Source organism: Euprymna scolopes, chromosome 37 (genome assembly GCF_053919585.1).
Source record: "Euprymna scolopes isolate OS-2025 chromosome 37, ASM5391958v1, whole genome shotgun sequence".
NCBI lineage: Eukaryota > Metazoa > Mollusca > Cephalopoda > Sepiida > Sepiolidae > Euprymna > Euprymna scolopes.
The window spans coordinates 63,174,457-63,318,635 of record NC_136518.1 but is presented as its reverse complement, the minus strand read 5'-3'; positions in this window follow the sequence as shown (position 1 = coordinate 63,318,635).

The window sequence follows — 144,179 nt, the reverse complement described above, 5'->3', positions numbered from 1 at the left end:
GAAGAACCTCGTTTTAGAATAGCAATCATTTGATCCTCCCCAAGGGAACCACGTGATTAACAAGCCTTCTAGCGTTAAAATCAGTTATCACTTCAAGGGAGATAATTATACCTTTGCACCCATCCTCGCCTCGTCAAAAATACAATGTGTAAGCAAAGAAACGTACACGCTATTATTTCAGCCATGGTAAAATATTTTTAAAGTATCTATCTATCTATCTATCTATCTATCTATCTAACAGATTAAAAAAAAACTTTGTGCGTCTGTGTGTTTGTTCCCTATGGATTCCGAAACAGTTAGGCCGATTTTTATGAATTTTTACACAAATGTATTTCATATATCTTTAAGTGTTCTTAGATAAGTTTCGTATCGGAATGTCTTCGATAAGTATCGGTAATCGATAATCGAAAAATACGACGAATGAAGAAACAGACGATTTTGATTACAGTTAACTCCGTATACAGCCTAACATCACAAGTGCATCCGAGAAGTTTTATTACCACAAAACTTTGACAACCCTGAACAGTAATACAAGATATATATATATATATATATATATATATATATATATATATATATATATATATATTTGTAGACATCCACATATAGTTCTGTTTCATTGTATCACAACTCATCAGTGCGGTTAGACTAGCACCTCTTCCAAGCCGAGGATAGAACCTACAGCCATCGCGTTGACAGTCGACATGTTACAAGAAAAGTCTCCCTTTTCTTGTAAGTAAGAAAAACATTAGATAAGTAAAAATGAGATTAGATAGACCGAGATTCGAACCTCGTAAGCAAGGTTCAGTAATAGGGTGAGAAATGGAATTTTCGCATTGTTCAGTTTTCACATAAAATAGTTTAGATATTATGTTTGAAAAGGAATTTAATTATTCAATTCTTTTTATGAAAACTGAATAAAAACAAGGTCAATTAGAAGAACGAATAATAGAAAATTTAAATACGTTGAAAAATAAGTTAGGTCGAAAAATAGGTTAGAGAAAATTCATTGTCTGCAAAAGTGGTTTGGAAACGTGCCAAACAAAATATGTTTGGGCCACGTGAGTTCTCCACGAGGTCCAGCACGTTTCGGACATGCGTATGACGTCATGGCAGAAATGAATTCTCAATATAGGAGCTAGGGTTAGACAGACGGGTAGACAGGGTTGGAGACAGAGTTGGACGGACGGGAGACAGAGCTAACATTGGTCAGAAGAGGGTCTCCCTTTGGAAGCGAAGGGTTAGAAAGTTTTAATTATGCAATCAACTTTGAATTCCTGGAATCATCATCATTGCAAGCGGCGGAATGTAATAAAATAACACATCATATTTTTTAACTGCGTCTTCGTGTTGTGCCATTCTTCAACAATTAAAGGTAATGTGAAAAATCCTTTATATGAACATTGTGTCCACTCATCTTTATAATAAACTTTGTGTAGAAACCATCTAGTAAAAATGACTGTCTCCTCCTGTGTCATAAGAGCTGATAACCCTTCTCTCTAAATATATGTTATAAGTCCACAGGCTGTAAAATGTATAAATGTCGTTTTTCTCCCCCCCCCTCTCTCTCTCTCTCTCTCTCTCTTCTCCCCTCATCAATATGAATGTCCTCATCCCATCTCTTTAAAAGACCCCAACTACACAACAGACAGTTCTACCCACGGGAGCAGCGCCTGTAAATTACCTCCACAAATGTCTATTTTAAACAAACAATTCGTCCATCACTTTATAGTGTTCAAACCGCTTGTTTACAAACAAACTGCAAGCCTCGCATTTTTCAACCAATTAAGTAGCGAGTGAGATCACTAAATCTTATATGTTTATATGTAATTTAAGTTACTGATGTACTAATGACATATGTCTGTGTGTGTACATTTCCCTACCAAATTACTCTGTCAATTTTCAGTCTACAGACTCGAGATTTGATATAAGGGGCATTGAGTTGTGGGAAAGTCTTTGTAATCGGTTTTCGGCCAGAAATTTGGATTCTAAGTGTTCAAATTCAACGATTTGACTATTGAAAATTTTACCAAACACATCCGCCATTTTTTGGGTCAAAACACTTGAAATTTTAGATGTACGTTACTTAGACATGATTCAAAGTTTTTAATTTGATTTGAACCTAAAACTATAAATATTCGGGGTCAAAATTGGGGTCAAAGTTTAAAAAAAAATGGAGCTCTGCAGTCTCTACCAAATTACTCAGCCAAATTTTTGTCTAAACATTTATAATTTTATATAAAGTTTATTCAGACATAAGGCAAGCTTTTAAATCTGTTTTTGGTCGAAAATTTTGCGTCCAAGAGGTCAAACTTCAAAAGATTTGCAAACTATTCGGCGAACTATTCGGCCAATTTTGGGTCTAAACAATTGAAATTTTACATAAAGAGTATTCATACATGCAGCAAGCCTTTTCATCAGTTTCTGGGAGAAAATTTGGCTGACAAGATGTCAAGCTGAAAGAGTTGACCTTTGTAAACTCTACCAAACTCCTCCGCCAATTTTGGGTCTAATATGAGTTAAACTTTTTCATATATATATATATATATATATATATATATATATATATATATATATATATATATATATATATATATATATATATATATATGATTGTTGAGCTGGATTAAATCCGACGATATGAAATAAAATGGAGGTGGAAGGACCTGGATACTCAACGTTTCGCCCGATCTATGCGGGCTTCTTCAAGAGGGATGGTCATTGACGAGAGAGTCGGAGGATTGGGGCTATATATAATGATGGGGGAGAGCAGCGTGTTTTCCTTATGTAAATTAGATGTCATATATACATGCATATACATTTTATGAGAGAAGAACTAATTAGAGTAAACTAGTGTAGTGGATTACGTCTAAAAGATAAAATATCGTGGAGATTAAAAATTGTGTTTGGAAATATAGCGGTGATAGATTAAATAAATAAAATGACACGAGATTACGAAAGAATTTTTTTTTTTTTTTTTTTTTTTTTAAATTAGAAATAATTGAATTGGGATAAAATAGCGCAGTAACTTAAAAGATGGTATCTAAAAATAAGAATAGGAGGTTATAAAATGGAGTCTAAAAATAGATAATGATAAAATACAGTAAATAAGTAAAATAAAAATAAAATTAAGTGAAATTACGAATTTTTTTTTTTTTTTTTTTTTCGCGTTTAACCGGTGTCTAAGTTGTTTTCTTTGATAATTATTTTCGACAGAAAGGGAGCAACGTGGAAAAAACCTTTTCTTTGCTTAATTATATTGCTGGAATGGGAGATTATAGCTGACTCAATTAAACGTCGTGTGGATCTGTTATGTATGTGTTTAAGGAAAGTTGCTTTGTTAAAATCAAAATGGTGGTCGTTTTCCATGATGTGACAAAATATGGCGTTGAGTGTATTGTTGTTTTTTACATCTCTTTTGTGTTCATATATTCTTTTATTTTAATTACGTTGAGTTTCTCCTACGTATATTTTTCCACAATCAAGGCAGGGTATGGAATATATTCCGGCTTTGGTGTTAATGTTGGTGTTAGTTATAATTTTACGTGTTAGATCCCTAATTGTTAAAGAGTTTAGTTTTGTTATTTGAATGCCTGTCTTATTTAGGTTCTTATATATTGTGTCGTTGTTTTTATTAGTTGGTAATGTTAATTGTCTGTTGTGTATCTGGCTATTTAAGGAATGGTCTCGGTTTCGGTTATGGTAAATTTTTAGTGCTTTTCTTTTTGTATTTGCCAAAAAATGTTGAGGGTATTGCAAGTTCATGAATGTACGTTCGATATACTCAAATTCTTCCACGATGTATTCTTCACTACATATTCTCAGGGCCCTAAGAAAAAATCCTATTAGAATACCTCTTTTTACTTTATCATCGTGATGAGAGTAAAAGTGTATGTAATCATTTTTATTCGTGACTTTCCGATGGACTTTAAAACTTAGATGATCATTGTTATTTATGATGTTGATGTCCAGAAAAGGTATGGAGTTGTTATTTTCTCTTTCATACGTATAATTAATAGTGGGTTCAATCTTGTTTAATTTATCAGTGATATTCTCTATTTTGGAAGATATAGGGAGAAAAATTAAAATATCATCAATATATCTATAGTAGGGGGTACCCTTGGGCAATTTATATTTCATGGGTCCGGTTTCGATGAATTCTACAAATAGACATGCCAAAACCCCACTTAGAGGGTTACCCATGGGCAGTCCAAATTTTTGTTTGTAGCAGAGTCCGGTTAAACGCGAAAAAAAAAAAAAAAAAAATTCGTAATTTCACTTAATTTTATTTTTATTTTACTTATTTACTGTATTTTATCATTATCTATTTTTAGACTCCATTTTATAACCTCCTATTCTTATTTTTAGATACCATCTTTTAAGTTACTGCGCTATTTTATCCCAATTCAATTATTTCTAATTAAAAAAAAAAAAAAAAAAAAAAAAAAATTCTTTCGTAATCTCGTGTCATTTTATTTATTTAATCTATCACCGCTATATTTCCAAACACAATTTTTAATCTCTACAATATTTTATCTTTTAGACGTAATCCACTACACTAGTTTACTCTAATTAGTTCTTCTCTCATAAAATGTATATACATGTATATATGACATCTAATTTACATAAGGAAAACACGCTGCTCTCCCCCATCATTATATATAGCCCCAATCCTCCGACTCTCTCGTCAATGACCATCCCTCTTGAAGAAGCCCGCATAGATCGGGCGAAACGTTGAGTATCCAGGTCCTTCCACCTCCATTTTATTTCATATATATATATATATACATATATATATATATATATATATATATATATATATATATATATATATATATATATACACATAAAGTTATGAACAGTACATGTGACCCGAGCAAAGCCGGGCTGAACTGCTAGTATATATGTATATATATATATATATATATATATATGTATATATATATTCATTTATATATATATATATATATATATATATATATAGAGAGAGAGAGAGAGAGAGAGAGAGAGAGAGAGAGAGAAAGAGAGAAAGAAAGAGAGTTACATTTTTGGAAAAAATGATTCTAGCAAGGTGCTCTATTATGAGTAAAAGATTCCGAAAAAAGGACCGTATTATTTATATTTTTCATTTTCAGAAAAGTTTAGATGTGATAAGTCATCAGTACCGTCGGTTTTAAACCTGATAATAGGGGTCTGTTTTTTCTACCTATATCAAGCTCTCTCCAGCCGATAATCATCTCTATGTATAGATGAGAGAGCTTGATATGGGTTGCAAAAACGGTTCCCTATTATCAGGTTTGAAACCGACAGTACCAATCACGTTAATAGGATAAACGCACAAGTATTTACTCATTTTCACAAAGTCTTTTTTTATTGCTATCTTAACAACTGGGAATGTTGTGACCAATAAAATAAAAACTTTCTGAAAATGGTTAGATACTTGCGTATCTATTCCTATTAATGCGGCATCTTTTAAAAAAGAATATATATATATATATATATATATATATATATATATATATATATATATATATATATATATTAATGATGGGACGTTTCCAATATTTTTCCCGATTCCGATATGATTACCGATTCCGTACTAAATTTCCGATTCCGATACAATTCCCGATTCCGATTCCGATTCTTTATAACTCTCTAAATATTTAACTATAAAAGTGTTATTTTGTGGGAAAATACAAGCTCAGTCCTGGACTGGTTCAAAAGCATAACCGACCACACAGATGCAGATTCAACCAACTGGGGCATTGTGGATTTTTACCCCTCCATTACTAAGGTAATTTTGGAAATAAAAAAAACATTATATATCGCATAAACATATAAAAGATAAGTTATCTAGATATGGAAACAATTATGCAAGCTGTTTTTTTTATTAAGGTAAAACATGGGTAAAAAAATCAAATCCATTTGATGTTGCGAGTGAAGTATATGACAGTGCGTACGTCTGTGATCTAGTTACACTTTTCTTACTAGACACCATGAAAAACAAATTCCCAGACCATCCTTTCGGTTTGTATAGAGATGATGAAGTATGCATATTAGACGAACTAAGGAAAGATTTAAGTTTTTTCAAGGAGCTAGGTTTTAAGATAACAATAACAACTAATTTATATTAAGTAGACTTCTTAAGTGCAACATTAAATCTTGAAAAAAAATATGGAGACTTTTCCATAAACCAATGAAAAACTCAAATACATAGATAAAGATTCATGCCATCCACGCAAAGTGTTAAAAAATATAGTAGCTAATCTCAACAAAAGAATATCAAGAGCATTTTTAATGCAGAGGTGTTCGAACAGACAGCGCCATATTATAACGAAGCATTCCATAAAAGTAGATTTAGCGAGAACATAAAATTCCAACAGACTCATAATCAGCAAGGAAATAAAAAAGACAAAAAAGGCGAAATATAATTTGGTTTTTAACTCCGTTCTCACTTAATACTAAAATTAGACTAAGGCATTTTTCCTTAGGCTTCTGGATAAACATTTCCCATAAAAATACAGACTACATGTAATTTCAAATAGGAACACTGTGGAAGTTAGTTACTCGACAACATTATCGATTAAGTCCATCATCTCTAGAGAACCAAAAATAAGTATTCATAAGAAGACAATTGTAAGGCTGAATCTACAAACATGCCTGAAACATACATTGAATGACGAAAGGTTCGTTTAAACAAAGATTTTATTCACATATGAGCTCCTTTAGAGCGAAAACAAGGATTAAAACAGCCTTAGCAACCCGCCCGTGCGAGCTAAAAGAAAAGGATACACCTTTTACCATTAAATGGAGGGAAATTGAGCACAAACCGTTGTATGCTCACTTTGCAATGCTGAGAAGTACCATATTCTACGGTTAATTCATGATCCAGGAAAAAGCTGTTTAAATGTTCGGAACGAATGTCTGAAAAGTTGTGTACACAGAAGGAGAGCACGTCTTATAAACTATAAAAGTGTAAGGCATCCAGTATCAAGTTGTAAGCTTCTTTTGGGGATGGATACTACACAGCGAGATATGATGGAGTATGTAAGTACCTCCGCTAGACCATCTGTAAAAAATTAAACATCCAATGTAGCAGCAAATCCTGGGAACATCAACTTGAAAGACCAGTTGGAAATGACTTATATACCATACATTACGACCAGGTAATCCCTACAGCCACTTACTTTGAAAATGTTGCTGTAGTTATATGGAATAAGTCAGAAAGAGTTGCAACCTTGGTTGAATTGAGTGTCACTAATGATGGAGGTCTGAACAGAGCTGAAAGGGAGAAAGGAACCAAATATGAACATCTCATGTATGATGTGAAAAGAAACTGACATTAGAGATATCAATCATACCAGTTATTATAGGTGCCACATGGCTTATGAAGAAGAACCTGAAGTCCTACCTAACTAATATTCCTGGTAAACAAGTTTAAAAGAGATCCAGACAATTGCACTTAAGGGAACAACGGGGATACTAATAAGAGCTCTCGGTTGGTTTCAATAAAAAGGAGGTTTGGCTGCCCCATATCCAGTATTACAATCTTCAAAGCAAGAAAAGTTTTTTTAAACAAATCACTAAATAAATGTTGAGATCCCATATACGTACAACTATATGTAATAAGTCAATGCTGTCAACTTACTTTTGGCTCGCCCGATATAATAATTATTATAGTAAATAATTATATATATATATGTGTATATATATATATATATATATATATATATATATATATATATATATATTCTGCATCTATGGATTCTGCATCTTTGAATTTTACCGTCATTGGAAATTTTACCCTTCACCTGACTATCCATTCACATGAAATCACCTTTTTCTTCACCTTATTCCATCTGCTTCACTTTTTGTTTTCAAGTAAGATCTATAACTTACTTGTAGTTTCATTTAATACTTTTGCAAGCAAAATCCGATTCCGAATTTTGCTAACTCCTACCCTCTGATGACAAGAAAAGTATTTCTTCGAAACTTCGCGGATTAAGGACTATCCATTTATTTAGTGTTTCCTTTTTAAAATTAAATATATTTTTAACTCTTTTTCAAAGTGTTTTTAACATGTTTTATTAAATACTTGTTCTTATATATATATATATATATATATATATATACACATATATATATATACATATATATGTGTATATATATACATATATACATATATATGTGTATGTATGTATATATATATATGTATATGTATATATATACATATATATATGTATGTATGTATGTATATATATATACATATATATACGTATGTATATATAAATATATATATGTATATATATATGTATATACATATATATATATGTATGTATATATATACATATATATATGCATATATACATATATATGTATGTATGTATGTATGCATATATATACATATATGTGTGTGTGTGTGTGTGTGCATATGAAATGTGGAATTAAATTATGTAAATGTAACATTTACAACAAATTTATTGCTTGATTAAGATATCAAAAATTAAAATGTTTTCCTTATTCTCTGGATATTTAATAAATGGCTCATCTCATCGAAGGAAATGGATTGTCAGCAAAATGAACATAGGTAATTGTAAATTTTGCTTATTAGCACATGAATTAAAAATAAAATCTAAAATGATTGCATGAAAAGGATATCCCATGGTTGAATGATTGAAGATACAGGAACAGTTGTAAAATCCAAAGCAAAAACTACTGGCATATTCCAGACTGAATTATGTTTTTTTAATGTTCATTATAGCCTGAGTTCTTTGAAGTTTCATGTTGTACTATATGTAATCCTAAATGACTTCAAAATTTCATTTGACATGATGGACCGTCCCATCGATGAGCGCCGCCACAACAAATAAGTAGTCCAGAAATCCACGCGGATGATTTGTTTATATTGGTAAAGGCTGTGTGCAGAACCAACCACACTTTTTCATACAACTGATAATCTTTGTCGATGCAATGACTGCCACAGGACAGAGCAGATCGCAGAAATTAGATTTTACATCAGAGTTTTCCCTTCTCCTTGATAAATGTCTCAACGAAGACAGGGGTGCATCTATTTCAGAGCATTAAACGCGCCCACAGATACCAACATGGAAATTTCTACGTCTCGGCGCAGTACATACTTAAAACGTTTTCATTTTATATATATATATATATATATATATATATATATATATATATATATATATATGTGTGTGTGTGTGTGTGTGTGTGTGTGTGTGTGTGTTTGTGTTTATGTGTGTTTATGTGTGTGTTGTGTGTGCATGTGTGTGTATGTGTGTATGTGTGCGTATGTGTGTGTACGTCTGTGTATGTGTGTGCGCTGTGTGTGTTGTGTGTGTATGTGTGTACGTGTGCGTATGTGTGTACGTGTGTGTATGTGTGTGCGTTGTGTGTGGTGTGTGTGTGTTTTATGTGTGTGTGTGTACATGATCTACCTAGTGTGTTGTGTGTGTGTTGTGTGTGCGTGTTTGTGTTGTGTGCGTATGTGTGTGTATATATATATATGTGTGTGTGTGTGTGTGTGTGTGTGTGTGTGTGTGTGTGTGTGTGTGTACATGATCTACCTAGTGTAGAACTGAATTATTATCATTTTACTGCCTTTTCAATTTTCTAAATTTCTTTGTCCCCCCCCCCACTGGAGAAGACTAAATTTGAGATATCTCTTCAATGTGGGTAGGTGGATCGTGATTTCAGCCTTTACAAGGTTCAACCTGGAGTCATTCACCGATATAATAACACTTTTCCCCTTTACTAATTAATAAAACGTTGGTCCCTGTACAAAGCTACTCTTGCTTAGATAAGCTGTTTAAATACATTCGAAGCAAACATTAAACTTTCAAAAACACGTACTGATAAAGTAAAGTCCAGAAAAGCCAGGGCATAGTTGTGTGTGTGGGGTGGGGGATATAGTCTTTCAAAAACAAAGACAAACGTGTTATCTTTTGACAGGTTTTTCGAGTGGCAGCCATACTGAATGGCCGCTGTGCAAATAGATGGATATCCTTAGAGAGGTTAAAATGGAATGCTGAACTTTCGGGAAAGACACAAGGCCACCACGTGGAGGCTTAAACAATAAATATTTGCAGAGAAATACTGCAAACGTAATGGAATTCGAGAATGACTATGATTTGTTTAATCAACGAAAAACGAATGATTCGAAACCACAACGTACTTGAATATAAATTCAAGCCCTTGCACTGAAAAATGATGTCATGTCTGAAGTCCTAGAAAGCAAGATCTGTTGAGCAATCAGACTATTGCTAATATAAGATTTTTACCTTTTTTTTTTTACAGATTTTTAACTACTACTAATGTAATCACATTTATGGTCGTCTTTCTATCTCTTCTTTTTATAAAAGTCAATCTTTCCTCGAATTTTATAAAATAATTTTATAAATATAATAAAAAATACATTTAATATTTTTAATTATTTCACTCAATCTTATAACCACGACTTTTGTCTTAAAACGAACTAATAAATTTTGTTTACGCTTTTGTATTAATAAAATAGACGTTAAATGAACTATTCTATCGAACTCTCATTTTAGACGTTAAATGTTTTGTTCACATAAAAATGCCGTTTTCATTTTAAGAACAAACCGTAATATTCTGTAAATATATAAGTATTTGTGTGTATATATATGAAATAGTGTCAAACTACTACGTTTGTTTCTTTCTACTAAAAGAATTTGCCATATATATATATGAGCTGGAGGCGCTGCAGAGGTAAGCTGCGGTCGCTGGAAAATGCAGGAGTGAGTTGGAAGACATGCAAGCGTAAGCTGAGGTCGCCGAAAGCTGCAGGAGTGAGCAGGAGGCGCTGCAGGGGTAAGCCGGGATCGCTGGAGGCGCTGCAGGAGTGAGCTAAAGGCGCTGCAGGATTAAGTTGGGATCGCTGGAAGCTGGAAGCGCTGCAGGGGTAAGCCGGGGTCGCTGGAAACTGTAGGAGTGAGCTGGAGGCGATGCAGGGTTAAGCTGGAGTCAGTGGAAGGTGCAGGAGTGCGCTGGAGGCGTTGCAGGTTCAGGCTGGGGTCGCTGGGTGTTGCAGGAGTAAGCTGAAGTGCGCTGCAGGAGTAAGCTGGAAGCTGCAGAAAAAAGCTGGAGGCGCTGCAGGCGTAAGCTGGTGTCGCTGGAAGGTGCTGGAGTGAGCTGGCGGCGCTGCAGGGGTAAGCTGGAATCGGTGGAAGCTGCAGGAGTAAGCTGGAGGCGTTTCAGGGTCAAGCTGGGGTCGCTGGGTGTTGCAGGAGTAAGCTGAAGGCGCTGCAGGAGTAAGCTGGGGTCGCTGGAAGGTGCAGGAGTGAGCTGGCGGCGCTGCAGGCGCTGGAGGCGCTGGAGGCGCTGGAGGCGTAAGCTGGTGTCGCTGCAGGTGCAGGAGTTAGCTGGCGGCGCTGCAGGGGTAAGCTGGAGTCGGTGGAAGCTGCAGGAGTGCGCTGGAGGCGCTTCAGGGTAAGCTGGAGTCGCTGGAAACTGCGGGAGTGAGCTGGCGGCGCTGCATGTATAAGCTGGGGTCGCTGGAAGCTGTAGGAGTGAGCTGGCGGCGCTGCAGGGGTAAGCTGGAGTCGGTGGAAGCTGCAGGAGTGCGCTGGAGGCGTTGCAGGGTCAGGCTGGGGTCGCTGGGTGTTGCAGGAGTAAGCTGAAGGCGTTGCAGGAGTAAGCTGGAAGCTGCAGAAAAGAGCTGGAGGCGCTAGAGGCGCTGCAGGGGTAAGCTGGAGTCGGTGGAAGCTGCAGGAGTGCGCTGGACGCGCTGCAGGGTACGCTGGGGTTGCTGGAAACTGCGGGAGTGAGCTGGCAGCGCTGCATGTATAAGCTGGGGTCGCTGGAAGCTGTAGGATTTAGCTGGAGGCGCTGCAGGGGTACGCTAGGGTCGCTAGAATCTGCAGGCGTTAGCTGGAGGTGCTGCAGGAGTAATCTGGGGTCGCTGGAAGCTGCAGAGGTGAGCTGGAGGCGCTGCAGGGGTAAGCTGGGATCGCTGGAACCTGCAGGAGTGAGCTGAACACGTTGAAAGTTACAAAACCTGGTGTGGCAGTCTGTAAGGGGAGTTCCAGGAGAAAGGCAGCTGTAGAGAGTTGAATATGTATCGTACATAGGTAGTTTTTGACACGCATTATTAGTTTGTTGAGTAGCCTTGAAAATCGCTCTTTGAGTACTGGTGCTGTGCTTGCTCCCCACAGTAACTGGGTCCACCGACTTGATATTCGTCTAGCCGAGATATGAATGCTCTTAGCTCCCGGTTGACAGGAGATTTGCTGTGGAGCTGCTTGCTTTATAGAGACGTTCCTAATACAGGCTCTACGACCAGTGATGGTGTCGCTAAACAACGAATGATTATAATTAATTTTAAACCATATTACTTACAGTTAAAAGTGTCTTCCGTGTTTATTAACTGTATTTATTTTAAACTAGTTTTTGTTTAATTTGAGCAAGGGGAAGTTTTTTTTTTATTTCTCTTTATTGTTTGAAAACGGTCGTTGCTATTTCTAGCACACGTTGTCGTGGTGTGTTTCCAGGAGTGTCAGATTTCAGCCGACAGCTTGTTTTTGTTTGCTTCGTAAACAAGAAGCAGTAACTTATATATACATATATATATATGTATGTATATATGTTACTGCTTCTTGTTTACGAAGCAAACAAACACACACACACAGACACACACACACACACATATATATATATATATATATATATATATATATATATATATATATTACATACACGAGGGGTTTAAAACATAAAATGAGATATCAAACAAAATGGAAAGGACGAGATATAAGCACCGTTTTCTTTTCAAGAAAGCTTATTCACACCAAATAGATAAAAACCCTTCAATTTTCAGTGACATTTTTGACATTGCTCTTAAACTTTTCATTCACTAAACCATTTTTTTAATAAATAATTGTGTTTATGCAGATAAGGTACGGTGCTATTTTTAAATAATATATTTAAGTTAAATTGAAGTTTTACGATATTTGTTTGTGTATCAAATTGTTTGGTGAAATTATAGAATATTTGAAAAAAACACACATCTCTCCCCACATTAAGAATGGGTTTCTAAATAATAACAACAATAAGGGAAACCTCTTGACGGTGGAAAAAGTTTTGCATAAATTGACGTTGCCGAGCACCTATCAGGAAAATAACGATATAGCCTCGCCACGTTTCTTTTGTAGGAAAGAGGTTGTATAAGAAAAGTACATCACCAACTAGATTGCGAAGTCTGTTTTGAATCCTGTCAAGACAGAAAAGAGTGCTCTGGGAAGCTCCTCCCTACATATGGCAACAGTACTCCATCTTAGGGCGTATTTGGCTCTTATGCCGATAGATGTTGGTTGGTTGTTTTTGTTTTACGGCATATCAATACTTTTCAGGTTATTTAATGCCGAATCCAGTGATTTTGAAGAACATTTTTTTAATAGAATATATTTGTTTCTGTTTTTCCAAGTCGGCTTCTACTTAACCCATAGTTGGGACCCTAACAGGTACTACCATTCTGGGTCAGACTGTACCTGGGAGCAATGGCAATGAAGGGGTGGCTCCACACTCCCCAAATCCTACAAGCTGGGGCCTCACCATCGGATATAGTTTAAGGTCATACCCAGGGCTATATATGGGTAGAGGAATACGTCGAGAAGGAGGTATATTCTGAAGAGGTAGAATGATTCAACTTTCTCAGCGACCTTAGATCCCAACAGTGCGTCCTCCTCAATCCCTACTCTTGCTGTTAAGTTTTTTTTTGTTCAAGGAAGTCACCACTTATGAAGGCCCGAAAGCCACTCGAGCATAAGGGTTAATAAGTGCACGGTAGTCACCTTGACAACAGTGTAGTCATTGTTAGTGGTGAAAATTCGGTATTCCGGTTCAATATCCAACAGAAGGAGTGGATTTTATTCTGAGAGACGTTCTGACATTTTCTATTTAAATGGTAGGTCAGGGTTTACATCCTCAACGTGTTTACCTGTTGGTTTTCAGTAGTAAGTGTTTGTTTTGTTTGTTTTTTTTTCAGCTAACTTCAGTTGAAGTTCTCAGGAATCAAGGTGTCCCTTTCCTAAGAGGGCTACTACCTGATCCCTATATGAGATACGTAGATATTCGAATGTTCCATTAAAGTTCTTTACCTCTCAAACATTGATTTAGTAAAGAAGTCCCCTCCCCAATTTTATGTTATAGTACATCTTTCTTGTAATCTCTTAGTTGCACCGGATTCCAGGACAAGCACTCATCAAGCCTAGTGGAGTATCCAGCTTCGTGCTGTTACTTGAGGTAACATTATTAAAGAATGTTCATTATTCCCAAAAAAAAAACTAGTGTGGGTTAGCCATACTGAGATCTTATTTAGGCTGCGAATACTATGTAAATTTGATTATTTACTTGTAGGAAAAAGTATCCATATACCAGGTTGTCCTGACAAACTCCTGTACAGAAAAATCTTAGACACTCGAGGATGGTGTTCAGTAGGCATTCAAGTTCTATCCTCTTCTTTCTGTGGATATGTTTTGGTATGTGTTTTTAGATTTAATAATTTTTACGGGTTGTGTTCGTGTATTTTTCGGGTTTTAGTATATTTGATTTGTTTTATGTTTTTCTGGGAATGTGTATTTTCAGATTATGTGTTTGGATATATATATATATATATATATATATATATATATATATATATATATATATATATATATATATGTATTATAATTAATATTATTATAGTAAATAATTATATATATATACACTATATATATAATTATTTATTATAAAAATTATTAATTATATATATATATATATATATATTATAATTAATGTTATTATAGTAAATAATTATATATATACAATATATATATATAATTATTTATTATAATAATTATTAAATTATTAAATAATTAAATATTAATTAATGATTAATTATTAAATACCTACAGACACTCTAGTGTTTAATCCTTTCGGGGATCTTCAGTGCAAGGTGCCACGATTAACACGAGTCGATAGATTCGAACCCGGCGACAGAAGCCATCTCTGGCTTCATTAGCAAGGACCGTATCCACTCGGCTACGTTAACCGCGTGAAATAACGTTCAAATTTAAACATTTCATTTTTAAATGTTTTTTTACGTCAGTCAGAGTGATCTAATCATTATATGATGATCGGCGCATAAAACCTAAATTGATCGACCCAATTCAACTGAAAGTGCGCAACAATAAGACACCAGTTTCTTAAAGGGGCTGAAATAATTATTTACTGTAATAATTATAAAATACATACAGACACTCTAGTGTTTCATCCTTTGGGGAATCTTCAGTGCAGGGTGTCACGATTAACACCAGTCGATAGATTCGAACCCGGCGGCAGAAGCAATCTCTGACTTCATTAGCAAGGACGTATCCACTCGGCTACGTTAACCGCGTGAAATATCGTTAAAATTAAAGCATTTCATTTTTAAATGGTTTTTTACGTCAGTCAGAGTGATCTAATCATTATATGATGATCGGCGCATATATATATACATATAAATATATATATATATATACATATAAATATATATACATATAAATATATATATATACATATAAATATATATGTTATTTTTGTGATGTGCTTTTTATTATATGTTCTGGTGTGTGCTTTGTGTTTATGTATTTCGGTATGTTTTTTGGTATATGTTTCGGTATGTGTTTTTTATATAATTTTATGTTTTGGTATGTGTTTTCTTTTTTATATATATATATATATATATATACATATATATGTTTCGGTATGTTTTCTGTATATGTTTCGGTATGTGTTTTTTACAATTATATATTTTCGTATATGTTTTTGGGTTATATGTGTTTCGGTACGGTTGCCGGTATATGTTTCGATATGTATTTTTTTTTCTGTGAATGTGTTGCATTATGTTTGTTCTACTATGTGTGCGTTATAAATGTCTGTCTCTCACTGCACATGAATTTTGGGAAGGGGATTTTTTTTTTTTTGTAAATGTATTTCGCCATATCCATTTCAATTTTTATTTTGGTATTTGCGCATTGTGGTGTGTTTATTTCCGGGTGCAAAACCGAGACATGCAAACGTCCAAATTATGTCGCTTCAATATCTGTGAGCAAAATCATTTACACACGCACACACACTCAAACTCACGCACACACATTCACACACATACACACACGTACACGCACTGATACACACACACTCACTCACACACGCGCACAGACACGTATGCACACGTACACTCATTCACGCACACACACTCTCATACACTCACACACATACGTACACGTAGACACATACACTGATGCACACTCACACACACGCATACACATACACACTCACACACATTTAATCAGACAGCTAGCTTCACACGCAAATGCCTGATGTAATTGCCCCAGTATTTTCCATCAGATCATGCAAAAACGCCATTTGGAATTCCAATAGTAGCAGTTTCCACAGAAAATAACTACATTTTCTCGAAATGGCTTTTTAAATGAAACTTGGAAACATTTGGGATTTTGAATCCGAATAAAATCTGTGGAATAATTTAAAGACAAATATTTAAAAAAAAAAAAAAAAAAAAAAACAGAAACAAAAAAGATATGTTTAAAATTCATCTACAGGACTTACGCGTTTTACGCTGGATATAATATCAACTCGGTGCAAAATTTTATGTCGGTTTATAGAAAGAACATTTTAAAGCATTGTAATATTGGTGTTTTTTTTTGTTTTTTTACATAGGAATCACCACTTATCAAGGTCCAGAGACCACTCGATGATAAGGGTTAAGAGTGTACAGTAGTCAATTGGACAATATAGTAATCGTTAGTAATGGAAATTCAGTAAATTTCTTAACTTAAGTGGAACGGCTCATCAAGAACTTGTTTACGTTGGACTTGAATACAACCATATTGTAGTCAGCTGGTAAGCAGGAAAACGGAAAGCAGTTCCACAGGCGTGCAGTTCTGAGAAAGAAACTTTGTTCATGGAATCTACGTTTAGGTTTAGGCACAGATAAAGAGTGGGAGGATTATTGATAGTGTTTTCAGCTAGACGAGTGTTTCTTGTGAAAGTTTGGCGAGGGGGGACCATAGATTGAAGCTCAGTCGAGCACTTGCCATGAAAATAAGGATAAAGCAGAGACAAACTCGCAACATCTCTTCTGTGAGAAAGAGGTTGCAGGGAAGAGAAAAGGACATCCCCTACGAGGCTACAAAGTCTATTTTGAACTATATCAAGGCAGGATAAGTCCTTTCTAGCAGCTCCTACCCAGATGTGGCAACAGTACTCCATCCTTGGACGTACCTGGCTCTTATATACATAGAGAATTGCATCAGCAGTGAGATATCTACTGGATCGATAGAAGGATCCCACCATTTGACACACGTAACACAGACATTAAAAAAATAATGATAATAGCGATCATCATCATAGTTGAATTTATAAAATCTTGATATTTGGGGGTTTATGCAAGTAAAAAAAAAAAAGATACAACATATATCTTACCTTCTTGTCTTCCCAATATTTGGCTAAGCAATGGTCACCTTTGCGCCAGTGAGGAGATGAAGGCTGCTGAAATCATCAGAGGTATTTTATCGCTATATAGAACATTTGTACTTTTTATTTGCTTCTCACATAAAAACCAATTACAAGTTAAACATTTACTAGTAATCATTATTGGCAACAAATTATTTTAACAAATTTGTTATTACTTAAACTTATCACCAAGATAAAAGGAGGTTGAACCTGTAAATTCACCCTTGTCCGTTCGCCCGTTCGTCCGTTCGCCCGTTCGTCCGTTCGTCTGTTCGCACTTTTCTCAATAACTACGCCTTGGAATTTTTGGAAATTTTGCACAAGTAAATAAAACGTAACAGAACGGATTTTACTGGAAAAATCCGGTTGCCTCCCTAAGGTTGCCTTTCGGGTTAAAATGGCTAAAATTGACATTTTGTGCTTATTAAAAAAAAAAATTGATGTCTTGGATTTTTATAAAACTTTTTGAAAATTTGTAACTGATTTCTATATAATTTTGTTTTTTTAACTTCACGATAACTCTTGGGTGTGCCCCAGAGGCTCTTTTAGGGCTAATAAAACACTCCATTTTTTAAAAACTATTTTACCATATTTGTCCAAAATTTTCTGCGGGTGACTATTTATTAGTAGTTTTGCATGGTGTTGAACTCAAATTTAAATATGTTAAGGCATTGGGGACTTTTGGGACTAAATGGGGTGAGGTGGGGAGGAAAAATATGGACTTAGTCATTTCTTTTTTTGCATGGTGCAGAACTCAACTTTATATTTGTTAAGGCCTAAAACTGAACCGTTTGCTCATTTTCACCAGGATTTGACATGCCCCGGGGACTTTAGGGGTTAAATGGAATATTTTAATAACTTTCTAGGCTGACCTTTACTCCTGATCAAATTCATCATACATCAAATTCGTTGCCAAGGACGCTGGAAAAATGGTGGGATCTTTCTGTCGATCCAATAGATATCTCACTGCTGATGCAATTATCTACCTATATAAGAGCCAAGTACGTCCAAGGATGGAATATTGTTGCCACATTTGGGCAGGAGCTGCTAGAAAAGACATATCCTACCTTGATAGATTCAGAATATACTTCGTAGCCTTGTACGGGGTGTCCTTTTCCCTGCCACCTCTTTCTCACAGAAAAGATGTTGCGAGTCTATCTCTGCTTTTTCGTTATTTTCATGGCAAGTGCTCGTCTGAGCTCGAATCTATTGCCCCCCTCGCCAAACTTTCACTCGTCTAGCTGAAAACACTTTCAATAATTTCCCCCACTCTTTATCTGTGCCTAAACCTAAACGTAGATTCCATGTACAAAGTTTCTTTCTTAGAACTGCACACCTGTGGAACTGTCCTCCGTTTGCCTGCTTTCCTGCTGACTATAATATGGTTGTCTTCAAGTCCAACGTAAACAAGTTCTTGATGAGCCGTTCCACTTAAGTTAACAAATTTACCGAATTTCCATTACTAACGATTACTATATTGTCCAATTGTCCTATTGTACAATCTTTAACCCTTATCCTCGAGTGGCGTCTGGGCCTTGATAGGTGGTGATTTCTATGCAAACAAAAACATGTCTGTTAAGACTCACTTACACGCACATGTCTTTTTCGTCGCCTGCCTTTCCGCTTTTAGACTTTGCGATTAATTTTTTCTCTCGACGCATACAAAACACGTCCGATCGCTTCCTTTGCCTACGTGCTGACTTTTTTCTGCCTTTATTCTCTTTCCGTGATGTCAGCGCATGCACACTTGCTTAATTTGCATGTGTGGTAAGACAGCTGCTGCTGCTGCTACTGTCATTTTCGCTAGTCAGCTATCCTACGGCTGCTGCTGATTTTTTAATACGCGCGCTATATGTTACATATTTCCCGCGAAAGAAATGTATTTGTTTGATGTAGTTGAACCGTCTTGGCTACAATATCCCAGTAATATTTCTTGGCCTTCGGGACAAGATCAAAGTGTAGCATCTGTTCCGGCAGATGCTGCACTTAAGATAATTTGTACCAGTCAATGGAGGGGAAACCCTCTATACTGGGACAATTATTATTTTTGGTAACCAGAGTGACCCCTTTTAGGGGAGCTGGTTTTTACCTCACATTAAAAACGGCCTTGTGCCTAATTTGCTCAGTGGGGGAGCAAATAAATACCATCTGTTCCGGCAGATACTGCAACCTCACATATAAGACCTTGGTCATGTAGGGGAAACCCTTCATACCAATTGTCACTATCCAGCTCCCCTACTCCCCGGGGAGTTGGTCCCCATTTCCCCTTCACTCCTCACATTAAAAATCGGCCTTGTGCTTAATTTGCTCAGTGGGGGAGCAAATAAATACCTCAAAGTGTAGTATCTGTTCTTCAGATGCTGCACTTCTATTTCTTGTTCTCTTTCGGTGGAGGAGAAATCCTTCACGACTGAGACAATTTTTATTTCTGTACCTTTTCTCCACGTTAAATAATGACCCTGGTGTCTAACTCTGTCCCGTGGGGAGGCATAGTAAATAGGTACAATATTCCAGTAATAATCAAGTAAGTCAAAATATTGAACGCGTGTCCGTGGTTGGAGCTGATAATATCCATAAGCGTTAGGTTTTCAGTGTATCTTTCGATGTCTCTCCAAAGTTGCTCTACTAGTCCGTATTTATAACTTGGGCAGATAATCATATTGCTGTGAGAAGGAACTCGGGTGTATTAATATTCATTACATCATAAATATGGGTAGCAACAGAGCACTAATGTAAAAGGAAAAGTAAAGCGCCCTCTTCCTCTGCTAGTCTGTGGGAGACCCTTGGGCATGGTCGAGAACCCACTTAGCCCCCCCCTCCCACTCCACGAGCAGCGTAACGTAAGGTCATGGAAAGCAGGTTGCGGAAGCAAACAGAAATAATTCTGTTCATGGTTTCGTATTTCGTTGTGCTGATCAGAAGGTACCTCTGGGAACAATGGTCAGGAAAATCGCCCAGTATGGGCTATGCTCGGACAGAAAGAAACTGCAATTTACTGTCTGTACAACTGCAAAGAGAACTATGGCAATAAATCACACACTTTATTCGAGAAACAGCGTGAATACGGTAAGGATTGCCATTATAGACAGGTGGCGCCTGGTCGTCATCAAACTACTCTACGACAGTGAGAAATATATGTTGACAGTCTAAACCCCTGGGCAGGGTAAAAAATGATGAGCAACAATGAATTCATGAATACCTCGAAGGAGAGAGATGGATGGAGAGCCATAGGGAAGACATCACTTGATTGATTGACATCATAAACATGAGCATATTTTTCTTTTAAAGATGGATAATCACTTTACATTTTAATACTCATATCATATTTTGATTGACTTTTTGTGGGGTACTGGAACCTAATTGTTCCTTAAGTTTTCAAGTTTTTTTTCTTTGCGAACAGCACCTCTAACCTTCATATAGATACAATGTTATTTTATCATGTAAATGTTACAGATACCCACAACACATTGTATCAGTTTAGCGTGGATAGACGAGGAAGGATGCGTGTAAGCGGAAACCGGACGGCGAAGAAGAGGAAGCACGGCAGGTATTCTTCCTCGTTTCTTTTCAGAAATCACCCAAGCGTGATAAGCATCACGCCTGAATACTTTCTTTTAAAAAAGTAAATAAAAAGTGATTAAATAATATTTGTTAGCGAAGAGAGAATGTGTCTTGGAGAAATCCTTAGTATTTTAATAAGGAGAAATATAAAGAAACGATATTCTCCAGATGCGCCCATTTTTTTTTTTTTAGGGAAATTGCACCAGACAAAACTTAAAGCCACTTGATAAGCATATTCTTTTTTTTAATAAACCAATCATCATATCACATAAATCCAAAGATTCTATTATTGGCATTGGTTTTCCCATTGTCAGAATTAATTCCAGAAAGACGCCATGTACTTACGGGAGGGATTACGTGAAGGTTGCTAATATCCTAAGTAAAAACGATTTTTGTAAAACTGGATTGCGACACTTATGTTGTCAGTCCGTGTCGTTAAACACTGAACCACCGTCACTCCCTAATAAACCAATTATAGGATGATGGCAAATAAATGTTGACTGTCGTAATTTCATTGGCTCCGTGTTTCAGCACCTTTCGGTGTTTTATTTAAACTATCCGAGAAATCCCGACGATAGAACGGTTCTTACTCTGCATATGAGGGTTTTTTTTAATGAGATTGATAAGTTTTTCTTATTTGGATTTTTTGAACTGCTATTCTAATATTGATCATTATTCTCACAACGTTTCGGCCGATATAAACTCCGACTTTCTGCAGGTGCATTTTTTCGAATCTGGAAACATTTATGTAAAACTCAAGAATTCCACATTGTTTCCCAATTTTGATAAGACGCACCTGAAGATGCTCGGAGGTTATATCGGCTGAAACGTTTCGTAAATAAAAGCTAAGATGAGAATAGTAGTCTGAATAATCAAACAATGCAAAACAAAATGCTATTTCAAACTCAACCGTGAGTGAAAGACCGACGGACAGAGACTCTTAAATAAATGTGTGGACACATCTTATCTAGATGCGTCCTTTCAATCTACACGTTTGGAAATGATAAAGTCTTATTTAAAGCTAAAGCACAACATAAAAACGCTCGTCAGAAACCCCAGAAGACATCTAACTTAAGTTGCGTTTATAGAATCTGTATACTAGATGAAGTTATTTTGGGGGCATTTTTTAAAAAATTAAAATCGATCCAGATGAGGTGTGAAGCAACTTGATGTAAGGAGCTACCGAAAATTAAAAATCGACGTTAGCATGCATTTGTGTCTGAATATCATAGTTACCAAGTTAAATACAGAAAAGAAGCAGAAGAGAAAGCTTTATGAGTTTCGTAAGAATTTTAGTCATTGTCGGGATGACGAGTCCTTTTGTGATTGGAAAAACCAATTTGGGCTCTGAATAGCCGGGGGCATTGATCACATTGTATTGTGGTGGGTTGGCTCTAAGAGCCCTTTGTTGCCGTTTGGTTATTCCATTGGCTCTTATATTTTCTTCGAATTGGCTTTTACCGACTTTCCCTCTGTTCCTCCATTCATGTCTGCTGTTCGATGAGGCTTCAAAGGTGCTTGGATCTATATAGGCCTCACCTAAAGATTTCTTCAACTGGTCTTTGAATCTAAGTAACGGGCGGCCTCAGGGTCGATTTCTTGCATTTAGTTGACTGAAGAGCACTTGTTTCAGCAGTCTAGTGTCCTCCAAGCGAATCACATAGCTAGACCATCTCAGACGGTGTTTCATAACCAAGGCCTCGATGCTAGTGACCTTGGCTCTCTTGAAGACAGTTATGTTGGACACATAATAATCCTACTTAATCTGCATGATGGTTTGCAGTTTTGTTCTGGTTAAACGGTTCGATTTTTTGAAGGTCTTTACTGTAGATGGTCCAGGTCTTGCACGCATACAATACGGTGGAGACAACTATGGCGTTGTGTACCATCACCTTTGTCTGATGATAATTGTCGCAAAACAGAAGATGTTTTACTTATTCACCTTCATCTTGCAAAGACCAATGTATAAATAGGAGGAAAACAGTCAGCAGGAAGAGAGTTCCACAAGTGTGTGGTTCTTGGAATAGGAAGCTGCAGGAAAAGGAAGCTGTTTTACAATAAGATATCAAAACGGAGAATTGATGAAGACCACTAGATCAACGAGTCAAACGAGCTGGCACAAAGGAAGCAGTGAATAGATCAGACAATTCTAAAAAAACGCATATCATAAGAGCATTTATAGAAAAGACTGAGACTAGCAATATCAGCTCTTTCAGAGAGAGACAGAGAGGGGGGTTGCAGAGGAGAAGAAAGGGTGGTGACAATAAATTACAGATACATTTCTGCACATTATCAGGAGTCTTCTAAATGAGACGGAAACACCCACCCAGATATGACAACAGTGCTTCATACACCGTCTGATAGTAGATTTGTGGAAGTAGAGAATAGCCTCAGGTGTGAGATGTTTGTATATGCAGAGTAAAAGCCCCATTCGAACGGTTCATGTTATATTTTATAATCGTATCTTCGTTAATCTATATGAAATTTTGCTTGCTCATTTCCATAGTTAGTCCGGACGTTACGATTTGTAAAGGGTCAAATACAATCTTTGAAAGGCCAAACTGCTTTAAAAAAAAAACGGCAAAATTTGCGAAAGTTGGCTTTAGAAAGACACCGGATACTTACGGGAGGGGTCGCATGAAGTTTGCCAACATCCTTAACTGAAAGTCTTTCTGTGTAAAAACATACTGGATAATTTAGAATTCCCACATATACTTTTTCGTGTCTACACGAAAAGAAATGTCGCTCTTTATCTGCAAACTGTTACAGTTCAAGTTTTATACAGATTAGCTACTCACCGAAGACTCTATTTATTTTAATCTCAGGACTTCTACAGATTAATTACCCATCGGAAACTTTTCTAAAATTAAATATGGCTTTCAATTCAAAAGATTATGGGCCCAGTATGCTTCCACTGAGTTCCACAACAAGTGATATCTTATGGAAACTGGGTTCGAACTTGAGAAACCCAGGTCTTCAGTCCATATCATTAACAACTGAACCACTGTCACCTCCCAATTACAAGATTAAACTTAGCATGAAACTGCCTTGTGACAGATCCAACCTACATACCACAGAAACGATAGATTTTCTTACTAATGTTTTTGGCTGCTTCTTAAAAAAAATGAGCATTAGTAAGACACGTCTATTCAGTCTGTACATTAAGAGATGCCAATGCATAGTGATCTCTTAGTTTTTTTGTTTTTTTTTATCTCAGTACGCATAGTGCTTTGCATTGTTTTGCATTGGATTTCACTCAGTCCTTTATATGAACAACCTTTCTTCAAAGTATCGTCGGCATTGCTAATACATGCTACAAAGCTGCATATGAACTTTAAATGTTCTTGCTAACTACTAATCTCTTTATTTCTTTTTTTTTTTCCATCACGTACAAAACTTGACGGGCAATCAAAAATGCAGAGATAAATATCAAATACGTTATGCTAGTGCATTTTACGAACCGGAAGTCTGTCCTGGTGCATATTACGAACTGGATTCTTGTAGATGTCCAATCGGGCTCAACCGGCGCTTGGCATCAATCGCCGGAATATGCCGAGTGCCGATCAAATCTTAAAAACGCTAGGACACCCTATCAAATTACAAAATGCTGCGAAACAGAAAATAATATTTATTTGATACTAATTACAATTTAAAAAATACAGCAACAAAATGGAAAACTAATAAACTAAATATAGCTATCAACCTACCGTAAATTTCATGAATAGTGTTTTAAGAAATGGAAAGTCACGCATTTTAGAAAACATTTATTTTTATGAATTTAAATGAGAAAATTTGAAAGCCTGAAAATGTTGTGAAATGATAAAATAATTTTTATTTAATGTTGTTGTTGTTATTGTTATTGTCGTTGTTGTTATTGTTGTTGTTGTTGTTGTCGTTAAAGTCCGAAATTTTGCCAATAACCTGACTTTATAAAGGAGAGGTCAGTGCGATTAAGTTTTTTTTTCTTCATATTGTTGTTATAAGAATTTGAAGCCTCCCGAAAAGAAAATACGTTTTTATGTAAATAAATAAAAACATATTTTCGCATTATTAAAAAGTAAGGTATTATTTCACTTTACACACAGGTTATTTTTTGGGTGGGTTCAGGATTAGAGCTTATGGTTTTGTCTTTTGGGTTAGGGTTAAGAGTTAAGGTTGTGATTTTGGCTTACGGTTAGGTGTTAGAGTTTTGTTTTTAGATTAGATAAGAGGTTAGGGTTAGGGCTTAAATTTTGGGTTAGGGTTAGGGTTTAGGGTGTCGAACTTGCTCCGACGTCTGTAATATTATATATAGGCTGGTTAAATCCATTGTCGTGTACTCCATTGGTGTAACTGATTAAATTAAAGAATTTAACTTTTTTATTTCCAATGCATCAAAAGTCATCTGCTCAGCTCTGTATTGGCTAACCGCGTCTATTATCGCTTTATGGTTGGGTGATCCGCGACGTGTAGGGTTATTGTTATTTAATGGCGAATCCAAAGATTCAGAAGAAAAATTGTTTAATAGAATATATTTGTTGTTTTCAAGTCGGTTTCTATTTAACCCATACTTGGGACCCTAACAGGTACTACCATTTCAGGTCAGAGTGGACCTGGGAGCAGTGGCAATTAAAGGGTGGCTCCACACTCCCCAAACCCCGCAAGCTGGGGTCTCACCACTGGATATAGTTTAAGGTCAAATCCAGGACCATAGATTGTTGTGAGTTGTTCCGCATTGTGTATTTGTATGTACGTTAGCCTTAGGGAACATAGGGTTTAGTGGATTGGGTTATCATATATAATGAAATCCTGATAGTCTATAAATGTAAGCTTAAATTTCTGCAAGGATGACAGTTTTAGTTACGTGCTTGAAGCTAAGTCGAGCACCTGTCATAAAAATAACGATAAACATAAAATAATACTAACAACTTCTCTTATGAAAGAAACAGACTGTATGGTGGGCAAAAGGTCATGATCTACTAGATTTCGAAGTCCGTTTTGTACTCTGTCAAGGCAGAAAGCGGTGCTCTGAGCTTCACCTCTCTGAATATCTTTATAATTTTCAGGCCGTTGAGTTATGAGCACCGAAAAACATCACACAATAAATTAAAAAGGCGTGATCGTATTGAAACGGCCTCCTTATTCATCTGATTTGATTCGTGTGACATTTTCTTTTCCTCAAACCGAAGGTAACATTTCAAAAACTTACAGGCCACCAGCAAGGATGGAACGGAAGAATTGACAGCTTCCTTGGCCGTTTGGCTAGGAGCAAGATCCAATATTCATTCTTATACTACACTGCAACTTTTCTGTCCTGGGCCAATAAAAGACTAATTCTTTCAGACTGATAACATTTAACTTAATCTGGAGTTCGTCTTTTTAGGTGAGTTGGATTTTCTCCTACATTAGAAATCGAACTTGTGTCTTATTCTGCCTCCTAGAGCAGAAATTAAATAGCGACAAACATTTTAGAATAACCCTTCTAGCAGTGCATTAGATAGCGGCAGAGAAAGATGGGTAAGTTTTTTATACTCTGGAGGGAAGATTATTGTGAAGCAGCACTATGTGGTTTGTCGCTTTTTTAACAAAGGAACCGCCACTTACCAAGGCCCAGAGGCCACTTGAGGACAAGGGCTAAAGAGTGTACGGTGGTCAAAAGGAACACATCATAGTAATCGTTAGAAGTGTAAATTGGGTAATTCGAATTATTTTAGAGGAACAGCTTGTCAAGAACCTGCCCACACCGCACCCGAAAACGGCCATACCGATTCGAATTGAAATAAATAGTTTATGACGTAAGTCTTTTAACACTTAACGCAATCTCATAAATGCAAAGAAATCTTTATTTTTTTTTATCTTAAATGATGTTTTAGATCATTGAGTTACCACTTACCAAGGCTAAAAGCCACCTGAGGATAGGGGATAATGCTATTTCCAGAATAGTGAGCATGTGATTACTTAGGAAGGATGTAAAACTATGAATAGAACGAACAAACTTTGATTATTAAAGAAGACAACTAGACAAGTATTTGTTAGCATTAGACTTGAAGGCGATCATGTTGTAGCTTGAAGTCTTGCTACAACATGTTTCATAAATCAATTCTTAGAAGGAAACTTATGGAAATACCTTTTGCCTTTAACAATACGGAGGAAGAGGGAAAAATTCTTAGCAGTGATAGTGAAGAAATGAGTTCTTGCTGTGAATGACTTACAAAGGGGCCAGAGATTGGAGCCATGGAAAGAGGGATAAAGTCCTGTAAGTTTTCAAACTCATATATTATGTAAAACGACTTTCATATTTGTTGTGGTCGATAACGGCCATCTTTTTTTCGTACTAATACGCACTGAACTGGACACATTCGCGCCGTATTTCAAGCACCTGCAAATAATGTATTAAAAACAAAAACAAAAAAAAAACAAAAACAAAAGTAAATAACTTAATCAGCTCCGTTTCTCCACAAGGTGAAAAAAAAATGAAATTATTTTTTGTTTCTGCTTCAAAAGTTCTAAATAATTCTTTGCTTGCCAATTATACGTTTGTTTATGAGTTCTTTCTCCCCATCCCCCTTCAGAAAAAATAATTGCATGATTTCAGCTTGCTAACAGTTTATTTAACATCTCAACGGACTACTGTTCCTGAGATATTTGTATATCTCTAAGCAAAAGGAAAATGATTAATAAAAATAATCTGGTCAGATCGAAAGCTTGCTTCGTCTTTTACATATCGTATGTAAATAATTTTTGAAGCACATATATTTTTCTCTTTCTTAAGCTTAAACTTTAATAAATTAAAATTCATAGTGATAGTTTAAAAAAAAACATTTCTCCGAATTATTTAACTTGTATCGTTTCATGTATTATAACGCAGTACACACGTTCATATACATAACATGGAGAGGTTCGGGACACAATACGTTGTAGACTTAGTCGCAAAAGAGACAAAGAATAGAAAAAAAAGAACTTAAGCTCGCTGTTTCAGATTTAAGAAAAAAACTTTATTTCTCATTCTCCCACAACGCGTGACTTCTTGTTACAACTGTGACGTCACCTATGCCTCAAACGTGATCGTCTTCTTTAAGATGCTATTCGGTCTGTTTATACGTTCTTTTTATAGTCTTTTTTCTTTTTCACTGCCGTGACGTCACTTCGCACGCGACTCGGCATTTGCATACAGCCGCCATACTTAGGTTTAATGCTATATGTCTGTAATCCTTCTTTCAATTGTCGTCGGTGTTATCAATTTAAGCTGATAAGTTTTATACTAACCTTAAATGTTCTTGTTAACCATTTTTCTATTTTTCTTTTTCCGGCGCGAACACAGCTTAACGAGCGCTGAGAGAATAATAAACCCTCAGCACAGGGCAATAAAAATAACCATAAGTAGTTTATAAGATTTTGCAATTACCGCCCCCCCCCAAAAAAAAAATTTTGACTTTTCGTTGCGTATGAGTTATTGGTCTATTTTCAAAAGCAATCTTGTTCTAAGTTGTTCATTTTTGTGCATTTATATGTATTGAGTTTGTGTGAGCTATCTCGTCCTGTCAGATCAGGCTATCTGAAGATACTGACTTCCTGATCTAAAATGCAGCTAACATTGATGTTATTGTTTTTCATTTCCCTTTGCAGAATTCAATCATGTTCTGCAAAGTCAAAAACAAAATCAATTTCCTCCATGAATAAATACTTGAAAATATAAATTGAAAATGTAAGTTTAAGAAACCAATTCAACGCAGATATTTTACAAATAAATATACATTTATTCGTTTATAAATCAAAATTTTCGCAGTCATAGTGCCTTCGTCAGGATTAAAACAGTTTCTTTTTCTTCCTTTTTTCGTGGCATGGTGCCACAAATAAAAATGAGATCTGCATGGTTTTCTTCAACGGTGATGTTTTAAATGGTGCTGAGGTTGAAAAGTTTCATTTCTAAACAAACTAGCGGGGGCACCCGGCGTTGCCCAGTTTTTTGGAGGTGTGTTTGTAAGGGGGGGGGTAAAGTAAAGAATTACCCTGTTTAAATATAAAAATAAAAATAAAAACGATGTTAAACTTCTGTAAAAAATCGGAAAACCCAAAAAAAAAAACAGTGAACAAACGTAAAACTTCTTTAAAAAGGAATCGGAAAAACAGAAAGCATAAATCGGGGAAAAAATGATGCAGGTATTCGGAAAAAAACAAAAAAAACACAGCGAAAAGCGAAAATAAAATGGCATTAATAACACTTCGATTCGGTTAACTTCATGGTGCATTTCACCCAGTCCATTCCAGTTTTTTTTAAACAACTACAACACGAAATGAAGCGTAAAACAAATAGCATAACTAACCATTCGATTTGGTTAACTGCATGGTGCGTGCTACCCAGGAAAATTAAAATTGCATTCCAGTTTTTTTAAGCAACTACGAAGTAAAGAAAACCACAGCCGGTGTTCCTTCGTAACTGTCTCTTGTGGACGATCCTGCAACGGTGTTAAGTGGGGGCGGGGGAAGGGGGAATTTATTAGAGAGAAAAGATTTTACCACTTCTATTGATCTAAACCGATTTGGGCCGTGAACTCTCAGCAGATAAGTGGATAGGTAATAGGCCTATAACACACCTCAGATATTGTGCTACAGTTTGTGCGTAATGCATTTGCATGAAATGTCATGATTTTTAATCCTATTAAAGTCAAAATCAGAGGGGAAGAATGAGTTAATTATATATATATATATATATATATATATATATACTGATGTAATGTAATAACCTAACATCCCTTCATAGATGAAATGAACTATATCCTCTTACGTGAATGAGAGAGAAGGAAAAGAGACAGGAAGAGAATAAGACAAGATGTCTAGTAACTCTTATGTCACCTGTATTCCCTTGTAAATAAATCCCTTTATCTTTCACCCATAACCCCGTATTTCTTGTTGTATTCTTATTAAAAATAAGGATATAACAAATGGCGACGAGGATGAAATATTCACAAAAATGGAACTTTAAGCCAAAAACATACTGGAAAACGAAGAGAAAAAATACTGCACGGATAAATTGAACTACTGAAAAAAAGGCTAAGACCACACAAAAAGTAAGTTATATTTTTAAAAATTCAGTCTGTTACGGTCCTACTGAAAAAAAAGAGAAATTGACATTTCACGAAGCATTGAAAAAAGCAATTTTTGAAACTTGACCATTTCAAATTTCTTTTGTTTCATAAGAAGACAAAATATACGACGGGAACGGACTCGTGTAGGCTGTGTTTCAATGTCAATTTCGTGTGTGTTGCAAAAACCTTGTTTACAAAAAATGTTTTGTGGTAAAATACACTATTCAGTGAATGTATTTATGCTTTGTGTAGGTATTGTAAACCTTTTGTTTTATTACTGTGTTTAAAAAAATTCTTCAACATAGAATAATTAGCCGAGTTTACAAAAAACAATACAATTAGTACTAGCAGCTCAACAAAGTCAGGTGGAATTTTTACAAAAAGAACAGTTAAAACAAAATGACGTATTAAAAACAATATTAATGAAACAAGAAGAAAAAAGATTGTCGATTCACTCCGGAAGGAATTGCAAATTCGCTGACAGAATTATTATATGAACCAACTAATGGCTTAACGTTTCCAGCATATTATCGTAGATACAAAAATATTTTTCCAAACGATGTCAGGCCTGGTTGGATGAAGAAAAAAATATTTTACTGTTGCAAAAACTGGGTTTATACTCCCAAGGAAACCCGAAGATATTTATTTTAAAGAGACTATAGAAATTTTATCGAACATTTTCGGGGAACAGGATAGCTTATTTTATACTAGGTATTAATTTATTTTTATTTCGGACTATTATTTTCATCTTTATTAGTTGTTTTTTTTTATCTTTTATTGGTTTTTGTTTATTCACAAAGCGTGCCAGAGGTTAATTGGTCAAAATGTGGTGAGACGACAACAACTACGGATGGCAGTGATGGCTGAGAATGCAGTTAGGAAATTCGAAGTTCCTATCCGTCGCGGTTACCACCTGACGAAGGCCAGAGGAATAGTTGGCCGAAACGTGGTGAATAAACAAAAACTAATAAAAGATAAAAAAACAACAACTAATAAAGATGAGAATAATAGTCCGAAATAAAAATAAATTAATATATAATGCTCATCTCAAAAATGAATTCCAATTAAGGAATAATATATATATATATATATATATATATATATATATATATATATATATATATATATATATATATATATATATATACCAATCGGTACGGACCCGACTATGGAAGATCAGATAATGAATAAACGTGGATTTATAAGATCAAAGAATCCAACCTTGATCGCCCTTCGGGGCCCGTGGCGCAGTTGATAGATACGTTGAATCTCTACAGTTCCAGATGAACATTTTCTGAAGATAACGGTTTCAATCCCACCCAAAGCGTGCCAGAGGTTAATTGGTCAAAATGTGGTGAGACGACAACAACTACGGATGGCAGTGATGGCTGAGAATGCAGTTAGGAGATTCGAAGTTCCTATTCGTCGCGGTTACCACCTGACGAAGGCCAGAGGAATAGTTGGCCGAAACGTTGTGAATAAATAACAACTAATAAAGATGAGAATAATAGTCCGAAATAAAAATAAATTAATATATATAATGCTCATCTCAAAAATGAATTTCAATTAAGGAATAATATATATTTATACTAGATGTTTAAATATCTTGAAACAAGATGATGAATACTTTATCGCCTATGCTGGGAGAGTAAATGCCCAATGCGAGTTATTTAAGTTGAAAAACCTAAAAGAGGACATGTTTAAATGCTTGATGTTTGTGCAAGGGTTAACATCCTCGAAGAATAAAGAGATTCGTGCTAGGATATTATCCTTTATGCCGACATTTGATAAGAAGAAAAAATGTTGAAAAACATAAAAACCATATTTGGAAGGTATTCGAGAAAATAGAAGACTACAGATTTAAAGTGGCTCTCGAAAAATGTAATTTTGATGTGGAAAAGATTGAATTGATTGAAAAGGTAGAAGACCTAACCCAAATAGGACAGAAGCAATTAGAGACATGCCTAGATTAGACAATGTAGTGAAGTTACAGTCATTCCTGGGTCTAGCAAACTACTATAATTTTTATATCCCAAATATACACGAACTAAGAGCACCATTAAATGAATTATTGAAGAAGAATAAAAATTGGCTCTGGACAAAAGAATGTGAGGAAGCATTCCAAAAAATTAAGAGATGTTTGTTATCGGATCTAGCGTTAGCACATCACGATCAGAAAAAGGATCTAATTGTAGCGGCAGATGAGAGCGAATACGGTTTAGGAGCGGTGCTTCTACACAGAAGATGGATTTACTAAACCAATTTTTCACGCCTCGAGGGTTTTATTACCCGCTGAAAGCAATTATAGTCAGATCGAAAAGAGGATCTGGCGATTTTGTATGCCATGAGAAAGTTTCATAGATTCATTCATGAAGATCTTTCACCTTGGAAACAGACTATAAACCATTACTATCGATTTTTGGTTCGAAAAAAGAGATTCCTACTCATACAGCAAATGGATTACAGAGATGGAGTATTATTTTGCTCAATTACGATTTCAAAATGAAACACCTAGCATCTAGTAAAATTGCACATGCAGATGGTTTGTCGAGATTGATCCCGAGTAAAACTGAATTTGAAGAAACTGTTATAGAAAATGAACTAACATATATATTAATAAATATTGTTAGGGAACTTACTGTTACACTTGAGGAAATAAAGAAAGCAGCGAAAACAGATAAATATATTAACAAGATAAAAAAAATGTGGGCCAAGACGAAACGCATAGAAAAGGATTAAAAGTGTTTCCATTTTCTATGTGTCATGAAACTCTGATGTACCCAGACAGGGTGGTAATACCGCAAGTATTACAAAAGAAAATCATAAAATAATTCCACATGGGACATCCTGGAATCTTCAGAATGAAGGTCCTAATGAGAGGGTTCACATACTGGCCTGGAATGGATCAGGACATTGAGAAAATGGTGAAATTATGTAAAGGTAAAGCGCTGCCTTAAGGAGAAGTGCTTTCCGACCCCCTGGAAGACCTCCTCAGTTTGCCCTGTATTTAAGAATTCAGGTGATAAGTCATCTCCCTCTCAATACAGACCAATAAGTCTTCTCTGTGTTATGAGTAAGTTACTGGAATCAATATTAAATAGAGAAATAGTAAACCATCTCAGCAGGAATAACCTTCTTAGTGACACACAATATGGTTTCCGCTCTGCAAGATCTACCGCAGATGTGCTGACGGTTATATCCCACAGGATTAGTGAATCTCTTGACAAAGGCTTCCTTTCTAGGGCAATTGCTCTCGACATATCAAAGGCCTTTGACAAAGTATGGCATAAGGGTCTACTTCACAAGATTTCCAGCTACGGTATAACTGGAAATGTTTTCTCAATCATTAAATCATTTCTCTCTGATAGGCTCATAAGAGTAGTGGTAGATGGACAAAAATCGGAGGCCTGCAATATAAATGCTGGAGTCCCTCAGGGGTCAATCCTGGGCCCAACTCTCTTCCTGATCTACATCAATGACCTCCCTAAACACATACTTAAATCATTCGTTGACATCTATGCTGATGACACGACCATCTACGGCAACACATCAAAGGCTGTAAATGACGAAGTTCTCTCGGATTCTCTCTCCTCTGATCTCGAGCGCGTGGTTCAGTGGGAGAAGATGTGGCTAGTTACCTTTAATGCATCCAAAACCAAACTCCTATCCTTACATCATCAACGCTCTGATCCCCAGCTGGCATCAATTGTGATGGATGGCTCTCGTCTGGGTGAGGCCCCGTGTTTTGACAAGCTTCTGGGTTTGACCTTTACTCCTGATCTGAAATGGAACACGTACATCAAGTCTGTTGCCAAGGTCGCAGGAAAGATGGTGGGATCCTTCTACCGCTCCAGAAGATATCTCACTACTGATGCAATTCTCTATCTATATAAAAGCCAAGTACGGCCAAGGATGGAATACTGTTGCCATATCTGGGCAGGAGCTGCCAAAAACAGCCTATCATGCCTTGACAGAGTACAAAATAGACTTCGTGGTTTAGTGGGGGATGCCCTTTTCTCTACCCTGCAACCCCTCTCCCACAGAAGAGACGTTGCGAGCCTATCCTTGTTTTATCGTTATTTTCATGGCAGGTGCTCGTCTGAACTCCAATCCCTGGTCCCCCCTCGCCAATCTTTCATGAAAAACACCCGTCTAGCTGAATCCACTGTGAAAAATTTCCCCCACTCTATATCTGTGCCTAAATCAAAACGCGGATTTCATGAGCAAAGCTTCTTTCTTAGAACTGCACGCCTGTGGAACTCTGTTCCGTCTGCCTGCTTCCCTCCGGACTACAACTTGGATGTCTTCAAGTCTAATGTTAACAAATTCCTAATGAGCCGCCCCCCTAATTAAACACTTCATAAAATCTCCTCACGTGATGTACTTACAATAACCCTTATCCCTGAGTGGCTTCCGGGCCTTGATAAGTGGTGATCACTGTGTAAAAAAAAAAAAAGGTTGCCAACTAGCCGCAACCTTGGCCTAAAACAGGCGTACCCCGGACACGCATCCATATCGATTACGCAGGCTCTCTGAAGGGATATTATTACCTAGTAATCGTAGATAGTATGTCAAAATGGCCAGAAATTTTTAAATACAAACACACTACAGCGGCAAACACAATAAAAGCGCTGGACGAGGTATTTAGTCGGTTCGGAGTTCCGAACACAATTGTTAGTGATAACGGCACTATGTTCACAGGTCAAGAATTCAAGCACTACTGTGAGGCACTGGCCATCGAACATATTACAACACCAACTTTTAATCCTCGATCAAACGGACAAGCGGAAAGATTTGTCGATACTTTTAAACGAGCTTTAAAAAAGAATAATTACATCGACACGGAAGAAAGAAGCATTAAAAAATTCTTAGCAATATATAGGATGACACCAAATACAAATGCTAAATTATCCCCAGCTGAAATTATGTTTGCCAGGAAGCTACGTTCAGTGTTCGACCGGTTAATCTCAAGAGAAAAAGTAAAAAATGTATCAAGGATAATGTAAGGTACAAGACTTACAATGACGGGGATAAAGTTTTCTTCAAAAAAATATCGGGCAGGGAAGAGTTGTTGGGAAGAAGGCATAATCTCAAGAGGAATTGGGAGAAAGGGCAGAATTTCTTCCACAAAGCACGTATTAACAAACTGAGACTCCGATACATAGAAACAGTCAGAAACCAAGAGTTACCAATGGAGGTGCTATATGATACTTTCCATATACAACCTCCAAACAAGGAAGTACCAGTAACTCAGAAATCCAGTCACTCCCCAAAAGTAAAAAATCGGCAAACACAAATGGATAGGAAAATTGAAAGGAAAAGGGCCGAATTTTGGGGACAAAGTTTAAAAATGAAAAAATGGTAGAAGCAAAATTCTATGGAAGAATTTAGCTTGGAAGGTGATGTAATGGAATAACCTAACATCCCTTCATAGATGAAATGACTTATAGCCTCTCACGTGTCTGAGAGAGAGAATGGAAAAAAAGACATGAAACGAATAAGAAAAGATGTCGAGTAACTCTTATGTCACCTGTATTCCCTTGTAAATAAACCCTTTTGTCTTTCATCCATAATCCCGTGTTTCTTGCTGTATTCTTATTTAAAGTAAGGATATAACAAATTATATATATATATATATATATATATATATATATATATATATTTACCAGTGGTGAAAAAACCGGACTAGAGTGGTCAATGTGTAACCAGAGCAGTGTATAGGAAATTTATTACTGTGAGTCCAGAATGAGTTTACATATTGTTTCAGCTAGAGGAAGATCCTCAAAGAGAGGAAATATCCAACTAGCATCGTCAGAATTTATAGATGGACGTAACAGTCCATCTATGAATTCTGACGATGCTAGTTGGATATGAATTCTGACGATGCTAGTTGGATATTTCCTCTCTTTGAGGATCTTCCTCTAGTTGAAACAAGTTGGATATTTCCTCTCTTTGAGAATCTTCCTCTAGCTAAAACAATATGTAAACTCATTCTGGACTCACAGTAATAAATTTCCTATATATATATATATATATATAAATTGGGAGAACTGTTTGTTTTTGGTTTTTGGTTTTTTTAATATCTGCGTTGAATTGGCTTTTTAATTTTACATTTTTAATTTAAATTAAACAACATCTCTATCACGGAGAAAAATTCTCAATAATTTGAAAATATAAACAACTTAAAGCATAGAAACTTTTTTTATTTTATTTTTTTTTGCCAGATTCTGCATTAAATAACATGTCGTAAAACAAAACAACCAAAGCAAACACTAGAAGCACGTTTAATGTTATCGCCTTTCCGCTTCGGCCTATGAAATATAAATTCTTCCAGACTGATGTCGTTTAACTTTGTCTTTAATCCAGAGCTCTTCTTTTGAGGCAGCTCTGGATTTTTCTCAATAATAAAATCATTTGTGTATAAATATGCCCTCGTGGAGAGGTAATTTATAGAGACGGATAAATAAGAAAAATCTTTCTAGCAGTGCATATACTTGTATCAGAAAAGGATGACATCCGTTATACTCTCGAGGTGGGGGGTACTGTGAAGTGGAACCACAAATAAATTAGAACCATAGCATAAATCTTAGTTTTCAAACTTATCTATTAAGTGAAGCCGATAGCGGCCTTCCTTTTTCTTTTCGTAGTAAACACATTGGACTGGACACATCTGCATTCGCGCCATTTTTCAACCACCTGCAAAGCATACATGCATCAAAAACACAAAAACAAAAACGTAAATAATTTAATCAGCTCCGTTTCTCCACAAGGTGGAAAAAAATGGAATTATTTTTTGTTTCTTTTTTGTTTCTGCTTCAAAAGTTCTAAATAATTTCTTTGCTTGCCAATTATAATTTTTTTTTTATGATTTCATTTTGTCTTCTTCGTTTTTTTTTTCAGAAAAAATAATTGAAAATTGGAAGCATTGGTCTGAGGGTGAAAACCTTCTCGATAATTAATATAACCACGTCTAGAGAATCTCGGGAAGTAAACTAATTTCCAGAAACCAACTCGAAAAGTATAGTTAAATTCTGGTTGATATTTTACTTCAAAACCCCGTCCCCCGCATTCTCCGTTGTTCAACTAAGGGTTTATTGATCCCCCAACAAAAAGAAGGTGGACCTGTAAATTCACTCTTGGCCGTTCGTCCGTTTGTCTGTCCGCACTTTTTTCTGTTTTGGATTTTTTAAAAATTTTGCACAAACATGATATGAGTAAAAAATAGCAAAACGGATTTTCCGGGGAAACTCCGGTAGCGCCCCTAGTGGTGCTTTTCGGGCTACAATGACTGAAATTGACACTTTTGTGCTTACTAAAAGAAATTGATGCCTTGGATTTTTATAAAACTTTCTGAAAAGTTGTAACTAACTGATTTCTATATAATTTTGTTAGCTTATAGTTCACGATAACTCTTGGGTGTGCCGCAGGCCTCTTTTAGGGTTAATAAAAACACTTCATTTTTACCATATCTGTCCAAAATTTTCTCTGTGTGTCTATTTAGCAGTTTTGCATGGTGTTGAACTCAAATTTAAATATGTTATGGCCTTGGGGACTTTTGGAGCTAAATAGAGGGTGGGGCAATGATGGACTTTGTGATTTCTTTTTTTTTTTTTTTTGCATGGTGCAGAATTCAAGTTTACATGTGTTAAGGCCTAAACATTGTTCATTTTCGCCAGGATTTGACGTCGCCTGGGGATTTGGGGGGGGAATAATGAGGGAGGGAGGCAAATGCTGAACTTAGTCATTTTTTATGGCTCGTTCACTGTGCAATGACGGGGGACCATGCATGCTTTAATTGTTTTGTTTTTGTTTGTTTGTTTTTTGGTTGTTTCTGCTTCAAAAAATTTTAAATAATTCCTTTGCTTGTCAATTATAAGTTTCTTTATGATTGCATTTTGTTTTTCTTTCATAAAAAATAATATAAAGTTGGCAACATTGGTCTGTGGGTGAAAACCTTCTCGATAATTAATATGACCATAATAATATAACCAAGTTTGCCACTAAGAGAATCTCGGGAACTAAACTGCTTTTCAGAAACAAACACGAAAAGAATAGTTCAATTCTGGTTGACGTTTTACTCCAAAACCCCGTCTCCTCGCATTCTCCGTTGCTCAAGTAAGGGGTTATTGGTCGCCCGACAAAAGGAGGATGGACCGGTAAATTATTTTTATGTAAATCGCTTGCGATAAAACATGAAACATCTTAATGTAAAAACTTAACAAGAACGAATAATGCTTATCACAAAAACAGGAAATGCCTATTAACCTTTCTCTTGAAAAAAAAGGCTATACAGGAAGAAAACAGTGAGCAGGAAGAGAGTTCCACAAACTTTCATTTCTTGAAAAGAAGCTGTTAGCATAAGAAATTGTTTTACAATAAGGTATTAGAAAAATAAATTGAAAAACCACTAGACCAACGAATCAAACAACCTGGAACAATTGAAGCAAATAATAGAGCAGTCAATTCTGAAGAACATACGCCATGATCACATTTATAAAAAGATTGAGACTAGCAAGAGTACGTCTATGAGAGAAAGCTTGCAGTGAGGAAGAAAGGGTGAGGACAATAAATTACAAATAACTTTCTGCACTTTATCAAGAACCTCCAAACGAGAGAAAGATTTACCAGACCAAATATGACAACAGTACTTTATATAATCCGTTCACTCTGGTCTCTCAAGTCGGCGTCACTGGAAAGTAAAGGTCAATTCAAACCAAAAGTCGATAACTAAGCTTATTGTATATATATATATAAAACAAGATAATTATTCACTGAAAATGACAAAACTCTGATAATACATAAGTTTCTTACTCAAGATGCAAATGTTTGTAGACTGGCGGCTTCTATTAGTAAAGTTGGCTCAGTCAACCTTAAATCTGGGGGCTTGTCTCTTCGTAGTGTGGGTTCAGTGGCTTGGAACCAAGTTAGACTGGTTTGGGTCCTCCGGCAGTAAGACAAAGTGTTTCTTCGAGGCTATTTTTGCCTTTCGTTATATTAAGAATCAGGTGGGTTTGACCTCGCCTCCTGATTCACAGAAATTTATTTCACAATTCTCAGTAAACCAATCTCAGGCATTTTTTTTTTTAAATTCTCAAGCTATAAAAAAAATTTCCGTTTCTTCTTTTTCCTCAAATATGTATCTCTGACTGCCACGTTCCACAGGAGTGTCGCATTGCTTTCACCTTCCATTAGGTCTCTACCTTTCACCATTACTCACCTGGAAGGGTATCTCCTCCACTTTAGCTTAATTTACAGATTCAATGGTTTTCCCAAATGCCATTTTGTATAAATAAGTAAATAAATTTGTTATCTTTTAAGATAACCGAATTTCTTTCTTTCTAAGGCTCGAACAATAATTAATATCTACTTGAATTAGTATCCGCTGTCTTGTTTTTTCCTATCCAAAGAAACTCATAACATCTTACCTATATTTCGCGTGACCCCCTCAAACAAATTCTACCACCAAAGAATAAAATTAACTGTATTCTTTACAAGGATGAGATTGAAATGAGACAGGCGCTATTTCTGACAATTTCGGGAGACATTTTATAATCCAAGATGCTAGCTTTTTCAGCTAGCGTGTTTTTGATGGCAGTTGGGTGTCATCAAAATTATCAGGAAAGAAAACAGATTTCTTTTTTTATCAATTAATTACGTCCACAAATAATCGCGTGCATATTAAGTCGATATTATAACAACCTTTTTTTAACAATACTGTTTCTTTCTACCAAAATGACCACCACCATCATCACCCTCATCATCATTACCTTCTTCTTCATCATCATCATCATCATCATCATCATCATCATCATCATCATCATCATCATCGTTGTCGTCGTCGTCGTCATCATCATCATCGTCGTCGTCTTCGTCGTCGTCTTCGTCGTCGTCGTCGTCGTCGTCGTCATCATCATCATCATCATCATCATCATTATTGTTACATCCAACGACACTGTCACGTGTAAACTTTAATCTAAAATGTTTTAATATTAGTGATCTCACACCTCTCCAATAACTCACTATTTCGAACAGGACCCTGCCATTTAACATTGCAAACAGAACACAGATATCTCATATTGAATGATTCAAGATGGTTGATATGCTTGTGACACAAGGTCCATGTTTCGGCACCATACAGTAGGTAGAAGCGTAGAAAGAACAAGCGATTCATAGACTGCTACTTTTACATTTACTGTTAAAGTCACATCATGGATGCTCCAGAGTCGGTGTCGCAACCTCCCTAACGCTTCACTTGCTTTATTGATTTTATTTTAGATATCTTCTTTTTTTTCAAATTCTATATCATCAGACACAATAAAGCCGAGTTATGTAAAAGAAGATATGTTTTCAAAAGCTTTACCATTAACATAGATCACTGGTTGTGAAAGAGAAAGAAAGGGTTTGGTTTCGGCTGGTGAATAAGTTCAGTCTTCTTTATGCTAATTGTGGAAGCAAAGGCCTTTTATGAATCAGGAGAAGTTATTGAGGACGTACTGCATGTCCTAAAGATTATATGTAACAAGAGCAGTGTCAGGAGCAAAAAGGAGATCAAAAACAGCTCACACAAAAGTCCGCGTTTTGGTTCGGAGGCGTTTCCGGTTGAATAAACCGCCATTTGATCGATACTCAACATCTACACCTTCCAAGTTGTTTTGGAAGGCTGGTTTAAGGTTTACTAAAAAGACAAGATCAAGTAAGATCGAAGCAAAGACATATTCTTGCTTTTTTCCAGCCACACACACACACACACACACACACACACACACACACACACATATATATATATATATATATATATATATATATATATATATATATATATATATATATATATGTGTGTGTGGGGATATATATATGTATATATATATATATGTATATATATATATATATATATATGTATATATATATATTTAAAATATAATTATCCACTGACACGCGTTTCGTCGTCTACGGCTCATAAGAGTGTCTAAATCCAAATAAATAAATAAATAACACACACACAGATATATATATATATATATATATATATATATATATATATATATATATTTAAAAGGTCGTTTTGTGGTACAAAATTTTATTACAGTTTTTAAAAGAATAAATGGAGTCATTAGAATTTGGGGGAAGATTATTTAAGGGACAAGTATTAGTATCACCTCCATTTAATAGCTCGCTAAAAACGAAACTCGGTAAAAAGTTTTTACTTGTAAAAAAGCACTTTCCACCGGGAAATATACTTCATGCTATTTTTAATAGAAATACCTTAAAATTAAGCTATAACTGTTGCGATAATTTGGAAAAGGATTATAAAAAACATAATAATAAGATAATTTAAAATTATAACAGCGACACAACTAGTGTAAATGATTCTAAAGTTAATGTGTATGATTCTAAATCTATTAAAAACTGCAACTGTCAAATACCTAATAACTGTCTCTTAAATAATAAATGCTTAACGCTTTCAGTAGTATACCAAGCAAAAATATTTCCAGAGGAAACCCCAAATAAAGAAAAGTTTTATATAGGTAGTATTGACATTTAAGGAGAGATTCTATGGACATAAAAGTCCTATGATGAATCAAAAATATGAGAAAGATACTTCATTATCAATATACTATTGAAAATTGATTAAAGAGAAAAATCACCTAGGTTGGAATAGAAAATCATTAAAAGAGCTAATGTATACCTTTCATTACAGGCACCGTGTTTTCTATGCCTCCATGAAAAGCTGGAAATAACTAAATTTAAAGATCGTGACAAACTTTTAAATATCAAGCAAGAAACAGCTATCTCTGGTAAACATTTCAAATTAATACACTAAAGAAATTATAAAACACTAAAGAAATTAAAAAAAACTGATAATATAAATATAATAATGCATTGTAACTGTAATGCTTACTTTTCGAAAATATGTAATGTCTAAAATACCACTAAAGTAAAAAATAAGTTGTTGATTTAAATGAGAGAAACTCATATATTTCTATTTTGAGTAAAAAGAGTACATTAAATTGAAAGTTATTCAATACCTAGCTTAATCTTTAATTATTTATCGCATCTTAAATCTATTCATTTTAAACGTGATTCTTTTAGTTTAAACATGGGTAGTGTAATGAGATAGAAAGAGACGTATAATCTTAGCCAGATTGATTTAAATGTAAATTATGCATAGTACTTTTACTTCAACGTACCTTATTTTCTCCTTTTTATCTTAATATATATATATATATATATATATATATATATATATATATATATATATATATATAGATAGATAGATAATTTTTAACATCTCATCGAAATTTTTAACTACTTATTTCAATCATCAATTAATAATCTCATTTTATTTGATTGATTTTAAACGTTAATCACTTGTTTTAAATGTAATGAGTTAAACGGTTTATATTTTCGTAGTCAGGTAATATAAATAAAATAATGCATTGTACTTATACAAAACGTAACTTTCTAAACTAAAGGTAAGTTAAGCGTTGAATGGTTTCATGAGTATCTTAAAAAAAGCAAATACATATTCTAAACTGAGTAAAAATGAGTATAGTTAACTGAAAGTCACTTTTAATTTTTTAATCGTAAATTAACCATCTCATAGATATTCTATTTACTACTACTTTCAATCGTTAATCAATCATCTCATAATAATTTTACTTATTTTAAAAGTTTAATCACCCGTTTTAAATGTAATGTTATGCTTTAAACGTATTATCTATTTTAAACACAACTAGTCTAATGAATAAAGAAAGGGATTAATAATCTCAATCGATGAATATAAATATTGAATAGTACTTGTATATAATGTGCACAATAGAAAAGAATATGATCGATTAAATCACTGGGTTTTGTTCCGTACAACTTGCATGCTGAAACGAAAAAAAAAATGCCCGGTTAATGGAAATTTTACAATGATAGCTCAGAAAAAAGGAAATATGTCGTATTTAACTAGACTTATATATATATATATATATATATATATATACATATATATATATATATATATATATATATATATATATATATATATATATATATATATATATATATATATATACGTTTATATTTATATATGTAATATTTTATCTTAACTTAAATGTTAAAAACGTTAATAATCAATTTAAATGTAAAAAACAGCTGGGCCAATTTTTATGAAATTTCACATGAAGCTACTTTGTGGGCCTGGCAGTGTTTTTAGATAGGTTTTGTATGAGAATGTCTTCGAGAAGTATCGGCATTCGATAATCCCATTAAAGAATGAACATGTGATTCTGACTAAAAGTAACACGTTATGCAGCCTTACATTACAAGTGCATTGTAAAAGTTTTATTACTATATCATTGCTTGACGGGTAATTTGTCTTATTAATAAATGTTTTCATGTCATGAACTCCTATCAACATTGGAATAAGGATTGCATGCATAAGGTAGCATTATGTCTTTGTAAAGGGAGATAATAACATTATGTCTTTGTACAGGGAGATAATAACATTATGTCTGTGTAAAGGGAGATAAATGTGGTTGCTAAAATATTCGGGGAATTCATTTTATTTTTTTCTTCCCTTGGGATGGCATTCTTCTTGTTTTGTGTAAATTTAGTGCTTAATTGGTAATTAATATCTGTTTTAATTGAAGAGCAGAGAAAAATCCCAGAGAGTGGAGACTAATGTGTCGCAAAGAACTCGCCCATTTTTTTTTTTTAATTTTTTTTTACTGATTGTATTTCTTTGTTTGTGCAAAACCGAAATCATATTTCAAATACAATTTACGGTTGAGGTATTTTTATAAAAAGAAAACTTGCGACAACAAATATCAAATTCACCCGAATGCATAACTTTATTCGTAATGGGCGAGACGACGTTAGGTTGAGAAGAGGTGGGGTATTTGCGGACGTGGTTGAAAATGCGTCCACGAATTGTTATATGAGTCTCTGTCTGTCACTTTATGTTTGAAGTAGCGTTTCCATCGTTAGACACGTAGATTGCATAGACGCATCTTATTTTAAACTTGACTGTACATCTGTTTAAGAGGCTCGCTCGAACTGAAACGCTTAAGCTTTAAAAAGCATTTTCGTTTCCCTTACAACTCGCATTTTCGTAGGGTCTGTCATGAATATCAATAGTGAAAATATCATTCTTGTCACAAATTAATTTAAAATAATATTTTAATTAGTCTGTTCGTAATATTTAATTTCAAGTAGAATTTCAGTTTGTCATACTTAAGTTTTAATCAACATTTTCGTTGGTCTATCATACAAGTTTTTGTCTGCCATGTTTAAGTTTTAAATAGCATTTTGCTAGTCTTACGTACATAAATTTTAAATAGAATTTTAGGTAGTCTGTCATACTTAAGTTTTGAATCAAAATTTAGACAGTCTGTAGTACTTACGTTTAAGATATTAACATACTTAAAAGTTAAATAGCATTTTCAATGGTATATCATATTTAAATTATAAATACTATTTTCAGTGGCCTGCCATACTTAAGTTATAAATAGCATTTTTGGTGGTCTGTCATACTTTAATTATAAATAGCGTTTTCGGTGGTTTGTCATTCTTAAATTATAGAAAGCATTTTCCGTGGTTTGTCATACATAAATTATAAATAGCATTTTAGTGGTTTGTCATACTTAAATTATGAGTAGCATTTTCTGTGGTCTGTCATACTTAAATTATAAATAGCATTTTCGGTTATCTGTCATACTTAGATTATAAATAGAATTTTCGGTGGTCTGTCATACTTAAATTATAAATTGCATTTTCGGTGGTCTGCGATACTAAAGTTTTAATCAACATTTTCATTGGTTTTTCATACAAGTTTTGGTCTGCCATACTTAAGTTTTAAATAGCATTTTGCTAGTCTTACGTACATAAGTTTTAAATAAAATTTTCGGTAGTCTGTCATACTTAATTTTCAATCGAAATTTAGATTATTTCGATTAATTTTGCAGTAGGCAAGCATACTTAAATTATAATAGTGTTTTCCGTAGTCTGTCATACTTAAGTTATGAATAGCGTTTTCGGTGGTTTGTCATACTTTAATTATAGACAGCATTTTCCGTGGTCTGTAATACAGAGCATTTTTGGTGATCAGTTATACTTACGTTTCAAATAGCATTTTCGGTGGTCTGTCATACTTAATGTATAAATAGGATTTTCGGTGGCTTGTCATACTTCAATTATAAATAGCATTTTCGGTGGTCTGTTATGTTTAAATTATGAATAGCATTTTCGATCGTCTGCTATATTTAAGTTTTGAATAGTATTTCGGTGGTGAGTCATACTTTAATTAAAAATAACATTTTCGTTGGTCTGCCATACTTAATTTTCAAATTGCATTTTCTGTAGTTTGCGATACTTAAATTATAAATAGCATTTTCGCTTGTCTGTCATACTTAAATCATAAATAGGATGTTTCGGTGGTCTGTCATATTTAATTTTTAAATAGCATTTTTGATGGTCAGTCATACGTAAAAATAGATAGCATTTTCTATAGCTTGTCACACTTAGATTATAGATAGCATTTTCAGACAATGGCGGAAAGCCTCGCATTCCTCAAACGGAATTTATGAGCGTGCGTGCAATTTATCGAATGACTGTTTTCACTGGGTAACCTACCAAATGCCCAACAATTGTAATACAGCTTTTTATTCCAGTAGCTTCTTTTCAAGAACTGCAATCTCGTGGAACTGTCTTGCGGCTGCTGTTTCTCTCCTACCTACAGCTTTGGTCTTTTAAAAACTAAGTTCAGTGAGCATCTACTGTCTTTGCGACAATTATCTTTCATTTTTTTTTTTTTTTTTTACACAGTGATCACCACTTATCAAGGCCCGGAAGCCACTCAGGGATAAGGGTTATTGCAAGTACATTACGTTAGTGTGGAGATTTGATGAAATGTTTAATTAAGGGGGCGGTTCATTAGGAATTTGTTAACATTGGACTTGAAGACATCCAAGTTGTAATCTGGAGGGAAGCAGGCAGACGGAACAGAGTTCAACAGGCGTGCAGTTCTAAGAAAGAAGCTTTGTTCATGGAATCTTTCATACTTGTTAATGGCTTCACGCCTTGTCTGGTGTGATTCTTATTAAAAAAAAATAACCATAAAATAACATCATCTGGTGTCCGTTTTCCTGTCACGCTTCAATTTGAATCGGTTTTTGGGCTAAAAACAAAGGGTAGTATCTGTTCTGATACTACACTTTACCTTTTCTGTCTTTAGTCAGTGGATGAGAAATCCTTAATGACTGAGACAATTTTTTTGGGTTCTTATCCAGAGTGCCCCTTTTTGGGAAGCTAGATTTCGCTACATTAAAACCTGACCTTGTGTCTAACTCTGCCCTCGTAGGGAGGCAAGTAAATAGGAACAGTTTATCAGTGCCAAACGCGTAGATTAAAACGATGCATCTTATCTTAGATGCGTCCGCACATTAAAGAAACTTTGTCCGTTGATCTGTCACTGACGGTTAAATTTGAAACAGCATTTTAGTTTGTATCATTTAGTTTGTATCTTCTTCGGGTTACTATTCTCATCTTGGCTTTTATTTCCAAAATGTTTCAGCCGATGTAACCTCTGATCATCTTCAGGTGCGCCTTGTCGAACTTGTGAAATTATGTTGAATTCTTGAGTTTGACGTAAAGGTTTCCAGGTTCAAAAAGACGTACCGGAAGAAAGCAGAAGGTTATATCGACCGAAACGTTGTAACAATAACCAATCAAGATTAGAATAGCAGTCCAAGTAATTCAAATCAGAAAAAAATGATCAATTCCCATCAATATATATATTGGGTTTGAAATATCAGTTCTCGACGATAATTCTTGGCCTGAAGACGTAATCCCCCAACGCGAGTGATTACAGAAACATGTATGCACATGTGTAGCCATCAATGTTTGTATAAATAAATTTCATATATATCTATATACTAGCAGGCCGTCTAGCGTTGCCCGGTCGTAAAATACGCTTAAATATGACATTTTGATTAAAACAGATTTAGTGTATATTGTTATATTATATTGAACCCAATATAGTAATGATTTAAATAGTTTAAAAAAATTACTCGTGCGCCACTACTGAGAATCGAAACCAAAACGTTTAGCTTACGGTTTACTTTTTCCTTTAATGCCTGAGCTATGAAGACATGTTCGCTGCAAGGCTAAAAATTAAATCTTGAACCAATAACTATTCCGTTAGGCATTCATATTCGTAATGCCGTCGTTCGACCCTCACCTTGCAAATTCCATTTTTTTTTTATTTCACACTTTTGCACCGATTTTTCAGGCTAAACCCCAAAATAAAGTTTCGCAGGGGTTCGAATACCCTATATATTAAGTATAATGTATGTAGACCAAAGTATGACATTTTGGTATGCAATTTTTTTTAACATAAATATATATAGAAAGACGTTTGTGCTTACTAGAAGCTTTTTAGACAAATATTACTCAAGTATAAACCATGTAGAATATCTGCATAAAAACAATTACACGTAATAGTTAACTAAAGATGATCATTCAAAAAAACAAAACAAAAAACGAAAACACTAATAGGGAATTAATTAAAATGAATGTTTAACAGATTATGCAAATTAGCTATATATTTTGCAGATGAATGCGATTCGACGACACGTATATAACAAAGTTTTATTTTCTTTTTAAATAAATAGAAAATATAGGCTTTTTTTCTATTGGTATTGGCCTACGGGTCAGGATCAAAGTGTAGTATCTGCTCTAATGCTTCGCTTATATTAAATTAATTGATCCTTGGTCAATATAGGGGAGACCCTTCATACTGAGATAATTACTATTTTGGGATACTGCCAGAGTGCTCCCTTTTTCTCCTTGTTTTAGAGGAGCTGATCCCCCCTATACACACACATTAAAAACGAGCTTGTGTCAAATTTGCTTTCGTGAGGAAACAAATAAATACCTAAATAAAAAGAAGAAAAAAAAGGTTTGAAATATGAATATCAATACACACAAAAAGAAAAATGATAGGAGTCTAGCCTCATGCTGAATAAGAACTATGTTATTGTTCTGGGGTAACTGACACCCCTATTCCAGTCTTCACATGGACTCTCCCATCGCTGTGAAAGGCAGCCATTTTGGACTCTCTAATCAGAGATTCCATGCCAGCCTAATCGTTGACATGACTTTACAGACTCTCCTGTTTGATATTGTGAACCCCTAAAATAAGGCCACAACAGTTATCGTCGGAATTTTCCTGGTAGTTTACGTAAAACGCCGAGAACTGCCGAAACGCTGAGATAATGAAAAATATAATTTTTCATTTCATTAAATACTGAAACAATAACAACACATAAATGTTTTCTTAAATGCTGTCGTCTGCTGCGACTTCATTATCTCAGCGTTTCAAGCAAAATATGTAAGAAAAGAAAAAATATATAAAAAGAATCAAAAGTTTCTTTTCTTTCTATTATTTGTTTTGTTATTTACAAAAATTATTCTTTAGTCAATGACAATGAATCTATTTTTTTATATTTAAATTTACATATGTTTGCAAAAATTAATCATTGTATTTTGTTTGTAACGACAAAAATATTGCTTTTATTTCTTTTTTTAATTAATTTATAATTGAATTACCTTCGTAATTACATAAATAATATATATTTTACATTACAAGAATTTGATCAACGTTTGGAGCAAAAAAAAAAAAAACATTACGTTCGGAAAAAAAAATTCGTTCTGCACCTTCCGGCGTTTTACTTAAGTTGCTTTTTAAAAACATCTGGCGATAAGATGGTCACTATTCTGCATAAATACTGAAAAAGCTTTTTGTTTTGTCAGTCACTCTATGAGAGTGAAAGAGATGAGAAAGCGAGAGAGAGAGAGAGGGGGAGAGGGTGAGAGAGAGGGAAGATGACAAAGACAAAGTGAGAAAAAAGACAGAGAGAGAGAGGGCAGAGGGATAGAATAAAAGAAAGAGAGAGAGAGAGATAGTCCTTCCATCATTTTCTAAGTTCAAAATAGCATTCAAATCACTATCAATAAATTCTCTCACTCTCTATCGATATCTAAACCTAAACGTGGATTCCATCAACAAAGCTTCTTTCCTAGAGCTGCCCGTCTGTGGAACTCTGTTCTGGTGGTCTGCTTTTCAGCTGACTATAATATTATCATTTTCAAATCCAACATAAACAGGTTCTTATTGAACCGTCATCGTAAATAATCTGATTATACCAAACTTCCACCATACACGATCACTATACTACTTTCTCAATGACTACAATACATAGATTAACTCTTATCCTCGAGTAGCCTCCTGGCCTTGGTAGGTGGTAGCCCCTTTGTAAAAAAGAAAATTTTGATAAACGAGCTGATTTTCAGAATGTGTTTGATTTCATTGTAATCATTTTTGCCATATAAATCGTTTCGGACAAGGCATGAAGCCAATTGATGTGAGAAGCTAAGAAAATAAATAAAAATGAAATAATACTATTTCAAGGTCAAAACCCAGCCAAGGATAAGTGTGATGTGTATATATTCCGACCTAGGAAACAGAAATCCTTCCCCCTTTGCCAGAAACATTGCTCATGGAGTGTAAAGACTAAGGGACTAAATAAGGGAAGCGATTTACGAGGTTGTTCAAAGTAAAACCAGTGTCTACGTTTTACTTACCCTGTGGTATAATATTTACATTCCATCTTTTTATATTCGAAAAGTGTTGAAAGATGAATCTGAGAAATTTGATATTGACTTATCAGACAAAAAAAAAATATTTGGAAAGTTTCAAACTTCAGTTGATGAGGTTTCATCCACACATTCGACGTCATATGGTTGGACTCCCGCAGCTTTAGCCAGACAGAAGCCGATAACCGGAAGTTCAGTCAGTGCTAGAAAAAGACAGGAATAGTATAGTGAAAAGGAAGCGTGGAATGGAAGCTTGGGGAAGAAGAGTAGAAAGGAAGGAGAGAATCTGAATATAAGGTAAGATGGAAAAGGATTTTTTCAGGGGAGAAAGTTAAGGTGGCGAGAAACTTTACAAATATAAAAACAGAGATAGAGGAATGGGAATATGAAAAAGAGAAAGAGAGAGATAGAGAGGAGGGGGCACAGAAGATTAGAATGTGGAAGGAGAATGAGTGTTTTTCTTTTTTCATTAACACGTTATCTTGAAGATTATGTCAACTTCCAGCAATCCCAGAAGGCAGTGCTGCACCAGGATGGCTCTGGCTTCCAGATCTGATTTGCAAGAAACAGCAGGATGGTTTTCCTTTTTTATTTTTTTCTTCTTCTAAATTCAACAAGCAAATATGCTTTTATTTTATTTTTTTATTTTTTTTTATTTCTCTGCGCATCTTCGGTTTCAAATGATCGTGTTTCTTTTATGTTTCGGACACAGTCTTTAGAAAAGAATCTCCAGAAGGCGATGTTCGTTTACAAAGGGAGGTAAACGAAAGATTTGTTAAACAACTATTTGAGAACAGATGGGACTCCATATAAAATCATTTTCATGATACAAAAGTTTTCCATTTAAAGAGCTACCTTTCATACTAATGAATCATCACTGCTTTGCTGTTCCACATTTCACACGTTCTTACTAGCCATGCAAATAGTCAGAGAGGGACAGAGGATGACAGATCCATGATGCCGACGCCTCCTGAAATTTTCACCAAAATTATGTTATCTAGATTGCGTGTCAGAGCTGTGTCATATTTGCGACTGTTCTCTGCTAAGTGGTCTTGGATATGACCTTAAACTATATCCCATGGTGAGTCCCCAGCTTGCGGACTTTGGGGACTGTGGAGCCACCCTTGAGTTGCCATTGCTCTTAGGTCCACTCTGACCCGGAGTGGTAGTACCTGTTAGGGTCCCAACTATGAGTTAAATATAAAACGACTTGTAAAAAAATATTCTATTAATTTTTTTTTCTTCAAAATCACTGGATTAAATAATCTGAAAATGGTTGCTATGCCGTAAAACAAACAATCAATCAAACAACCTCTGCCAGGAATAAGAATTTCAGACGGCACAGCCCTGCGGCTACCACGTTACCACTCTGTCACGCAGTAAAACTATGATACTATCGTTTTCCGGTATCTTCCCATCTTAGGCATTAATAGCATGCTGAAATCGAACACTTGTACAAAAATAGCGAACAAATGCATTTTTATAAAAATATAATTTATTTAAGATTTAACAACCAAGAGCATATTTTTATAAAGACCAGTTTAAACCAGACGCATGCTATGTCGCATCTGCCGACCCCAAAATGCAACAGAGAGAGAGAGAAAGGGGAAGAAAGAGAGAGAGAGAGGGGTGACATTCATACATAACGTTTAAACATTGTCTTGTTTTGTATCCTTTCGGGTTTGACCTTTCAAATTCTAAGGTATCATATCATTTTGCCTTGGTTCAAATATTATAAACAAACTGTCTTTCTTGGCTCGAGTCATAGCAGAACATTTTCAAAATCACAAACACCTGCTTACACATCTGTACCTCACGAGTACAGACCAAGTTAGGCACAAGGTTCATTAATGTAGAAGCCCTCTCCCAGCTCTCCCAAAAGGGGCGCTTTCCATTGTGCCACAAAACATTTTAATGAGGTAAAAGGGGAAAACACAAAAATCAGGTTCTAAAACAAATATTTTTATAACAATGTTTTTAGTGTTTAAAATAAAGTATTTTTATATATAAGTCACTAGCAGACTTATTTTATTTGTTTGTTTTTTTTTTGATCGAGTTTCGATTCTGGGTATTTTATAGCAACTAATGAAACTTGCTACGCTTTGTATTGTCCATGTTTTTTTATATGCCCTGTTAACCACAGGTTAAACACGTATCAACTCGACGATCACGACAGAGAGAAACCACAGCCGATCACAGACACTAAAACTTTCGCGTACATTAACACTTATATACACCCACAACGAATTGCAGATAAGCGCAAGGAATATCACTCGACGATCACATGTACATAAGTATATATATATATATATATATATATATATATATATATATATATATATATATATATATATACTTTCGCTGTATACACATTCAGCACACGACACGCTAAAGCAGTAAATAGATAGTAAATATATGTATATGTTTGCGTGTGTGTGTGTGTGTGTGTGCGCGCGTGTGCGCGCGGATATGTGGATGTATATGTGAATGTACAATACACATATTAACTCTTATCTTTGAGTACATAAGTATATATATATATATATATATATATATATATATATATATATATACTTTCGCTGTATACACATTCAGCACACGACACGCTAAAGCAGTAAATAGATAGTAAATATATGTATATGTTTGCGTGTGTGTGTGTGTGCGCGCGTGTGCGCGCGGATATGTGGATGTATATGTGAATGTACAATACACATATTAACTCTTATCTTTGAGTAGCCCTCGGGCCTTGATATGTGGTAGCCCCTTCTAATATATATATATGTATATATATATATATATATATATATATATATATATATATATATATATGACTACTAAATTTTATCATATAAATTAATATATGAAAATGTAATTTTATGCGTAAAGTTTCAATATATATGATTACTTAATTTTATCACATGAATTTATATATGAAAATTTGATTTTATGCGTAAATTTTCAGTATTTACTTAAACAGTGCTCAATACATAGGCAGAGCTTGGTAGTAAGTTATAAATATATATATATCAATTAAGCTACGCAGAATATTTCTGCGTTTCATTCTTGTGAGAATTCGTCAGGCTCAATATTCCGCGTTTCATTCTCGTGAGAATTCGTCAGGCTTATGTTTAAGCCTGACGAATTCTCACGAGAATGAAACGCAGAATATTCTGTCTAGCTTAATTGCCATATATTTTTTATATAACTTACTACCAAGCTCTACCTATGTATTGAGCACTGTTGAAGTAAATACTGGAAATTTATGTATAAAATTACATTTTCATATATTAATTTATGTGATAAAATTATGTAGTCATATATATTTTTATAACTTAAACAATTAAGTAGTGATATATATTTTTATAACTTACTATACATATATATATATATTCATAACTTACTATATACATATATATATATATATATATATATATGTATATATATATATAATAAGAATTACGTATATAAGTGAATACGTTTAGAAGACTAAAAACGCATTTTTTAAATAAACAAATTTATTTGCTTATATCAGATATATTTCGATGTTATACATCCTTATCAATGAAGAGTCTGTTTTTTTTTCTTTTCTTTGACCGCGCGATAGAATTCTGCGAGCGAATGTGTGTCAGTCCGTGGGTCTTGATAACGGCTCGATTTTGAAAAATAAAATAAAATTAAAAAAAACAGTCAACAGAAGGAGTATCCCGTTAGTTGCGAAAATAAAAATAATAAAAGAATTTTTTTTACCTGCACTTGAAGTATTGTATATTAATTGAAAATTGAAAATAAGAATTACGTATATGAATGGATACGTTTAGAAGGCTAAAAGAAACAACGCTTGTTTTAATAAACAAATTTATTTGCTTATATCAGTTATATTTCGATGTTATACATCCTTATCAATGAAGAGTCTGTTTTTTCTTTATTTTCCTTAACTGCGTGCGGAATTCTGCGAGCGAGAGTGTGTCAGTCCGTGAGTGTTTATAACGGATCGGTTTTAAAAATAAAATTTTTTTTAAAAATGGTTATCAGCAGAGGTATCGCGTTAGCCGCCCAAATTGAAATAATGAAAACAAAATTTTCTTTACCTGCACTTGAATCGTTGTATATTAATCGAAAATTGAAAATAATATTATGTATATAAATGGATACGCTTAGAAGACTAAAGACAACACATCTTTTTAAATAAACAAATTTATTTACTCATAAACGATGTTATACAACATTACAAATGTCTGCAGTTGAAGCGTTGTACATTAACCTATCAATTTATATTATCAATTTATATATATAAATTTATATACGTATTTCTTATTTTCAATCAATATATATGTGTGTATAAATATATGACTATTTCATTTAATCATATGAATTAATATACGAAGGTATAATTTTATGCGTTAATTTTCAGTATTTACTTCAGCAGTGCTCAATGCATAGGTAGAGCTACGTAGTAAGTTATGAAAATATATATGGTAATTAAGCTACACAGAATATTCCGCGTTTCATCCTCGTGAGAGTTCGTTATGCTTATGCGAAAAGTTTTGATTATCGCGCATATATATATATATATATATATATATATATATATATATATATATATTTTAAAGGAGATTAGAACAATAGTCTAAAGAGCAGAGTGTATTTTAATGTAATAGTGAAATTACTAGTTTAATTAAAATACAGGAAAGAAAAAGAAAATATATATTATCAATCACATTACTAAATATATATATATAGTTGAAATGGTAATTAATAAAAACTGAAGAAAGTGCTCAATACTGTTGTAGAGCAAATATGCGTTTTATTTTTATTACCGTATCTTTCTGTTAAGTTACATCATTGTTCCATCTACTCAGCCGTTTTTTGGCCGTCTGTATATATATATATATATATATATATATATATATATATATATATATATATATATATGTATGTATATATATATATATATATATATACATGACATCAATAGATCTCGTAAATCTACACCATTATATACGTAAATATACACCATTATATACACCTCGTCTATAGACACCCTCGACTATGAAACTGAAACTAGCATATGAACAAACTCCTCCTGGGAGAGCACCACAAGATATTCGACGTTGATAGTCACATTTAATTTTTGCAGCAGTGTCCTTTCATTGTGGATCCCACGTTGTATTTAAGATCTTCAAGAATCTGTGATTAGCTAAATCTGTGTTCGACTGGGCGGTAACCGGTCGCATTGGTCATTAATCATAATGATATTGATTCCTGAAAGAAGAATTATTGTAGCTGAAAAAAAAAATAATGTAATTCTCGATATAAAAACACAATAACACAAATAAAGCATCTTCTGCTCTATTTTTATAACAAAAAAAAATGGAAGCTATTTTCTTACTGTCTTTTTTACTAATCGCTGACATTTGCAAAGGCGTCTTCTTTCTGAGACGATTTTTGCAAAACGATTCTATTTGTGACGAAAGGTAAGAGAGCACAACAAAACGAAATAGAGAAAAACAAAATTTACTCGGTGCTTTTTTTTAAGCAGTTCTATTCCCAAGTCAGTCTTTGACAGCCGTCATTGCAAGCTGCCAGCTGTAAGATGGTTTCTGGTACTTTATGGCCTGATTAATTTTATAAAACAAGGCTGACTCTTGTCCGCGAACAGGTGGTGAAAGAGGCCGATACCCGGCCTTCAGGGAGGGACCTTACTAACAACGCACTAGGCAATGTTATTTAATCATTTTTCTAGGTAATTTTTCCCCACTCCCCGACACGAACTATTTGTTACCAAATTAAGAACTTTTATTTTTCCAATGACTTGAACTTTTTTCACGCATACACATACACATTTATTTTATTTAAAAAAAATACACACACAGAGAGAAATTGTAAACATATGTTTTTTGCAAAAAACTGCTGGAGATTTATTAGTTTAGATTCCACAGAGTGAATGAGGTATTGTGGTAAATGTTGCCAGTCAAGAGTAAAGTCGCCAAAGACTCCATTTTTACTTTAGTTACAAAGACCCTGCAACACTCCCCCTCCCCATATCTTATAGGGCCTTGTGCCTAAATTTGTTTTGTAATTTGGAAGATTTTACCTTTTAAATATTTTAATTTTATATTTAAATTTTTTTGAATTGTAATGTTTCTTTAAACGGAATAAATTAAATATAAAGATCACAGTGTAGTATCTGTTCCGCCAGATGCTGCAATCAAAAACCGTTGTCCTTGTGGCAATGGGCTTCTGGTCCATGTATACCAAGAGGCCCTTTTCCTTCTCCCCTCTGCACATTAAAAAACGGCCTCATGCCTAATTTGCTCAGTGGGGAAGCAAATAAACACAGCACCGTGCAGTAGCTGTTCTGATGCTACACTTCATTTTTTCTGTCCTCGGTCAGCGGAGATGAAATCCTTCATGATTGAGACAATTTTCATTTTTGTTCCTATCCAGAGTGACCCTTTTTGGGGAACTGGATTTCCCTCTCACTAAAAACCGACTTTGTGTCTAATTCTGCCCTCGTGGGGAGGCAGGAAAAAGGGAACATATTACTATGTCACAAGGTCGAGTGACCTTGAAACCGAGTATGGTGACCACTATCGAAAGACGAGACCTATGACGTTATGTTTAGGTAACGGCTAATAGGCAATAGGTCGCGTTTCTGATTGATTTGTTAAAATTGTTTTTTTTCGTTGTGTTGTCCCAAAATGTCTTAGTATTATAAAAACAGTCCAAAGGTGCACTATTCTCTTTTCCTTAATCAGGTTTGACACACCGGTTCCCGTTAGATCACCGTAGTTAACCAACGATGGGCTTGGCCAGTACTAAATGGGTGACCATTTGGGACTTCCAGGTGCTGTATGTACTCTCCGCCTATATCGGCATTGTTTCCAGTCGTCCTGAACGTCTCCTTGCCAATGGACTAAAGCAGTGCCGATTCAGAAGAGGTGTGGTTAAGGATTGCGCAACCCTTGCACAATTACATGCATAACTGCTCCTACCGAGAGTTTCGAGATTGCATCGATCGATCGATTATCTTTTCCCAAAGGGAAAGAACATTTGTAACGTTGCAGTTACACGAAGGAAAGAAAGAAATAAAAATTACTTCTTCGTCTCATTTTTCCAATTTTTTTCTCATTTTTTTTCAAATTTTTTTTTCTAATTTTTTTTCTATTTTTTTTTCTAATTTTTTTTCTAATTTTTTTTTCTAATTTTTTTTCTAATTTTTTTTTCTAATTTTTTTTTCTAATTTTTTTTCTATTTTTTAAAATTTTTTTTTACTGATTTTTTTTTTTAATTTTTTTTTCTATTTTTTTTCTATTTTTTCTAATTTTTTCTTCTAATTTTTTTTCTATTTTTTTTTCTAATTTTTTTTCTATTTTTTTTTCTAATTTTTTTTTTCTAATTTTTTTTTCCTAATTTTTTTTTCTCAATTTTTTTCTCATTTTTTCTCCTTTTTCTCAATTTTTTCTCATTTGTTTCTCATTGTTTTCTCATTTTTTTCTTAGATTTTCTCATTTTTAAAATTTTTTCTTATTTTTTCTCGTTTTTTTCTCGTTTTTTCTTTTTCGCACACACTTTCTTAATTTGCATGTGCGCTTTTTTGTTACCGCTGCTGCTGCTAATCTCTTCGAAAGCCAGCGAGCCTTTGCTGCTGATGATGATTTTCCACGCGCTCATATGCACTATGTTACACGATTCTCCATTTGGATACGTGCAATTACAAAGAATAATTATAATTCAGCAAACTAGGTGGTATATCTATATATCTATAAAAGTAAACGTGTCTGTGTCTGTGTGTCTGTGTGTGTACATTCCCCTACGCAATAACTCTGTCAGTTTTTAGTCTACAGGCTCGATTTTTGATATACAGGGTACTGAGATTTGGAAAATCTTTGGGATCAGTGTCCGGCCAGAAATTTGGCTGTTAAGGGGTCAAAGTTCAACGATTTGACCTTTGAGAACTCTACTAAACTCCTCCAACAACTTTGGGTCTAAACACTTGAATTTTTTAATATAGGTTCCTTGGACATGGATCTAACTTAATAACTTGATTTGAGCCCTAAACAATACATGTTAAGGGGGTCATAATAAGGGTCAAATTTAAAAAAATTGATCTTTTTTGTTTTTTGTTGTTTTTTGTTGTTTTTTTTTTGTTTGTTGGTATTTTTTTTGTATTTTTTTGTTCAACATACACCTCCAAACACCCGAGCAACGCCGGGCTAAAATGCTAGTAGTATTATAATTGAAATTCATTATTGAGATGAGTATTATTTATTAATTTATTTATTGCGAACTCTTATCCTCATCATTTTTAGTTATTGTTTCATGATGTTTCAGCCAACTATTTCCCTGGCCTTTGTTAGGTGGTAGCCGTTACAGGATAGGAACTTCAGATCTCTTAACTGCATTCTCAGCAATTATTGCCATCCATAGTTGTTGTCGTCTCAACACCAAGACCAGAGGAATAACTGTAAGGGTGGTGTTTGTGTATTTTATATTAACGCTAGCATGCTGCCCTGTGTTGCTCGGTCGTAAAATGAACATAAATATTATATTTGAATTAATGCAAAATTCTTATTAATTATAAACAGAAATACTGTAGGTATTAAACGTAACCTTAAATTCGTTAAAAATATGAAGTAAAAACCAACGAAAAGAAACTGCGATTATCACGTTTTTTCTAGGTCACTTCTTGTAAGTAAAAGTTCTCGAACTGAGATCGAAACCAAAACCTAAAAGACAGTGAGTAAAGTATAAAAAACATTAGGCCAGCTGGATACGATCTTTAAAAATCATTTTCAAACCTACTTAATTTTCTATAACGAATCTGTTATGTTGTGACCTTTCTGGGTCACCGACAACAGATGCAAACCCTCAACGATCCCTTATTAGGGATCCCTTGTCACATACGCATTGTGCTTGTTCTCCGCAGGGAATTCTTCGCAGGATCTCTTGGCGCAGTAGGACTCGGTGATCAGTTTAGTCAGTGTCGATTTCACCTTGGGGTTGATATACCGCCGTCACACTGGAAGTGAATAGATTTTCATGTATGCAAAAAAGACAGACTCAGATATTTCTATTCTACATGGTTAATTCAGATTAGATATACAAAATATGATATATACAATCGTTCAGTTGTTGATTTTTAACAAACACTATTGAGTCCCAATTAGATCTAATTATTTTCAGTTTTAGCGGTGGTGAAGTCGAGAAGAGAAGGGGCAGCGACGACTATTCGATTAGGATTAGATTCGCTCAAAACTCAGCTCCAACTCTCCCCAATTGACTGATTTTGGCGCGGAGATTTGCTTATGTATCGGGGTAGGATAAATTGCTCCCGAGGTCAATCGCCAGTAAGTACGTCATCCCAGAGAAATTCCTGGTTCTCTGCCTGCACCTGCAAACGCTCTCAGTTGTGGTTCTCACGATCGGGAGAGGTTAACCCCGTGATCCCTCGTCTGGAATCAGAAATGAGATTATATTTCGTTATGTTTCTCAAAATGACATCAAATTGTCACTTTCACCAAACAATCAGATTTAAATGTCGGTTTCATAAAAAATAATAAAATTCATAACTTAACTCTTCCTTTCAGCAGGGTCGACCGCCGTTGCCCGGGCATACAATAATACTTAACAAATAACACAAGCATAGTTACCCGGCATTCTCCAGAGTTTCGTGGAGTCTCAACCTCCCCTAAATGGGGAACTCTTCCACTCCTTGGAACAGTCACGTCACAATGTAGACCATTCACGTATGTGCAACCGTGAAACAGTTAGCAAACAGATAAAAATCTGACGACCGTCACGCACCATTTTTTCAACTTTGACCTCTAAGCAGCCCGTTTTTTTTTTCGGATATAAACGATTAAAAAGTTTTCCACATGTCTGAATATCCTATATACCAAATTTCAAGTCTATGGATAAGAAATCCGTTGACAAACCACGAAAAGGCAGCAAAGATTATTATGCACAAGCACCCGTTTTTTTCCGTATCTTATGTGGCTAGACACGGTCCAACTAGTCTATGTATCTATATTAAACTAATAGCAGGTCGCCCTGCATTGCCCGGTCGAAAAATACGCATAAATACTATATTTTAATTAAGGCAGATTTCTTATGTATTATAAACAGAAATACCGTAGGTATTAAACGTAACGTTAAACCCCTTTAAAAAATAACGTTAAAAAAACGTAAATAAACTGAGACATGTGCATGCGAGTGTTATGTTTTTTCTAAACGGTTCACTTTTCGAGCTGACATCGAAACCAAAGCCTAAAGACAATGAGTCAAGTACGATAACCATTAAACAAGCAGTTGGCAAACAGATAAAAATCCGATTACCCCCAAGTAGCAATTTTTCAATTTTGACCCATTAGCAGCTCGGATGAAAACCGATTAAAATTTTCCCACGTGTCTGAGTAGCCTACATACCAAGTCTGTCGATCAAAACTTCGTTGAGTATATAGGTTGAGAAGTGTCCTCATTCACACACACATTCTCACTTGTTATAGAAATATAGATAGATTAAAATGTTTGTCTCCTAGTTGGGATGAGCGAGCAGTTCTTATTTTCGTGGCAAACTTGAATTAAAGTTCCACATATGTATTAATTGTATAATTAACCGTCCAATTACAGGCGTCGATTTTGAGAGTCTGATTTGGAGTAGCGTTTCGGCCCTGGAAAGAGGTCAACATTGTAAATGAATCATTGGTGTTTCGCCCTAACAATTCGGCACATTCATCTGGACAGATAATTGAATTGATTAACAGCTTCGCCAACAGAAAAGCCAACGAATGATTTGGTTTTATTTGCAGAGTTACTCAAAGAAGAGATATTTCTCCCAGTTGTATGGGGAAGGGGTCTTATCATTTAAGTCGATTTTAATAAGGCGACAGTAAAATTGATTATTTCTTTAATTTCTTTTCGTAATTATTAACTTATATATCAGTAAATTATATATATATATATATATATATATATATATATATATATATATATAGTAGAAATGGTAATTAATAAAAACCTGAAGAAAGTGTTCAATGCTGTTGTAGAGCAAATATGCGTTTTATTTTTTATAACCGTATCTTTCTGTTAAGTTACATTATTGTTTCAGCTACCCTGCCGTTTTTTTTTGGCCGTCTGTAGCTTCCTCAGACTTTTACAGAAGTGTTCGTTATTCATCCCATAATAACAAACACTTCTGTAAAAGTCTGTAATAAAATATGTATATATATATACATATATATATATATATATATATATATATATATATATATATATAGTAGAAATGGTAATTAATAAAAACCTGAAGAAAGTGCTCAATGCTGTTGTAGAGCAAATATGCGTTTTATTTTTTATTACCGTTTTTTTTTCTGTTCAGTTACATTTTTGTTTCAGCTACGCGACCGTTTTTTGGCCGTTATGTAACCTCAGACTTTACAGAAAGGTTCTTTTATTCCACCATAAACGAACTTTTCTGTAAGGTCTGAGGAGGCTTCATAACGGCCAAAAACGGTCGCGTAGCTGAAACAAAAATGTAACTGAACAGAAAAATAAACGGTAATAAAAATAAAACGTATATATATATATATATATATATATAATTATGTATATATATATGTATATATATACACATATATGTATGTGTGTGTGTGTATATATATATACTAGCAATAACATGACTCATACTGTCGCATTTGTGCTAGTATATATATATATATATATATATATATATATATATATATATATATATATATATATATATATATATATCATTAATACACATCGACAAAGTATTAAAAAATAATTAGCAATCCTATCGGTTCATATATATATATATATATATATATATATATATATATATATATATATATATATATATATATATATATATATATGAACCGTTCCCCTTAAGTAATCCAAGTTACCAAATTTCCACTACTAAAAATTATTACATTGTCCCATTGAGCACGGCATTCTTCTTTCTCTCCTTTTCTTACTCTCCTCCTTTTCCATGTTTTCCATCCCCTTTTCTTTATCCTTCTTCGTTTACCCATAAAAAGAGTCTTAAGTTTCCAGAGTCGTCGCTCCCTCCCCTTCCCGCTAAAATTATTTTGCTTAAGTGCACTCACCCGCGACTGATAGGCTACAAACACGCAACATTAGCCACGCGTTAAACAAACCGAAACGTTAGAGAAGCACCTGACTCCATTTCTTCCCCTATTTATTTTCTTTCCGCCCCTCTCTTTTATACACACCTACACAAAAAAACACAGACACAACCCCCCCACACACACAAACGCACACACACACACACACACTGATACACACAAACACACACATACACACACAAACGCACACATATACACACATATATACACAGAAACGCACACACATGCATACTCACATACACACAAATACACACACACATAATGTCTAATTGTACTTAGTAACACAGACTCGATAAATGTTATACACGCATACATACACACACTCAGATACACACACATACACACGCACAAACACACGCACACACATAAGCATACGCAAGCGTACACACATACACAAGCACACATATACACACACAAAAACACATATACACACATAAGATCTAATTGTACCTATTAACACGGACTCGATAAATGTTTGTTCCAGAATTTACCTTAATACAATAGATAACACGTTTCTAAAAAAATTCTTTCTAATTTTATATATATTTTTTTTAATTCCATTTTCACCCCAAATAAGGCATAGTGCCACTTTTATGTAGGGGGCTACTATCGGAGACATGATTTGCAGGGATAATATGTAGGGAGTTAAGCAAGGAGATGTCTGTTCACGTTACATTTGAACTTCTGCATGTCAGTACAGTTGGGAAAGCAGGAACCCGGAAGGGAATTCCACGGTCTAGCAGTTCTGGGGAAGAAACTATTAGAGTAGAAAGCTTTCTTACATCTAGGGATCTCTACTGTGTAGGGGTGGGATTTTGCTTCTTGTCAAGTTTATCGGGGGTATTTACGTCGAAAGGGGTGAAATGGCTTGTAGTTCGTCGGTGCATTCAGCATTAAAATACTTGTAGAACAAGCAGAGGAATACAACATGTTGTCGATGCGACAGAGGATTACAGTTCAGGGCATATCAGCTTCGCGACTCCATTTTGAACCCTGTCCAGGAGCGAGAGACTAGTAGCAGATGTACCAGCCCAAATGTGACAACAGTACTCCATACATGGGCGAATGGTGGCCTTGTAGAGATACACTTTTAGGCGTAAGTAGCTTTCTAGCACGGTAGAGAGAGTGCACCTTCTTTGCAGCAGCCTTGGCAATGCTATGTTCGTTTCCTGAGAAGTTTGAAAGAAGTACTTTCAGGTAATGTATCTTTAGTCAGAGCTATTGATGGCTGAGGAGGTTTCTTACTTTGGGATCTCTGTGATTTATGGTTCTGCTATATATGTACGATAAATTAAGGCAAGACAAATGCACGACAAGCCACATTGAATGGCTCCTGCTGAGTCTCGGTTTAGGCGCGTCTTTCGAGCAACGTGGACTTCTTATGTTAAGAACAAGATGTGACCGATTTTAATTTAGACGGGCACTTATCCAGCTTATTTATTTTCGCTAAAAATTTCCGTAAAAAGTAAGCAAGCATTTTGTTTTTAAATCAGGGATGAATATTAAAAATAAAATAAAATAAAATAACAAAAACAAATACGAGTCAGTCACAAAATAAAATAAAAAACATGTTTCCTTGACTTAAAAGAATCCATAAATATTTGTATCATTTAGATTAATCGGACAAGTATTCTCATCTTGAGTGCTATCTGCAAAATGTTTCGGTCGATGTAACCTTCGACCTTTGTCAGGTCCCCATGTTTTTTGTTTTTTTTGCTGCTGAAACATGATGATTTTACACATGACGAAGGTCGAGGGTTACATCGACCGAAACATTGTGCAGATAGCACTTAACATGAGAACAATTGTCCGATCAATCGAAATAATACAAATATTCACACCTCATCTCCAAAAATTCAGAATTGTAATCTAATTTAGAAAACACGCTATGTCTACCAGTCTGCCTGTATGTCTGTCTGTCTCCATATTTTAAAACTCTATCTCTTCCGAAATTAAAAGTCGTAAAGCAGCGCTAAGGGCCTGCTTTTTTTTTATATATATTTAAAGAAGTCACTCATCAAGGCCCGGAGGCCACTCGAGGATAAGAGTTTAAGTGTACAGTAGCCAATGGGATAATATCATAGTAATCGTTAGTAGTGTAAATTTGGTGAATTGGATTACTTAAGTACTGTGTAGCTTACTTGCCATAGCTTTTTTATATCTGTATTTTATGAATATCAGCTGGTTATTCATATCTTTGAAAATGGCAGCCTTACAACTCTCACTCAACTTTATTTGTTTTCTGCAAGAATATAATTCCATATAAATAAAGTATTCTATATAACTAAAACTGTAGATCTTTGTATTTGTGTCTGCCTGTGGATAAATATTTAACCGATAAACTACTTGTCAGATGACACTGAAATTAATGGGAAATAGTAATCATACAATGGAACACGTACATCAAGTCTGTTGCCAAGGTCGCTGGAAAGATGGTGGGATCCTTCTACCGCTCCAGAAGATATCTCACTACCGATGCAATTCTTTATCTATATAAAAGCCAAGTACGTCCAAGGATGGAATACTGCTGCCATATCTGGACAGGAGCTGCTAAAAACAGCCTATCCTGCCTTGACAGTGGCTTAGTGGGGGATGCCTTTTTCTCTTCCCTGCAACCTCTCTCCCACAGAAGAGACGTTGCAAGCCTATCTTTGTTTTATCGTTATTTCCATGACAGGTGCTCGTCTGAACTCCAATCTCTGGTTCCCCCTTCGCCAATCTTTTACAAAAAACACCCGTCTAGCTGAATTCACTGTCAAACACTTTCTCCACTCTTTATCTATGCCTAAATGTCTTCAAGTCCAACGTAAACAAATTCTTGATGAACCGCCCCCTGAAGTAGACACTTTAAATATCCACACTAACGTACTGTACTTACAATAACCCTTATCCCTGAGTTGCTTCCGGGCCTTGATAAGTGGTGACCACATTGGAAAAATAAAATACACAATGGATCGCTTATAACGAGAAGATCGTGCATTTCTGTGTATTTCTACGCTTATGGCCAAATCACCACCCGGTCATGCTGAAGAGTGTGTTAGCAACCGTGGTAATGAGATGTGGTGCCGCAATGCTTTTGGTAGGGTCTCTTTAAAGACAATACAATCTCAAAATTCACTTTTAATTTGAATATTTAAGAGCCAACGGGTAGATTAGTATTTTATTATAGATTTTTAACATTTACTTAACAGTGCATAATTTGTTAGCATAAAATCATGGTACACTATATTTCAGATCTTTATTACGCGCGTGCACACACACACACACACACATATATATATATATATATCTATAATATAAAGCTGAATGTGTGTGTGATTGTGGTCACGAATTGACTCCTATATGGTTGACTATTTTAAAAAAACTGATTCCATATAATGATAGAAGATGTATCGAGACACAGGAATGGGTATGTTTGATCTGGCAGAACAGTCGTCCATAAAAATTGTGGGGTCTGCGTTTCCGCCTGGTCCACAAAGTATGGAAATAAAAAAATTAAAAATTAAAAAGAAACGTTTACAAGTGTTTTTGATATAGATGTACATGAGAATACTTTGATAAGTATGTTTTAACTTTAATAGGGATGGTATAATAAAATTGTGGGGTCTGCGTTTGCGCCTGGCCTCCATAGAATGGAAATAGGCACAAACTTTAATAAAGACTTTTCATATCTATCTGCGTAAGTATACTTTGATAATTATCTTTCAGTTTGAAGAAATATGGTATAATAAAATTATGGGGTGTTCGTTCGCGCCTGACCTCCATAGAATGGAAATATGTCACAAAGTTTAACAAGGTTTTTTAATATAGATCCACAGAATATTGTGATAAGTGTTTCAGTGTGAACAGTTATGGTATAATAAATTGTGGGATTTATCTATTTTATTTTTACTTTCATCATATTTTGCTTTGGTTTTGATACTCCCAAATTCGAAGCTATCTCTTTACAACTCTTCCTTTTCATAACCTATCATATTTTCATAAATCAGAGTCCATTTTCTGTAGGCTGTTTTTGAACCCAGTCAACGACGGGTACTTTTGCTAGTATATATATATATATATACACTTGTGCCCGATATTATTCATACCCCTCGGATCTTTGAGCTTTCAAACCAGAAGGTAGACAATATTAAAGGGATTTCAAACAATAAATCAAGCATAAGTATTTAATTTAAACTCAACAAATAAATAAATTATGCAAGTTTGAAACATTATACAAAGAAAAACAATAATGGCACTAGTTCAAAATTATTCATACCTCTCTTACTAATAGTCTATAGATGCCCTTTATTCTTAATAACTGACTGTAACCGTTTTGGATATTTATCAACAAGGTTTTTACAAGAATCAACACTGATTTTTGACCATTCTTCAATGCAGTAGTTCTCCAAATCCCTCAAATTTCTAGGTTTCCGCTTTTTAACCTCAGTTTTCAATATGTGCAAGAGGTTTTCGATAGGGTTCAGGTCGGGACTCTGGCTAGGCCATTCCAAAACATTAATTTGATTATCCTCAAACCATTTCTTGACTATTTTGGCAGTATGTTTTGGATCATTATCCTGTTGAAGGACCCAGTTTGGTCCTAAATAAAGCTTCTCCGCATCCTGTCTAATGTTTTTCTGGAGTATCTCCAAATATTGCTCCTTCTTCATGGTTCCATCTATCTTGACCAAACTACCTGGACCACTAGCCGAAAAGGACCCCCAAAACATTAGCCTACCACCACCATGTTTCACCGTGGGTATGGTGTTCTTTGAGTTGTAAGCTTCTCCTTTCTTCCTCCAAACGTAAGAAGCATCCATATGGCCAAACAATTCAATTGTTGTTTCGTCAGTCCACAAAATACTTGAGAAAACAAACTCTGGAGAATTCACATGGGTCCTAGCAAACTTTAGACGTACTGCAAGGTGTTTTACGGTGTGCAATGGAGTCCTTCTTGGTCTTTTTCCTTTCAGACCATTTTCATGCAGAGTCCTTTGCAATGTTTGCCTTGATATTTTTATGCCAGAAGACTCCAGATTTTCTAAAATGTCCTTAGTAGTGGTGGTTGGATTTGCATTAACACTTCTTACAATATTCCTGGTGGCTCTAGCAGACAGTTTCCTTTTCCTTCCTCTACCAATCAAGTTGTTTGTTGTGTGGTGGCTCTGGAATTTTTTGATGATGCTCTGTACTGTTGCTGTAGGGACCTCAAATTTCTTGGAAATTGACTTGTAATCTAAACCATCCTTATGTGGATTCACAATTTTAGTCCTAAGATCATTACTAAGCTCTTTTTTCTTCCCCATTCTAATAATTTTTATTCTTTTATTGGTTTTCAGTTGATATCATTTTAATTTCTGAAAAATGCAAAAAACGAAATGAAATTAATAAAAGGTTGTATAAAAGCATTCAAAATAAGAATCAAACAGGAAACAAACAGTCAGAAACTCGATTAATACTGAAAAAATAAGGGGGTATGATTATTTTTGAACATTGCAGATTTTATAAATAGCTGTATATTTCTTTTATTACAAGTATCCCGAGATTTTAAAATTACGAAAATGATCAGAAGAGGTCTATTAAGAATATGTATCAATATGGACGTAAACAATAAATTCTTACAAAGTTACACCTAATAAACTCAATTTTCAAGGAGGGGTATGAATAATATCGGGCACAAGTGTATATATATATATATATATATATATATATATATATATATATATATATATATATATATATACTATAATAATTATTAAATTATTAAATAGCCACATACACTAGTATTTCATCTTTTCGCGAATCATCAGTGCAGGGTGTCACAATTAACACTGATTGAGAGATTCGAACTCGGCAACAGAAGCCATCTCTGACTTAATTAGCAATCACCTAATCCATTTGACCACCGTTAACCGCGAGAAATAGTATTGAAATTTAAACATTTATTTCTAAATGTTTTTTAACGTCTGGGCTGACGTAAATATTTACTAAAATAATTATTAAATACCGACAGAAACTTGTGTTTCATCCTTTCGGGTATCATCAGTGCATGGCGTCACTATTAACACCGGTCGAAAGATCCGAACCGGGCAACAAAAGCTTTCTCTGACTCCAATTTGCAAGGACCTAATCCATTTGGCCACCGCCAACCGCGAGAAATACTGTTAAAATTTAAACATTTATTTTTAAATGTTTCTTTAACGTCTGTCCGAGTGATCTAATTATTATAGGATTACACATATATAGTAGTTGCGCATATGTATATATATATATATATATATATATATATATATATATATATAGTAATGTGCTTGATAATTTAAAAATCAAATTATAATTAAATTAAAAATCCGTTTCATAAGAAGGAACAACAACAAAATCAATTATTTGTACGATCGTTTCGGAAAACAATGTTTTTATTGTGGTAGACATCAAGTTACGGACAATAATTATTACATATATTTTTTTTATTAAACAAGGTTTCCTCAGCAGCAAATATTGGAAAGGGTTTTTATTAAATGTAAAATACACCATAAGTAAACGTAGCATTAAAGTAAGGCAGATATATCTGGAAAAAATTAAAATAAAGGTATGGATTTAAAACTTGATAAGAAACTTAATATGAGTTAGGGATAGAAATAAAATAGAGTAAAATTATAAATATAAATTTGATTTACGTACAATATTATACATACATACATATACAAATACATACATGCATATATATGAAAAAAATATACAACATATATATACATATACATAGATATACATATATATACATAAAAACATACATACAAATATTTACCTTTATATAGTGGTTGCAGTATTAAATGTTTTTCGTCAGTAAGCTACAAAGAGGCCTCCTCATTTCATTCTGCATAGAATCGTCAGGCAGTGGATGAAATATGGACACCTTTGTATAGCTTATTTGTCATGTTTTATTTTAATACCATAAGTAAGATACTCTTCTTTTGAGCATTGTTGAGAAAATACTGAAAATCTATTACGTTTAAATAATAATTAACACGAAATTAGCCTAAACTGTATAGTTTTATTATCAGTATTCTTGTTTAATTTTCAATTGGTCAAATGCGAGTTTGGATTTTGCGTACGCATGCTGTGCCTTTTTTCAAAGAAACATGTGTAAGATTATTATACTGAACTTGACATTAACTCATGGTATTATTACACTGTCACCCCTACGAGGAGAGGTCCAAATGTGTCACAAGTATTTAATGCATCACAGTATTTTATCTCATGGCTCCCCAGCAATGTTGATCAGATCTCACCTCCCTTTAAAAAAAAAAATGGCTTTCAAATATCAGTTTTGGAGCAAAAAATATTACACGTGTTTTTTTGTGAAGAATTCATAGCAACCTCGAACAAGTGATTATATGAACACTACATTTTTAGAAATATTAAATAACCAGATGAGATTCCTAAAATAAAAAAAGTAAAAAAAAAAAAAGTTTGCAGATAAACGTCAGAATTGGTAAGAGGTCGCTCCAATCTCTGGTCCCCCCCCTCGCCAATCTTTTACAAAAAACACCCGTCTAGCTGAATCCACTGTGAAAATTTTCCCCTACTCTATATCTGTGCCTAAATCAAAACGCAGATTCCATGAACAAAGCTTTTTTCTTAGAACTGCAGGCCTGTGGAACTCTGTTCCGTCTGCCTGCTTCCCTCCGGACTACAACTTGTATGTCTTCAAGTCCAATGTTAACAAATTCCTAATGAACCACCCCCTTAATTAAACACTTCATCAAATCTCCACACTAACGTAATGTACTTGCAATAACCCTTATCCCTGAGTGGCTTCCGGGCCTTGATAAGTGGTGATCATTGTGTAAAAAAAAAGATAATAAAAGCCACAGGGAAATTTGAAGGTCAGCTTAGATCATGAATAAAATGCGTGATTGCTAGTTTTTGATTGGTGCCGTGTGAGTGTTATAAAAATAAATCGTTGTTTGACGCTGCAGTGAAGTGCACGGACGACATTTTGAGTATCTATGAGTATAATATAACATTTATCTTTGAAAAACTTTGTAAAAATTATTCTTTGTAAAAATAAATCGTTGTTTGACAAATTTCCCGCTTTTCTAGCGACCACGCTGTAGTTTTAATATTAAATAAACATTTAAGTAAAATCAAAGAAAGCCAACATTCATATTTCTATACAATTTCAAGTTCAAAATGATAATAATCAATTTCAAAATGGACTTATTTTAAAGTGAAAAAATTGATCAACTTCAAAACGGATTAATCAATTTCAAATTGGAAAACAATCTCGAAATGAAAAATAATCAACTTCTGGATGAAATATCAACTTCAAAATGGATTAATTAAATTCTAATTGATATTTTTTTTAAACTAAAGAATTTCGCCTCAGCAAGTTAGAAGCGATGTTCTCCGAGGCTATTAATATTAGGTTGGTGCAAAAATACTGTCGTTTTTTGACGTTCAACTATCTATATAAAAACGACATTATTTTTTAACCAACGTAATAATATTTTCCCTGGGACTTGCACTAACATCGTATCCGGAATACAGAGATTACTTTCCTCTGTAATTAATTTAGATGATATTAAATTTTAAATAAATTTCTCTTTTGTATCACTTTTGAAGTAAAAATGAAACAATAAATATTAAATTTATTTGTATTATGTCAATTCTCAAAATTTGGAGTTGATTATTTCTCATTTTAAAGTTGATTAATCCATTTTGAAGATGGTTGTTCCATTTTGATGTTGATTGTTATATTCTGATGTTGATTCGTTTTTTTTTCACTTGAAAATAACACATTTTTAAGTTGATTATTATCATTTCGAACTTGAAATGGTATAGATTGCATGATATTACATTTTTACAGAATGATTGAAATGTATTACTGAATTATAATTCTTACAAGAATTGAATAAAGTGTGGGGCGAGAACTGTGTGTGCCCCATCATTTTTTTTTTTTTTAGTCTTCACATTATATGAGTGACATTTTTGACGATGGAAAAATTTGTTTTCTGTGTTAACTACCGTTTTGAATTAGTGCTATGTGTAAATTTTAAATCCACTTACAATATCTATCATGATTCAACTGTTAACCTATTCAGCTCGTTAGCCCTAGTTTTTCCAAATGTTGACTCAATACTAAGAAAAAGTAAAAAAGAAAAAAGTACCTTGTTTAATTGTTGCATAGGAGTCATATTAGTGGGAGAGACGGGGTACATTTTAAAGAGAGACGGGACATGTAATACAGTTGGATGAGGGAGAGATATAAGATATATATTTATACAGTTTGTGAATGTTTCTATAGAGATGAGGATTATCAGTTCTTTTATCACAGGAGGGGACAGTCATTATTTCTTGATAGAGAAGGAGACACATTTCTTAGATGGGTTTATACACAAAGTTCATATAAATACAATTACACTTTACTTTGTTTTGGTAAAATGGCACAACACAGGACGCACTTACCAAATGATGACGTCTTTTATTTCTTAGACCGGTCAATGATTTCACATCAAGGAATTCAAAGTCACTACATGATTCAACTTCTAACCCTTCGCTTCCAAAGCGGGATTCCTTCTGGCCAATGTTAGCTCTGTCTGTCCGACTCTGTCCCCGTTCTCCGCGTTCTGTTCTAAAAACTCCCTATATTGAGAATTCATTTCCCCATGACGTCATGCACATGTCCGAGAATGTGCCTGACTCACGTGGCCCTGAACTCACGGGCACTGTACACACATGTCTGCAAACAAGAATTCTCTAACCTATGTTTGGTCTAACCTATTTTTCAATATGTTTAACATTTTTTAAATTTAATTTTCATAAACAGAATTGAATCATCAAATTCCTTTTTCACAATAACTTTTCTAAACAATCGAATTCCTTTTCAAACAAACATATCTGCTATTTATTTTAAAACTAACAATCGAAATTCTCCTTAATCTTAATTCCAAACCTAGCTTTCCAGGTTCGAATTCTCGGTCTATCCTAACTTATTTTTACTTACTTACAAGAACCGGAAACTTGTTCTTGTAACAAAATCAGTCTATGCAGTTTCCAGGCGTCTTAAAAAATTAGTGTCGAATGCTGGTAGCCATACTGAATTCCAAATAAAACTTCATATTTTAGACTTTCTTATTATAAGGTTGTGCAAAATAATGTCGTTTTTTGACGTTCAAACTAACGTTCAACGTTCAAATATAAAAAGAACATTATTTTTGCACCGACCTAATATATTTATTTCTTGTAAGAATTATATTTCAGTGTCTCTATTTACTTATTTATTTCAGTGCCTCTATTTACTTGCCTCCCCACGAGGGCAGACTTAAACACAAGGTTGGTTTTTAATGAAGGGAAAAAATGGGGCACTCTGGATAGGAACAAAAATGAAAATTGTCTCAGTCATGAAGGATTTCTTCTCCACTGATCGAGGACAGAAAAGGTGATCGTTTCGTGATTAGGATCAAAGTTAAAGTGTTATATCTGTTCTTCAGATGTTACACTTCAATGTCTTGTTCTCTCTCAGTGGAGGAGAAATCCTTCACGACTGAGACAATTTTAAATTTTTGTTCTTTTTCTCCACGTTAAAAAACGACTCTGGTGTCTAACTTTGTCCCGGAGGGAGGCATTGTAAATGGGAACTCATGGTTTATCCTGGGTTTACGGCATCACTATGACACGATCGTTTGCCAGGATGTGTTACTTGGTTGAGAAATTTCCTGGGAACGGCAACCAGCTCCTCGGTGTTAAACACGATCAAACGATGGGCACCAAATTATAACCCATCCGTTTGCCGGTTGGGTGTTACCTGATCGTCATTGGAACTTTTCTAGCTCCACCGCTGATAACAAACGATCGTTTGCCGATGAGAATTATTGCTTCGTCACTCTGGTGTTGACAAACGTTATTCTAAAAACAATAAGACGCGCCTCAGTAGTATGGAAATCCTCTGCTTGGTTGATGTCCAGTTCAGCTTATTGCTTGTTGGGTCGTTCTGGTATGATGTTTGGTTGGTCTTGATTTCTATCTGTGATGTATGCTTGGGTGTTTACAAATGACTCGCAACGGGGGTTTATAGAAAAAGAAGGAACTTAACTATTTATTTCACAATATTATGCATTATTCATTAATAAAATACTTACAACTGTTTTCTTCTACTCTAGCTAGGCTACCCTAGCTAATTCTTTGCGTGGAAAGAAGGAAGTGCCTCCCTTCTTTCGTCTCCCACGGAGACACCAAAATATGCGTGTTTACTGCATGTTGGTCAGACGAGAGAGAGAGAGAGAGAGAGAGAGAGAGAGAGAGAGAGAGAGAGCGTTGTAAGAATGGGATTATGGGAAATCTATTGCCTAATTCTTAAACGACATCACTCAGCAACTTGGCCTTCGGGACAAGATCAAAGTGTAGCATCTGTTCCGGCGGATACTGCAAGCTATGACTAGCTAGGACTAGCTATGACTAGCAAAGACCAGATGTGGGGGCAACCCCACATGCCTGACCTTTAACCAGCTCCTATTTCCCACCTCTCGGGAGCTGGTCCCCTTTTTCCCTTCCCCCTCCCTTCACTCCTCACATTAAAAATCGGCCTTGTGCTTAATTTGCTCGGTGGGGGAGCAAATAAATACCATCTGTTCCGGCAGATGCTGCAAAGCTAAGACTAGAAAAGACCAGCTATGACTAGCAAAGACTATATGTGGGGGTAACCCCACATATCTGAACTTGGTCAAGGTAGGGATCACCCTACGACCACAGTTACTATCCAGCTCCCATTTCCCACCTCTCGGGAGCTGGATCCCCCTTTCCCTCCCCCCTCCCTCTCTCTCCACATTAAAAAACGGCCTTGTGCCTAATTTGCTCAGTGGGGAAGCAAATAAATACAAAGAACAAAGTGTAGTATCTGTTCTTCAGATGCTGCACTTTAATTTCTTGTTCTCTGTCAGTGGAGGAGAAATCCTTCACGACTGAGACAATTTTTATTTTTGTTCCTTTTCTCCACGTTAAAAAACGACCCTGGTGTCTAACTCTGTCCCGGTGGGAGGCATTGTAAATAGGGACAATATCTGGGTCATTACGCTTAGTGTGCCACCTAAAACGATGCCGCATAAATAATATAAACCATAGAAGCGCTTAGATTTCAGAAATTCTGCGAATTTTAAATTGAATTCATGATTAAACAAAACATATTAAACAAAATGAATCCTATCAAACCAGTAATCATTTCGCGATACACTAATGTACCGCAACACGATTGTTGGCAACTGTTCGTTTAGTCTATCCTTTTCTTCTTGATGTCAACATCATTGAATTGAAGTAACGAAGACGTGAATGGTCATAAATTATTATAAAGTGCGTGTGTAGTTGAGTGTCATACTGACACATACAAAGCAATAAACACACATGCGGCTACGATTAACTGCATCTTTAAAGAAATTATTTTAAATCTTTTAACCGTTTTAACGTTTGAATATGGATGATTTTTGTGTCTTCAACTAAAACCTTTTTGTTGAGATAGAGGAGGTGCCCCCACCTTCTTTCGTCTCCCACGGAGACACCAAACAATGCGTGTTTACACCATGCTAGTCAGACGAGAAAAGAGAGAGACAGACAGACAGAAACAGAGAGAGAGAGAGAGAGAGAGAGAGAGAGAGAGTTGTAAGAATGGGATTATGGGAAATTTATAGCCTAATTCTTGCGCGACATGCCTCATCACCCAGCAATAATATCTGGATCACTAGTGTGGCACTTACAATTCTTACGCAACAGGCTTCATCACTTAGCAATAATACTTTTGCTACTACGCTGAGAGTAGCATCTGAAAAAAAATGTGCCACAGTATCAGATCAGATACTACACTTTGTTCCTCGCCAAAAAAAAAACAAGTACATGAATCTGTTACTTTTGAATCACCCTGTAAATACAAAGCGTCCTAAAATTAACCATTTATTTTAGTGCTAATTAAGATTTCAATATAGATCGTTTATTTTGAGAAACCACCAAAAAGAGTAATAACGGCCAAGTTATTATATTGACTCATCTAAACTTAAATCCTGTAAGCATAATATTTTCGGTTTTTAACTATTCAAAACTCATTTAGATTTTTGCTGAATAACAGACACAAAACGGCTACAGAACAAACAAAAAAAAACTAAAGAAAAGATCGATTTCTTCCTCATTTTTCCGCCATTTTAATTTTTCGTTTTTAATAGTTTTCCTTCTTTTTATTGATTGTAATTTGCTTGCTGGCTAATTAAAGTTTCATTTAATTAATTTCCAGCTGAATTCTGATGGAGACCAGCATCAGCAACAATTAGGCAAAATTTGAAAGATTTGATTTGACTGTCGATTCCGTTTTAATTAAAGGTAAAAATGTCACTTTAAAAAAATATAGCCATTATTCAAAAAACAAAAATGAGAGAGATAAAAATGTAGATATTATAAAGGCAATTATATATTTATATATATATTATAAAGGTGTTCGCCAAACATATCTATACGTAAATGTTTATAATCATCTATACTATTAATAAAATTCTAAACGTTTTTTTATTTATTTATTTATGTGTGTGTGTGTATATATATACCAATAAAACTTTTGAACAGATGCACCGAATTGAAAAATTCTTTTAGAGTTCATTCTTATCCAGTTTGGTACTTACCAGCCACAGTATGCACTCACATGCAAAACGATCCGCATTACATAACACTTTCTCTTCCTAGATGGGTTTTCAACGATTAATACAAACCAAATCCGATACTCCCTGTTATGCAAAACGCTCGATGACTCTTAAATAAAATCTGAAATTATCTTCCTTCAATAGTAGAAGCACACTAACACCTACAACTTCTATCTATTCGCATCTACTGAAAACTTGCCCAAATATCTATTTACTTAATTATACATACGGAATACGTCATGACTAAAAATTTACCTCCAGTTATACGTGTACTGCACTGCACCTACATCTTAACCCTCCTGTAATCTAAAATATACAGTTACTGGGCAAAATTCTAAGCTCAATTCCTAATACCTACTTACACTGTAACGTTATCCTGTACCTAAGTTAACATGAATTAAAAAATGTAAAAATCTAAAAGTCTTAATCCACACTAACGCCTTGCTAACAAGCCTGCTCACATAGTTGCTTCCACTGCATGAGTTTTTTTTCTCCTTAGTAACAATGAAATAGCAATGTCCCTAAATCACTTTGAGGAGTGTAACTATTCATTAGAGATATAACCTCTACAAATTAACCCTGTAACATTAACTAAGCATGCGGGGTCGCAGAAATACCTGGATTAGGACCCAGGCGCGGAGCAAACCCTCTCAGGGCTGATGGACCCAGTAGATCTTCCCAGATCATTCGACTATGAGAAGGAAAACTCTGAAACTAAACCTAAGGGGAGGAAGGCCTCTCCAGTCTTGGATGACAACCTTCCTAGAGCTGGTGACTCAAACAAATTACCGGTCTGCAAACCTAAACTGCTTAAGGAGTAGATAGGCTCTGTCTATCGCCCGGCTTCCATACTCTTTCTTTGCCTATTAGTCAGGAACAGAGATGCTACCACAGTGATTCGACAAAGCACTCAGTGGTAGATCTTGTTTCTTGTCTCGGGTAATGAACGCCGTTTTCCCCACTCCCGACACATCCCACCTCCCAAAACTGGGCACTTGAGAGTGCTTGAGTACCACATATGCCTGTGCAATTAGATTGGGTTGACCTTCTTTTGATGGGTTGAGGGTACCGGATTGACAGTTCCTGGCTGCTGTTTCCGACTGGTAGTATAGGTGCCCTAACTCTTTGGTAGCATTTAGAGCGGCTGCTCCAGCAACAGGTGTATAATATCGGGATGTTTCTAGTGCCATGTCACGCATGGAAAGGGACCCTGTACTCATCCCCGATGGGCTTTCATGAGGCCACAATCCTAGTTGAAGAAGGGTCAGCTGATGGTCTACTTGTGTTGCATGTCTGATACCCTGCATAACCTCTTGTTCAGTTCCCCCTTACCTCCCTAACTGAAACTCTTTAAAAACATGGTGACAGTACAATAAAAAAAATAAGCTTAAACCAGGCTAAGGGACAAAAAAATCCAACTTGCCTCCTCCCTTGAGGCTTGCATTCACGAATACCGTGGGCTTAGAACTAATTTAGCTGATGTTGAAGCATTTCTCCTAACAAATACCCCGGTTATCTTAGCACTAAGTGAGATTAACATACATTCCTCCATCCCCTCTAACTACTTTAAGATGCCTGGCTATCTCCCACTCTGCCGTAAGGACTCTGACAGGCATATGCACAGGCTTGGAGTCTATATTCGAAATACCCTTCCCATTGACTAGAGAAACAAACCTAGAATCGGACGATCAAGCTTTTATGTGCTTTAGACTAAACATACAACATAATATTAACTACTTTATTTTCTCTACCGCTCTCCCTCGACCCAGGAATGCATCCTAATAAACAAGGTCTCTGACAGCATAGACACAGCACCCTCTCTCTCGCGCACAAGTACATGTATTTGGTGACTTTAATGTCCACCACAAAAACTGGCTTGGATTCTCTACTTACACAGATGCAGCGGGCAGCACAACATATAGCTTCGCTATATCTCACTCCCTATCACAAATGGTTACGTTTCCAACCCGTTTCCCTGATCAGGAAGAACAACATGCATCACTTCTAGATCTGTTTTTGACCACAGTTCCCGATGATTGTATAACAAATGCTGACAACCAACTCGGGAACGCTGATCATGCAGTGATAATGGTCGAAATCGCCCTACACTCTAGACCCAAAACTGAAGAGCCAGTGCTCAAAACAACAAGATATTATAAAAAGGCTGACTGGGAAGCCATCAGAGATCTTATCAGAAATGCCCCATGGGGAAATATTTTTTCTCTTCCTGTTGAACAGTGCGCAAATGAGACTACTGAACGGTTCAAAACAGCAATTGAAGCACATGTTCCCATGCGGAAATTTTATAGCAAGCCCCACTTTCCCCAATGGTTTACTTCTACTGCCATTGCTCAAAGGCAGCATGCATACCGCGGATTTAGCCAACATGTCCAGTTCAAACAGACAGAAGTATATAGAAGCTAGAAGTAATGCTAAGAAAGAAATAGCGACAGCTAAGAGAGAATTTACTGAAACCACGAAAAAACAGATCGAAGCACATAAATTAGGAACTCGTGACTTCTGGAAAATCTACAACAGTGTAGTAAATAATGGGCAATCAACAATTTCCCCACTAACCAACAATCACGAGGTTGTTTGCTCAGCAACCGACAAGGCTAATATGCTTGCCAGTCGGTTTGCCTCGAACTCCACACTGGACTCTTCCAACCACCCCCTGCCTGACTTTCTTTTGCAGACAGACGCCACGCTAGACAATCTAAAAATCACCCCTGCTAAGGTGCATGCTATCATAAAAAACCTTGACACTTCAAAAGTATGTGGACCTGATCTCATCCCAGCTGTGCTGTTAAAAAAGTGCTCAGCCGAAGTAGCTCCAGTTCTCTCCAAACTCTACAACAAATGCCTTAATGAATCATGCTTTCTGGGCTGTTGGAAAAATACTTCTGTGATACCAGTATTCAAGAATTCTGGCGAAAAAACTGGCCCATCAAATTATCGCCCGATTAGCTTCCTCCCACTTTTTGCCAAAATATTTGAGACCATAATTAACCAAGCTCTAATCCATCACCTTACAGATGCTAAACTTCTGACAGACAAACAATATGGATTTAGACAAGCCCGTTCCACAGCAGACATATTCACTGCAATCTCTGAACGTATATACCATTCATTGGACAAAGCGGAAGAGGGCAGAGCGGTAGTTCTAGATATGTCTAATACAGTGTATGGCATGAGGGTCTCCTCAGGAAAATTAGATCATACGATATCACTGGTAAATAACTTAACATAATTAAATCCTTCTTAGATAAGAGAAAAATCCAGGTTGTCCTCGATGGTCGTACATCCAAACAATATGATATAAATGCAGAATGGCTTAGGGGCCTGTCCTTGGACCTCTATTGTTCCTAATATTCATTAATGACCTCCCCGACAAAATTGCCTCTGAGATGGATATATATGCTGATGACACCACACTCTATAACAGGCATGACAGGAAAACAAATGAACACATATCTAAAAAAAAAATGGCAAAAAACTAGAAATGACCTCCACTCTGTAGTGGAATGGGGACAAAAATGGATGGTCACATTCAATGCTGCCAAGACTAAACTGGTTTCCTTCAATAATTACAAGAAACCTTCTCTGCCACCAATAGCAATGGCCAGTGACTCTTTATCTGAGAGTACATCTTTCAAACTGCTTGGCCTTACCTTCACAGGAAACATGAGTTGGAACAATTACATTGAAAGCATTGCCAGGGCCGCTGCAAAGAAGGTAGGCTCTCTCTACCGTGCTAGAAAACTACTAACACCTAAAAGTATACTGTACCTCTATAAGGCCACCATTCGCCCATGTATGAAGTATTGCTGTCACATTTGGGCTGGTGCATCTGCTACTAGACTCTCGCTTCTAGACAAGGTTCAAAAGAGAGTCGCCAATCTGATAGGCCCTGAACTGGCATCTAAGCTTCAGCCTCTGTCCCATCGACGAAACGTTACATCCCTCTGCCTGTTCTACAAGTATTTTAATGGTGAATGCTCTGGCAAACTGCAGACACTTGTGCCCCCACGACATAGACACCCCCGACAAACCCGACAGGCAGCGAAATCCCACCCCCACACAATAGAGATCCCTAGATGTAAAAGATCTTTCTACTCCAGTAGTTTCTTCCCCAGAACCGCTAGACTCTTAAATTCTATTCCAGGTCCCTGCTTCCTCGACTGTACTGACATGCAGAAGTTCAAGTGTAACGTAAACCAACATCTTGCTGCCCAAATCCCAACATAATACCCCAGTAGTTGTTGCCCCCTACACGAAAGTGGCAATGTGCTTTGTTTGGGGTGAAAATGTAAAAAAAAAAGAAAGGTGTGAGTCATTGTCTATATATGGTTTGTAACGAACAACGCTGTGTCACCCAAAGAAAAACCCCGAAATAAGGAGTTTGAGGCTGTTTCGTGCAAATGCCGAAAAAGTTACCTGCCCATGTCAATGGAATTTAGCACTGTCTGTATACACTCGCGGTAGTATCTTCCAGCATACGGACAGAAATTGTAGCGCAGTGGATAACGCGTCTGTAAACGGATCAGATGTTTCCAGGTTCGAATCCTGGCAAGTTCGTAATAATTTTCACCATCATTTTATCCAACGTTTACTCATTATCCTTACCCTTAGGGTATTTTTGTTTTTTCAACGATTTTGTTTTGTGCGCATGGGAATTTTCATCTAACATTTCATTGGAGCAGAGTTTTTCCTAATATAATTCTCTACATCGGTAACATGGTCTCGGGAGTAATTTCCATTGATTCCATAGGTTTAAAAATGTGAGTAGCCATTTTTTTCTCTCTCTCTTTCAGGGGATTAAGTATTTTTATTTATTTATACTGAGGGTGTGATTGGAAACAATTTGGTCTATTTTTAGGTGAGTAATTTTTGTATGCTTATTTTACTTTCTTGGCGTATGCTACACTCGATTCTGACATGTTTATAGAATCGCTTCTCACATTTATATACCTTTGGCAGTTCTCCGCAAGATTCTGCAGTGTAAACGTTGATGGTAAGACGATGTTGCGTGTACTTGATGTTGAGTGTACTCGATTTTGTGTTTGACTAGGCGTTGTGTGTGCCAATGCGGCACAGCCGCTAGTTATCTATAAAAGTTTATATTTTAAAGGCGTACTTCGAAAGTGAACAGTTAACAATGTTAGCCACATGTACGCTCGTTTCTAAAAATCTTTATTATCACTATTACATCAAAATAAACTTTTATTTATTTATTTGCGGACTGTTATCCCCATCTTAATAGTTATTGTTGTTTCACGATGATTCGGCCGACTATTCCTTTGGCCTTCCTCGCATCAGGTGGTTGTTAACCGCGATAGGATAGGAATGCTGAGTCGCTTAGCTGTATCCTGAGTAATTACCGCCTTCCATAGTTGTTGTTGTTTCGCCACGTTTTGGCCAACTAATCCTCTGGACTGCTTTTGGTAGGATCGAAACTGCTATGCTCACCTGAAACTGTAGAGATACAAATATCCATTGCGTCACGGGTCCCGAAGGGTGATCAAGGTTTGAGCTTTTGGTCTTACAAATCCAAGTTTTCGTTCTTATCTGGTCTTTCAACGTCGGATCCGTACTGAATGGTATTATTTATTATTTTTATTAGAATTCTTTGAGGTGAGTAATTTATATATTTACTTTGACAACAACAACTACTAAGACGACGATAAGAGTCTGCCAATAAAATAAACATACAAATTACTCATATTTTTTTATATAGAATCACCACTTATCAAGGCTCGGAGACACTCGAGGATAAGGGTTATAGAATGTACAGTAGTCAATGGGATAATATTGCAGTAATCTTCAGTAAAGGAAATTTGGTAAATTGGATTACTTAAGAGGGCGGTTCATCAAGAATTTGTTTATGTTGGACTTGAAGACAACCAAGTTGTCGTCAGCTGGGAAGCTGTGAAACGGAAGAGAGTTCCACAGGCGTGCAGTTCTAAGAAAGAAGATTTAGGCACAAATAAAGAGTGGGGGAATTATTGACAGTGGTTTCAATAGAAAATGATATAAACTTGACATGTATTTATGATTTTACTCGTTCGTGCTGATCTTGAGGGTCAGATTGCGATGTAAAGTCAGATTAACCTTTAATGGCGAAATCATCTCGTGGGCCAATCTTAGTTTTGAACAGGAACAATAGATCAGTTCTGATCTTGCGTAACGTGATTTCAACCTCTATTAGGTTGAGCAGTAGATCTCTGATGTTGAGAAAGGTAGTGAGGGTATACGTTGGAATCTGGGGTTTTGAGTTAATCTTGTACTATTTGTTGAAATTTTTATGGTAAGGTTGAGCATGTTGTGGTAAAGGTCAGCCGTGTTGTTTAGAGCAGAGCAGAGAGAATGGGGGAGAGAGAGAGAGAGAGAGGGGTAGGGAGAGAGAGGGAGATATGTATTAGAGCGCGGACACGTGTATGATAGCAGAAGCTGTATGCAAATGACCGAGTCATTTGCGAGGTGACATACAGCGAGGAAGAAGGAAAACAAAATATCATCTAAAGGAAAAACATGGCCGGGAAGGGAAGTAAAAGAGACGTGTTGCACGTGGCCCGAGAATGATAGGGAAGATGTGCCCTAAACATGGCTGGACAAAGAAAGACTCTACATGTAAAGGGAAAGAGAATAGGCAAAGACAAATTATTTTTTAAAAACCGATGAAAAGTAAAAGCAATAGCAGTTCCCACTAATAGGCTATCGAGAGGCCCCACTAGAAATGACTGTATGGTCCAGACGTCACAAAATTGCAATACAACAGCTCCAGTATTTTGCACCTGCTAGTAGTTATTCCAAGGCTCGGGTCCTTGACTATCAGGTAGATAATGTCAGCTCAGGTAAAACGTTTGCTTCCATCACCGTTATTAGTAACATGACAACAAGTAATAGAAAGAAAAAAGAATAACTGAAGTCATATTCTTACACAAAATTACCTACCAAATAGCGACCGTTTTCTTCCCTCTTTGCCAGAAACATCGCCCGTGGTAACTGAAGGACAAAGTAGAGAAAAACAAGAGATGCGGAAAATGCACCCACATTTAAAATATAAGAACAATACCGGCAATAATAATAATAACAACAACAATAATAATAATAACAACAATAACGGCAATAATAATAATAATAATAATAATAATAATAATAATAATAATAATAATAATAATAAAGTAACTAAGTATAAGTTTTACTGACTCTTTTTAAGGGAATTTGGAGAAGAATGTTTTGCTTACCATTGAAAATAATTCTGTTCCTTATAAATCCCAATGTCTGCGTGGAGCTGACTGCGTAGGAAATACAACCGAAAGGTTAGAAATGAGAATAACTCAACACGTACTATGTGATATTCGTTCTCACATAGTTTCAAGAACATCCGGTAATTTGAATCTTCCATCCTTAATCATTTGATTGGTAGAAACATTTGTTCAAATCCGTATGCTGATGAGTGATAGGTCAAATTATGTAGAACCACAAGAAATTCAAACGCACTGAGTTCACATTCTAATACCTCATTTTTACGGATTCTTTTATAGCTGAGGGGAGACAATTACTTATTTGTTTTCGATTACACATGTGATCTACTTCAGTCTAGAATGATTTCTGTTCGGGATTCATTTCATTAAGGAAAACTATGTCTATCTTTTCCGTTTTTCATTAAATAATTATATAAAATATTCAACATATAAATATAAAACTGTGATTAGTACTTCTTTGCTTTGTTTTTTACACGTTCGTCAAGGCTTATTTTAAGTTTGATTTTTAATGCTAAATACTTTTCCTTAATATGTCATAAACTGTGTTACATTAAACCTAAAATGGTATTTCTTTTATTATTTGTCCTCGTTTAAGTGCTAAAACCTTGACACTCACCAAAGGATTGGAAAGAAAGCTAGACGACACGTACACCCGTATGCTACGAACAGTGGTAAATATACCTTGGATATATTATCCCACGAACAGCAACTTTCTGGCAACCTACCAGCCATATCTACTACCATCAGGGAGCAACGTCTACGATTTACTAGTCACTGCCAGGGGAGCAAACAAGAGCTACGTACATCTAACAATGCACATGATAGCAACTGGGACCTGAAGATCTGAGGAAGCTGATGGAAGACAGGGAAATCTGGAGAGAGAGAGAGAGAGAGAGACAAACAGACAGACAGACAGAGTCACGATGGTCCGAGCAAGGAGCCCGAGATAGATAGATAGATAGATAGATAGATAGATAGATTTGTCTATTACAAGAAGTGTATTTGTAAACATTTGTGCTTAAAATAAAGGTATACTTTCTCCAGAACACAGCAGACTCTAAGAATACAACTTACCTAAAGAATACAGGTTCGGAATTCGCGGAATTCATGAAGATTCTATCAGAACTTTTCAGTCCCAATACATCATTGTTCCACAAAATGTGGCAATGTTTAATTTAGCTGAGAAAGATGACGAAGATGATTTGGTGTTCGAGTCGGCCGTAAACAATCACAGTAACGAGTTTAGAATAGTATTTTCGATTTTAAATGTCTTATTTTCGCTCAATGACTAGTGTGGACGAAGAATGCCGAAATTAGACAAAGAGTATTACTGAAATTTTAAAGCGAACGCAGTCTTACTCTACAGAACCTTACGGAGAACTGCCAAAGGTATATAAGCGTGAGAAGCGATTCTATAAACATGACGGAATCGAGTGTAGCATACGTCAGGAAAGTAAAATAAGCACACAAAAATTACTCACCTAAAAACAGACAAATTGTGTCCAATCACATCCTCAGTATATATAAATAAAATACTTACTTCTCTGAAAAAGAGAGAAAAGAAAATGGCTACTCACATTTTTAAACCGATGGAATCAACGGAAATTACTCCCGATGCCCTGTTACCAATGTGGACAATTATATTGGGAAAAACTCTGCTCTTTTTTAATAGACTGTGTCAAAATTTCTGCAAGCTTGGTCATAAAGGCTCGCAATGTAGAAGCAAACACAAAACATAAAATAGAATTAGACTGAAAAATTTCAATGAAATGTTAGATGAAAATTTACGTAAATACATACTAGTCGAGATATTTAATACAACAGCAAATTACAGTTGGACACTGAATCTGATCTTTCAATTATTAATTTGCATAAGAGGAAAAAACTTTAAAAGAAAAAATTTAACAATCTAACTTTGCTGAAAAAATTGCAGTTAATTTTATTAGCTAATTATTTTAGCGGTAAATTAAAAAAAGTAAAAGTTTTTGTACTGAAGAATTTCGAGAATTTATTTGGGCTGAACTGGATGAACAGTTTAACCCTTTAAAACTTATATCCCAGCATAGTTAATCAGAAAATATGTAAGTTGACGAAAGTTCAAGAAACTGAGCGGTACCATACGAAATATTTTCGTAATCAAGCTGTCTATGAAAAAAATACGAATCATATGAATTGCCTTCAGCAATGGAAGATATTGGAAAAAATAACGCGTATGATTCGAGACGACGTCGTAAATAACATAGCTACGACAAGAAAAATTAAATTTGAGCAGAAAATAAAAGCGGCACAGAGTTGCTTAAAAAAGAAAGTTATATTTAACATAATCAAATATTGACCTCGTTTGTCAAAACAAAATTATATAAATGTTTTTTATTATCATCTTAGTCATAAATAATTAAATTGTCTCCGAGGTAGGTGTACATGCTGATGTCACCACGCTCTATAACTAACACGAATAAAAATCGAATAAACAAATATCTAAAAAAAAAAAATGGCTGGAAACTTAGAAAATGACCTCCAGTCTGTAGTCGAATGGGGATATGAGTTGATGGTAGCATTAATTAAGATAAAGATGCTTTTCTTTAATGATTACGAGAAATCTTCTCAACCACTGGATAATGGTACTCTATCTGAAAGCCCTTCGTTCAAACTCGGCTTAACGTTCAGAGGGAACATGAATTAGAACAGATACATTGATGACATTACAAATTACCCTGCTGCGAAGAAGGTGGATTCACTCTACCGTGCTAGAAAGTTACTTACGCCTGAAAGCATCCTGTTACTCTATAAGGCCAGCATTCGCTCATGCATGGAGTATTATTCCCACATTTGGGCTGCTGCATCTATTACTAGTCTTTCACTTTTAGACAGGGTTCAAAAAGTGTTCCCGACCAAACTTCAACCTCTGTCCCATCCAAAACAATGCTGCATCCCTGTGCCTATTTTACAAGTATTTTTACGGGACATACTTCGATAGCACTTGTACTCTCTCAACGTAATACCCTGACAAGCAGCAAAATCCCAACTCTTCACGGTAGAAATCCTTAGATGCCGGAAAACCGACTACTTAAATAGTTTTCCTCGAACTGTTAGACTTTAGAATTACCTCCCGAGTCCCTGCTTTCTCAACTGAATTGATATACCGAAGTTCAAGTGCAATGTGAACAGATATCTTGCTGCTCGACTCCCTACATAGTATCCCTGCAAATTTTGTCCCAACTAGTAGCCCCTTGATCCAAGTGGCACTGTATTTTGTTTATAGTGAATAAAAAGAAAACGTAAACAAAAAGAAGTTGAGGTCTTCAGGAAAAAGCAAAAGCCGACCCGAGCCGTAAGTAGGAGTGACAAAAATAAAGCTAATTCGACTATAGCAGTCTTTAACATTTCAATTTTTTGTATAAACGTAAAAATACCAAATTAACTGAAACTGAACTTTCCCAACGAAATTGGGGTGTAATTCAGAAACTAATAAATGGTATTACTAAAGAAACGCAGAAATCAAATTGTATAAAGGATTGGCGATATGGTGTATATCATCTAAAGTTCGAGACATACTCAAATCAATGGTAAGAGGTTGTTGCAATAACGCAAGTTACTTTGGGAATGTTATCGAAAGAGATGAAGAGTACTGGAAATCTGGAGAGACATATTGTCACTCAGACTCCAGGAAAAACCATAGATTTTTTTTAAAGAGAAATCCTTGATAATGGCCTGTGTGACACTCCATATAATAGCAGTGTCCATTATTCGATATACCGCTGATATACTTGACTGGAACGTACATGAATTCAAATGTTTGAACGCAAAGAAAAATGTGAAATGATTTTAATATATGGGGCTTTTTCTGATAAAAGAGATATAGATCGATTGTAGCTACCTAGAAAAGGAGATGGTCGAGGCTTACTTATAGTTGAAGATATGGTAAATATAGAAGGAGGAACTCTAACTAATATTTCTGGAAAGTTCTTCTTCATGAACTGGAAAATTAAAAGATACTGAAGCCTGAGATGAAAAAGAGAGGTCGCAAAATCATTTGGAAAGAAACTACACAATGTATTTTTGAGAATACTAAATTTACATAAAATGACAGCTGGAATTGGTTGGTCAGGGTTGATTTGAAAAGACCTACTGAGTTTACATTAATGGCACCCCAAGCCAAGAACAAGCAACTCGAATTTTACTTGCTTTGCCTACTATGGGTGACGTAATTTTTCAGTTAACATGCCTTGTCTCTCATTGGTGGTGACTATGTCCATCAAACCCTACACTGACAAAACTGCAGAATCACCAATGTGCAGATTGTGTAATGAAATAGGGGAAAACACTTTAACGTATGTTATATAAGAATGCCCTATGCTAGTTTAATATCAATATGAAAAATCGAGACACGAAAAAGTCGTTCAGGTCTTGTTGGGGACAGGATGGTCTGCTGTGTGATAGACGACCCCGTCCCCATGTGTGTAATGGTGGATGTATTTAATGGTAGAGGAATTGAAAAGACAAAAGGTCGCATAATGAGGACTAGAACATATTGTTATATATCAGCGAAAGAAATTTAGAAAGAATGAGAGTTCATTGAAAGATGAGTAACGTTACTTGCGAGAGGCTGACGGTAGCCAGGAGCATTGTGGTGGCCCATTGCCCCACCGGACCGGTGTTTGTTACATCTTGACTGCTTGAAGGTCCAGCACGAAAGAGGAAGAAATATGGGGAACAGGAAGTGACGTAGCTAGGTCGCTCTTCTGAGTTAAAGGGCGACAATCGAGTTAGACTGGGAGTTTTCAACTCCCACAATCTTATATTGGAAAATACGCAAACTGTTTGAATTAGGCGGGGTATGGTACAGGAAAAATGGCAATGTCAAACTTCTTTTGGACATGCGCTACCAACTGTTAAGGTTCCTACGCGTTCCAATCCGGAAATATTTTTTTCTAAGCAAAAACAAGGGAACTTGTTCAATCATTGGCATAGTCTGATAGCAGACATCGATACTAGAATACAAGAGAATAAACACGCAACAATAAATATCGAAATTTGAAATATAAAGAAGCCAAGGTGATTCCCATTATAATCGAAACGCTTGAGACCATAACGAAAAGCCAGCATAAATGACTCAATCAGATTGACGAGACAATTTCTTTTCCACATGATACAAAAGGCTTTCGCTGAGGAACGGCGAAATTGTTAAAGTACAGTCAAATGAATTAAACTGGTGTTCAAAAGAAAGAAAATCCAACTAAAAAATCCAAAAGTTAAGACTACTATGAGATAATAATAATAATAATAATAATAATAATAATAATAATAATAATAATAATAATAATAATAATATGACATTCGGCAATCTGACACCAATTAAAAGATGTAATTTAAAGACGTGCAACACCTATCTCCTCACACATACACACACACACACACACATACACACACACACACACACACACACACACACACACACATATATATATATATATATATATATATATATATATATATATATATATATGGCGGGCACAAACACAAACACTTTTCTCCACCACCTCTTCGAGCGTATGTCTCCTTGTTTCTATTCTAAATATATACATATATACATACACACATCAAAACGTTTATACGTAAAACATTATATTCTCTTGCAAAATTATATACGATTACATAATATATATATATATATGAATGTCTGTGTGTGTCTCTGGTGACGAATAGGCTCCTATATGGTTGATTATTATAGAAACTATATATATATATATATATATATATATATATATATAGAGAGAGAGAGAGAGAGAGAGAGAGAAAGAGAGAGAGAGAGCCATTAGCGTATTAAGCGACGCTCTTTGTGTAAACAAAGTGGGCGGAGGCATTTGGACAATGTTAAAACATCGTTAGTTCATTACCCACACAGCATCAGCCGTATAGCGTAATGGTGAGAAGCCTTGACTGTCGTTTGGGCGATCGGTTTTGATCCTGGCTTGAGGAAGTTTCCTGTCTAGTCGCACCGATGAGCTGCGAAACAGTACTGTATTTGGATGACTATATATATATATATATATATATATATATATATATATATATATATAGTCATCCAAATACAGTATTGTTTCGCAGCTCATATATATATATATATATATATGAAACGGATGAGATATTTTAATTAATGAAACGACCAAATAGAAATAGGCGTTGACACTTGCCAGAATATCTTTATCTTTTTTATAATTACAATCTTCATATTTTTAAAAAGAAAAAAGTAGATAACCGATTCACGCCGACAATGATCATCCGTCGTCAGTCGAGAAATAATTGTATTAATTATTTGATAACTTTCCTAATTATTCAGATAATGGTAGGTATTTCTCACACATTACAATAATTAAAAGTCTTAATTGCGGCAAATGTAAACACATACTTCTATGACAACGGCCGGCATGAACAATACGCACTTTAAACAGATGAAAGGTCTCCAAATTAGTGCAAATAGACAGCTTTTTGTAGTAGCTAATAATGGAAATATTAGGTCGGTGCAAACTTTTCTACCGATTTAAAATTTCCTCTTGAAAATGTAAAACTGTGCGGTTTTTGAAAATGTTTGTTTATTCAAAACAATAACGAACTTTGGTCTTTATAACTTGATTCCATTTGTCAACGAGCTTATAAATGGCTCATTTGTAAATTTTTTGTAGGTTTTGGTGTGAAATATGAATCGTAATTATGTTCAATCTCGTCTCGTGATGTTAACATAATCGTATCGAATTGGTTTTGTAATCCTCGAAATATGTGATAATCTGATGGAACTAGGTCCGGAGAATATGCGAGATGAGACCAGATTCTCCCAACTAAATTCCCCTAGAAGATATTTTGCTTGTAGTGCTGTGTCAGGACAAATATTACCATGATAAAGATGACTCCTCTTTCTATTGACTAAAGAAGGTCGTTTCCGGATCAACGTGGATGAGAGAAAATGGTACGAACACGTTTCTTGTAAAACTCAGAAGGGTTAATGTGCCGAAACGTAAAGTGGCGTAAATAAGTAATGAGATATAACATAACGTAATGTAACGCTTGTATAAATAAGCATTGAACAGAATTTATAAACATTTAAAAACTCAAACAATCGAAATTACGCCATGCTGAGCCTGGTCAGTATTAAATAAGTAATCATTTGGGAATACCAGGCGCTGTATATAGGAGAATTCCGACACCTCCCTGATAGAACTACAAAAAAATAATAACGTCGTTAGCAAGCGACTGAGGACTGTTTGTAAACTTAATATTCCCATGATACTTCTTTTTTAAGAGGAAGACAGTTAAACCTGTTGAAAAAATCCATGAAATTATTTTTATATTGTTCGTATCATTCGTTCCGCTATTCCATTTGATTGCGGGTGGTATGAGAGTGTTTTACCCAATACTCCTTAGCCATGAACATATACTTCTATTAAAAAATTCAGAAATATCGTTAGACACTAACGGGTTTTGATACGCTATTTCTAACAAATAACACTAATTACAATATTTGTTTTACTAACTTTCCCTCAGGCTGAAAAAGAAGTCAACCAAAATCAAACATTAACCAACTTTGCTTACTTGTACCTGATACAGATAGACTATAGACATTGGATCTGTTTCGTTGTTGTGCGTAATTTATTCTGGCAAAAATATTTATTTTTGAACGTAGGATATTTGCATGCAGATTAATTTACGTTGTGGGTTATCAAACTTCATGTTTTTCACGTTTTTGTGTAGCGGATATTCCGTCGTACATGCCTTTTTATCATGTTTTCTTATTTTACATGTTTCCAATGGCTCTATTAATCGCCTATTAAAAATTGTGCCTGTATCTACATGGTGAAACAATAAAAATGTCACCCTTAAGAAAACAAAACTACAGCTTTATTTTAAAACTTCTAACGAAAAAAAAACTAATGCAGGTAATTGAATTAATTAAGAGAGCTCACATCTATTCAATGTAGCCGCCTTCAGCCTTAATCATCGCTTTGATACGGGTTCGGAATTCGGAGCATGCCCTTTTCCACAAGCTCAGGCGGGAGCTAGGTGAATACTCGGCAGATGGTGGCGATCAGGCTAGCTTTGGCGTTATGGAAAGTAATGTTGGTGATGTTCTCAACGTATGACCAAGCATAGTAGCCGAGAGGGTTCAGGTCGGAGGAGAAAGGGGATCAGCGAGAGAAAAGTAAAAAGTCGTAGCACTCATTCTGAAGGCAAGCCTGTGTCTCTCTGGACTTGTGCGTCGGCGCCGAATCCTGCTGCCACACCCATGGTCTGCCAGCGACTACCTAATTTCACCAGAGGATCAGAGCACTCTTCAGCACATCTATTAGGTACACGTTGGTGTTGACTTTCACCAAAGACCATAACCGTAGCCGTAAACTTTGTTTTAGTCACTCTGGGAATATCCCTCAAGCGTTGAACCATCTAGATTTGCATTTTGAGGGTGCTGGCAATGAACCTGTTGTCATAATTTGGATCGGTAGATGGCATTAGTTGTACAGCGGTGCATCTCCGATATCGCTCGTTGATAATTATGCCACTTTCAGACATAATAGAAGAGTTCTATCGCTCTTGGGATTTGCACACAAGTAGCCAAGTAGTAGATGGTCTGCAGCAAAGAAAGAAAACCGGTTTTTATCAAACGGAAATGGAATCGTCTCGTATTTTTAGGGCCATAATTTTATCGTTCCACCCTGTACATTACATGATTTGTGTTTTCGTTTTAATTTGTAAGGCCTCTCTGTGTTTGAACAATTACCCCAAGCCATTGCTTTTTATTCTAGACACGATTCCATTTAAGGCATGACATTGTAAAGTCTCCGAATTTAGTCGATTCATGCGTAATACGAAAAAAAAAATGCAACGAAAAAAAAAATTGGACATTTTACTGAACTTGGTCATTCTATCTTTTTTAAACAGAAGACAGAATATGGCATCCACATGTGCCATAGTATTTCCTTTTACATATTCAATATCAAAAGACATTAGCTTTATAGCTTTATAATTTATTTTAATGTGATTACGTAACTTTCAGTAATTCTTTTCCTATGATTGAATATGAATGCAAAGCGCATATGATCGAATTTCAGCAAGAATTTCTGGGCACAATCCATATGATTAGCAGTGCTTCCTTTTCCATGTTATATAAATGTCCTTCAAAGACATGGAGATTGATCAAATTTATTTAGGCTGCAGTCAAGGTACAAAAAGAGTAGAGAGAAAAAGCTATCCAATGATTTAAATTTGATAGGAGACCTGAAAACCAAACTGATATTCCCCAGAAGCAACTGATATTGCACTAAGCAAGAACAAAGCAATGCATAATCTGGGAACTATCGTTATCATAAGATTAACGAACGAGTTAAAACGGGTAAAATGCCAAGAATTAATCGAACACTGTTGTAAACTTTGATAGAAGACCCGCTTTCATCCTAGTAAGGTTTATTGCAGGAGTTCTGCAGGTCAGTCATTATACAACACGCTAACAATTTTTTTTTTTTAATAGATATAGTGGAAGCAACAAGGGCTTGTGCTCTTAAGGAAATAACAAGTAAAGTCTTAGATGCATTTAAATGGATTTCGCTAAAAAGTTCCAAAAATAATTTAATATGAAATGAGTCAGAGGATAGACTCAAAAGTAACTTTGGGTTTATTCCTGCCCATCACGACCTTTACTTAGGCTCATTTTTTTGACAATGCTTGCTATCGTGTCGTTGAAAAGACAATTCATAGATTTTTAGAACACAATCGTTTGTATTGTCGGCACACGTAGCTGATAGTTTTCAAAGGGACGATCTGGCGCGTCCGGAGTTAGGTCGAGATTGCTGTTGGAGCCGATATGATGCGAGACGAGGAAATCGGCAATGAGGATAGTGTATCACTGAAGATTTCCGTTCAGGCATTCATAATAATGTACGTTCCGATCGATATAACACAATGCTAATCCTCTTGAGAAAATTACGAAATACAGAATAATTACAAGAACCCATTGTTGGCGTCACGTTCAAATCATTACGAGAGGATATTTTAAAGATTTTTTGTTTTCTATTATATAAATCTCACCTGTCTGTTTAAATGTATGTACGTACGTATGTATGTATGTATGTATATATGTATATATATATATATATATATATATATATATATATATATATATATATATATATATATATGTATGTATGTATGTATGTATGTATGTATCGCAAAAACTTTCGACAGAGGCGACAGATTTTCACGAGATCGATATCATTTTGCAGCTCGACCCTTCGGACAACAAATATCAAAAATTGGTCAAAAATATGAATTCCTTCACCCTCAACTGGGAAGTTTTCTACAAGGATGTCGTTTTTTTTTTTTTTTCGCCGAAAACTTTTTTAAGTCATTCAACCCTCGCGTTCACGACGTCGCTGAAAAGGCGTTATTTCGACAGGTAGGAACTTCGGTAAGACAGTTTTTTTTTTTTTCAACTCTTTTTTACCTCTCGAGCCTGCTTACTGCTCCTATTTTTTTTTTTTTTTTTGTCCTCGCAATTTTCCTTCTTTTTCTTTTTTTTTGGGGGGGGATCAACCAACACCCTTACACACACCTCCACTTTCTTTCCGCCTTCGCGTCACGGGTTCGAGCCTACTTGCCTACTACAACTTTTATTTTTGTTTTTACTCAACACAGACCTCCAAACATCCGGGCAACGCCGGGCATCTAGGTTAGTTATTTAATAAAGGGTGTCTGATTATTTAGTATTATTCGAACACTTTGGACTACTGTTCTCGTCTCGAGTGTTATTTTAACAACGTTTCGGTCGATGTAACCTCAGACCTTCTTCAGGAGTATCTTATGGAACTCGGGAATCTTTTGATCGATTTCAGGAATCTTTATGTTGAACACGGTAATCTGCACGAAATTTCGAGCAGAACACATTATTTAATTCACAGGTTTGCATTCTCTCATTCGATCAGCTACGACTGGATAAAAGTACTAAATAAATCGCAATTGCATTTTTTGGGTCGCCCCCACTAAGGATTGAACCTTCAATCTCCACGAATGTAACTTTTACAACTGAATTTCACAAAATGCTCTACGCGCTGCGTTATGGATTCTTGGGGATGTCTGATAAGGATTCGTTCAAATAAATCCTATATTCTTTTATTTGCTAGTCAGAAAATGTTTTAATTCTGTAAAAATATTTTGGTATGAATTTGCTATAGAGATTAGCTAATCGGTGACATTATTCTAAATATGTTTTTTTTTTGTTATGGGGAGTGTCATCTAATATTTTCACGATTAAATTTCGATCCGGCAGACTACCAGCTTTTTAAATTTTGTATCTCATAAATAAATGAAACTATATTTATGTGTGTGTGTGTGCCCATCCCTAATATACTGTGTTTATTTATATGTTATGCAGCATACTCCTGTTTACACAGCTGTTCATGAAAAAATAAATAAACGATTCTAAAAATTCATAATTTAAATATTTGATTCGATTGTTTGTTTTTATTCATCCTCTTATTTACCATTCTGATACTCTGCACTGCATTGCTATTAGTCACACACACACACACACACATACACACACAAATATATATATATATATATATATATATATATATATATATATATATATAAATTTATAAAATATATATGGCGACTAATATATATTTTATAAATTACTAACTAGCTCTACCTGCGTATTGAGCACTTTTGAAGTAACTACTTAAAGTTTACGCATAAATCTATACTTTCGTATATTAAATTTATGTGAGTAAATGAAGTAGTTATATATATATATATGAGTAATTTATATATACACATACTAATAATGACAATGTTTATAGATACGCACACACACACACACACACACACACACACACACATATATATATATAGAGAGATAGATATATAGATACATAGATATGTATATATGTATGTACATATATATATATATATATATATATATATATATATATATATATTATCCCAGGTTAATGTTTTTCAGAGGTAAAGTACCCAGTGAAGTTTTTAGAAGGTAAATGCAAGAGTGCTCAATACCGAAATAGCGCAAGATATACTTTTCATTTGTTTAACATAAGGATTTATGTGTCGCTACACATTAATGAGTATGTTTTGGTCAGCCAGTTACAATCAAATAGAGAGCTCTTAAGGCGATATAGCTTATATATATATATATATATATATATATATATATATATATATATATATATATATATATATAATAAATAATAATAACCAAGGAACTTCTCTAATCACTTTAATTTAAAAACTTAACTCTGCCTATGAGTCTTATACTCCAGGCTCTAAGTCATGTCGCCTCTGCACAACCGAAGCTATAACTATAATTACTTCCCCTCAAAGTAACAATATAATACATTCTAAAAATGAACTGATCTCTTTCTGTAAACATAAGTCCAAATTTAATTATGGCAATTTTGAAATTACATAGTTATTACTTTTACCCTTTATATAGATATAAAAAAAAATTTTCTTTAACTTTATCGTTTTTCTACATACTTCTTAATACTTTATAATTTAATAATCCTTTATTTTAATTCTTTATCTCTTCTTTGCATGGCCGGTTATTTATCTGCATTTTCTGCTTTATTCTTTAAACTTTCCTATCTGTCTAATATATTAATCAACCCACACTTTCATATCTTGTATGTATATTTACTTATATTTTACTATATACATTTACTTACTTACTTTTTTGTGCTTTTTCTTGAATTTGAAGATTCCGGCCATCCTCTCCCCTTAAATAATTTTTATTTAGTTTTTTATTTTTATTTTTATTTTAAATTTATTTTTATTTTATTTTATTTTATATTTTATATTTTATTTTTTATATTTTATTTTTTATTATTTATTTATTTATTCTTTATTTATTATTTATTTTCTATTTATTTATTAATTAATTAATTTATTTATTTATTCTTTATTTATTATTTATTTTCTATTTTTTTATTAATTTATTTATTTATTTATTTTCCATTTAGTATCGTCTAACAACTCTTGCTGACATTTTTTAAGTGATGACCTGTACATTTCAGTTGAACTATATTATTTTGCCCCATATATTTTTTCGCGCCTTTAACATTTCCTGTTTGGGTCACTTTGATTTTGCTTCCCTTTATTTTATATTTTATATTTAACTTTATCATCATTTTTTCCTCTTTCTCTTCCCTGATCTTTTTTATTTATATTTATGTCTCGGAAGTAGAGTGAAAAGCATATCTTATTTTTCTTTTATTAATATTATTGGAATCTTTTTCTTTTTTCCTTGTACACATTTTTGTGATTTATTCAATGGATTTCTGCCTTTGGATTATTATGGACCATCTTCTTCCAATTATGGGATTTCCTTGGATTTTACTTGTACAAATGGAAATTTTTTAACTTTCTTAGAGTTTTACATTTGGATTTTACCGTCACTGGATTTTTTTTATCTTCCACCAGACTATCCATTCATGTGTAATCACCTTTTTCTTCATCATATTCCCTCTGCTTCACTTTTTTTGTTTTCAAGTAAGATCTTTGACTTACTTGTTGTTTCATCAAATACTTCTGCATACAAAATCCGATCCCGCATTTTGCTAATTCTTACCCTCTGATGAGAAGGAAAGTATTTCTTCGAAACTCTGCGCATTAAGGACTATCCATGTATCTAGTATTGCCTTTTCAGATTAAATATGTTTTTAACTCATTTCAAAGTGTTTTTAACATATTTTATTAATTTTTTGCTCATATATATATATATATATATATATATATATATATATATATATAAACAGATAGGTAAACAGATATATATATATATATACGTATGCAGAAATATATAGATACACGCGAACACACACGCACACACACATATATATGGCTATATGTTTATATATATGTATATATATATATAGCTTTCTATCTATCTATCTATCTGCTCATATATTTGTTTATATATATACATGGACGTTCTGACATAATTTAAGTAACGAAAGCCACTTTATTTTATAACTGATTAAATTACCGCTCTGTTATTAGAAAAAAAAACTATTCATGCCTAGACGATTTTTTCATCTTCCTTTTCTTTTTTCTCTTCTTTATATTTATTTTTATTTTCGTTTTACACTTGGTTCTCATTTTCATTAAATGACTGGCCTCGGGAAAGAACAGAGGTATATTGTCTCTTGACGATATCTTTTTAAGACTGAAACAATCGATTTATTGTGGCGACTTATTGTAATTTTCTTTACCTAAATTGATAAAATAATACCTTGCTATTTTAATTGAGCCTTATCAAGCACATTGTTGAAATTCAATCTTTATTTTACTTTGGGAATATTTATATATATATATATATATATATATATATATATATATATATATATATATATATATATATATATATATATATATATATAAATGGAACGTCTGGTTTATTCAAAATCGATAAACTAGAAATTTACAATTCCGTTTTCTGTGAAATTTTATAACAGTGAATCTTTATCATCTAACTGTGTTTTTAAATATTACGTTATTAAAAAACAAACACTTTTATTCGTCGGGGAAATTTTCCAATTTTATCCGAGCCGATTAGCGAATATACTTCCGGTTTACCATTTTGAAATGTACGAAACATAACGATTCTTACTATAATACACTTTTTTTAAATCGTTAAAATAGTAACACAAATTATTAAATAAAATAAAAATATTTTCAGTAAATGCGGAACTATTTTTACCCATGCACCATAAGTTGATGACTTCCGATTTACAATATTTCAATATTTGTTTTCAAACTTTTCTCCCCCGAAGGCCCGTCTCACGTTTGTATATAACAAAACATTTTTCTTTGTAGATTTCGATGTGCTAAAAACAAAACTGTAAACCATTTCTGTCGCAAAAAATACTTTACATGATATTAGGAATTTACTTTTCCGAAAACTTGGTGCTCACTTTTCCATGTAAATTTAACTTAACATGAGCACTCTTTTCTGGCCACCTGAGAGAGGGGGCATTTTCTTTCGTGTTTATTGCATATAAGGTTGTTTTGACAAGGCCGTTCGGTACGCGAGTGCATATTTACCAGCCTTCGTTTATGCTCTCGCGTAGCATAAACGAAGGCTAGGGCTGCGAAATGGAAAATAGTCCCAGAATCCAGGGGTTAATACCATGCAAAGGAATTCAAACAAAAATAAACACACAAAAATGCCGCTCTCTCACGTGGCCACAAAGTGGGTACTCATTCCAAGTTAAATTTACATCGCAAAGTGATCACCCACTTTTTGAAAAAGTAATTTCTTCATATCATGAAAACTACTTTTTTTACGGAAACGGTCTGCAGATTCGTTTTCAGCACACCGAAATAAATCTGCAAAGCATTATTTTCTTATATACGAACGTGAGACAGGTCTTAAAGTAAAATAATACCGGGTTTGGGGGGGGCAAATTTGCCGTTTAGTTGTACATATATCCTCACACCAGGTAATCACTAAAAGGGACTCTTAAAAGTCGTCACCCATATTGAGCAAAAGTGTTTTTACATGTTTTACAACCTTTAAATGGGTAAAATATAATAACATATATTTTGAAAATGTGTAAAATATGATAACATACATATTGAAAATGTGATCATGTGCTTAACAAATTTTAAAAAAATAAACTGCAAGATGAAGTTTTGGAATGATTACATGTCTTTCATTTTATTTAGAATGACAAACATTGACGAATAAGGATGAAATTTTCGGTTCTTATGTAGTTTTGGTGCCGTGCTGAAATATATCGCTATTATTTGGAAAACCATTCTTACTGAGTAGGTGAGGATGTTTTCTAACTATTTTGTGCTTCCACCTTACATTTATTAGATATTTAAAAAAATATACGTAAACATAATACGGTTACCATCTGCCATCGTATGCACCCGGGAACAATAACTCCTGTAAAATTAAACTACATTTTGGTGCTTATGCATTTTGATATCACGCTATTTTTACAGTTTGTTTTGGTTAGATTAAACTTTCACTGTATCATTTTATTTTTTTTAATTTTTACTATCCTGCCCATTCTACGAATGCCTTTCAAAATATTAACATTATTATTTCAGTACAGCAACAAAAAATATATAAGTACCCCAAATTTTATTTTTATTATTAAAACTACAAATTGTTAGGTGAAAGTACAGTTTACTATGCATTTTTCATATCGTGCTGAAATAATAATTTTTTTTTATTTCTTATTTTTTACATTGGCGAGGGGAAGGTGTTTTGTAACTATACTGTGCTTTCACCTACAGCTAACAATTTATTATTAAACAATAAGATAGCGTGAAATTATAAAAAAAGGCAGATTTGCCGTTTAGTTGTAGAAATAGCCTGCAACCCTGTTATAAAAAAGGGACACGTTGAGTCGACAACGGTGTACATATATCGTAAACATAAAGTTTGTTAATATTTACGTGATTGTTGAAAATATAATCCTGTGATTAAAATTTAATTAAAATTAACAACGTTGTTTAAAAAATAAAACAAAGAAATAATGAAAGATGAAGTTTTAAAACGATTAAATGTGTTTTATTTTTATAATTAAAAAATAAAGACATTAAACAATATGAATAAAATGTTGGTTTTGTTCTCGAAAAGAAATAATGAAAGATGAAGTTAAATATTAAATTATTGTGGAAACGCATCACCATATGCATCCGAGTACAATATAAAATGTAAAATCAAACCAAAATCGTATTTATATTGTTCAATATTTTAAATTTTAAATTATAAAATAAAAATTTTACATTATAAAATAAAACACATTTAATCATTTTAAAACTTCATTTTTTTTTATTTGTTAAACAACGTACTATTTTTATTGTTTAATGTTTTAAATGTTTAATTATTAAACAATAATAAATTATAAAATTAAACACATTTAATCCTTTTATTTGTTAAACAATGTGGTTAATCTAAAATAAATTATACGTAATTACACAAACTTCTTTATATATTTCGGTGACGACGTGTCCCCTTTTTATTGAAAACAGAGTTGTAGGCTATTTGTACAACTAAACGGCAAATCTATCCCCAAAAAATATTGTGACATTATACGTCAGTCGATTGTTGGAGTTTTGCTTTTTTTACCATAAATTGTTAGGTTAAAGCTTTTTTTTTCCAGAAAACTTTTAACAGTAAAAATACACTTTTTTTGTTGATTTTTATTAAAAAAAAAATATTAATGCTTTTCCTTCATTAAAGAAATTTTTAGGTGACATACAAATATGTTTCTACAAAGAAAACCGTTATTTTCTTTAGCCATTCTTACCATGCGGAGGGGATTGTGTTTGGTAACTATTCTCTGTTTTCAACTAAAAATTTATTACAAAATAAGTCTTAACATGGGCAGAACTATGGTATTCATTCCAAAGGCCATTTTTAATGTGGCGTTCTTAATATAATGATTTTGCCATTACACCAAATTGAGCAACAGCAACGCGTGGCAGGGTACATCTAGTATATATATATATATATATATATATATATATATATATATATATATTCTTATTTGTAGTATTCCGAATTTTACTGTGTTTATATAATTCAATAATCGTTTATATAACAATAAATTTTAAGCCAAAAAGAGATTACTTAAACTGTAAGCTACAAAATTATCATATTTAATAATTGAGCATTCATATATTGTTTTAACAAAAAACAAGACTTCAAAGAATAGGTTGATAGCAACAAATACTGTATTCCATCGTTAGTTACAATTGTTTCAAGACTTTTCGGACAAATTCAAACATTATGTCGTTTGAAAATTTTCACAAGAACAGCCTTTCTTCAGACTTATTGAATAAAAAACACTTTAACAATAAAACATTATTGAAACCATTTCCCTTATAAGGAAAAGAAAACAAGCGAAAGCATTTTACCTATATCGCATCCTTACAAAATATTTTTTTAAAGATTTATATATTTACCTATTTTCGTATCTCCATTAAAAAAAAAATCAAACAAAATATCATACAATGTTACCACTAATTACCTATGTCCATTTAATATGTTTTATTATTACGATTCATTGATTTCTTAAATTAAATTTCTTTATTTAATTTAAATTCATTTTTTCTAATCCGGACTAATCAACTAAGTTAAATTGTTTCGATTCTATGTTAGTTTCGTATCTGGAATTTGCTTTGTTTATTTACAAAAATATCGGCTAACCTATTTATTTGATTTAAGAAAAGTTTTTGTTTAAAACTTATTCAATAAGGAAAGAAAGTTTAACTTTACTTTATACTTAGAACGATGAAAAAATATTAGTAATTAAAGAATAGCGATTAATTAGTACTGTTTTTAGATCAGTAAAACTTGAAAAATTCTAGCTTTTTAAATAATAAACTTGTTTTAAACGATTAAATCCAAAAACCATGGTGAACCCCCGCTTTCATTGGAGTAAAACATACATGGAGTAAAAGATTAGATTTATTATTAGAATACTTATTAATGGGATATGTATTATTATTATTAGATAAATAGTTAAGAAGTTAATTCCCGAATTGTTATTTTGTATTAAAGCCACGCATGACCTTAGACAATTATGGTTGGATGGCAAACATAAGTTAAATCTTTGATAATAAAATTAGTATCATGGTTAAAATATGCATTACAAACTTATATTTTGAATAGGTTACCCTAGTGTTAATTGGATTTGTTTAATTAATAAATAAATCATAAATGCAGATTAGGAATTTTACCAATACTAATATTTTTGAAGGGCATAATGTTTGAAATTATCCAAATAGTCATGAAACAATTGTAACGAATTTGAGATTTTTATTGTCTTGATTTTGCGAAAAAATATGTGTGTGTGTGTGTGTGTGTGTGTGTGTGTGTGTGTGTATCGATAGCTTGTCCTTGGGTAGAGCTCTCGTAAGGAAATCGCAAAATGGCACTAGCTAAAGCTAAAGCATTGCCATTGGGTACAAATAATTCGAGCTATCCGGCAATCGGCGCTGTTCACATTGAGATTTAAACTAAAAACGGTTAGTACTAGTTCGTCGTTAGTTGACAAAATAATATGTAAATTTATGCATAAACAATTGAAACTAGTCGACAATGGTTATGCGAAATAAGACGGTGACAAAACAGAATAGTTAAGAAAGTTAAAAAGTAGAGAACCCTGCAAAAAACACGCACACACACACACACACACACACACACACACACACACACAAAATAAAATAAAAGCACAAAATTTAACTCACAGAGTAAATAATAAATTTTGGTGAACTCCTCGGAAACGTTAGAATATCTCGAAAATGGGAGCTCATTTTATTTTAAATTTATATGTTAAACCGATCTTCTACCTTAAAATATTAAATAATTTATTTTTTCTTCTGCTTAAGTTTTTGGGATATTCATTCTCTAAGAAAGTAGAATCGCGTTTTTGTTTGGAAAGGTGATTTAGTTGAAGATGTCAATCTGCAATTATGATAATATTTATAAGAATTTATTTAATTTCTCGAAACATACATTGTTTAAGTATCAAAACAAAATTAATAAAAAATAAGTTAGTAATTAATAAAGCGCATTTGAAATGTTTTGAAGTATGCTTTCTAATACACGTACATTTTTAAGATAGAAAATTTTCACTCTCACGTGTCTTGTCACACATTTACATTTTCGACAACGGTTACAAAATATGGTGAATTCTTTATTCATCTATCGGCCGAGTGATGATGTCAGGATATTGAAGCCTTTTCGACTACATGGCCTCCTCCCTCACTCTTCGCCTCTAAAGAGATCAGCTTCACTAAGTCGCTCCCGACTCTCGTCTCTAACTGACTCTATCACCGTGTTTGTAATCTTTTTCCGATTATCTCTCTGTTGAATTGGTATGATGGGTGTGGGGGTGTTAATGCTTGAATTATAGTAGAGACGTTTATATGAACAAATGATTTATTAATACATATATACATAAGGAAAAGATATACACATGTTGACTAGCCCATGTCCGAACGGGAAGTGAGAACCTCATATATTTTCATACGCCAGGGGCCACAACTCTTGCGCGTATGAAAGTAGTTCTATGATATTACCACACTCTCTAACTTCGAATCCTCTCTCAATATATTGAGAAACTCCTTTGTTTATGACGTCAGACAGCGGCTCTTAACCAACGTGACTAAATTTTCACGTGGATTTTACTTATGTCTGTCCAAACACACTTTTGGAAAACAAAGAATTCCCAATTTTAATTGTTCAATATTTAACCTATTTTTAATTATTATCTATAGACTCGCATTGTTCATTCTTTTAACTGACATATTTAATATCCAGTTATTTCTAAAAGAATTAACAATCGACTGCATTCCTAAGATTTCAATTTATCCATTCTTTTAACACTTGCCTACAGGGTTCGACTCTAGCCTTTTCCTAATATCATTTTCACTTATCTAATCTGGCTTCTTACCTACATGAGAAAAGAACGGCCCTTCTCATGTAGACACATCTTAGATATTGTTGAATCTACTATTAATAAGAAAGTTTCCAATTTTTATAAATCTAAAGAAACTGTAATCAATAGATGTCCTGTTTGCGTTCGTCTAGGTAATATCAGTGACAGATTTGCAAAGCAAATCTCTTTGTCTGTACAACGGTGTAATTTTGCGTCGAACACAGGTGTTATTTTTTCAACTAGGTCTATATGTTGTCGTCCATTCGCAAAGATGCCCTGCTCGTTCACACGCACACTATAAAAATTCTATTGTTTATTTATTTAAATGTAACCGCAGTGTGCGCTACCTTGGGCAGATATCGCATAGATTGGATTTTCGCTTAAAACAACAGGTACCATCAAAGATTCGTTATGCAATTTTTCACCTTTTTAGACATGATAAAAATGCACACACACACACACACACACACAGACACACACACACATATATATATATATATATATATATATATATATATATATATATATATATATGTGTGTGTGTGTGTGTGTGTGTGTGTGTGTGTGTGTGTGTGCGTGTATATATATATAAATATATATATATATATATATTAGTGGTGGTACGATTCCAATATTATTCTCGATTCCAATACAATAACCGATTCTATACTAAATTTCCGATTCTGATGCAATTACCGATTCCGATTCTGTATAAATCTCTAAATATTTAACTATAGAGGTGTTATTCTTTTCCCGATTACTATGAAAAAAACAAAACAAATGTTAAATGTGTAAATATTTTCTTAAACATAAAAAATACACACGTGGGGGTAGTCTATAAATTTTACAGGTAGTTTAAAATAAATATTCATTCTTTTTACATTACTACTAGAGCGAAATTTTGAGTTAAACTGAATCAAATAAAAAAAACAATTAAAAGAATTTTTTTTTGCGTTGGAAAATAGGCACAAATTTTTACCGATTCTCAATTCCAATTCAGATTTATCGTCCCCCACACTAATATATATACACGTATATATCTATACATATATGTACTCTTGTTTTTACATCAGCAGTATTATGTTGCTACACATTCATGAGCATGTTTCGGTCAGCTAGTTACCAGTAACTAGAGATCTCTTCAGGTGATACAGCTTATACGAAAGCAAAGTTTGCAATGAAAATACCAGGTCTTCCTCGTCACAGGGAGTTAATATCAGGAGGTTCCGTCAACTGTTGTAAAAAAAGATTCGGTTGTTGTAAACAAGACCCAATAGGGGTGAGGATTTGAGAGTGTTTAAGTATAGGAATGATTTCAATATCTAAACACCGATTTATTCCTAAACACAGACTCAAATCCGCACCCCTATTAGGTCTTGTTTACATATATATAACTAGCTGACCGAAACATGCTCATGACTGTGTAGCATCATATTGATGCTTATGTAAAAACAAATAAAGAGCATATCCTGCTCTACTTCGGGGTCCTGTCGGTTAGGCATTAGAATACGCCGACTGCCCCCCTGCAGAGGGTAAAAGTCCCTCAATGGGGGTCCTGGATATGACCTTAAACTGTATCCAGTGCCGAGGTCCCAGCTTGTGGGCGTTGGGGAGTGTGGAGCCACCCTTTAATTACCATTGCTCCCAGGTCCACTCTGACCAGGAGTGGTAGTACCTGTTAGGGTCCCAACTATGGGTTAAATAGAAACTGATTTGAAAACAACAAATATATTCTATTAAAATTTTTTTCTTCAAAATCTTTGGATTCGGCATTAAATAACCCGAAAAGGGTTGATATGCCGTAAAACAAAATCAACCAACCAACCAACCAACCTGCTCTACTTTGGTATTGAGCAGTTTTGTATTAACCTTGTTAAACTTCCTTGGGGACCTCTGGAAAACAATAACCTCAGATAAAACATACACACACACACACACACACACACACACACACACACACACACACACATATATATATATATATATATATATATATATATATATATATATACATACATATGTGTGTGTGCGTGCGTGCGTGTGTGTGACTGTGTGCGTGTCTGCCTAGAACTTCAATTAATATACAATAGACATGCAAATTTGATTCTTTTAAATATTTTAGCAAACAAAACTGTTTTTTAAATTTTATTCTTTTACTAGTTCTGCATACCTGATATATATCAAATATCTGAAGTTGTTACGATTTTCATGAAAGTTGACCATATTTTGGGTTTTTGGTAGCATCAAACATAGCCTTTTTCATCTATGAAATTCAGACAGGGAAATAAAATCCCATAGATTAAAGGGAAATAACTCATAGGTTAAACGAAAACTTACTTCCGTTTTTAAACGCAACCGATGTTGATTATACTATTAACTAAAAATAAATTAAATGTAAATTAAATTTAAAAAATAAATTAAATAAATCAACTTTATATAATATTTCTAAATAGAATACTTAAAACAATTCTAATACTGATTTCCATTAAAAATTTAGAGTTAATCATTAAAACAGATTTTATTTAATGTAATATGTAAATGAGATAATCTCTTGAATGTAAATTTCTTTAAATAAGTAGTATATATAGAAATCATGAAGGAATGAAATTATACAAGAGTCGATATTTACCTCTTTGCCACCGTGAGAGGATGTGACACAAGATCGGAATGGTGGAAAACGAACAAAAAGAAGGAACACCTCAATCTTGCAAAATATACCTGAGTAGCTACAGGCAAGGCCTGGAAGGGTGGACCCCATCAGTCCAACAGCAAAAAGGTCATCGAAATAGTCTAGTTTCTGTCGGACTGATTGTCGGACTGATCGTTGAGGTTTTAACCTCGATTTACCTTTACTACGGAAGTACACTGGCCATTTTCAGTAATAAAATCTATTATGAAACAGTGTAATTAATAAGAATATAAAAAAGCATACCGATATATATATATATATATATATATATGTAAATAACTACTTATATATATATATATATATATATATATATATATATATATAACTACTCACATAAAATATACGAAAGTATAAATTTATGCCTAAACTTTAAGTATTTACTTCAAAAGTGCTCAATACGTAGGTAGAGCTAGTCAGTAAGTTATAAAATATATAAGGCCTGAAGAGTCCTAGAGTGGATGAAACGCGGAATATTCAGTGTAGCTTAACCGCTATATATATTTTATAACTTACTCTCTCTCTCTCTCTCTCTCTCTATATATATATATATATATATATATATATATATATATATATATAATCATTAATATTAAAGTTGAACTTGATAAATTTAGCTTTAAAATCGTGTCACTTTCACTTAACATAGATACTTCAGTAGATATAAAATCTTGAAATTTGTCCAACACTTATAGAAAAATCCTGTATTTCTAAATAGTATACCGAAAACAATTTTATTACTAATTCCCATTAAAAATTTGAAACTAATTATTAAACATGTTTTCTTTAATGTAATATGCAAATGAGATAACCTTTTGAATATTGATTACTTTTGAAAAAACTAGTATATAAAGAAATCATGGGGAAATAAAAGTATAGAAAAGTCCGTTTCCAGTATTAAAATTACTCAACCAATTTTTGGTCTAAACATTTGAAATTTTACATAAAGTGTATTCAGGCATAGAGCAAGCTTTTTAATCGGTTTTTGGCCGAAAGTTTGGCTGCGAATGGGTCAAAGTTCAAAAGATTTTACCTTTGTGGTCTCTACCAAACTATTTAGCCAATTTCTGGTCTAAACATTTAAAATTTTACATAAATGGTATTCAGACATGCAGTTTTTAGGGTGAAAATTTGGCTGCCAAGAGGTCAAAGTTGAAAGAGTTGATCTTTGCAGACTCTACCAAACTCCTTCGCCAATTTAGGGTCTGAGCACTTGAAATTTTAGATGTAGCTTACCTGGACATGAGTTAAACTTTTTAATATATATATATATATATATATATATATATATGACTCTGTGTGTGTGTGTGTGTGTGTGTGTGTGTGTGTGTGTGTGTGCGTGCTAGAAAAAGTACCCGTCGTTGACTGGGTTCAAAAACAGCCTACAGGAAATGGACTCTGATTTATGAAAGTATGATAGGTTATGAAAAGGAAGGGTTGTAAATTTGGGTTGAATTTGGGGGTATCAAAACCAAAGAAAAATATGACTAAAGACGAAATAAAATAGATAAACCCCTTAATTTATTATACCTGTTCACACTGACACACTTATCACAATATTCTGTGGATCTATATTTAAAAAAACCTTGTTAAACTTTGTGACATATTTCGATTCTATGATGGTCAGGTGCGAACGAACATCCCATAATTTTATTATACCATATTTCTGCAAACAGAAACATAATTATCAAAGTATACTTACACAGATAGATATGAAAAGCCATTATTTAAGTTTGTGCCTATTTCCATTCTATGGAGGCCAGGAGCGAACGCAGACCCCATAATTTTATTATCCCCGCTTAAGTTAAAACATATCAAAGTATTCTTATGCACATCTATATCAAAAACACTTCTAAACGTTTTTTTTTTTTAATTTTTAATTTTTTTATTTCCATACTTTGTGGACCAGGCGCGTACGAACACCCCACAATTTTAATGAACTACTGTCTCGATACATCTTCTATAATTATATGTAATCAGTTTTTTAAAATAGTCAACCATATAGGAGCCTATTCGTGACCAGATACATACACACACACGTACACACACAGACATTCAGCTTTATATATATATATATATATATATATATATATATATATATATATATATATATATATGTATATATATATATATATGCACAAAAGATATGAACAATGCAAAGCCGGGCTGAACTGCTAGTAAGGATATTTAAATCACGTCGATATATATATATAATAATATATATAATAATAACATAATATATATAATAATATATATAATAATATATATAATAATAACATAATATATATAATAATAATATATAATGATATATATAATAATAACATAATATATATAGCAATGACATAATATATATAATAATAACATAATATAATAATATATATAATAATATATATAATATATATATATAATAACATGATATATATAATAATAACATAACATATATAATAATATATATAATAATATATATAATAATATATATATATAATATATATATATATAATAATCACCTCCTGAATGTTAATTCCTTTGGAATAAATAGTACAAAAAAAAACCATGCAGGAATGAATGTATATTAAAGTTTGTTTTCTGTATAAAAATCTATTTGTGAAACAGTGTACTTTTTTTATATATCAACAAAATTGTGAAAAAAAAAACAAAAAAAAAAAACGGACAAGCAAGAATACGACTTAATTATTGTTGTGTCGTGGCACAATAGTTAAAAAAATCAAGTCAAGGTTGGTTTAAGGAACAAGTGCATTTAACACCACATGTGCTAAGGTAGATTGTTGGTTGGTTGGTTTTGTTTTACGGCATATCAACCCTTTTCAGGTTATTTAACGCTGAATCCAGTGATTTTGAAGAACGATTTTTAATAGAGTATATTTGAGTTTTTTTTTAAGTCGGTTTTTTATTCAAACCATACAGCTACTACTAGTCCAGGTCAGAGTGGGCCTGCGAGCAATGGCATTTAAAGAGTGGCTCTATAATTCCCAAAGCCCGCAAGCTGGGGCCTCACCATCCGATATAATTTAAGGTCATATCCAGAACCAACCAAGGTAGGAAACGGGTATAACTGGCTTGTAGTAGTACTGTCTCTTCTTTCATTGGTGTACGTATCACTTGTACCATATGCAGTGAGAACCGGTGTAATGTCGTTAGTGTTAGAAAGGCCGGTGTAACAATTATAATAAATTATCATTTCTCGACAGTTATGTTTTTTTCAACCTTGCCACGAAAAATATATTATTCTATTAGAGGATAATCTGATGCTGCCATGGATTCCTTCTAAAATTCTCCCTTGGCAATAAAGGTTTGATTCAAATGAAAGATACTGTTAAAAAAAATGGGAGTTTCATATTTAAAAATTTAATTATTTTGGAGATCTTAATCAAATTTCTCCCCCATTCTTATCTCTCGGTCGATACTATACGATAAAAGGGAACTCGTTAAAAATAGAAATGAAATTGCTATAAGAATTTCCTTTTCGTTTCTATTTTAAAATGGACAACAAACGAATCGCTAATGTGAGCTGGTCAGGTGAATTCTGAAATTGGCTTAATTCCCGAAAGTCACTGTGGACGCATTTTGAACGTAGGCCAATTCTTGGATATTATTAATTGACCCAATCAAGAATTGGCATAATCTATTTGATCAAGGCCCCAACTGATATTACAATACATATAAATATGATAAGTGCCAATTGTGTACAAAAAGAACCTGTTGCTTGGGTAACGCAAAAAAAAAGCGAAAGCAAAACAGACACAAAATGTAAAAACCTTTCTTTATTAGATGTGAATTGTTTCGTAAATCGTTTGCAATTTCCGTACCATACAATGTTTTCCTAAATAAAACGATCTTTGTACGATCGTTCTGTGCTCTCTTTTTCTACGCGACTTTCGCGTTTAATTCATTTAATCTTTTTACTACTTCTTTTTTGTAATCGAAAACGACAAGCTCAAATGCCCGCTATATAGGTATAAAAATGAAATTAACCTTTCATTTTCTTATTTTTCTCTTCATTATAGACTGAATTTGTCGTTTCATTTCGGAACAGATACTACACTTTGATCTTGGCCAAAAGGTCAAGAAAAGGGTATTTATTTGCTTCCCCACCGAGCAAATTAGGTACAAGGCCGATTTTTAATGTGATGAGTGAAGGGGAAATGGGGACCAACTCCCCGGGGAGTATGGGGAGCTGGATAGTGACAATTGGTATGAAGTGTTGCACCTACATTGACCAAGGTCTTATATGTGGGGTTGCCCCGACATATGGTCTTAGCTTGCAGTATCTGCCGGAACAGATACTACACTTTGATCTTGGCCAAAAGGTCAAGAAAAGGGTATTTATTTGCTTCCCCACCGAGCAAATTAGGTACAAGGCCGATTTTTAATGTGAGGAGTGAAGGGGAAATGGGGACCAACTCCCTGGGGAGTAGGGAAGCTGGATAGTGACAATTGGTATGAAGAGTTGCCTCTACATTGACCAAGGTCTTATATGTGGGGCTGCTCCCACATATGCTATTTGATTGCAGTATCTGCCAGAACATATACTACACTTTAATCTTGGCCAACAGTCCAAGAAAAGCTTAAAAAGCTAAGAACAGCATCTATTAACAGCAGACCTTTGATCTTAATCAAAAAGGCCAAGCACAAAAGTGTTACCGACAGACCGACCGACGGATCGACGGACCGATGTAGTGACTTATAGAGTTCCCACCAATTTTGGCAAATAGCAAACAGCCTCCTGAACAGAAGCATGTGCTCTATCCCAACCATTATCAATGGACCTGGGGTAATCTCATTAGCATCGAACAAGGCCAAGAACTTTGCAACTAATTCTACCCTATAATATCAAGGCCTCAAAACCCCCATACTTTCTCCTGTATCTGAAAACATGCTATGCAACATACAAATATCTGTGTATGATGTTGCCAAGTTAATCAAAAACCTTAATTTAATTAAGCAACTGGCTCTGATGGCATTCCAATTATAGTGCTGAAAAAGCTTCAACTAAAACTAGCTTCCATACTTACAAGCTGTTTAAGCGCTGTCTTCAGGAGAATTGCTTCTCAGCACTCTGGAACACCTCATCATTGTGCTCTGTATTTCAGAACTCAGGTCATCGGTTACCCCCCCCCCTCTCAGTACAGACAAATAAGTTTTCTGTGCGTCATGAAAAAGTTGCTGGAATTTTTGTTAAATAAAGAAGTAGTCAGCCGCCTCAGAGAAAATAACCTCCTTAGTGACATTCAATATGGTTTCCGTTCTGCTAGATCTACAGCAGGTGTGCTGACGGTTATATTTCATAGGATTAGCGAATCTCTCAACTAAGGCTTCCTATTTTAGACAATTGCTCTTGACATATCAAAACCTTTGATAGGTTATGACATAAAGGTCTACTCCACAAGATCTCCAACTACGGTATAGCTGGAAATGTCTTCTCCGTTATTAAATCATTTTCTTGATAGGTTCATAAGAGTAGTGGTTGATTGGCAGAAATCAGAAATTCACAGTATTAATGCTGGAATCTCTCAGGGATCTATCCTGGACCCAATTCTTTTCCTGGTCTACATAAATGATCTCCCAAATCGCATCCTAAAATCATTCGTAGACATTTATGCTGAGAACACTACCATCTATGGCAACACTTAAAAGGCCGTAAATGACTAAGTTCTCTTTGATTCTCTCTCCTCCGCTCTTGAGCACTTGGAACAATGGGGAAAGAGGTGACTGGGTACTTTTAATGCATCTAAAACCTAGCTTCTATCTTTACATTATTAACGCTCTATTCCAATCTGGCACCAGCTGAAATGAATTGATGAGGCTCCATGTTTTCACAAGCTTCTGGGTCTGACCTTTACTCCTGATCTGAAATTGAACGCATACATCAAATCCGTTGCTAATGTCGCTGAAAAATGGTTGGATCATTCTACCGCTCCAGTAGATATCTCATTGCTTATTAAATTTTCTATTTGCATAAGAATTTAGTACGTCCAAAGATGGAGTACTGTTGCCACATATGGGCAGCGGCTGCTAGAAAGACCTTATCATGCCTTGCCAGAGTTCAAAATAGACTTCGTAATCTAGTGGGAGATGCCATTTTTACTTCCCTGCAATCTATTTCTCACAGAAGAGACGTTACGAGCTCGTATCTGCTTTATTGTTATTTTTATGGCAGATGCTCGTCTTCGCCAAACTTTCACAAAAAAACATGAGTCCAGCTGGAACCACTATCAATAATTTCCCACCCTCTTTATCTGTGCCTAAACCTAAATATAGATTCCATGAACAAAACTTCTTTCTTAGAACTGCATGCCTGTGGAACTAATTCCATTTCTCTGCTTTCTAACTGACTACAATGTGGTCGTCTTCAAATCCGTGAACAAGTTCCCCTTAAGCAATCCAATTTGCCAAATTTCCATTACTAATAAATGCGAGAGAGTTGTATGCTCAGTCCGTCAAGTCCAAAGTAGCTGAACAGCGGCTTCGTTCCCATCGGTTTTGGCAAATAGCAAACAGAATCTTGAACAGAAGCGTGTGCTCTATCCCAACTATCATTAATAGACTGAGTTAATCTCGTCAGCATCAGACAAAGCCAAACTCTTTGCCATGAACTTTGCTGCTAATTCTACCCTTAACGTCAACCCCCAGCGTTTCCTTGTGTATCTGAAAACACGCTATGCGACATACACATATCTTACGTGATGTTGCCAAGCTAATCAAAAACCGTAATTCCAGTAAAGCAGTTGGCCCTGACGGCATTCCAATTATAGTGCTCAAAAAGCTCCAACCAGAACTAGCGCCCATACTTACAAATCTATTTAAGCATTGTCTTAACGAGAAATTCTTCCCAACACCATGGAAAATCTCATCAGTATGCCCTGAATTCAGGTGATCGTTCATCTCCCCCCCAGTAGAGGGCAATATGTCTCCTGTGCGTCCTTAGTAAGTTGCCGGAATTAATTTCACATAGAAAAGTAATCAACCATCTCAGCAAAAATAACCTTCTTAGTGACATGCAATATGGTTTCCGTTCTGCTAGATCTACAGCAGACGTGCTTACAATTATATCTCATGAAGGAGGCTTCTTTTCTAAGACAATTGCTCTTGACATATTAAAGGCCTTTGATAAAGTATGGCATAAAGGTTTACTTCACAAGATCTCTAGCTATAGTATAGCTGGAAATGCCTTCTCAATTATTAAATCATTTATCTCTGATAGGTTCATAAGAGTAGTCGTTAACGGGAAGAAATCAGAAGCTGTCTGTATTAATACTGGAGTCCATCAGCGGTCTATCCTGGACCCAACTCTCTTTCTGATCTACATTAATGATCTTCCAAATCGCATCCTTACATCATTCGTAGACATGTATGCTGACGACGCTACCATCTATGGTAGCACATCATTCTATATAAAAACATATAAGATATTAACGGATATATACTCGAGAGTCAAAACAATAAAAAGAACACGTTGTTGTCACAGCCCTAATGATGAGCATAATGGAAATAGTATTCCGACGAAATAGAGAAACAAAAAGTAACAGACCAAATTATGTGTTCATAAGCGTTTCGTCTTTATTTCATCCAGATGAAGTCTTGAAATAAAGACGAAACTTTGATGACCACATAACTCGGTTTGTTCCATTTTAATTTCTCTCCCTCTCTCGCTCTAGCTCTCTCTCTCTCTCTCTCTCTCTCTCTCTCTCTATCACACACACACACACACACACACACACACACACTGTATACATTTGTTTCTTATACGTTAAACTGAAAGAATTATGACCTCTTCGATTCGGACATTTTAAGGAAATTTCAATTTTTATTTCAAACAATATTTGAAACATCTTCCTACTCTCTATCAGTATTGACAAGATGTCCTCCCTTTGACGAGAGAGATATTATTTGCGAAAATGCCCGGATATAAAGGAACATGACTGTTTAAGTTGAACATTGGAAGAGAAAATAAACATTTTCGTATGTTCATTCTTTTCATAATATCTTTGTTATTCTTTAATATATCCTGTATTTACCAACTTTATTAATCTTCTATTTACAATACTGAGATTCTATAATAGTATTGGGAATATCCATGAATCCGTTGAATTCCATTTCCCTGTTATCTGTATCGAATCTGTTGAAAAACGTGATAATACTTCGAGGATTTTCATTTCGATTTTAAAACGGTCGGTCATAGATTTGCTGATGTGTACCGGTCCGATGAATTCTGAAATTGGCTTTATTCCTGAAAGTCATTCTGAAAAATTTTGGGCATGAGCCAACTTCTTGATATTATTAATTGGCCCAATACAGGAATTGGCATAAGCTGTTTTATCAAGATTTTGATCAAAATTATAATACATATAAATATTATAAGAACTAATTGTGTTAAAAAAATCGTTTTCTTCCTGGTAATGCATAGAAACGAAGACAATATAGATGTTAAAAAAAAAAGTCATTCGTTCTTCGAAATTAAGATCTTTCGAACACGTTGGCAATTTTTTCGCCAGACGGTAAGTTAAGGTTCGGTAAAGAAAGCGAAGACGAACGGACTTGAAACGAGTAAAATTGTGAACTGATTTGCAAATTTCATGCAAGTCGTGCTCTCGTTTCTGACATTCTAATGCTTGGCTTTTCTCGTCTTCGTTTTTTTTTTTTTTTTTTTTTTTTGTTCTTTTTTATATCCGATTAGTCAATTTTAGCAGAGCGCCATGAAATATTTATTAAAAAATTTCAAGGGATAAACATCATAAAATTTCGAAATGTTAACATTTATTATTGGCAGTTAAGTATACATCATAATATTGTAAGCAAATACAAAAGTGGCATACTGTTATAAGTAAACAAATTCGAACTAGTTATTCACATAAAACCCCACAATATTGCATTTCACTAAGTTATATATAATGAATGCTCCCGTCAATTTCGACGTATGAGGTCCGCCACAACAACTAAGTTGTTTGGAAATCCACACAAATTATTTGTTTATAGTGGTGAAGACTTTGTGTAGAACCAAACACACATTTTGGTACAACTGCTAATCTTAGTAGGTGGAATGGCTTCCACGGGACAGAGTAGACGGTAGACCTCAGGTTTTTACATCAGAGCGTTCCTTTCTTCTAGATGCATATCTTAATGAGTACTGAGGGGGCATCTTTCCCAGTGGATTAAAAGCGCCTCCAGATATGAACCTGGAAATTTCTCTCTCTCCCTCTCTCTCTCTCTCTCTCTCTCTCTCTCTCTCTTTCTCTCTCTGTCTCTCTCTGTCTCTCTCTCTATCTATCTATCTATCTTTATATATATATATATATATATAATTTAAAGGAGATTAGAACAATAGTCTAAAGAGCTGAGTGCATTTCAATGTAACAGTGAAATTACTAGTTTAATTAAAATACAGGAAAGAGAAAGTGCTCGTTGTAATTTAGATATATAATAAGCTCGATAGGTAAATATCCTAGAGCTAATTCAATATTAAGTAATGTGATTGATAATTTAAAATTTGAAAATCAAATTATAATTAAATTAAAAACCCGTTTCATAAGAAGGAACAACAACAAAATCAATTATCTGTACGATCGTTTCGGAAAACAATGCTTTTTATTGTGGTAGACATCAAGTTACGTACAATAATTACATATAGTTTTTTTTTTATAAACAAGGTCTCCTCGTCAGCAAATTTTGAAGGGTTTTTATTAAATTTAAAAGACACCATAAATAAACCTAGCATTAAAAGTAAGGCAGATGTATCTGAAAAAAATTGAAATAAAAGGTCTGGATTTAAAATTTATAAGAAAATTAATATGGGTTAGAGATAGAAAAGAAATAGAGTGAATATAGATTTAAATTTAAATTATAAGTTTGCTTTAAGTACCACATTTCAAATATATATATGCACTTATATGAAAAAATAGACACACACACACACATATATATATATATATATATATATATATATATATATATATATATATATACATAGGTATACAGGTATATATATAAAAAATATAGAGAGAAATTTACCTTTTAATTTTTCGCTGTTTGAAATCAGGAACTATGGTTAAAATACTCATTTAGATGTTTGCTATAGCTTTTTACCTTATTGAATGATGAATTTTAAACGGGGTGGGACGCTCGTGCAATAAATTATTTCCGTTGGCGTACTTTTGATTTAAAGACCCTACGGTTTATATTTCGAATGTTGTTTATGTAATCACATGTTGTAAGGGGAGATAATTCCATATTTTCTTTACTTTTTTTATTTAAGTGGTGTAAGGGGGATAATTGGACTAACTTAATTTATTAAAAAAAAATGTAATCTATTTTTACTAATAAGTAATTTTTAATGATTTAAGGTGGTTTATATTTATTAAATTTAAACCAACGTTTATGACTGCATGTAAATATTAGCTCCTGTCTTGAATTTAATAGTGTGGTTATATTTTTTATATCTTCATATTTTAAAATTTTTAGGGTGTCTTTTGTACATAGTGCACAAAATTTATCTCCTGGTTTATATGATTTGCAAATCTTAATTATTCGCCATTTTAAGTTGAAAGAAATATTGCTATTTTTTAGTTGCCAAATATAGTTGGATAGAGTAGTTTGGTTTGACAGAGAGTTATTTTTAAAAGAATGTTTGTGCGTTGAAATTCTATGTTTTATTAGGCCAGATGTGGAACCAAAATATATTACCTCTTGCTTATTGTGATTATTTTCCGTTAGGTCTGGTGCTGGATTATTATATGGTGGGTTGATTTGTAATTGATCGGTAGATTGGTTTAAGTTGGTGTTATTATTTAATCTGGTAGTTGAGTTATGGCTGTTAATAGGTTCATGTAGATTTGGAGTTTTTGATACTGTGCAGCTATAGATAACATTTTTAATTTTACATGAGCCTTGTAGGGGACATTTATTTTTTCTTCTACAGTTACAGTCCGATATATTTTGTATAGTTGTATTTTGTAGCTTATTAATTTTCTTATTATTAGAGCTAATTATTTTTTGATGAAGGTTAGGCATAGTAGAGTAAGAGACTTTAATTGTGTTCTTGTTGAAAATTTTATTATATCTATGGGGGGCTTTAAAGTTCTTATCTAATATTTTTAAAAAATTCTCTGGCTATGTTTGTCTCTAGGTTTTTGGAATATGGGGGGTTGAACCATAGGGTCTCCTTATGTCTATTCTTACGTTTACGGGTTTTATATATATATATATATATATATATATATATATATATGTATGTATATATATATATATATCATACGTTATAAGGGTAAAGCTTCCTATGTTTTAACTGAAAAAGTTGAAGAGCTATAAACATGGAGAGTAGTACCATTAGAATGGCAGACCTATTGTACTACAGAATATATGTTATTTGTTACTATCTTCTCAGGGACGAAACGGATGGATTTTCTTCCGGGCTTTACCCCAATTCTCGTCAATTTTTAACAGTTGTTGCCGTACAGGATTTCCAAATCTTAGATCACAAACTGCACTTTGCTCGAAAAAGCAGCTTGCGATATTTCTGGTGTTTTTGCTCGGAGCTGCTGAATTCGATTATTTATACAAAAGTGCAAGTAGGTGGACAGGTGTTCGCCAAAATATTTGAGTTCATTATTAATGAAGCTCTAGTCCACCACCTTACAAATACTAAGTTTCTGATCGACCAATAGTATGAGTTTAGACAAGGCTGTTCTACTGAAGGTATCCTAACTGTAATCTCTGAACGTATATACAATGCACTGGATAAAGCAGGGGAGGCTAGAAGCTAAGTCAGTAGCCATAAATATATCTCAGACCTTTGACAGGCTATGGCATGATGGTCTTCTTATGAAAATCAGATCCTATGGTATTATTGGACGAATACTTAACATAATTAAATCTTTCTTAAGTAAGAGAAGAATCCAAGTTGTCCTCGATGGTTGTACGTCAAAATATGAAATAAATGTGGGTGTACTGCAGGGGTCGATCCTTGGACCTTTATTATTCCTGATGCTCATAAATGACCTCCCCGATAAAATTGTCTCTGCGATGGATATATTTGCTGACGACATCACGCTCTATAGCAGACACGAAAGGAAAACGAATAAACACGCATCCAAGGTATTGGCAGAAATGTGTGGTGGAATGGAGACAAAAATGGATGGTCACATTTAATGCTGCGAAGACTAAGCTCCTTTCCTTTAATAACTACAAAAAAAACCCTTCTCAACCACGAATAGCTATGACTAATGATAGATTACCTGAAAATAGCTTTAGTTCAAACTCCTCGGCTTAACGTTCAAGGGGAACATAAGTTGGAACAGATATATTGAATGCATTACCAGGGCTGTTGCAAAGAAAGTGAACTTTCTTTACCGTGCTAGAAAGCTACTTACGCCCGAGAGTATCGTGTGCCTTTATAAGTCCACCATTCGCTAACGTATGGAGAATTGTTACCACATTTGGGCTGGTGCATCTGCTACTAGTCTCTCCCTCCTAGACAATATTCAAAAGAGAGTCACCAACCTGATAGGTCCCGCACTTTTAGCTAGACTTCAACTGCTGTGCCATCGACGAAATGTTGCATCCTTCTGCCTGTTTTACAAGTACTTTAATGGTAGATGCTATGACTAACTACAAAGCCTAATACCACTTTGATGTAAATACCTCAGACAAACCCAACAAACAGCAAAATCACACCCCTACACAATAAAAAAGTCATCTACTCTAATCGTTTCCTCCCAAGGACTGCTAGACTTTGGAATACCCTTCAGGGTTCCTGTTTCTCCGACTGTACTGACAAGCAGAAGTTCTAGTGTAGTGTAAATAGACATCTTGCTGCTCAGCTCTCCACATAGTATCCCTACAAATTATCTACCGGATAGTAGCCCCCTACATCAGTGTAGCACTCTACCTTGTTTGGGGTAAAAATGCAATAAATAATAAAATTATTAATATATATATATATATATATATATATATATATATATATATATATATATAGAGAGAGAGAGAGAGAGAGAGAGAGAGAGAATTATTAAAATTGGTAAAGTCCAACGATATGAAATTTAAAATGGAGGCGAAAGACCTAGAGGCTAGACGTTTCGCCCGTTTTATGCGGGATTTCTCAAGAGGATTGTTAATGACGAAAGGGACTAATGTTTAGGACTGTCTATACTATTAGGTGGGGAATCTTTATGTAAATCAATTATTTTTATGCATATATGCAGTTTATGATGGTTTTTATAAAAGAATTAATCATGTCCACTAACAGTAATAACAACGCCATTTACAAAAATCTAAACAGAATCGGCATCGAAATATCACAAAAAAACTCATCCACAATTAAAGATGTAACCTGTAAATCTGTATCTAACACTAATACTAAAATCAAAGCCAGAGTATGCTCCATCCCCTGCCTTGATTGCGGCAGCAAAATATACATAGGAGAAATGCAACGCGATCTTAATAAGAGGTTATATGAACACAAGAGAGATGCGAAAAATAATGATAATACACTTAATGCTATTTTCTCTCACATTATGGAGAATGATCACCATTTCGACTTTAAGAATACGACTCCTGTAAAACACACACAATAACTCAACAGGTCGTTTACTCAAATCTGCTCTCGTATTTCTATCTACTAATATAATTAAGCAAAGAAAAGGTTTCTCCGTATTTCTCCCTATCCGTAAAAAATCATTATCAATGAAAATAATTTAGATACAGGATAAATCTAAATACTCCCGTCTTGTTTTCTTTTATATATATTTTTTTACAACTATCATAAACTGTAAATATGTTTACAAACGTTTAATTTGCATAAAGACCCCCCCTTAATATATATAGCCCTAAACATTCGACCCTTTCGTCGTTGATTATCCCTCTTGAGACAGCCTGCATAAGATGGACGAAACGTTGAATCTCTAGGTCTCTCCGTCTCCATTTTAAACTTTTTATATATATATATATATATATATATATATATATATATATATATATATATATATATATATATATATATATTCATTTTATAGATAATCATCATCCACGATATTTATCTAGTCAGAATTCTTTCTAAAATGTCATCGAGTACTTACGAGAGGGATCACGTAAAAGTTGCCAACATCCTTAGTGAAAGTGGTTATTGTGGAACGAACTGGATTCGAACTTGGGGCACTATGGCGTTGAACCACCGTTATCTTCTCGTGTTGATAAAAAAGTCTTTATTATTATTATTATTATTATTATTATTATTATTATTATTATTATTATTATTAACTGTAAATTTTCCCGAGTCATATAGAAATCACCGTGGAATTTCCACTGATCCCTACTTGTACAAAATAAAGGGTTATAAAACTTTCAGCTTTCTTGTATCCCTTGTTTACACCGGACGAGTAATTCTAGACCAGAAGAAATGCAGTTCATGATTGTATAAACATTTGCTGGGATATAGACTCCTCAACGTGCAGGTACTCTTTCAAGGGTTATCCATTACTAATGCAATAAAACCACATACTCGTGTGATACTCACGCAAATAAACAGAGGCAATAATAAAACTAAGTAGGCCGTCACTTGTAACAGCACGTGCACGTTAGTAAATTAATGGCACTACCGATCTTTGGTAAAAAAAAAAAAAAAGAAAAAAAGTCAGCTACCCCCTCCCTGATCATAAAAAATAAATAAAATCCACTTTTTTTTTTTAGTAAAATAACGTTTTATTTCTCAAAGAGAATGGATCCGTTCATATCATTAAGTAATTATTTACCTCCTATCCTTTACGGCCGGATGATGTGATACAAGGATCGGGAAGTGCGATTTGAAGATCCAGCGCCCTAGCGGAAGAGAATTTTGTCCTGCAAAAAAATAAAAAAAAAAAAAAAAACGCCTGGATATTCCCGCCGGCATTCCCCGTTAGAGGCGCCTCAGGCGATTAGCAATAAACTAACCACTTTATCAAAGAGTGAAAATACAAAGCCTGGAACGGTGCACCTTCTAGAATTGCACAGGACCAGATACATATATCACCCAACAGGAAACAAACCATCTAAACAACGGTCTATTCCGCGATGCGTTCCACTGTAGTGTTTATTCTGCATTTTGTAATCTTAACTCTATTTCTAAATATGCGCACTTTATGCATGATTGGTGACGCATTCTTCTTTTTTTGTGTCGAGACTCTTCTTCCAAAGATATAACAATATATATATTTTTTTAATTATTAGTAACTGCTCACCAAGGCCCTAAACCACTGGAGGACAAGGATTAATCATCGATTGTCATGACTAGTTGAAAGTTCATCGTTCAAAACCCTCGGCTTAAAATTTACAGAAAATATAAATTGGAACAGATACATAAAAGACATCACCAAAGAAGGTGGTCTCCCTCTACCATGTTAGAAAACTTTTTACGCTCGATATCATCCTATAAAACTTATCACACTCGATAACATCCTATAAAACTTATCACACTCGATAGCATCCTATAAAACTTATCACACTCGATAGCATCCAATAAAACTTATCACACTCGATTGCATCCTATAAAACTTATCACACTCGATAACATCCTATAAAACTTTTCACACTCGATAGCATCCTATAAAACTTATCACACTCGATAGCATCCTATAAAACTTTTCACACTCGATAGCATCCTATAAAACTTATCACACTCGATAGCATCCTATAAAACTTATCACACTCGATAGCATCCTATAAAACTTATCACACTCGATACATCCTATAAAACTTTTCACACTCGATAGCATCTTATAAAACTTATCACACTCGATAGCATCCTATAAAACTTATCACACTCGATAGCATCCTATAAAACTTATCACCCTCGATAGCATCCTATAAAACTTATCACACTCGATACATCCTATAAAACTTATCACACTCGATAGCATCCTATAAAACTTTTCACACTCGATAACATCCTATAAAACTTATCACACTCGATAGCATCCTATAAAACTTATCACGCTCGATAGAATCCTATAAAACTTACCACACTCGATTGCATCCTATAAAACTTATCCCGCTCGATAGCATCCTATAAAACTTATCACACTCGATTGCATCCTATAAAGCTTATCACACTCGATAGCATCCTATAAAAATTATCACACTCGATAGCATCCTATAAAACTTATCACACTCGATAGCATCCTATAAAACTTATCACACTCGATAGCATCCTATAAAGCTTTTCACACTCGATAGAATCCTATAAAACTGATAAAACTCGATAAAATCCTATAAAACTTATCACACTCGATAGCATCCTATACAACTTATCACACTCGATTGCATCCTATAAAACTTATCACGCTCGATAGCATCCTATAAAACTTATCACACTCGATTGCATCCTATAAAACTTATCACGCTCGATAGCATCCTATAAAACTTATCACACTCGATAGCATCCTATAAACTTATCACACTCGATTGCATCCTATAAAACTTATAACACTCGATAGCATCCTATAAAACTTATCACACTCGACAACATCCTATAAAACTTATCACACTCGATAGCATCCTATAAAACATATCACACTCGATTGCATCCTATAAAACTTATCACACTCGATAGCATCCTATAAAACTTATCACACTCGATAGCATCCTATAAAACTTATCACACTCGACAACATCCTATAAAACTTATCACACTCGACAACATCCTATAAAACTTATCACACTCGATAGCATCCTATAAAACATATCACACTCGATTGTATCCTATAAAACTTATCACACTCGATTGCATCCTATAAAACATATCACACTCTATAGCATCCTATAAAACTTATCACACTCGATAGCATCCTATAAAACTTATCACACTCGACAACATCCTATAAAACTTATCACACTCGATTGCATCCTATAAAACTAATCACGCTAGATAGCATCCTATAAAACTTATAACACTCGATTGCATCCTATAAAACTTATCACGCTCGATAGCATCCTATAAAACTTATCACACTCGATAGCATCCTATAAACTTATCACACTCGATAACATCCTGTAAAACTTATCACACTCGATAGCATCCTATAAAACTTTTCACACTCGATAGCATCCTATAAAACATATCACACTCGATAGCATCCTATAAAACTTATCACACTCGATTGCATCCTATAAAACTTATCACGCTCGATAGCATCCTATAAAACTTTTAACACTCGATAGCATCCTATAAAACTTTTCACACTCGATAGCATCCTATAAAACTTATCACACTCGATAGCATCCTATAAAACTTATCACACTCGATAGCATCCTATAAACTTATCACACTCGATTGCATCCTATAAAACTTATCACACTCGATAGCATCCTATAAAACTTATCACACTCGATAGCATCCTATAAACTTATCACACTCGATTGCATCCTATAAAACTTTTCACACTCGATAACATCCTATAAAACTTATCACACTCGATAGCATCCTATAAAACTTTTCACACTCGATAACATCCTATAAAACTTATCACACTCGATAGCATCCTATAAAACATATCACACTCGATTGCATCCTATAAAACTTATCACGCTCGATAGCATCCTAAGAAACTTTTAACACTCGATAACATCCTATAAAACTTATCACACTCGATAGCATCCTATAAAACTTATCACACTCGATAGCATCCTATAAAACTTATCACACTCGATAGCATCCTATAAACTTATCACACTCGATTGCATCCTATAAAACTTTTCACACTCGATAACATCCTATAAAACTTATCACACTCGATAGCATCCTATAAAATCTATCACACTCCATAGCATCCTATAAAACTTTTCACACTCGATAGCATCCTATAAAACTTTTCACACTCGATTGCATCCTATAAAACTTTTCACACTCGATAGCATCCTATAAAACTTATCACACTCGATAGCATCCTATAAAATCTATCACACTCCATAGCATCCTATAAAACTTATCACACTCGATAGCATCCTATAAAACTTATCACACTCGATAGCATCCTATAAACTTATCACACTCGATTGCATCCTATAAAACTTTTCACACTCGATAACATCCTATAAAACTTATCACACTCGATAGCATCCTATAAAACTTTTCACACTCGATAACATCCTATAAAACTTATATCACTCGATAGCATCCTATAAAACATATCACACTCGATTGCATCCTATAAAACTTATCACGCTCGATAGCATCCTATGAAACTTTTAACACTCGATAACATCCTATAAAACTTATCACACTCGATAGCATCCTATAAAACTTATCACACTCGATAGCATCTTATAAAACTTATCACACTCGATAGCATCCTATAAACTTATCACACTCGATTGCATCCTATAAAACTTATCACACTCGATAACATCCTATAAAACTTATCACACTCGATAGCATCCTATAAAACTTTCAACACTCGATAGCATCCTATAAAACATATCACACTCGATAGCATCCTATAAAACTTATCACACTCGATTGCATCCTATAAAACTTATCACGCTCGATAGCATCCTATGAAACTTTTAACACTCGATAGCATCCTATAAAACTTTTCACACTCGATAGCATCCTATAAAACTTATCACACTCGATAGCATCCTATAAAACTTATCACACTCGATAGCATCCTATAAACTTATCACACTCGATTGCATCCTATAAAACTTATCACACTCGATAGCATCCTATAAAACTTATCACACTCGATAGCATCCTATAAACTTATCACACTCGATTGCATCCTATAAAACTTTTCACACTCGATAACATCCTATAAAACTTATCACACTCGATAGCATCCTATAAAACTTTTCACACTCGATAACATCCTATAAAACTTATCACACTCGATAGCATCCTATAAAACATATCACACTCGATTGCATCCTATAAAACTTATCACGCTCGATAGCATCCTATGAAACTTTTAACACTCGATAACATCCTATAAAACTTATCACACTCGATAGCATCCTATAAACTTATCACACTCGATTGCATCCTATAAAACTTATCACACTCGATAACATCCTATAAAACTTATCACACTCGATAGCATCCTATAAAACTTTTCACACTCGATAGCATCCTATAAAACATATCACACTCGATAGCATCCTATAAAACTTATCACACTCGATTGCATCCTATAAAACTTATCACGCTCGATAGCATCCTATGAAACTTTTAACACTCGATAGCATCCTATAAAACTTTTCACACTCGATAGCATCCTATAAAACTTATCACACTCGATAGCATCCTATAAAACTTATCACACTCGATAGCATCCTATAAACTTATCACACTCGATTGCATCCTATAAAACTTATCACACTCGATAGCATCCTATAAAACTTATCACACTCGATAGCATCCTATAAACTTATCACACTCGATTGCATCCTATAAAACTTTTCACACTCGATAACATCCTATAAAACTTATCACACTCGATAGCATCCTATAAAACTTTTCACACTCGATAACATCCTATAAAACTTATCACACTCGATAGCATCCTATAAAACATATCACACTCGATTGCATCCTATAAAACTTATCACGCTCGATAGCATCCTATAAAACTTTTAACAATCGATAACATCCTATAAAACTTATCACACTCGATAGCATCCTATAAAACTTATCACACTCGATAGCATCCTATAAAACTTATCACACTCGATAGCATCCTATAAACTTATCACACTCGATTGCATCCTATAAAACTTTTCACACTCGATAACATCCTATAAAACTTATCACACTCGATAGCATCCTATAAAATCTATCACACTCCATAGCATCCTATAAAACTTTTCACACTCGATAGCATCCTATAAAACTTTTCACACTCTATTGCATCCTATAAACCTTTTCACACTCGATAGCATGCTATAAAACTTATCACACTCGATAGCATCCTATAAAATCTATCACACTCCATAGCATCCTATAAAACTTTTCACACTCGATAGCATCCTATAAAACTTGTCACACTCGATAGCATCCTATAAAACTTATCACACTCGATAGCATCCTATAAAACTTATCACACTCGATAGCATCCTATAAAACTTATCACACTCGATAGCATCCTATAAAACTTTTCACACTCGATAACATCCTATAAAACTTATCACACTCGATAGCATCCTATAAAACTTATCACACTCGATAGCATCCTATAAAACTTATCACACTCGATAGCATCCTATAAAACTTATCACACTCGATAGCATCCTATAAAACTTATCACGCTCGATTGCATCCTATAAAACTTATCACACTCAATAGCATCCTATAAAACTCATCACACTCAATAACATCCTATAAAACTTATCACACTCAATAGCATCCTATAAAACTCATCACAGTCAATAACATCCTATAAAACTTATCACACTCAATAACATCCTATAAAACTTATCACACTCGATAGCATCCTATAAAACTTATCACACTCAATAGCATCCTATAAAACTCATCACACTCAATAACATCCTATAAAACTTATCACACTCAATAACATCCTATAAAACTTATCACACTCGATAGCATCCTATAAAACTTATCACACTTGATAGCATCCTATAAAACTTATCACACTCAATAGCATCCTATAAAACTTATCACACTCGATAGCATCCTATAAAACTTATCACAGTCAATAACATCCTATAAAACTTATCACACTCAATAGCATCCTATAAAACTTATCACACTCGATAGCATCCTATAAAACTTATCACACTCAATAACATCCTATAAAACTTATCACAGTCAATAACATCCTATAAAACTTATCACACTCGATAGCATCCTATAAAACTTATCACACTCGATAGCATCCTATAAAACTTATCACACTCAATAACATCCTATAAAACTTATCACACTCGATAGCATCCTATAAAACTTATCACAGTCAATAACATCCTATAAAACTTATCACACTCAATAGCATCCTATAAAACTTATCACACTCGATAGCATCCTATAAAACTTATCACACTCAATAGCATCCTATAAAACTTATCACACTCAATAACATCCTATAAAACTTATCACACTCAATAGCATCCTATAAAACTTATCACACTCAATAACATCCTATAAAACTTATCACACTCAATAACATCCTATAAAACTTATCACACTCAATAGCATCCTATAAAACTTATCACACTCGATAGCATCCTATAAAACTTATCACACTCAATAGCATCCTATAAAACTTATCACACTCAATAACATCCTATAAAACTTATCACACTCAATAGCATCCTATAAAACTTATCACACTCAATAACATCCTATAAAACTTATCACACTCAATAACATCCTATAAAACTTATCACACTCAATAGCATCCTATAAAACTTATCACACTCAATAACATCCTATAAAACTTATCACACTCAATAGCATCCTATAAAACTTATCACACTCGATAGCATCCTATAAAACTTATCACAGTCAATAACATCCTATAAAACTTATCACACTCAATAACATCCTATAAAACTTATCACACTCAATAACATCCTATAAAACTTATCACACTCAATAGCATCCTATAAAACTTATCACACTCAATAACATCCTATAAAACTTATCACACTCAATAACATCCTATAAAACTTATCACACTCAATAACATCCTATAAAACTTATCACACTCAATAACATCCTACAAAACTTATCACACTCAATAGCATCCTATAAAACTTATCACACTCGATAGCATCCTATAAAACTTATCACACTCAATAGCATCCTATAAAACTTATCACACTCAATAACATCCTATAAAACTTATCACACTCAATAGCATCCTATAAAACTTATCACACTCAATAACATCCTATAAAACTTATCACACTCAATAACATCCTATAAAACTTATCACACTCAATAGCATCCTATAAAACTTATCACACTCAATAACATCCTATAAAACTTATCACACTCAATAGCATCCTATAAAACTTATCACACTCGATAGCATCCTATAAAACTTATCACAGTCAATAACATCCTATAAAACTTATCACGCTCAATAACATCCTATAAAACTTATCACACTCAATAACATCCTATAAAACTTATCACACTCAATAACATCCTATAAAACTTATCACACTCAATAACATCCTATAAAACTTATCACACTCAATAGCATCCTGTAAAACTTATCACACTCGATAGCATCCTATAAAACTTATCACACTCGATAGCATCCTATAAAACTTATCACACTCAATAACATCCTATAAAACTTATCACACTCAATAACATCTATAAAACTTATCACACTCAATAACATCCTATAAAACTTATCACACTCAATAGCATCCTGTAAAACTTATCACACTCGATAGCATCCTATAAAACTTATCACACTCGATAGCATCCTATAAAACTTATCACACTCAATAACATCCTATAAAACTTATCACACTCAATAACATCCTATAAAACTTATCACACTCAATAGCATCCTGTAAAACTTATCACACTCGATAGAATCCTATAAAACTTATCACACTCAATAGCATCCTATAAAACTTATCACACTCAATAGCATCCTATAAAACTTATCACACTCAATAACATCCTATAAAACTTATCACACTCAATAACATCCTATAAAACTTATCACGCTCAATAACATCCTATAAAACTTATCACACTCAATAACATCCTATAAAACTTATCACACTCAATAGCATCCTATAAAACTTATCACACTCAATAACATCCTATAAAACTTATCACACTCAATAACATCCTATAAAACTTATCACACTCAATAACATCCTATAAAACTTATCACACTCAATAACATCCTATAAAACTTATCACACTCGATAACATCCTATAAAACTTATCACACTCAATAGCATCCTATAAAACTTATCACACTCAATAGCATCCTGTAAAACTTATCACACTCAATAACATCCTATAAAACTTATCACACTCAATAGCATCCTATAAAACTTATCACACTCAATAACATCCTATAAAACTTATCACACTCAATAGCATCCTGTAAAACTTATCACACTCGATAGCATCCTATAAAACTTATCACACTCAATAGCATCCTATAAAACTTATCACACTCAATAGCATCCTATAAAACTTATCACACTCAATAACATCCTATAAAACTTATCACACTCAATAACATCCTATAAAACTTATCACACTCGATAGCATCCTATAAAACTTATCACACTCGATAGCATCCTATAAAACTTATCACACTCAATAACATCCTATAAAACTTATCACACTCAATAACATCCTATAAAACTTATCACACTCGATAGCATCCTATAAAACTTATCACACTCGATAGCATCCTATAAAACTTATCACACTCAATAACATCCTATAAAACTTATCACACTCAATAACATCCTATAAAACTTATCACACTCGATAGCATCCTGTAAAACTTATCACACTCGATAGCATCCTATAAAACTTATCACACTCAATAGCATCCTATAAAACTTATCACACTCAATAACATCCTATAAAACTTATCACACTCGATAGCATCCTATAAAACTTATCACACTCGATAGCATCCTATAAAACTTATCACACTCAATAACATCCTATAAAACTTATCACACTCAATAACATCCTATAAAACTTATCACACTCAATAGCATCTTGTAAAACTTATCACACTCGATAGAATCCTATAAAACTTATCACACTCAATAGCATCCTATAAAACTTATCACACTCAATAGCATCCTATAAAACTTATCACACTCAATAACATCCTATAAAACTTATCACACTCAATAACATCCTATAAAACTTATCACACTCAATAACATCCTATAAAACTTATCACACTCAATAACATCCTATAAAACTTATCACACTCAATAACATCCTATAAAACTTATCACACTCAATAACATCCTATAAAACTTATCACACTCAATAACATCCTATAAAACTTATCACACTCAATAACATCCTATAAAACTTATCACGCTCAATAACATCCTATAAAACTTATCACACTCAATAACATCCTATAAAACTTATCACACTCAATAGCATCCTATAAAACTTATCACACTCAATAACATCCTATAAAACTTATCACACTCAATAACATCCTATAAAACTTATCACACTCAATAACATCCTATAAAACTTATCACACTCAATAACATCCTATAAAACTTATCACGCTCAATAACATCCTATAAAACTTATCACACTCAATAACATCCTATAAAACTTATCACACTCAATAGCATCCTATAAAACTTATCACACTCAATAACATCCTATAAAACTTATCACACTCAATTGCATCCTATAAAACTTATCACACTCAATAGCATCCTGTAAAACTTATCACACTCAATAACATCCTATAAAACTTATCACACTCAATAGCATCCTATAAAACTTATCACACTCAATAACATCCTATAAAACTTATCACACTCAATAGCATCCTGTAAAACTTATCACACTCGATAGCATCCTATAAAACTTATCACACTCAATAGCATCCTATAAAACTTATCACACTCAATAGCATCCTATAAAACTTATCACACTCAATAACATCCTATAAAACTTATCACACTCAATAACATCCTATAAAACTTATCACACTCAATAGCATCCTGTAAAACTTATCACACTCGATAGCATCCTATAAAACTTATCACACTCAATAGCATCCTATAAAACTTATCACACTCAATAACATCCTATAAAACTTATCACACTCGATAGCATCCTATAAAACTTATCACACTCGATAGCATCCTATAAAACTTATCACACTCAATAACATCCTATAAAACTTATCACACTCAATAACATCCTATAAAACTTATCACACTCAATAGCATCCTGTAAAACTTATCACACTCGATAGAATCCTATAAAACTTATCACACTCAATAGCATCCTATAAAACTTATCACACTCAATAGCATCCTATAAAACTTATCACACTCAATAACATCCTATAAAACTTATCACACTCAATAACATCCTATAAAACTTATCACGCTCAATAACATCCTATAAAACTTATCACACTCAATAACATCCTATAAAACTTATCACACTCAATAGCATCCTATAAAACTTATCACACTCAATAACATCCTATAAAACTTATCACACTCAATAACATCCTATAAAACTTATCACACTCAATAACATCCTATAAAACTTATCACACTCAATAACATCCTATAAAACTTATCACACTCAATAGCATCCTATAAAACTTATCACACTCAATAACATCCTATAAAACTTATCACGCTCAATAACATCCTATAAAACTTATCACACTCAATAACATCCTATAAAACTTATCACACTCAATAGCATCCTATAAAACTTATCACACTCAATAACATCCTATAAAACTTATCACACTCAATAACATCCTATAAAACTTATCACACTCAATAACATCCTATAAAACTTATCACACTCAATAACATCCTATAAAACTTATCACGCTCAATAACATCCTATAAAACTTATCACACTCAATAACATCCTATAAAACTTATCACACTCAATAGCATCCTATAAAACTTATCACACTCAATAGCATCCTGTAAAACTTATCACACTCAATAACATCCTATAAAACTTATCACACTCAATAGCATCCTATAAAACTTATCACACTCAATAACATCCTATAAAACTTATCACACTCAATAGCATCCTGTAAAACTTATCACACTCGATAGCATCCTATAAAACTTATCACGCTCGATTGCATCCTATAAAACTTATCACACTCAATAGCATCCTATAAAACTTATCACACTCAATAACATCCTATAAAACTTATCACACTCAATAGCATCCTATAAAACTTATCACACTCAATAACATCCTATAAAACTTATCACACTCAATAGCATCCTGTAAAACTTATCACACTCGATAGCATCCTATAAAACTTATCACACTCAATAACATCCTATAAAACTTATCACACTCAATAACATCCTATAAAACTTATCACACTCAATAACATCCTATAAAACTTATCACACTCAATAACATCCTATAAAACTTATCACACTCAATAACATCCTATAAAACTTATCACACTCAATAACATCCTATAAAACTTATCACACTCAATAACATCCTATAAAACTTATCACACTCAATAACATCCTATAAAACTTATCACACTCAATAACATCCTATAAAACTTATCACACTCAATAACATCCTATAAAACTTATCACACTCAATAACATCCTATAAAACTTATCACACTCAATAACATCCTATAAAACTTATCACACTCAATAACATCCTATAAAACTTATCACACTCAATAACATCCTATAAAACTTATCACACTCAATAGCATCCTATAAAACTTTTCACACTCAATAACATCCTATAAAACTTATCACACTCAATAACATCCTATAAAACTTATCACACTCAATAACATCCTATAAAACTTATCACACTCAATAGCATCCTATAAAACTTATCACACTCGATAGCATCCTATAAAACTTATCACACTCAATAACATCCTATAAAACTTATCACACTCAATAACATCCTATAAAACTTATCACACTCAATAACATCCTATAAAACTTTTCACACTCGATAGCATCCTATAAAACTTATCACACTCAATAGCATCCTATAAAACTTATCACACTCAATAACATCCTATAAAACTTATCACACTCCATAGCATCCTATAAAACTTATCACACTCAATAGCATCCTATAAAACTTATCACACTCAATAACATCCTATAAAACTTATCACACTCAATAGCATCCTATAAAACTTATCACACTCGATAGCATCCTATAAAACTTATCACACTCAATAGCATCCTATAAAACTTATCACACTCAATAACATCCTATAAAACTTATCACACTCAATAACATCCTATAAAACTTATCACACTCAATAACATCCTATAAAACTTATCACACTCAATAACATCCTATAAAACTTATCACACTCAATAACATCCTATAAAACTTATCACACTCAATAACATCCTATAAAACTTATCACACTCAATAACATCCTATAAAATTTATCACACTCAATAACATCCTATAAAACTTATCACACTCAATAACATCCTATAAAACTTATCACACTCAATAACATCCTATAAAACTTATCACACTCAATAACATCCTATAAAACTTATCACACTCAATAACATCCTATAAAACTTATCACACTCAATAACATCCTATAAAACTTATCACACTCAATAACATCCTATAAAACTTATCACACTCAATAACATCCTATAAAACTTATCACACTCAATAACATCCTATAAAACTTATCACACTCAATAGCATCCTGTAAAACTTATCACACTCAATAACATCCTGTAAAACTTATCACACTCAATAACATCCTATAAAACTTATCACACTCAATAACATCCTATAAAACTTTTCACACTCAATAACATCCTATAAAACTTATCACACTCAATAACATCCTATAAAACTTATCACACTCAATAGCATCCTGTAAAACTTATCACACTCAATAACATCCTATAAAACTTATCACACTCAATAACATCCTATAAAACTTATCACACTCAATAACATCCTATAAAACTTATCACACTCAATAACATCCTATAAAACTTATCACACTCAATAACATCCTATAAAACTTATCACACTCAATAGCATCCTGTAAAACTTATCACACTCAATAACATCCTGTAAAACTTATCACACTCAATAACATCCTATAAAACTTATCACACTCAATAACATCCTATAAAACTTTTCACACTCAATAACATCTTATAAAACTTATCACACTCAATAACATCCTATAAAACTTATCACACTCAATAACATCCTATAAAACTTATCACACTCAATAACATCCTATAAAACTTATCACACTCAATAGCATCCTATAAAACTTTTCACACTCAATAACATCCTATAAAACTTATCACACTCAATAACATCCTATAAAACTTATCACACTCAATAACATCCTGTAAAACTTATCACACTCAATAGCATCCTATAAAACTTATCACACTCGATAGCATCCTATAAAACTTATCACACTCAATAACATCCTATAAAACTTATCACACTCAATAACATCCTATAAAACTTATCACACTCAATAACATCCTATAAAACTTTTCACACTCGATAGCATCCTATAAAACTTATCACACTCAATAGCATCCTATAAAACTTATCACACTCAATAACATCCTATAAAACTTATCACACTCAATAGCATCCTATAAAACTTATCACACTCAATAGCATCCTATAAAACTTATCACACTCAATAACATCCTATAAAACTTATCACACTCAATAGCATCCTATAAAACTTATCACACTCGATAGCATCCTATAAAACTTATCACACTCGATAGCATCCTATAAAACTTATCACACTCAATAGCATCCTATAAAACTTATCACACTCAATAACATCCTATAAAACTTATCACACTCGATAGCATCCTATAAAACTTATCACACTCGATAGCATCCTATAAAACTTATCACACTCGATAGCATCCTATAAAACTTATCACACTCAATAACATCCTATAAAACTTATCACACTCGATAGCATCCTATAAAACTTATCACACTCGATAGCATCCTATAAAACTTATCACACTCGATAGCATCCTATAAAACTTATCACGCTCGATTGCATCCTATAAAACTTATCACACTCAATAGCATCCTATAAAACTCATCACACTCAATAACATCCTATAAAACTTATCACACTCAATAGCATCCTATAAAACTTATCACAGTCAATAACATCCTATAAAACTTATCACACTCAATAGCATCCTATAAAACTTATCACACTCAATAACATCCTATAAAACTTATCACACTCAATAACATCCTATAAAACTTATCACACTCAATAACATCCTATAAAACTTATCACACTCAATAACATCCTATAAAACTTATCACACTCAATAACATCCTATAAAACTTATCACACTCAATAACATCCTATAAAACTTATCACACTCAATAACATCCTATAAAACTTATCACACTCAATAACATCCTATAAAACTTATCACACTCAATAACATCCTATAAAACTTATCACACTCAATAACATCCTATAAAACTTATCACACTCAATAGCATCCTATAAAACTTATCACACTCAATAACATCCTATAAAACTTATCACACTCAATAACATCCTATAAAACTTATCACACTCAATAACATCCTATAAAACTTATCACACTCAATAACATCCTATAAAACTTATCACACTCAATAACATCCTATAAAACTTATCACACTCAATAGCATCTTGTAAAACTTATCACACTCAATAGCATCCTATAAAACTTATCACACTCAATAACATCCTATAAAACTTATCACACTCAATAACATCCTATAAAACTTATCACACTCAATAACATCCTATAAAACTTATCACACTCAATAACATCCTATAAAACTTATCACACTCAATAACATCCTATAAAACTTATCACACTCAATAACATCCTATAAAACTTATCACACTCAATAACATCCTATAAAACTTATCACACTCAATAGCATCCTATAAAACTTATCACACTCAATAGCATCCTATAAAACTTATCACACTCAATAACATCCTGTAAAACTTATCACACTCAATAACATCCTATAAAACTTATCACACTCAATAACATCCTATAAAACTTATCACACTCAATAACATCCTATAAAACTTATCACACTCAATAACATCCTATAAAACTTATCACACTCAATAGCATCCTGTAAAACTTATCACACTCGATAACATCCTATAAAACTTATCACACTCAATAGCATCCTATAAAACTTATCACACTCAATAGCATCCTATAAAACTTATCACACTCAATAACATCCTGTAAAACTTATCACACTCAATAACATCCTATAAAACTTATCACACTCAATAACATCCTATAAAACTTATCACACTCAATAACATCCTATAAAACTTATCACACTCAATAACATCCTATAAAACTTATCACGCTCAATAACATCCTATAAAACTTATCACACTCAATAACATCCTATAAAACTTATCACACTCAATAGCATCCTATAAAACTTATCACACTCAATAGCATCCTATAAAACTTATCACACTCAATAACATCCTGTAAAACTTATCACACTCAATAACATCCTATAAAACTTATCACACTCAATAACATCCTATAAAACTTATCACACTCAATAACATCCTATAAAACTTATCACACTCAATAGCATCCTATAAAACTTATCACACTCGATAGCATCCTGTAAAACTTATCACACTCGATAGCATCCTATAAAACTTATCACACTCAATAGCATCCTATAAAACTTATCACACTCAATAACATCCTATAAAACTTATCACACTCGATAGCATCCTATAAAACTTATCACACTCGATAGCATCCTATAAAACTTATCACACTCAATAACATCCTATAAAACTTATTACACTCAATAACATCCTATAAAACTTATCACACTCAATAGCATCTTGTAAAACTTATCACACTCGATAGAATCCTATAAAACTTATCACACTCAATAGCATCCTATAAAACTTATCACACTCAATAGCATCCTATAAAACTTATCACACTCAATAACATCCTATAAAACTTATCACACTCAATAACATCCTATAAAACTTATCACACTCAATAGCATCCTATAAAACTTATCACACTCAATAACATCCTATAAAACTTATCACGCTCAATAACATCCTATAAAACTTATCACACTCAATAACATCCTATAAAACTTATCACACTCAATAGCATCCTATAAAACTTATCACACTCAATAACATCCTATAAAACTTATCACACTCAATAACATCCTATAAAACTTATCACACTCAATAACATCCTATAAAACTTATCACACTCAATAACATCCTATAAAACTTATCACACTCAATAACATCCTATAAAACTTATCACACTCAATAACATCCTATAAAACTTATCACGCTCAATAACATCCTATAAAACTTATCACACTCAATAACATCCTATAAAACTTATCACACTCAATAACATCCTATAAAACTTATCACACTCAATAACATCCTATAAAACTTATCACACTCAATAACATCCTATAAAACTTATCACACTCAATAACATCCTATAAAACTTATCACACTCAATAACATCCTATAAAACTTATCACACTCAATAACATCCTATAAAACTTATCACACTCAATAGCATCCTATAAAACTTATCACACTCAATAACATCCTATAAAACTTATCACACTCAATAACATCCTATAAAACTTATCACGCTCAATAACATCCTATAAAACTTATCACACTCAATAACATCCTATAAAACTTATCACACTCAATAGCATCCTATAAAACTTATCACACTCAATAACATCCTATAAAACTTATCACGCTCAATAACATCCTATAAAACTTATCACACTCAATAACATCCTATAAAACTTATCACACTCAATAGCATCCTATAAAACTTATCACACTCAATAACATCCTATAAAACTTATCACGCTCAATAACATCCTATAAAACTTATCACACTCAATAACATCCTATAAAACTTATCACACTCAATAGCATCCTATAAAACTTATCACACTCAATAACATCCTATAAAACTTATCACACTCAATAACATCCTATAAAACTTATCACACTCAATAACATCCTATAAAACTTATCACACTCAATAACATCCTATAAAACTTATCACACTCAATAACATCCTATAAAACTTATCACACTCAATAACATCCTATAAAACTTATCACGCTCAATAACATCCTATAAAACTTATCACACTCAATAACATCCTATAAAACTTATCACACTCAATAGCATCCTATAAAACTTATCACACTCAATAACATCCTATAAAACTTATCACACTCAATTGCATCCTATAAAACTTATCACACTCAATAGCATCCTGTAAAACTTATCACACTCAATAACATCCTATAAAACTTATCACACTCAATAGCATCCTATAAAACTTATCACACTCAATAACATCCTATAAAACTTATCACACTCAATAGCATCCTGTAAAACTTATCACACTCGATAGCATCCTATAAAACTTATCACACTCAATAGCATCCTATAAAACTTATCACACTCAATAGCATCCTATAAAACTTATCACACTCAATAACATCCTATAAAACTTATCACACTCAATAACATCCTATAAAACTTATCACACTCAATAGCATCCTGTAAAACTTATCACACTCGATAGCATCCTATAAAACTTATCACACTCAATAGCATCCTATAAAACTTATCACACTCAATAACATCCTATAAAACTTATCACACTCGATAGCATCCTATAAAACTTATCACACTCGATAGCATCCTATAAAACTTATCACACTCAATAACATCCTATAAAACTTATCACACTCAATAACATCCTATAAAACTTATCACACTCAATAGCATCCTGTAAAACTTATCACACTCGATAGAATCCTATAAAACTTATCACACTCAATAGCATCCTATAAAACTTATCACACTCAATAGCATCCTATAAAACTTATCACACTCAATAACATCCTATAAAACTTATCACACTCAATAACATCCTATAAAACTTATCACGCTCAATAACATCCTATAAAACTTATCACACTCAATAACATCCTATAAAACTTATCACACTCAATAGCATCCTATAAAACTTATCACACTCAATAACATCCTATAAAACTTATCACACTCAATAACATCCTATAAAACTTATCACACTCAATAACATCCTATAAAACTTATCACACTCAATAACATCCTATAAAACTTATCACACTCAATAGCATCCTATAAAACTTATCACACTCAATAACATCCTATAAAACTTATCACGCTCAATAACATCCTATAAAACTTATCACACTCAATAACATCCTATAAAACTTATCACACTCAATAGCATCCTATAAAACTTATCACACTCAATAACATCCTATAAAACTTATCACACTCAATAACATCCTATAAAACTTATCACACTCAATAACATCCTATAAAACTTATCACACTCAATAACATCCTATAAAACTTATCACGCTCAATAACATCCTATAAAACTTATCACACTCAATAACATCCTATAAAACTTATCACACTCAATAGCATCCTATAAAACTTATCACACTCAATAGCATCCTGTAAAACTTATCACACTCAATAACATCCTATAAAACTTATCACACTCAATAGCATCCTATAAAACTTATCACACTCAATAACATCCTATAAAACTTATCACACTCAATAGCATCCTGTAAAACTTATCACACTCGATAGCATCCTATAAAACTTATCACGCTCGATTGCATCCTATAAAACTTATCACACTCAATAGCATCCTATAAAACTTATCACACTCAATAACATCCTATAAAACTTATCACACTCAATAGCATCCTATAAAACTTATCACACTCAATAACATCCTATAAAACTTATCACACTCAATAGCATCCTGTAAAACTTATCACACTCGATAGCATCCTATAAAACTTATCACACTCAATAACATCCTATAAAACTTATCACACTCAATAACATCCTATAAAACTTATCACACTCAATAACATCCTATAAAACTTATCACACTCAATAACATCCTATAAAACTTATCACACTCAATAACATCCTATAAAACTTATCACACTCAATAACATCCTATAAAACTTATCACACTCAATAACATCCTATAAAACTTATCACACTCAATAACATCCTATAAAACTTATCACACTCAATAACATCCTATAAAACTTATCACACTCAATAACATCCTATAAAACTTATCACACTCAATAACATCCTATAAAACTTATCACACTCAATAACATCCTATAAAACTTATCACACTCAATAACATCCTATAAAACTTATCACACTCAATAACATCCTATAAAACTTATCACACTCAATAGCATCCTATAAAACTTTTCACACTCAATAACATCCTATAAAACTTATCACACTCAATAACATCCTATAAAACTTATCACACTCAATAACATCCTATAAAACTTATCACACTCAATAGCATCCTATAAAACTTATCACACTCGATAGCATCCTATAAAACTTATCACACTCAATAACATCCTATAAAACTTATCACACTCAATAACATCCTATAAAACTTATCACACTCAATAACATCCTATAAAACTTTTCACACTCGATAGCATCCTATAAAACTTATCACACTCAATAGCATCCTATAAAACTTATCACACTCAATAACATCCTATAAAACTTATCACACTCCATAGCATCCTATAAAACTTATCACACTCAATAGCATCCTATAAAACTTATCACACTCAATAACATCCTATAAAACTTATCACACTCAATAGCATCCTATAAAACTTATCACACTCGATAGCATCCTATAAAACTTATCACACTCAATAGCATCCTATAAAACTTATCACACTCAATAACATCCTATAAAACTTATCACACTCAATAACATCCTATAAAACTTATCACACTCAATAACATCCTATAAAACTTATCACACTCAATAACATCCTATAAAACTTATCACACTCAATAACATCCTATAAAACTTATCACACTCAATAACATCCTATAAAACTTATCACACTCAATAACATCCTATAAAATTTATCACACTCAATAACATCCTATAAAACTTATCACACTCAATAACATCCTATAAAACTTATCACACTCAATAACATCCTATAAAACTTATCACACTCAATAACATCCTATAAAACTTATCACACTCAATAACATCCTATAAAACTTATCACACTCAATAACATCCTATAAAACTTATCACACTCAATAACATCCTATAAAACTTATCACACTCAATAACATCCTATAAAACTTATCACACTCAATAACATCCTATAAAACTTATCACACTCAATAGCATCCTGTAAAACTTATCACACTCAATAACATCCTGTAAAACTTATCACACTCAATAACATCCTATAAAACTTATCACACTCAATAACATCCTATAAAACTTTTCACACTCAATAACATCCTATAAAACTTATCACACTCAATAACATCCTATAAAACTTATCACACTCAATAGCATCCTGTAAAACTTATCACACTCAATAACATCCTATAAAACTTATCACACTCAATAACATCCTATAAAACTTATCACACTCAATAACATCCTATAAAACTTATCACACTCAATAACATCCTATAAAACTTATCACACTCAATAACATCCTATAAAACTTATCACACTCAATAGCATCCTGTAAAACTTATCACACTCAATAACATCCTGTAAAACTTATCACACTCAATAACATCCTATAAAACTTATCACACTCAATAACATCCTATAAAACTTTTCACACTCAATAACATCCTATAAAACTTATCACACTCAATAACATCCTATAAAACTTATCACACTCAATAACATCCTATAAAACTTATCACACTCAATAACATCCTATAAAACTTATCACACTCAATAGCATCCTATAAAACTTTTCACACTCAATAACATCCTATAAAACTTATCACACTCAATAACATCCTATAAAACTTATCACACTCAATAACATCCTGTAAAACTTATCACACTCAATAGCATCCTATAAAACTTATCACACTCGATAGCATCCTATAAAACTTATCACACTCAATAACATCCTATAAAACTTATCACACTCAATAACATCCTATAAAACTTATCACACTCAATAACATCCTATAAAACTTTTCACACTCGATAGCATCCTATAAAACTTATCACACTCAATAGCATCCTATAAAACTTATCACACTCAATAACATCCTATAAAACTTATCACACTCAATAGCATCCTATAAAACTTATCACACTCAATAGCATCCTATAAAACTTATCACACTCAATAACATCCTATAAAACTTATCACACTCAATAGCATCCTATAAAACTTATCACACTCGATAGCATCCTATAAAACTTATCACACTCGATAGCATCCTATAAAACTTATCACACTCAATAGCATCCTATAAAACTTATCACACTCAATAACATCCTATAAAACTTATCACACTCGATAGCATCCTATAAAACTTATCACACTCGATAGCATCCTATAAAACTTATCACACTCGATAGCATCCTATAAAACTTATCACACTCAATAACATCCTATAAAACTTATCACACTCGATAGCATCCTATAAAACTTATCACACTCGATAGCATCCTATAAAACTTATCACACTCGATAGCATCCTATAAAACTTATCACGCTCGATTGCATCCTATAAAACTTATCACACTCAATAGCATCCTATAAAACTCATCACACTCAATAACATCCTATAAAACTTATCACACTCAATAGCATCCTATAAAACTTATCACAGTCAATAACATCCTATAAAACTTATCACACTCAATAGCATCCTATAAAACTTATCACACTCAATAACATCCTATAAAACTTATCACACTCAATAACATCCTATAAAACTTATCACACTCAATAACATCCTATAAAACTTATCACACTCAATAACATCCTATAAAACTTATCACACTCAATAACATCCTATAAAACTTATCACACTCAATAACATCCTATAAAACTTATCACACTCAATAACATCCTATAAAACTTATCACACTCAATAACATCCTATAAAACTTATCACACTCAATAACATCCTATAAAACTTATCACACTCAATAACATCCTATAAAACTTATCACACTCAATAGCATCCTATAAAACTTATCACACTCAATAACATCCTATAAAACTTATCACACTCAATAACATCCTATAAAACTTATCACACTCAATAACATCCTATAAAACTTATCACACTCAATAACATCCTATAAAACTTATCACACTCAATAACATCCTATAAAACTTATCACACTCAATAACATCCTATAAAACTTATCACACTCAATAGCATCCTATAAAACTTATCACACTCAATAGCATCCTATAAAACTTATCACACTCAATAACATCCTGTAAAACTTATCACACTCAATAACATCCTATAAAACTTATCACACTCAATAACATCCTATAAAACTTATCACACTCAATAACATCCTATAAAACTTATCACACTCAATAACATCCTATAAAACTTATCACACTCAATAGCATCCTGTAAAACTTATCACACTCGATAACATCCTATAAAACTTATCACACTCAATAGCATCCTATAAAACTTATCACACTCAATAGCATCCTATAAAACTTATCACACTCAATAACATCCTGTAAAACTTATCACACTCAATAACATCCTATAAAACTTATCACACTCAATAACATCCTATAAAACTTATCACACTCAATAACATCCTATAAAACTTATCACACTCAATAACATCCTATAAAACTTATCACACTCAATAACATCCTATAAAACTTATCACACTCAATAACATCCTATAAAACTTATCACACTCAATAGCATCCTATAAAACTTATCACACTCAATAGCATCCTATAAAACTTATCACACTCAATAACATCCTGTAAAACTTATCACACTCAATAACATCCTATAAAACTTATCACACTCAATAACATCCTATAAAACTTATCACACTCAATAACATCCTATAAAACTTATCACACTCAATAGCATCCTATAAAACTTATCACACTCAATAGCATCCTATAAAACTTATCACACTCAATAACATCCTATAAAACTTATCACACTCAATAGCATCATATAAAACTTATCACACTCAATAACATCCTATAAAGCTTATCACGCTCAATAACATCCTATAAAACTTATCACACTCAATAGCATCCTATAAAACTTATCACACTCAATAGCATCCTATAAAACTTATCACACTCAATAACATCCTGTAAAACTTATCACACTCAATAACATCCTATAAAACTTATCACACTCAATAACATCCTATAAA